This window comes from Triplophysa dalaica, chromosome 10 (assembly GCF_015846415.1).
Source record: "Triplophysa dalaica isolate WHDGS20190420 chromosome 10, ASM1584641v1, whole genome shotgun sequence".
NCBI lineage: Eukaryota > Metazoa > Chordata > Actinopteri > Cypriniformes > Nemacheilidae > Triplophysa > Triplophysa dalaica.
Window position 1 is genome coordinate 11,480,921 of NC_079551.1, and position 133,453 is coordinate 11,614,373.

The 133,453-nt window shown below is 37.3% G+C and overlaps 8 protein-coding genes across 8 annotated transcripts; 6 read left to right on the top strand and 2 right to left on the bottom strand.

Moving 5' to 3' along the window:
- The first annotated feature begins 6,585 nt into the window (after nt 1–6,585).
- LOC130430746 (uncharacterized) lies at nt 6,586–19,932 on the top strand. Its single transcript, XM_056759896.1, has 9 exons — nt 6,586–6,634; nt 7,712–8,026; nt 8,589–8,912; nt 10,677–10,982; nt 14,367–14,690; nt 15,477–15,764; nt 16,326–16,649; nt 17,340–17,450; nt 18,124–19,932. The coding sequence occupies exons 2-9, from the start codon at nt 7,909–7,911 to the stop codon at nt 18,207–18,209; spliced, it is 1,881 nt and encodes a 626-aa protein (XP_056615874.1). The 5' UTR covers nt 6,586–6,634; nt 7,712–7,908; the 3' UTR covers nt 18,210–19,932.
- A 1,119-nt stretch (nt 19,933–21,051) lies between these two features.
- On the top strand, nt 21,052–49,265 carry LOC130429953 (uncharacterized). Its single transcript, XM_056758807.1, has 6 exons — nt 21,052–21,118; nt 21,208–21,510; nt 28,056–28,154; nt 34,707–35,036; nt 48,384–48,692; nt 49,159–49,265. Exons 1-6 carry the CDS (start codon nt 21,052–21,054, stop codon nt 49,263–49,265), a joined length of 1,215 nt encoding a protein of 404 aa, XP_056614785.1.
- On the bottom strand, nt 36,255–41,120 carry LOC130430747 (BEN domain-containing protein 5-like). Its single transcript, XM_056759897.1, has 9 exons — nt 40,369–41,120; nt 39,951–40,072; nt 38,930–39,242; nt 38,758–38,805; nt 38,373–38,420; nt 38,240–38,287; nt 38,034–38,092; nt 37,362–37,572; nt 36,255–36,516 (listed from the first exon to the last, which is right to left on the bottom strand). Exons 1-9 carry the CDS (start codon nt 40,532–40,534, stop codon nt 36,386–36,388), a joined length of 1,146 nt encoding a protein of 381 aa, XP_056615875.1. The 5' UTR covers nt 40,535–41,120; the 3' UTR covers nt 36,255–36,385.
- Nucleotides 49,266–55,227: 5,962 nt separating the features above from the next.
- LOC130430749 (uncharacterized) lies at nt 55,228–64,015 on the top strand. Its single transcript, XM_056759899.1, has 5 exons — nt 55,228–55,465; nt 57,025–57,336; nt 57,961–58,281; nt 59,184–59,435; nt 61,092–64,015. The coding sequence occupies exons 1-5, from the start codon at nt 55,420–55,422 to the stop codon at nt 61,175–61,177; spliced, it is 1,017 nt and encodes a 338-aa protein (XP_056615877.1). The 5' UTR covers nt 55,228–55,419; the 3' UTR covers nt 61,178–64,015.
- A 1,688-nt stretch (nt 64,016–65,703) lies between these two features.
- LOC130430750 (uncharacterized) lies at nt 65,704–85,365 on the top strand. Its single transcript, XM_056759900.1, has 9 exons — nt 65,704–65,923; nt 68,840–69,169; nt 69,394–69,687; nt 71,560–74,409; nt 74,522–74,684; nt 74,795–74,972; nt 77,853–78,173; nt 79,627–79,762; nt 81,423–85,365. Exons 1-4 carry the CDS (start codon nt 65,875–65,877, stop codon nt 71,691–71,693), a joined length of 807 nt encoding a protein of 268 aa, XP_056615878.1. The 5' UTR covers nt 65,704–65,874; the 3' UTR covers nt 71,694–74,409; nt 74,522–74,684; nt 74,795–74,972; nt 77,853–78,173; nt 79,627–79,762; nt 81,423–85,365.
- A 3,198-nt stretch (nt 85,366–88,563) lies between these two features.
- Nucleotides 88,564–92,066, bottom strand: LOC130429954 (zinc finger MYM-type protein 1-like). Its single transcript, XM_056758808.1, has 4 exons — nt 92,036–92,066; nt 91,343–91,406; nt 91,112–91,165; nt 88,564–90,945 (listed from the first exon to the last, which is right to left on the bottom strand). Exons 2-4 carry the CDS (start codon nt 91,394–91,396, stop codon nt 88,564–88,566), a joined length of 2,490 nt encoding a protein of 829 aa, XP_056614786.1. The 5' UTR covers nt 91,397–91,406; nt 92,036–92,066.
- Nucleotides 92,067–97,281: 5,215 nt separating this feature from the next.
- On the top strand, nt 97,282–116,624 carry LOC130430745 (NACHT, LRR and PYD domains-containing protein 3-like). Its single transcript, XM_056759895.1, has 8 exons — nt 97,282–97,414; nt 103,690–103,807; nt 103,883–103,921; nt 105,314–107,207; nt 107,320–107,493; nt 107,569–107,733; nt 107,821–107,867; nt 115,102–116,624. The coding sequence occupies exons 2-8, from the start codon at nt 103,690–103,692 to the stop codon at nt 115,662–115,664; spliced, it is 3,000 nt and encodes a 999-aa protein (XP_056615873.1). The 5' UTR covers nt 97,282–97,414; the 3' UTR covers nt 115,665–116,624.
- An 8,939-nt stretch (nt 116,625–125,563) lies between these two features.
- LOC130429955 (uncharacterized) lies at nt 125,564–128,628 on the top strand. The gene is made up of 3 exons (XM_056758810.1): nt 125,564–125,798; nt 126,048–126,332; nt 128,416–128,628. The coding sequence occupies exons 1-3, from the start codon at nt 125,564–125,566 to the stop codon at nt 128,553–128,555; spliced, it is 660 nt and encodes a 219-aa protein (XP_056614788.1). The 3' UTR covers nt 128,556–128,628.
- The last annotated feature ends 4,825 nt before the right edge of the window (nt 128,629–133,453 follow it).

Here is a 133,453-nt window from a genome sequence, read left to right on the forward strand (position 1 = left end):
TAATTTTTTTTCAGCTCGTCTGCCTGTCCCTGTCATTAGCAGAGAATACACACAACCCTCTCAATCATCAGAAAGTGTGTTGTTGTGTTCAGTGATGAATGTGACACATGTGAGTCTCTCCTGGTACAAAGGAAGAGTTATTGTCCAGCATCAGTGTGTCTGATCTCAACATCAGACTCTCTCTACCTCTGGAGGTGGAATATCACGATACAAACACATACATCTGTGTCATCAAAAATCCCATCACTAACCAGACTACACATCTAGACATCGAACATGTCTATCACAAGTGTTCAGGTGAGTCATGACTCATGTACTCCAGCAGGCACGTGCACAGATAGGGCTCAACCTGTTCATAGCACATGTCCTTTTTCGCCCTTATACTCCGAAGTGTCCTTTTATGATGGTGGCTTTTTCAATTAAATCTGTGCTATTGGTCTCCCTATACGTCTGTCTGCCTGTTTTACAAATATTTCGCCAATAATAGGTTAAAAAAATCTTGTGAGTCTTGTTGGATACGCAAACGCTCAATCTATAAGTAAAACCTCATGGCTCCACAACATTCTGTCTTGACTGAAGTGAACTTGTTCTTTCCACAGCAGCTGAACGTCTTGCAACGGTAACGTTATCATAAATAAAGATCTTGTTGTTTGAACAACTACAGCGTTTTCTTAACGCAAGAAACATCTAAAATGTTCATTTTTATGTATTTGAGGTCTTGCACATTTAGGACTGGAGAGGGAAAGCATTTGCCTGCACAATAGCCGGCGCACACAGTAGCATTTCATCTTTTATAAATACGATTTTTGTCAAACGTTTTACAACAAGAAAACTGAGCACCAATTTACCACAACATTGTTATCTGTTGATTAAAATGGTAATGTCTGTGTTATATGAGGACGGACAACAAGAACATTCACATCGTGGGCGTGGCTTGTTGGTTTTGACTAAATCTTTGGTGTTTCAAGTCTTGCGAAACCTTCACCCTCACCAACACCCTAACCTAACTCTAACCATCTAAACTACCTATCATTGTTAAAACTGACGAAAATACACGTTTGGGGGATGACGTCAGACTCGAAACACCAAGGATTTAGTTAGAGCCGGTGTAATACACCTTATATGAGGGCTACAGGCTGCGTCACTGATCTCTGTCAGAATGTGTCACACAGTTCACCAGTATAACGTTCTCTGTTGTGCTTGAATGAACAAAAACACACAAGATTATGACTTAAAGTACATTTTGTTTAGTATTGTTGTCAGATCTGCGCTGAGCGTCAGGGGCCGCATTCTTAAACTGGCTGCAGTGAGTCTAACTCCTGTCACTAATGATAATCTAAGAACAAAATAAGAAATTAATGTTTTTTTGAAGATTAATGAGTTTTCTTCTGTACTTAATTTAGAAAGACTGTAAAGTGTTTGAGAACTGCATTCAACTTCTTATATTTTCTACCTGTTAGACTCTCTGTTATTAACAGTAACTAAATCTTAAGCTTTTGAATCTTATTATTTTCTTAAATCTTATTATTTTGTGTGACTAATAAAGGGGGGGGGTCGCCCTTTTTCAGTTTCAGCACATGCCCCTCATGGCCTAGTACTCCAGGTCTGTACATCCCTCCAGGTTTCCTCCCATTCATTGTCTGTCATTTGTACATTTAAGATCTTCTCAAATGTTGTTAATGTTTCTAAAGATCCACAATCCTTAAGAACTTTGTAGAATGATTTTGCAGAATTGTCTTGGAGTAGAAAATACTTCCTGTCCAGAGATGATTCAAGCAAATCTTAGCGGAAAAGTATGTTTCAGGATGTTCTTATGGAGAAAAGACAAAGTCACATTCAAAAATCACCAGGGAACCAAAATACAACCATGAAAACATATTTCCCATCAACTCTTTAAATAGCGCCCTCTTGTGTCCTTAATGACATCTATAGATTGAAAAGTCGGAAAACACAGATTCCTTTTGAACATTAAATTAAACACCTCTGGGGTGAACAAAGGGTTTGTAAAAAACAAAAATAAGTGTTTAAAGAACAATTGTGATTTTATTGTCCCAATACTTAGACATGACACATACACACACACACACACACACACACACACACAGTCATCATATTATGACCTTGATGGCTGAAGTTGGAGTTTCTGAATTTGACTCTTATATTCACTGATAATTAGGGGGGAATGGATTATATATATATGTATATATATATATTCGCTCTGAAAAAATAAAGCAAATTCTTAAAAACGTGAAAAGACGCCTAACATGGGTATTTGAACCAGTAAATATGAATATCTGTGCTGTTAGTATAAACCTTTGGTAAAAACTTCATTTTTTATGGTAAGGTTGACATTTTTACGGAAATGCCCTTCTTTTATTCCTCAGATTGTGGATGCTGTTGTAATGGTCCTGAACCTGTGATCCGATTGGTCATCTCTGCTGTGGTGGGCGTGGCTACTGTCGCAGTTCTGGTGTATGACATCAGATCTAGAAAAGTTCAGACTTCAGCATCAGATCTTCACTGATAATATTGTACACAGTCACATCTACTGTAGCTTACACGTGTGTCTTTGAGTCTGTACATTAGCAACATTTAACACTTTTAAATGACAAACTTTAGCTTTTGATTTAACTTTTGACTTTATTATACAACATCTCATAATTTGGATTGCACATTGAAAATATTAATGATTATTGTATGTTTGTCTTGTTTTTTGTGTTTATGCAGTAATCTGTTAGTTCATGACGGAAGTAAAAACTAAAAGCAATATTTCATGGCTATAACATATATTGTAATGTTCAGCCGGTGAGGGGTTAATGGTTCTGCTAGATTTGTAGTAACTGTGGTTATTAATGGCAGTCAATACACCAAAAAAACATTTCAAGTTCAGCTGACACATACAATTTATATATATGCATATGTTACAATCTTTAAGACTGAACATCTGATCATATTTGTGTTGTCATTGTGTTGAATATCTGTAAAACAACAGAGAAACTTCATTATGTGAGCAAGTACACTTGACAATAAATCTCTTCTGATTCTGATAATACTCGAGCACTTTATTTTGAGATTTGTAAATTAAATTTTTGTTTGTCAGCAGCAGGTGTCGCTGTTTCTACATTTTAACTCGTCACACGTATACAGATTTCGCCATTTTATAACTACATTTCTTTCAGAATTTGTCGTAAAACTCTTTTCATTTATCTTCAGAGGAATCATCGTGATAACTCATCAGTTATTCTTCATGTGTGTGTGTGTGTAGGTTTAGTTTAGTTTAGTCTTTATTTCTCTCTCAGTGTTTTTGAGGCGGAGGCTGAGATCTCAAACACTGAAGACTTGAATAAACTCTTGAATCACTTTACTGATCATCTTTAGTAACAACATGAAGACGATCTCTTTACTCTTTATCATCTCTTTATCATCAACGGTAAGTAATGACATTATACAACACTTTCCTACAAACCGAGTAAACTACATCAGACTTTATATTTAATGTGTAAGAAGAAAACATTTACTGGTCAAGACTCAAAGATGAAAGATCTCAACTGAATCTTTTACAGACACACAGTGTTTGATCTCTCAGTGTTTGTGTCTTCAGGTGTTTGATCTCTCAGTGTTTGTGTCTTCAGGTGTTTGATCTCTCAGTGTTTGTGTCTTCAGGTGTTTGTGTCTTCAGGTGTGTTTGGTGATGAGACTGAGAGAGTGTCAGTGAATGATGGAGAATCTGTGACTCTACACACTCATGTTACTGAACTACATAAAGATGATCTGATAGTGTGGAGGTTTAATGGCTCTCGCATAGCTGTGCATCGCATCAACGGACCGTTCTACAGATACAGGGGACAGCAGGTCTACAACAACATTGATCCATTTTATGACTCTGATGAGAGATTTACTGACAGACTGAAGATGAACCCTCAGACTGGAGATCTCACCATCACACACATCACATCTAAACTCACTGGAGATTATCAACTACAGGAAACAGGACAAAATTATTTTTCATCTTCTAGTTTCAGTGTCAGTGAGTATCACAAGCTTTATTTTAGTAATGATAATATTAACATAATGATTCAACATCCTGAACAATTACAGTGTGAAATAACAGACATTTGTGCTGTTAATGTTATTGTCTGATGGTAAAACGCTCAAACATTCTGTGGTGAGATGATCAGATGTCACTGAACAAGATGACAGAACCCAAACACAGGCAGTAGAAGGGTTAACAAAACTACTTTTATTAATACAACAAAAACCCACGATGGGGAAAACCGTACGAAACAAGGAATCAAACTAAAATACTTATGGGGACAGATGAGAGAGATGAAACACAGCGGAGAAACAAAGGGGCGGAGCTTAACGAAAAACAGGAGAAAAAAAATTGCCACAACTCAATGAGTTGTTTCAACACGATGAATTGGTTCAAATGAGTCATTACGTCGAGAATCGGACATTAGTGGACATCGACGCTGTTTGTTTTTCACAGCTGTAGGATAGGGTGACCACCCGTCCCGCGTAGCGCGTGCGCGCACAGCGTTTGAAGCCCAATTCATGCGTCCCGCAAATTGAGAAGGTGTCACGCATAATCAAAGCTTTCTCAAAAAAAAGTTGGTCGCTCTATATCCTCGAGCCCCAGACAGCCAAACGAACATTACTCGACAGTTCAGCATGCTACTGTTGCCAGACCCACCCCTCAGATGAACTGCTGACTAGGTTGTTCCGTTGTCGTCATGACAGCGCGCGCACATTCACACACTGGGAAGGAACTTTTAGATGCGCGCTCCAATTTGAAAAATGGAGAAAGAGAGTCTGAGCCAGGGCCGATTCTAGGTTTTCAATATTAGGGGGGCTCAGCCTCCAATGAGGATATATATATAGAGAGAGAGCCACACTCTAATCACCACATATTGTATACGTTACTAAAATAAATCATTAAGAAAGAATATGCAGAAAAGCATAAATACAAGTTATTGTTATTCAAATGAATATCACATTAATCGGTCAATCTGCAACATTTATACAACAGTCACAAATCCATAAAATAAATATCACAATCAACTGCTGAATCATTATTTAGTAAGAATAACTTATGGTGCTTTCATTTCGCTTGAGGTAACGTTAACAAATAGTTAACGAGGGGTGAACGCACATAAAACTTTTAAACAGTGGAAGGGAAAGGGGTCTTGTATCGCTTCCACATCATATTAAGATGCATTTATAACAAAGAATGGCAAAAATGCAGATGTCATGTTAATGAACACACCTTGTAAAGTTACTCTGCTAATGACGTTAACTCCAATGTGCTTCTGTGTGAACTGAAGAATGCGCTAAATAACGCAGCCTAACGGCGTTTTCATAATAAGAGTTTTAAAGGGGGCTATAAAGCGATCTCGAATTCTTGTACAGATTACATTACACACAATATTTTAGGGGGGCTGAGCTAGAACTTAAAGGCCCTAGCAACGCCACTGGTCTGAGCCATTAATTAAAAAGAGAAGGTGTGGGTACAAGAAAGACTGGGGAAATTAAATAGCTAAAGTAAATCGTAAGTGGAAGTGCATTTGTCAATTCATTGAATGTTCAAAATATTGTGAATCTTTATTTAAAAAAATATACATTGGCTGGCCTATTCAAGAGCATACATCAGCAATTCCACATGTTTAGGGGAATAGGGCATTATACCATGTAAGGTGGTATGTGCTAGAAATGGGTAAACCACTAGTGAGTCTGTCCGGGGGGTGGGGGCACCGCCGCGCCAGGCAGTGTCCCACATTGTCCCTCAGAAACATACCCCTTGTCCCCCCTTCGGCTTATTAGCAGGTGGTCACCCTACTGTAGGACATCAGAATATGACATGAATGATCCGTCTGAGACTCTGTCATGTGATGCTTTTATGCCTCTCTGTCTGCCCAACACCAAATGAAGTTGAACGCACACTTTAGTTTGGAGACAGAGGGAGTGCACAAGCTCTCTGCTCGCTCTTTCCTGCACTTATCACAAGCGCGTCATTCACTCATAAATCACATGAAATGTTCAAATAAATCTTTGGCAGGGCAACTCGCACCGATGCAACACTGTTGACCTCGCATGTTATGAAAATACGATCACATTTGTGAGCATTTTGATGCCAGTCTAGAGCCCTGCTCTCATATGTTCTTCAAACAAACTGTGTCACTGCATTAAAAACACTGAAAATATGTTTATATATCAGTGCTGACCGCTTGTGTCTGACTCACATGACACATTAACATGTTTTACTAACAGAGTTTTACTAACTCTTTCTCTTTTCCTCTTTCTGTTCGTTCTGCAGGTTTGTCTCCTAAACTGAAGATAGTGAAAGAGAGAGATTCTGTCTCTCTACACATTGATGTTACTGAAGAACAGAGAAATGAGAAGATACACTGGAAGATCAAACACAACAACTCTCTTGTAGCTGAAATCATTACAGAGAATAGAAAGATCTCAACACCTTTTATTGAAGAGAGATTCAGAGACAGACTGAAGCTGGATGATCAGACTGGAGATCTCATCATCACACACATGAAGAATGAAGACTCTGGACAGTATGAAGCAGATGTCACCATCGGACACACACACACTATACACAAGACATTCAGTTTCACTGACTCAGGTGAGGAGATCTCTTCAATATAATTAAAGTCTTTACATAAAAGTTTCGTCTCCCTTTAGATTAAAGCATTGTGCAAAGACAATATTTCAAAAAAAGTTAATTTCAATTAATCTGTCACAGTAATATTTAAAATGCAGTCGATCAGTATTTGTTTCACAGTTTGTAATGTCCTGATAATTCATATTTACACTTTAACACCTGCTGTGAACACACAGTAATACATGACATCAACACAATCATTCTGAACATCATTCACTTATTACACCTGACATATATATATATTTAGAAATTGTTTTCTTGCTGTTTGATTCATTCATAGATCAAATAATATTTAATGTAGATTGTAGCAGAACACATTTACTGATCATCAAGACTCAAAGAGTGCGTTTATATGCACAGTCTTACTCCCATTATGTTTAATAAACTGATAACAAGTAAGGTCATGTAAACGTATAAAACACTTTTCTTTTAGCAGTGAAAGTTCATAAACTGTGTAAGTGAAATCCGCTCGCCAGAGGTAGTTTTTTGCCCATTACTCAGATTTCACGCTGCATGTAAACGCCTTTGCTGGTTTTCTCTCAGTTTTGTTTATGTCACATGTCTGACAGCACAATAGTAAAAGTCCCAAACGGAAGTAAAAGTAAAGTAACTCATAAAAGTTTGCTCTCGAATCATTCAGTGGATGTAGAAACGTCAAAATGAAAAACTACTGTTGCACATGCAGGTACTGTGGACATGAGAAGAGATATAAAAATACAGCTTCTGACCGTTTTCTGCTGAATTTTTAATTACTAAACAGACTATCAATGGTGACGTCACTGCACACGAGAAACCTGGCAAGACTCAAACTTCCATATAAACGTGGTTTTCTGTGTAGCCGGTTTATTACTGTGCATGTAAACACATGAAAACAGGTTTCTTTCATAAGCTTGTTTTTGATAGATATCTGTTTATTTTGTGCATGTAAACGCACTCAAAGATGAAAGATCTCAACTGAATCTTTTACAGACACACAGTGTTTGATCTCTCAGTGTTTGTGTCTTCAGGTGTTTGATCTCTCAGTGTTTGTGTCTTCAGGTGTGTTTGATGATGAGACTGATACAGTGTCAGTGAATGATGGAGGATCTGTGACTCTACACACTCATCTTACTGAACTGAAGGGAGATGATGTGATAGCGTGGAGGTTTAAAGGCGATCGCATAGCTAGAATCATCAGAGCGGTCAACAGTGATCCAGTTTATGAGCCTGATGAGAGATTTACTGACAGACTGAAGATGAACCCTCAGACTGGAGATCTCACCATCACAAACATCACATCTGAACTCACTGGACTTTATAAACTAAAGATCATCAACAGATGGACAGAAACAATGTTTCAAACATTCAGTGTCAGTGAGTATCACAAGCTTTATTTTGTTATGATTTTATTAACATAATCATTCAACATCCTGAACAATTACAGTGTGAAATAACAGACATTTGTGCTGTTAATGTTATTGTCTGATGGTAAAACGCTCAAACATTCTGTGGTGAAATGATCACATACAGTTAACTCAAGATATATCAAATCTTTCATGTCATCAATACCCTGTGACCCACTGTCAAGTGCTCTCTAGCTTTTAGCAAGGTTTTAAACATGCAGAACTCTCACACATGTAAAGACAGTCCAGTACAAGGAGAATCCAACTGGGTTTATATCATTGACCACACTTTTGACCTCTTTTTATTTTGGGAAATTCAATTCATTCAGTCAATCAACCAGGTGAAAAACCTTTAAGCACAAATACAAACACCACATAAGGGTGAGTATAAACACAGTAAATAAAATAACACACAAATAGGATCCAGCAAACAAGGGTGTGTCACATCATACCTGCCACGATATCACCGGTGTAAAAATTAAAATGATAAAGAAAGTGTCATATCACTCTTTCTGTTTCTGTTTGTTCTGCAGGTTTGTCTCCTAAAGTGAAGATGGTGAAAGAGAGAGATTCTGTCTCTCTACACATTGATGTTACTGAAAAACAGAGAAATGAGAAGATACACTGGAAGATCAAACACAACAACTCTCTTGTAGCTGAAATCATTACAGAGAATAGAAAGATCTCAACACCTTTTATTGAAGAGAGATTCAGAGACAGACTGAAGCTGGATGATCAGACTGGAGATCTCATCATCACACACATGAAGAATGAAGACTCTGGACAGTATGAAGCAGATGTCACCATCGGCAGCATCACACACACTATACACGAGACATTCAGTTTCACTGACTCAGGTGAGGAGATCTCTTCAATATAATTAAAGTCTTTTCATAAAAGTTTGTCTCACTTTAGATTAAAGCATTGTGCAAAGTCAAAAAAAAAGTTAATTTCAATAAATCTGTCACAGTAATATTTAAAATGCAGTCGATCAAGTATTTGAAGAGCTCTTTTCCAAAACGCTCTAAATCCATTTTAATAGTTTTCATGAAAATGACATTTCTTTACCTAGAAACATACATCTTGTTGATATTCAATTTATCCTGTTAAATTTGTCTGTTGGCTCAGTCTGAACATGTTAAACAATGATTGTTAAATGAAACAACAATATTGTCGATTATAAATTCAAATTTTATTTTAAAAAAATTCAAAACGCTACAAATCCATCGTTTTTTTACAAAAAATATGGGTTTATTTCTTTTTAAAAACAAACAAACATGACAACAAGAAATATATGACATCAGGGAGTCATACTATAAATGAATAAAAATCAAATAAATGCAAATGCATGAAATAAATATCAGCCAAATAAAATAAATAGTAACAAACTAAATAGTAAAATAAAATAAAAAAATAAATTAATTTCATGTTTCAATATTTTCCACCACATACAACAAATAATTTAGAAATATCACATACAAATACCACTAACGAGCAAATCCTGGTTGGTCGAGAGGACATATCACATTTAGGCTAAAAACAGGTTCGGCACTAATAGCGTTTTGGAAAGAAACTGCATCTTGCAGAACATTATAAACAAGGAAATATAGCGATTTGGCATGAAACATTGATGGAGCAGTGAATAGGTTTAGTACACAGCAAAATGGCTTTACAAACTCATTTTTTTTATTTGCCGTTTAATGCGTTTTGGAAAAGAGCTCTTCATTTGTTTTACAGTTTGTAATGTCCTGATAATTCGTATTTTCACATTAACACCTGCTGTGAACACACAGTAATGCATGACATCAACACAATCATTCTGAACATCATTGACTTATTACACCTGACATATATATATTTTTAGAAATTGTTTTCTAGTTTGATTCATTCATAGATCAAATAAAATTTAATGTAGATTGTAGCGGAACACATTTACTGATCATCAAGACTCAAAGAGTGCGTTTATATGCACAGTCTTACTCCCATTATGTTTAATAAACTGATAACAAGTAAGGTCATGTAAACGTATAAAACGCTTTTCTTTTATCAGTGAAAGTTCATAAACTGTGTAAGTGAAATCCGCTCACCAGAGGTAGTTTTTTGCCCATTACTCACATTTCACGCTGCATGTAAACGCCTTTGCTGGTTTTCTCTCAGTTTTGTTTATGTCACATGTCTGACAGCGCAATAGTAAAAGTCCCAAACGGAAGTAAAAGTAAAGTAACTCATAAAAGTTTGCTCTCGAATCATTCAGTGGATGTAGAAACGTCAAAATGAAAAACTACTGTTGCACATGCAGGTACTGTGGACATGAGAAGAGATATAAAAATACAGCTTCTGACCGTTTTCTGCTGAATTTTTAATTACTAAACAGACTATCAATGGTGACGTCACTGCACACGAGAAACCTGGCAAGACTCAAACTTCCATATAAACGTGGTTTTCTGTGTAGCCGGTTTATTACTGTGCATGTAAACACATGAAAACAGGTTTCTTTCATAAGCTTGTTTTTGATAGATATCTGTTTATTTTGTGCATGTAAACGCACTCAAAGATGAAAGATCTCAACTGAATCTTATACAGACACACAGTGTTTGATCTCTCAGTGTTTGTGTCTTCAGGTGTGTTTTATAAGAGAGTGTCAGTGAATGATGGAGGATCTGTGACTCTACACAATCATCTCACTAAACTACAGACAGATCATCTGATAGTCTGGTGGTTTAAAGGCGATCGCATAGCTAAAATCGACAGAGCGGTCAAGAGTGATCCAGTTTATGACCCTGATGAGAGATTTACTGACAGACTGAAGATGAATCCTCAGACTGGAGATCTCACCATCACAAACATCACATCTGAACTCACTGGACTTTATAAACTAGAGATCATCAACAGACAGACGGAAACGATGTTTCAAACATTCAGTGTCAGTGAGTATCACAAGTTTTATTTTGTTATGATTTTGTTAACATAATCATTCAACATCCTGAACAATTACAGTGTGAAATTACAGACATTTGTGCTGTTCGTGTTATTGTCTGATGGTAAAACACTCAAACATTCTGTGGTGAAATGATCAGATGTCACAGAACAAGATGACAGAACCCAAACACAGGCAGTAGAAGGGTTAACAAAACTACTTTTATTAATAAAACAAAAACCCACGATGGGGAAAACCGTATGAAACAAGGAATCAAACTAAAATATTTCCCACAAGGGAGACGAAAACAAACAGGCAGAACGATGATCTAAATCAGGGAGTCAAACTCAGTTCCTGGAGGGTCAAGTACTGCACAGCTGCGGTCCTCCAGTAACAGAGTCTGACACCTGTGATCTAAATGATAAATCCAAAACACAAGGAGCAGGAAGACCAGGAACGGGGTGATCCATAATAGACGAACAGAAGAGCACAGAGGATACAAAGTGAAATCATGACAACAATCCAACCAGGTCCAGGAACAGAGAAACAAAAGGGCTTAAAATAGGGAACAACTAACTAAGAATAATTGCAAAGGGGAGGTGACGGAGATTAAACACTAAATGGAAACTAGCGGGAACATAATGGGACAGATGAGAGAGATGAAACACTAGTGGAGAAACAAAGGGGCGGAGCTTAACGAAAAACAGGAGGACACGCAGCGCAAAGTGACAACAAAAGCCACGTGTGTCCACACATAACACATCTAAACCTAAAAGACGTGGTTCTGTCACAACTCTGCATAGGGAGCTAGAAAACTCATGACTGGAAGGACGGAGTCCATTAGGGATGCACCGTAATGAAAACCCGAAAACCAAAAATTTGTTTTATTGAATTCTATTAATTACACACTAAAACCACACAAATTAAGGAGAACGTATTTTAAAACAATACAACAAATATCACTTTCCTTGTCATTTTTTACCAATCATCTAAACTTTGTAGTACTAGAATTATTAGGCCTATATGCATAACAGTAGTTAAGTTATAGTCAAATTTAAACTCATTCAAGAAGTTTATATATGGTGCACAATCATTTTAATGAAGTAACAGGCAGAACACAGAGGGGCAGTGAATATTTTTTATGTAAACAGCTTAACATGAGCTTCAGTGATGATATCAGTACCTGTCACATGCCGGATGACGGTCCATGCGAGCGACATCATCACTTTCTGACAGTTCGTTCTGCTGATCATTCAAGTCTATGAAGAGTCTGTTGCGTTTAAAGTTCTGCTTTAAAGGTTTCCTTAGACAACCACATTCAACAAATTGGTATAATTTATTTAAGATCTTCATGAAATTTATGGAACATATTTTGCTTAAAAACACTCAATGGCTGTGTAAACAAAACCCTTCTTGCCTCGACAAAAACAGCTCTGCTCACTTTAACGTTTTGGTGCATGTCTCTTTAAATGATAATGAGTTACAGAGCACCCCTCTCCCTTCCGTCCGGTGTGACGACACAGCACACGTGTAGTACTGCCATGACAATTGTTTAGCAAAATTATGTTTCTTGAACTCGTCTGTGGTTAAACGTCTCAAATCATTCGTCCGGAGACTAAAAATCAGTCACAGCAAACAGTGCTCACGTTGTGCGTTTATGTTTTCCTAAAATCCACTGATTGCGCAGCTGCAGCTGCAGGAAAAACGTGGATTTAAGCTCTTGTTGTTGAAGTTACACACACAACGTGAAAGCATTACTTGTAAGCTGAGAATGTATTTTTCAGTCTAAACATATTAACGCACATAATGTCTTAACATTCATACAGTTAAGTAAGTGTCTCTCTGCACTTATATACAGTAAGTTTAACACAGGGTTTAAATGTTTTATTTAGCCTGTGACTGACTTCGCTATCATAAGCTAACGTTATCCTCCTATATATACGCTACATTTTCGTCAATTCAGATTGTTGATAAATATTACTCACATCGGCAGTTTTGTCTTGTTCAGTCGGTCTCGATCCCTCTTTAGGAACAACTTTGAAGCTTATCCTGCTTGTAATGTCCCAGGCTGAAAAAGCACTCAGGTTTGAAGTGATTTGTGCAAACAAGCAGGTTTTTACTCATGGTTTCTGATTGATTTCCACTAAAAATAAAATAAATCCACTGCTAGGTTTGGACTCTTTCCAGCGACTACATTAAATGTCGTCCACAAACTTTAGCCATGACGTCACGTACACCGCTGTCTCTTGTGAAAACCACAATGGCGGAGCGCTGGGTGGAACGGAGTAGATTAAGGGCCAGTAACATTGCAATAAAATCCATTTTGGACATCACAACCTGAACGATATCTGAACGACTCGATTTCTCACATGCTTTCAGGCAAAGGCAGACCAAAACAAACTTACTGGGTTCTTATTTTTCACATTTTCTGGATTGCTACATGCACCGGGGAACCGATTATAGCACATAAACACAATAAAAATGGGGTTTTCATAGGAGTAAATGCATCACACAGAGCTTGGCGTCATTTTCTGTTTGCTGGTTTTAAGCTGTGATTGTTATTTGCATTTTTTTAAAACTTTGTTATGGCGTGCTTACATGATCATCCTTCAATAACAGCTAGTAAAGGCATGAACACGAGCACTGAAATCTGTCATGTCACCATCATCCTGTGACACACAACATCATATCTATGAATTAAACCGTTTTATTGCAAGTTATAGTTTTGTTTTAATCTGTTCTGGGCTGTAGACTCATTTTTCCCGCTGGTCGCACTGGCATGACTCACTTTCTCAGTTGGTCGCACCCGTTTTTATAGCATTATCATAATGACCTTGACCATACCATTATGAACTTCTTTCAAGTTATATTTTGGCAATAAAATGATCTGACACAAATATAAATTGTATCTCTTCACAATCCTTTGTTTTCTTTGCTGTTGTTTTTCACAGCTGTAGGACATCAGAATATGTCATCAATGATCCGTCTGAGAATCTGTCCTGTGATGCTTTTATGCCTCTCTGTCTGCCCAACACCAAATGAAGTTGAACGCACACTTTAGTTTGGAGACAGAGGGAGTGCACAAGCTCTCTACTCGCTCTTTCCTGCACTTATCACAAGCACGTCATTCACTCATAAATCACATGAAATGTTCAAATAAATCTTTGGCAGGGCAACTCGCACTGATGCAACCCTGTAGACCTCGCATGTTATAAAGATACGATCACATTTGTGAGCATTTTGATGCCAGTCTAGAGCCCTGACCTCATATGTTCTTCAAACAATCTGTGTCACTGCATTAAAAACACTGAAAATATGTTTATATATCAGTGCTGACCGCTTGTGTCTGACTCACATGACACATTAACACATCCTCTTTCTGTTTGTTCTGCAGGTTTGTTTCCCAAAGTGAAGAAAGTGAAAGAGAGAGATTCTGTCTCTCTACACATTGGTATTCCTGAAGAACAGAGAAATGAGAAGATACACTGGAAGATCAAACACAACAACTCTCCTGTAGCTGAAATCATTACAGAGAATGGAAAGATCTCAACACCTTTTATTGAAGAGAGATTCAGAGACAGACTGAAGCTGGATGATCAGACTGGAGATCTCATCATCACTCACATGAAGAATGAAGACTCTGGACAGTATGAAGTAAATGTCACCATCGGCAGCATCACACACACTATACACAAGACATTCAGTTTCACTGACTCAGGTGAGGAGATCTCTTCAATATAATTAAAGTCTTTTCATAAAAGTTTCGTCTCACTTTAGATTAAAGCATTGTGCAAAGACAATATTTCAAAAAAGTTAATTTCAATAAATCTGTCACAGTAATATAAAAAATGCAGTCGATCAGTATTTGTTTCACAGTTTGTAATGTCCTGAAAATTCATATTAACACTTTAACACAGTAATGCATGACATCAACACAATCATTCTGAACATCATTCACTTATTACACCTGATATGTATATATTGTTAGAAATTGTTTCCTTGCTGTTTGATTCATTCATAGATCAAATCATATTTAATGTAGATTGTAGCAGAACACATTTACTGATCATCAAGACTCAAAGAGTGCGTTTATATGCACAGTCTTACTCCCATTATGTTTAATAAACTGTTAACAAGTAAGGTCATGTAAACGTATAAAACGCTTTTCTTTTATCAGTGAAAGTTCATAAACTGTATAAGTGAAATCCGCTCACTAGAGGTAGTTTTTTGCCCATAACTCAGATTTCACGCTGCATGTAAACGCCTTTGCTGGTTTTCTCTCAGTTTTGTTTATGTCACATGTCTGACAGCGCAATAGTAAAAGTCCCAAACGGAAGTAAAAGTAAAGTAACGCATAAAAGTCCCCTCTCGAATCATGCAGTTGATATAGAAACGTCAAAATGAAAAACTACTGTTGCATATTCAGGTACTGTGGACATGAGAAGAGATATAAAAATACAGCTTCTGACCGTTTTCTTGCTGTATTTTTTAATTACTTATTCAGAGTCAGTGAATGATGGAGGATCTGTTACTCTACACAATCATCTTACTAAACTACATACAGATGATCTGATAGTGTGGATGTTTAAAGACCGTCACATAGCTAATGTCAACAGAGCGGTCAACAGAGATCCAGTTTATGAGCCTGATGTGAGATTTACTGACAGACTGAAGATGAACCCTCAGACTGGAGATCTCACCATCACACACATCACTTCTGAACTCACTGGACTTTATCAACTAGACATCATCAGAGAAAAGACAGAAACAATGTTTCAAACATTCAATGTCAGTGAGTATCACAAGCTTTATTTTAGTAATGATTTTATTAACATAATCATTCAACATCCTGAACAATTACAGTGTGAAATAACAGACATTTGTGCTGTTAATGTTATTGTCTGATGGTAAAACGCTCAAACATTCTGTGTTGAATGATCACATACAGTTAACTCAAGATATATCAAATCTGTCATGTCAACAATACCCTGTGACCCACTGTCAAGTGCTCTCTAGCTTTTAGCAAGGTTTTAAACATGCAGAACTCTCACACTTGTAAAGACAGTCCAGTACAAGGAGAATCCAACTGGGTTTATATCATTGACCACACTTTTGACCTCTTTTTATTTTGGGAAATTCAATTCATTCAGTCAATCAACCAGATGAAAAACCTTTAAGCACAAATACAAACACCACATAAGGGTGAGTATAAACACAGTAAATACAATAACACACAAATAGGATCCAGCAAACAAGGGTGTGTCACATCATACCTGCCACGATAACACCGGTGTAAAATTTAAAATGATAAAAAAGTGTCATATCACTCTTTCTGTTTCTGTTTGTTCTGCAGGTTTGTCTCCTAAAGTGAAGATGGTGAAAGAGAGAGATTCTGTCTCTATACACATTGATGTTACTGAAGAACAGAGAAATGAGAAGATACACTGGAAGATCAAACACAACAACTCTCTTGTAGCTGAAATCATTACAGAGAATAGAAAGATCTCAACACCTTTTATTGAAGAGAGATTCAGAGACAGACTGAAGCTGGATGATCAGACTGGAGATCTCATCATCACTCACATGAAGAATGAAGACTCTGGACAGTATGAAGCAGATGTCACCATCGGCAGCATCACACACACTATACACAAGACATTCAGTTTCACTGACTCAGGTGAGGAGATCTCTTCAATATAATTAAAGTCTTTTCATAGAAGTTTCGTCTCACTTTAGATTAAAGCATTGTGCAAAGACAATATTTCAAAAAAGTTAATTTCAATAAATCTGTCACAGTAATATTTAAAATGCAGTCGATCAGTATTTGTTTCATAGACTCTTCTTTATGTCAGTGCTCTTACACACAAATACATGAAGTTTATTTAGTAACAGTTTGTAATGTCCTGATAATTCATATTTACACATTAACACCTGCTGTAGGGCTGCACGATAAATCGCACTCGATTGTCACGCGCGTCTCGTCAGTAAAACCGGTTCCTTGATTAGTAGTATATCGCCATCAGCTGCTTTCAGATGGAGCGGCATTTACTACACAGAGCCGTAGTTCACTGACGAGAGGGGAAATATCGCATTCATAATCGCAGTCGATTCATCCGCGATTATGAATGCGATATTTCCCCGCTTGTCGGGGAAAAATATGAACATCATATTTTTAGATATTGTTTTCTAGTTTGATTCCTTCATAGATCATATACAAATTGTGTTTTTTAATCAAATCTGATCATGGTTACCAATGTTTATGATCAGACTGATCAATTCATTAATATTAATAACTTTCTCTCTGTCATTACTGAAGCCTGTGAAGAATTCATTAATGATGATGATGAATATGTTTTATCCTCCACAGGTCAGTCTTCAGGTGTGATAGCAGGAATATGTGTTGCTCTTCTCTTCCTGGTTATGGCTGCTGCTGCTGCTGGTGTTGTGATCTACCGTCACCTCAAAATGAGACATCTAGGTAAGAATCGGAATAGTAGTGCGATAGCGCAATTTTAAAAAAGCACAGATGGGAGTGGAAATTACTGCGGTGATTTACTGACAATGTGCACATTAAAAAACACAGGCGCAAGGTACACAAGTAATGTTGTAGATTATACATTAAATACAACAGTTATTGAGGTTAAATTATTATGTTTATTAAATGTATTAAGTGGATGCCCACTAATTGGAACAATAAAGACCCCCCTGCTACCTTTAACCTGACTATACACTTTATTATTAAACACCTCATTTCAAATAGTTTCTTCATTGTGTTGAAATCATATGCCTGTCTGATCTAAAATGTGATGTGAAAAGGTAGAAGAGTGAAAGGTGGAATCGAACCTTCATCAATAAAGCATCACAACTATGTTCATGTGTCTTACTTGCTACTCCATGGAAGCTGTTGGTGAATGAGTGTAGTTTCTACTCTCTGAAATACACATGCTTCTGACGCCCATGCTAAAAAATATACAGGGCAGCATGAAATCCACACCTGTTGAAACATCCAGAATACTGCAGGATTTGGGGATAAGTACCAAAGAATGGATTGAAATCATAGAGACAATAAGATCAGTTTTACGTTTTTTTTTCTAAATCAGGCAAAACAAAAATATTACAACAGAATTATTTATTGTCTGCTTTTCTTACAGATTCCAACACAAGAGAAGAGTCAGTGGAGAAAAATGAGCCTTTGAGGAATGGAGACGCCAGCAATGGTGATGTGCCTCCAGTGTAACATGATGAACATTACAAACACATCACAATAACACAAATTAGAGAAGCTCAAAGGAAAAGAAGAGTCAGAGCTCCCACTGAAGAGCTTCCAGGGCGATGAGGATCTAAATCATCTCGCATTTCCTTTTTCTACTTTCCTTGACCATGTGACTAAAGCTAACATGACACATTAAAATTGACCAATCAGGAGACCATCTTGAGCACTCACTGTAGCGGTTGATCACCACCAGCACCCCTATCGTCTTTAGAACTCCACCTGGTGCCTTTTGGGCCGAAAATGGATGTTCAGACACTTCCTGTTATTTTTTCAACCCTACCAGAAAAAGATTTCTCTTTGATTTGCCGACAACATCAACATTCTTTCAATAGAGTTGAATTACATTCAAGTAAATCATCAGTATATATCAAATTTCATATCTGTTACCTGTAGACATTGGATGTAATGTTTATGACCTTATACTCACACCTGCAAACCTGATATTTGACATTGTTGAGCAGTGAAAATAATACACACCCTGAACGGACACACGTTGAGATTCACTAGAAAGAGATGTAGAGCTAGAAATCAGACTTTGACCCATCAGTGTTACTTTGACTTTAATATTCTGTCATACAGCTTTGATTTATCTGAAGCTTCTGTTGCAGAAAGCTTTTATTATTTTAATCTTACTTAAAAGTTTGCCGTTGGTTTATTGTAAACTTTTATTTTTGGTTTAATTGAGCCACAATTGCTTCATTAAATAACATTTCAAATACATGTTCTATATATAATTTTCTCTATTGAACGGCTTTCTGTCAGAGTGTAATGTTATATCTAACATCTTAAATGAGTTTTCATTGCGATTTAGTTCTTATATACATCTTTACAGTATATTATACAAAGTTCTCTGTGTCTTTCAACTTTCTAAACGATATCACAGCTTTAAAGCACTTGACGTAATCCTGCTAATAGACTAACCCAGAAATATATCTACATTTACAATGAGATGTTACAATTTAATTTCTTAAAATGAGTCCCTTCATCTCTGCTTGCACTAATGAACTATGGCACTGTTTGCACTTGGTTATATATTGAACTGTGTCAAATTAAAGTCTTGCTACCCAGTACTTTCTTAGGGAAGAACACTATAGGAACACATACGTACCGTAAAATAAAGTGCAACCGACAATTACTTTTGTTTAAATCAAAGACTGGACGTAGTGTCTGTGACTTCACCTGTATGTTTCTGGGGAGCTGTTTTAGCAGCGTGACACTCCTGAAATGGGCAAAGAGGCAGAACATGGTTGGAACTGACGTGCCTGCTTTGGTCCAAACGCGCTGGAGATGCACAAAGGTGCGCACGACATGCAACTCTCATCATCTGTGATAGTGACATACAAGCTGTTATCAAGATGTTGAATGACTCTCAGACAATCCAAATGTAATTCCTGTCCCCCAAAAAAACTACAGGCCTATATGCGTCATGAGTCTCCAAATATAAGTGCTTCCAACGCAAGCGACTGCACAATAACAGTATGAAGAATACTCTTGTATAATAAATGACCAGAAATCATGTTTTTTTTTATCATGTTATCATGTTTTTATTGTGTGTTAGTGTGTTAGTTAGCTGTATTTTGTTTTTGTTATTATGTCGTAAATCATGTGACATGTATCAATGTTTTGATATTAATTGGAATGTACAAATAAAATAAACATATCTCTGTTTGGAGAAATAATCTTTATATTTCATTGTTGAGTGAACATAACTTGTTTTATGATGATTTGCCTGTTTATTATCATCATAATGATAATGTGAATCTCTTTACTCTTTATCATCTCTTTATTCTTTAATGGTAAGTTCTTTAGCAATGTTTTAATACTTTTACTTTTTCTTCTCCACAATTTTGTGTTTCTTTATGTCTATGAGTTAGGCACCATTAAACAACTGTAAGTCAGTGAACATCAGTCTGGTGTTTAAAGTTACGTGTGGTTTGTTGCTAAGCAATAATATGATTCTCTCTTTGTGTTATTCATCTTAACTACACGCGTACATCACTGACTGCTGTTTATTTTCTGTTAATATCAAAAGTCTTAGTCTATCAGTCCAAGTATGCATACTTTCCCTTAAGTACACAAGACTAGTATGTTGAATGAGTGGTAAATCTGTATTCATAAGCAGTATTCAGTGTGGATTGTAGACACTGGACATCTGGAGTCTTTTCTATCCTGTAGTGCCACAGGGGGAGAGAAGCATAGAGTTTGATCAAATAAAATATAAAAAAATATCATCACACTAGCCACCCCCAAATGTATTAAATGTGAATATTTTCGTGTGCTTTGTGGTTGAATTTGACTTTTATTGGAACTTGAATAAATCATTTTTGCAGTTGATGGGTGGATATAATGTTTGCATTAGTTTATTATGAGCTTCAGCCTGAGACATGTATGATTTGAGATTTAATCATGTATTTGTATTCATTGTATATAATCAGATGTTCTCTTATCCATGTTTATATTTATATATATGTTTTGACTTTTAACTCATTTTCTATAGTATTACTAATATTAGCAGGCTACTTACTTTCAGTTTCAGTTTGTTGAGGGGTACTGCAATGGACACTAGATGGCGCACTTTACCCTTAAATTACATGATGTACTTTACACAAGTTCTGCACGTGAATAAACTCTGGTTTACTTAACTGACGAAACGCCATAATGTGATAATTTATTATAGTGATCATGCGCATGCGCTTTTCGGCGTGGTGACGTCAAGATGAATCTTGTGCTCTGATCGTCTGAGTTGGATGCGACATTACAGTCGATACATTATTGACACTAGAATAAGTGAATAGTTTGTGTGAAGATGTCAGTCAGATGTCTCTCCCCGCTGTTCGTGCTGTTGATGGTCGTTTCGATCGGCGCTGTTTCAGGTTGGCGAAGTTCGATGTATTTTAATCCACAACAAAATACTATAACTATGTAGTTTTACGGTTTATTTTCATTGTGTGTTTGTTTACAGGTGCTACTGGTCTGAAATGTTATCTGGGCGATGAAGTTAGTTTTAAACCGAACCCTACACTGTCATCTGGAAGCACCATTACCTGGAAATTCTGGTCTGCTGTTGGGAGTGTGATTCGAGTGATTGAATTTGATCACGGCGAATCTACACATCCTCATAATCCTCTCTTTAAAGAGTCCATAGCAGCAGACAAGTACACTGGGGAACTGACTTTAAAACATGTTAAGAAAGACCACAGTGGACTCTATTACTTTGAGATCAACGGCAAAGAGCAAGAGCAGAAGTTCACATTACAGGTTATGGGTGAGTGAACTTAAGTATCATGTGGGGTCATTTGAAATCTTTTTATTATTTGTGATCCCTTCAGTAAAACAACAATATACATACTTTCTGTTCTGCTTGAACATGTAGTGCTTTAATGAATGTTTGCCTATAGAACCTTATAATTCTAAACAGAAAGTGAAAGTGGTTCTATCTGAGTTTGACAGGTTCCAAAAGTCCCCATATACAAATTTCAGAAATCGTTGAAATTGTATTTAGAGTACATTTAGGGTCTTTGTCTTTTTCATGTATGAAAGAGATTTTTTTCTCATATCATTTTTGCTGTATGAAATGCATATAGTCCGAACACCTATTGAACCTTATAATTCTAAAGTAGACGTGCGTAGGCAAAAACGTGGACCGTACGCAGACCGCAAGCGCCGGGATTGGTCTGTTTGAACCCCGCCCTCAGGGTCAAAAAACTCTGCGATAGAGTCATGTTTACTCAAACACATTTCCGAATGAATTATCTAAATAAAATATTTGCGCTTCTGTATTTAACATCTCAAGCTGCAACAAAAGTGACTATGTTACTTGCGTCTCAAACAAGGTCATTCTTCTTCGGCTCTTGTCTTGGTTACACAAGTAACCGGCGCATGGATACTGATGCCTAGTGGTCATAGCCTGTCGATGTGGACAGGGACGCAGAAGTGTAAATGAAAACTGACACCTATGGTGTAGAGGCTACGGCGTAGGTCCTACGCATGACTATAACTTGGCCTTTAGGCGATGTAATGTTGTCAGAGTAAAAAAGCAAACGTAGCAGAACACAGGTGTCGCTGTGAGTGAATCTAGTGTTGGACGGTCTCGAAACAGCCATTTTGAAGCTTCGAATCAGAATCTTTTGTTTCGAATCAGCGCTTCAGAGCTCTTGTCAAACTGGCCATGTTACGTGTTTTAGTAAACGATATTACTGTTTCGAAACTCAGATGTTTCGTCACTAGAGGATGTTAATCTCTGTAGTTTACATATGTGTTCTCACGTAGCCAGACCATCATACTGATTAATGAAGATTGAAGTAGCTATACCTTTGTGGACGTGACGTCTGAGGCTGACAATCCTACTTTCACAATTTCTGGTAAAACTCTTTTCATTTATCTTCAGAGGAATCATCATGATAACTCATCAGCTATTCTTCATGTGTGTGTGTGTAGGTTTAGTTTAGTTTAGCCTTTATTTGTCTCTCAGTGTTTTTGAGGCGGTGGCTGAGATCTCAAACACTGAAGACTTGAATAAACTCTTGAATCACTTTACTGATCATCTTTAGTAACAACATGAAGACGATCTCTTTACTCTTTATCATCTCTTTATTCATCAACAGTAAGTTCATTTAGCAACTTTACTTTCTACAGTGGGAGTACACTTACAACTTCATATTCAGTGTAAACTGTATCAAAAACAGTTTGGTGATACAGTGTCAGTGAATGATGGAGGATCTGTGACTCTACACACTCATCTAACTGACATACAGACAGATGATGTGATAGTGTGGAGGTTAAAAGGCGATCTCATAGCTAGAATCAACAGAGAGGTCAACAGTGATCCAGTTTATGACCCTGATGTGAGATTTATTGACAGACTGAAGATGAATCCTCAGACTGGAGATCTCACCATCACACACATCACATCTGAACACACTGGACTTTATCAACTAGACATCATTAACAGACGGACAGAAACAATGTTTCAAACATTTAGTGTCAGTGAGTAACACAAGCTTTATTTTAGTAATGATAATATTAACATAATCATTCAACATCCTGAACAATTACAGTGTGAAATAACAGACATTTGTGCTGTTAATGTTATTGTCTGATGGTAAAACGCTCAAACAATCTGTGGTGAAATGATCACATACAGTTAACTCAAGATATATCAAATCTGTCATGTCAACAATACCCTGTGACCCACAACATCATATCTATGAATTAAACCATTTTATTGCAAGTTATAGTTTTGTATTTATCAGTTCTGGGCTCTAGACTCATTTTACCGCTTGTCGCACTGGTGTGACTCACTTTCTCAGTTGGTCGCACCCGTTTTTATAGCATTATCATAATGACCTTGACCATACCATTATGAACTTCTTTCAAGTTATTTATTTGGCAATAAAATTATCTGACACAAATATAACTTGTCACTCTTCACAATCCTTCTTTGTTTCCCTTTCTTTTCTTTCCTGTTGGTTTTCACAGCTGTAGGACATCAGAATTTGACATCAATGATCCGTCTGAGAATCTGTCCTGTGATGCTTTTATGCCTCTCTGTCTGCCCAACACCAAATGAAGTTGAACACACACTTTAGTTTGGAGACAGAGGGAGTGCACAAGCTCTCTACTCGCTCTTTCCTGCACTTATCACAAGCACGTCATTCACTCATAAATCACATGAAATGTTCAAATAAATCTTTGGCAGGGCAACTCGCACCGATGCAACACTGTTGACCTCGCATGTTATAAAAATACGATCGCATTTGTGAGCATTTTGGACGCAGTCTAGAGTCCTGCTCTCATATGTTCTTCAAACAATCTGTGTCACTGCATTCAAAAAACTGAAAATATGTTTATATATCAGTGCTGACCGCTTGTGTCTGACTCACATGACACTGTTTTACTAACAGAGTTTTACTAACTCTGACTCTTTTCTCTTTCTGTTTGTTCTGCAGGTTTGCCTCCTAAAGTGAAGATGGTGAAAGAGAGAGATTCTGTCTCTCTACACATAGATGTTAATGAAGAACAGAGAAATGAGAAGATACACTGGAAGATCAAACACAACAACTCTCTTGTAGCTGAAATCATTACAGAGAATAGAAAGATCTCAACACCTTTTATTGAAGAGAGATTCAGAGACAGACTGAAGCTGGATGATCAGACTGGAGATCTCATCATCACACACATGAAGAATGAAGACTCTGGACAGTATGAAGCAGATGTCACCATCGGACACACACACACTATACACAAGACATTCAGTTTCACTGACTCAGGTGAGGAGATCTCTTCAATATAATTAAAGTCTTTTCATAGAAGTTTCGTCTCACTTTAGATTAAAGCATTGTGCAAAGACAATATTTCTACAAAGTTAATTTTTTAAATCTGTCACAGTAATATTTAAATACAGTCGATCAGTATTTGTTTCACAGTTTGTAATGTCCTGAAAATTCATATTTACACTTTAACACCTGCTGTGAACACACAGTAATACATGACATCAACACAATCATTCTGAACATCATTCACTTATTACACCTGACATATATATATTTTTAGATTTAGTTTTCTTGCTGTTTGATTCATTCATAGATCAAATAATATTTAATGTTGATTGTAGCAGAACACATTTACTGATCATCAAGACTCAAAGAGTGCGTTTATATGCACAGTCTTACTCCCATTATGTTTAATAAACTGATAACAAGTAAGGTCATGTAAACGTATAAAACACTTTTCTTTTATCAGTGAAAGTTCATAAACTGTGTAAGTGAAATCCGCTCGCCAGAGGTAGTTTTTTGCCCATTACTCAGATTTCACGCTGCATGTAAACGCCTTTGCTGGTTTTCTCTCAGTTTTGTTTATGTCACATGTCTGACAGCGCAATAGTAAAAGTCCCAAACGGAAGTAAAAGTAAAGTAACTCATAAATGTTCGCTCTCGAATAGGCCTGCACGATTAATCGTTTTCAAACCGAAATCGCAATTTGAAGGGGTGCGATGTTCAAATCGCAAAAGCTGCGATTATTTCGATTAAAAGGGCTTTAAATAGGATATTGCACCTACGTAGTATTTGACAGCAATTTCACGTTTATCCAATTGGGAGCATTTTAACACTTTAGTGATGCGCGGATGGCGGTTATATCCGTGGGCGCTGTGGATGGATGATCCGCGGGTCGGGTAATAAAAAATACATTCTGATTAATTGCGGGTGGGTCGCGTGTGTATGATAACATATACAATATTAACAAAATGTATCATAAAATACGAACATGTTTTAAATGCATTTTTAATCAGGCGCTAATTTGCAGTAATTTAAAACAAATGCGCGCGTGGCGGCGGTACATTTAGGGTCTATTTCTTAAAGCAGAAATGGAGGCAAAACGGATCCGAGAGAAATTTAAAAAGGGAGAATTAAAAACAAAACAAAAGGAAGGAAAGAAAAGTACCGTGTGGGAGCGTTTCAGCGAAGTGGTTTAACGAATCAAGTGCTGGATATGTAATATGCAACGACAGTGAGACACTGTATATATATGAAAGCCCTAAGACTGGTACCTCTTATATGGTACATCATGTGTGTGCCAAATCGAAAGATTAGATTTAGGCATTTACAGACAAAGACAGTGCTAGAAAATTTACTGAGTAATTAAAGTAACGATCGGGTCCGGGTCGATATCTATACCAGAGAAAACTATACGTGCGGGCGGGTGGCGGGTGGATAATTTATTGAAGCAGCGGATGCGGGTGACATTTTAGCTTATCCGCGCATCTCTACTGTACATGCTTTGAATTAGCAAAGAACATCGTTTGGGAAAGATGAGCGCGACCGGGAGCAGCAGTTCAAATTCGCAACAAAGTAACGTTATGTCTGCTGAAGCGCAAAGTCCTGCAGCAGCAGACGACTTGGTACCTAAAAGAAAAAGCAACGCTTATGTTTGGAAAGTCCGTGTCGACCTCGCGACACGATTGCTCACGCCTTTGAAATTAGCACACTTTACGACACATTTTCACAAAGGTAGGCCAAAATAACAGAAGCCATACATAACTGTAATTGTTTACAGTGTGTTTGGGATATTAAAAGTTTAAGGTTTTATTTATAATTGTTAATTTAAGTACTTAAGATACTGCTGTTATTCTCTTAATTTGTCATGACATTTTTGCATGACAACTTTATTTAGAAAAATGGCCAGGTGCTGGAATTTCTTTTATATCGCCCGAATATGAAAATCTGAAATCTGTCATGTCAACATCATCTTGTGACCCACAACATCATATTTATTAATTAAACCATTTTATTGCAAGTTATAGTTTTGTATTAATCTGTTCAGGGCTCTAGACTCATTTTACCGCTTGTCGCACTGGTGTGACTCACTTTCTCAGTTGGTCGCACCCGTTTTTATAGCATTATCATAATGACCTTGACCATACCATTATGAACTTCATTCAAGTTATTTATTTGGCAATAAAATTATCTGACACAAATATAACTTGTCACTCTTCACAATCCTTCTTTGTTTCCCTTTCTTTTCTTTCCTGTTGGTTTTCACAGCTGTAGGACATCAGAATTTGACATCAATGATCCGTCTGAGAATCTGTCCTGTGATGCTTTTATGCCTCTCTGTCTGCCCAACACCAAATGAAGTTGAACACACACTTTAGTTTGGAGACAGAGGGAGTGCACAAGCTCTCTGATCGCTCTTTCCTGCACTTATCACAAGCGCGTCATTCACTCATAAATCACATGAAATGTTCAAATAAATCTTTGGCAGGGCAACTCGCACCGATGCAACCCTGTTGACCTCGCATGTTATAAAAATACGATCACATTTGTGAGCATTTTGGAGGCAGTCTAGAGTCCTGCTCTCATATGTTCTTCAAACAATCTGTGTCACTGCATTCAGAAAACTGAAAATATGTTTATATATCAGTGCTGACCGCTTGTGTCTGACTCACATGACACTGTTTTACTAACAGAGTTTTACTAACTCTTTCTCTTTTCCTCTTTCTGTTTGTTCTGTGGGTTTGTCTCTTAAAGTGAAGATAGTGAAAGAGAGAGATTCTGTATCTCTACACATTGATGTTACTGAGAAACAGAGAAATGAGAAGATACACTGGAAGATCAAACACAACAACTCTCTTGTAGCTGAAATCATTACAGAGAATGGAAAGATCTCAACACCTTTTATTGAAGAGAGATTCAGAGACAGACTGAAGCTGGATGATCAGACTGGAGATCTCATCATCACACTCATGAAGAATGAAGACTCTGGACAGTATGAAGCAGATGTCACCATCGGCAGCATCACACACACTATACACGAGACATTCAGTTTCACTGACTCAGGTGAGGAGATCTCTTCAATATAATTAAAGTCTTTTCATAGAAGTTTCGTCTCACTTTAGATTATAGCATTGTGCAAAGACATTTTTTCAAAAAGTTCATTTCAATAAATCTGTCACAGTAATATTTAAATACAGTCGATCAGTATTTGTTTCACAGTTTGTAATGTCCTGATAATTCATATTTACACTTTAACACCTGCTGTGAACACACAGTAATGCATGACATCAACACAATCATTCTGAACATCATTCACTTATTACACCTGACATATATATATTTTTAGATTTAGTTTTCTTGCTGTTTGATTCATTCATAGATCATATAAAAATGTATTTTTTTAATGAAATCTGATCATGGTTACAAATGTTTATGATCATATTAATAAATTCATTTAATATTAATTATTGTCTCTCTGTCATTACTGAAGCCTGTGAAGAATTCATTAATGATAATGATGATGTTTTATCCTCCACAGATCAGTCTTCAGGTGTGATGGCAGGAATATGTGTTTCTCTTCTGCTCCTGGTTATGGCTGCTGTTGTGATCTACAGTCACCACAAAATGAGACATCAAGGTAAGAATCATGTTCAGATGATACAACAAGAGTAAAATCATCATCTTTATTGTGCTGCATTGGATATTAAATGTATACATGTAAACATGTTTGTTTTTATTTCTTTTTGTGTTTAGTTTTGCAACAGTTATTGAGGGTAAATTATTACATTTATTAAATGTATTAAGTGGATGCCAACTAATTGGAACAATAAAGACCCCCTGCTACCTTTAACCTTATATGGCATTGGCAATGGCAATTTATTTATATAGCACTATTTACTACAACCAGAGTTGACCAATGTGCTTTACAATACAATAACTAAAAACAACAGTAACACACAAGAGTAAAACAAGAATACATTTTGACATACACCAAAAAATCATAAACACGCTGTGCTTCAACCAGGATAAAACGCCTTATCGAACAGATAGGTTTTTAGTTTAGACTTAAAAATAGCCACAGATGATGCCATTCTAATAGGCAAGGGCAAATCATTCCAGAGTCTTGGCGCAGCTGTAGCAAAAGCGCGATCACCCCTGCACTTCCGCCTCGTCTTGGGAATAAACAGAAGTCTCTGGTTAGAGGACCGAAGAGATCTGTTTACATTATGCTCAATCAATAAGTCAGAGATATATGGAGGAGCCATACCATTTAGTGACTTGTAGACAATAAGTAAAATTTAAAAATGTATTCTGAACCTATACACCTATACTATACACTTATTATTAAACACCTCGTTTCAAATAGTTTCTTCATTTTAGAAGAGAAGAGTGAAAGCTGGAATCGAACCGTCATCAATAAAGCTTCGCAACTATGTTTATGTGTCTTACTCGCTACTCCATTGAAGCTGTTGGTGAATGAGTGTAGTTTCTACTCTCTGAAATACACATGCTTCTGACGCCAATGCTAAAAAATATACAGAGCAGCACGAAATCCACACCTGTTGAAACGTGAAGAATGCTGCAGGATTTGGGGCTAAATCATAGCGACAATAAGATCAGTTTTAGTTTTTTTTCTAAATCAGGCAAAACCAAAATATTACATCAGAATTATTTATTGTCTGCTTTTCTTACAGATTTCACACAGAAGAAGAGTCAGTGGAGACGAATGAGCCTTTGAGGAATGGAGACGCCAGCCATGTTGATGTGAATTCAGAGTAACATGATGAACATTACAAACACATCACAGTAAAACAAATTAGAGAAGCTCAAAGGAAAAGAAGAGTCAGAGCTCCCACTGAAGAGCTTCCAGGGCGACGAGGAGCTAAATCATCTCCCATTCCCTTTTTCTACTTTCCTTGACCATGTGACTAAAGCTAACATGACACATTAAAATTCACCAATCAGGAGATCATCTTTAGCACTCACTGTAGTGGTTGATCACCAGAACCCCTATCGTCTTTAATTGCATTAATGAGAAATTGAACAGGTGTTCTTAATAATCCTTTAAGTGAGTGTATATTAGATCATCTGGATTAACACCGTTAATATTTTAAGGAGCTGGTTTGTTCTTCTTTCAGATGAAACGGTGAAAATAAAAGTAATGAAAATTAGAAAATGTCTTAACTATTTCATGTTATTTCCTCAGTATGTGTGCTGTTGTTGTATTTCTGAAGTTTTTTTTTTTAATTGGTCGTCTGAGATCTGGTGGGTGTGGTTATACGGTTGCTGTTCTGGGACATGTTCAAGATTAATCCGGTGCAGAACAATTTGCTACGTTTTCCAAGTTGAACGACACGTTTCCTGGAAAGGGTTTGCAACAGGGTTTGAGAGACGTTTGCTTTTGTTTGGTGGGTGTGTCAAGATCATCAGCAGCATCATGTTTATAACCCACGAGATATTAAAGAGACAGCTCGCAACAGCTCGTAACTACTACAGAGATAATGTCTTTGATAATTAACTCTAAATCTTCCACCTGTCCTCTTGACCCTGATGAGGAAAATGTTGATCTTCAAGCTCAAAAAATTGCTCCGACTGGGAAGGTCCAGGTGTCAAAGATTTAACTTTATTTGTACAAGCCAAGCAAAGTGAGATGTTACAAGTCTCCAAAAACTTCTAAAAACTTTTACCAGCCTCTAGTTGTAGTGAAACTCTCAAAGGTGTTTCCTTTCAAAACCGATCAGGTAAAGTCCCGCTATCTCTTATTTTTTATTATCCAACTGTCCTTGTCTGCCACCATTAAGTCTAGGCAACAAGGTTTCTTGTCTAATGGTGGAGTCTCAACCTTGATTCATTTTTTTGAAAAATAAATTTTGCTATAGCGTGAGTGAATGAGTGAGTGTGTGTGCCCTGCGATGGGTTGGCACTCCATCCAGGGTGTATCCTGCCTTGATGCCCGATGACTCCTGAGATAGGCGCAGGCTCCCCGTGACCCGAGGTAGTTCGGATAAGCGGTAGAAAATGGAATGGAATGGAATTTATTTTGGTCTGGCCTTTAAACCATCACTGGATTTTGTATCGCTGAAAATGATTAAAATAGTTTATAAAATCAATCACTACACATATGTTGATTCTATCATGCAGAAATATATTGATTCTATCATTCAAACAATCTTATCGTGATTCTAATACTCATCTAACTTAATGTGATTTCTGATCTACTAACACATCTATGTTACAAACATTCCTATGAATACTTCATTACCGGGGTGAATAAAAAGCCCCATAGTTTACAGAATATGATCAGGATTATACACAATAAAAGCCCCATAGTATACAGAATATGATCAGGATTATACACAATAAAAGCCCCATAGTATACAGAATATGATCAGGGTTAAACACAATAACCCCTCCGAACATCTTTAGTAAAAGTTATTTACCAGCCCTGTCGCAATTGATTACTAAAATTGTCCACTCTTCACTTGTTTCTGGTTCTGTACCCTCATCTCCTAATTCTACTATTTTTACTCCTATACTTAAGAAACCAGGGCCTGATCCTTCTAACCTTGATAATTTCTGTCCGATCTCATATCTACGGTTTATCTCTAAGTTTGTGGAAAAGTGTATTGCAATTCAAATTCATGAACACTTTTCCAATAATAATTTGTTTGAACAATTCCAATCTGGTTTTCATCCCCACCACAGTACTGAGACTGCTCTTGATAGAATTACCAATGATCTGTCACTATCAGCTAATTCTGGGTTATTAACTATACATGTCCTTCTTGACTTGAGCGCAGCCTTTGATACTATCTCTCATACTCCTTGACAGGTTAGCTTCTATTGGGATTGCTGGAACTTCTCTGTCTTGGTTTAGGTCATATCGGTCGCACTCAGCCAGGTCAATGAAAAAGTTTCAGATCAAGAACATCTACTGTCACCACTGGTGTTCCCCAGGGTTCTATTTTGGGCCCACTTTTGTTAATTATTTATATACAACTTGGTTACATTTTAAGGAAGCATGGTATTCATTTGAACTGTTATGCAGACGACACCCAACTGTACATGGCTGCAAAACCCACTGGTTCTCTTCCTCAACTTCTTATATTTCCAGTTCTTTGATGATAAATAATATGCAAACACTGTTTAATCCATCCATGTAAATAAATAAATAAACATTCTTTAAATAACTAAACTACAGGACGCTTTAAGGAACAAACTGCTTGTGTTTTTTCAAACCGCGTTTAGATGAAAGTTATTTTACGTCTGACGTTGAGATCTCTGGCAAAATATAAATGCTAAATTAAGATGATACCTTGCAGATATACCATTCATGGATTCATGGCCCTGTGAGCTGCATTCAACACTCTCTAAAGAATTTGATAGAAAAATTATGTATGTAAGATATAAAGCAATTAAAAGATTGAAAATGATTTATAACAGGGGTGCCCTTTTTGCCCTGCACAACTAGCCAGCACCACCCACCCCATCAACACAGGTGACAGTAATATCACTGCTCGATTTAAAGCAAACTTGTATTTAAACATCCACATTGGTGCATTTGGTGCGGTTTTGTGTAGAGTTGAAGAAACTACAAAGGCAGCAAAAGAATCAAAATTTAGGCCGCGATTACATAATGAAAAACTGAAAAGTTTCACATACACACGACAACGTTATCAAAACAATTTGTGTTTACACAGATCCGCAAGATTTTTATTAGGCCTGCGAAAGTAGTAGTTGGCGACATCACTTTGTAAAGAAAAGTACCAGTGTCCCTGACGATTGATGGTTTATTGGAAGCCGGTCTTCCCACCATCTACTCGTCCTCCCTGGTCTGATCCAAAAGCGCTGTTTAAAAAACCTTTGTTGCCGTAAATGAGTGTTAAGATTTTGCTGTGGATAAATAATTTGTCTCCGCTGGTCATTATAGCACTGGTGTAGCAAATCTACACTTTGCTGGAGTAGTGTTAACAAAATATTGAGCTGCACAAAAAAACCCATGTAATCCGCCATTGTGTATTTGTTTCTTCTTCTTTGTTGTGTTTGGGTGTACACGCACATACCACACCCCCACACCTGATACGCATGCGCACGATGTCGTTTTCTCATTCTTGCGTACTTCGTGGTTTATCTTCCGTGGTTTAAAGGTTCTGTGTGTAAGTTTCAGAGGCCACTATTGGCGATGTGTGAAATTGCAACCTACAGCTCCGCCGAAGCTACGGTTGCCGTCACAGGACAAAAGGGTTCCGTAAATGATAGCGGCCATTATCGGTGGTGTTGATCATGTAATGTACGTCTCACAGGCGAACAACAGACTGAAGTTACGGACACAGGACAGAGATGTCCTAATTTATATTGCGGAAATTAGACAAACCTACCGGTCCAGCACAAAGCTGGCAACTTCGGCGTCACTTAGCAAACCCTTTCCTGCTTCAGTGCCCTCCTTCTGGGAAAAGCCACGGCGATGTTTATTAAGGTTTTCTCCCGTTTTTTCTCTCGACTTCGCCTTGCTGCATCGTATTTTCTCTTTTTTGAGGACACAGATTGACACTCTGTCGGGTAGAGTATTTGTGGTCCGCCATTAGCGCAAATTTCACTTCTTACTGCAACAAAGAACCGTTTCTGTTTCTAATAAAAACACAACAAGTAAATTGTGTTATTGTTCTTCCTTTTCTTCTGCTAATCCTTTTATGTAGTGGCTTTGCAAGCTACCTCCAAAACACAACCGAAGAAGAAGAGTATACTTGCTTGTAGTAGTTTGTATAGAAACATGGCTGTGCAGTGTGATAAATTACATGGAAGGGTGTGCCCGCGGTGTATTTACATAAAATGGCTCAATGTAAGGTAATATAAACATTTCGGTTCATTTTGTAAGGTATTTCTTCACCACTCACAACATAGCTTTATATTATATCACATTTTGCTAAATAAATCCTTCAAAATGCTACACACTGTACCTTTCAGATGTTCTTGATCTTCAAAATTTTGCGTTATCAGCCCCCTAAAAAGCCGCTTCCGCATAAACGGACAGCAAAATCGCATAAATTGTTTTGTGCTTTCAGTTATAAACGGTCTCGTGTAAACGGCCCCTTAGTTACACATACACAAACACACATTGTTCATACCTCTGACATACACACACAAAGTCATCAACCACAAACTTCAACAGAATAGACAAACACACTTCTCATTCTCACCAACCAAGCCACATATTTTTTCCACTCCACGTTTCACTTCAACCAAGACATTTACAGTTTTGCATTCAGTTAAAAATAAAAATTGTGTTTGAGTATTTGAAACCTCGGGTAATATTTGGTTATAGGGTAAGAGAGCCAAGTTTTGTTGTGTTTTTATCTAGAGTTTCCGGGTGTTCCTCAAAGTGCAAACTACTTCTTGAGGAGTCCTAAGTGAGGATACTCATTATTAAGGGCAGGAGATACGATGCAAAGAGAAAAGACAAAGATGCGTAAACAAAAATAAGAAGAACCATGTAATTGATTTGTGTATTTAGCCTCATGTTCCCGGTGTGTCTTGTCATTCTCTCTGTATTCATACCCATAATAGACTCTTCTCTGACTTTCAAATGCAGTTCATACAGATCACGAAATAAACAGATTCAATGATAGAACACATGTTGACTTGGCCTGAAATGGCCAATGTGCACATTGTTTGCTTGCAATTTAGTTTGTTTTATGTTAATTGTTTTATAACGAATTTTAATAAAAATGTAATGCTTTTATGTCTTTCAGGGTGGAGTTTATGTGATAAGGGCATGTGTTGAATGGAAAGAGGTGGTCTCATTCTGTAGCGAGATCTAACGGAAGTCAAACCACTATACTGTAGACTTTCAGCTCAGGTTTACAAAACAAAGTGAGACTTTTCAGACCCCTGAACTGTTAAAGACGATGTTTCTCATATTTGTTTTTCTGTCTTTGTTCTCCTACTGTATGGGAGGTAAGTTATATACATACTCATCTTTATTTTATTGATTGTATGGTTTACAGGAGCAGTTGCAGATTAATAAACTGCTAAAACTGTTGTGTTCAATAAAAAAATTGTCTTGGACAGCCCATTTCATTGTACCGTTTTAACATGAAGCTGTGTAAATTCAAAATAATCCGAATGCATCATGATTATTTTTATCTTTCCTGTTATTTGCAAGAGAGTTGACTTCTAAACATTTCCTCAGGTGTTGATGCACATGAAGTGAAGTCAGTGTCAGTGATGGAGGGACATTCTGTTACTCTACACACTCATTTTATTGATATGCAGACAGAAGATGTGATAGTGTGGAGATTTGGACCTGAAAAGACTCGTATAGTTACAATCAACTTAGAAGCTAATAGTTTTTTAGAATTTGCTGATGTTCTTGATGGGATGTTCAGAGACAGACTGCAGGTGGACAGTCAGACTGGATCTCTCAACATCACGGACATCAAAACTCAACACTCTGGACTTTATCAAATGATCATCAGCGGCAAACAGAAGACCTCATACACATTCAGTGTTACAGTCTTTGGTGAGATATTTCCTACATCTGTTTTTTATATATTAAAGGACCAGTCAGTGATATTAAGCAGCATCTAGTGGTGAGGTTGCGAATTGCAACCACCTGCTCACTCCACCGCTCACTGCTGACACAGAACTAAGATATCATCACATTTTCACTTCTTTATTGAAGGAGATAATGAATTATTGAAACGCGGTCTGTAGACAAGCTTGTACGTTTAGGGCTACTGTAGAAACAACATGGTCAATTACCAGCAAGATAGAAATTCTGAGATTATAAAAACCTAAAAGAACCTAATACACCTCTGAAGACATAGTTAAGTATATTATATAAAATGTCTATAAATAGATCCTCCATAAATTAAACAAGGGTCATTTAAATGTGCGTATATAAAAATCTTAGCAGTGTAAATTATTTATATGTAAAAGATAGCATAAGCAAACATTCCTTTGATGCAGCTCTAAAAACTGTTATGTTGTTTTAACCTTGATACAACATTGTCCAGATTGGTTCGACATCATGCCCTGTTCACATTACAGTCGACACTGCAAGTCATCAGGGCTTGGTGGTTAGATCGCTAGTGGGCATTAGAATCACGTTAGCTCCCATCTTCTCAACAATTGGCTGTCGTTCCTCATTTGCATAACGTTAAACATTTCTCAACTTTTTCACGACGCGAGACACGCCCCATCTGGTCGCCAACGGTTGCAACTGATCATTTCGCCAGAAGTCGCCAGCTCTCTACTGAAACAAATGAAATCATGTCATTTTTTGCTTGTAATGTGAACGGGACATCAAGTGACTTTCACACTGCACGCGATGCAATAATGAAAAGTGAAGTGAAAAGTGAAATAGTGAAATAATGCGATGTAAGTCGCTGCCGTTTCATGCGCTGCATCCTGATTGGTCTCCCTACTGGAAAATCCAGCAAGACCAGGTCAAGCTGGTCAACCAGCTAGACCAGCTCAAGCTGTGTTTTGGAACATGGCAGCTGGTAGCTGGTTGCTGGTTGCTGGTAGCTGGTTGCTGGTTGCTGGTTGCTGGTTGCTGGTTAGATCAACCAAATCCATCTTATGCAGGTAGCTGAATTTTTTTCAGTGTTAAAAAAAATCAAGCGAGATAATGATGAATAATTAACACCTGTTTTTAACAACAGCTTCCAGTTATAATACATGTCCAGTTCTGCTTTAAAAATGTAAAACAAACACAGACATTCAGGATGATTAATTCAGTTTATTTACATGAATATCATCAAAAAAATAATTTGTGTATAACATAAATGAGATAAATTACTTAATAATTGGCATTAATAACCTGAACTGAAACTGAAATACAACTACTTCACTACTTTAACAAATTCACTTTTTTGATTTAATTTTTTTGTTGATATCTTGAATTTTTTCTGTTAAATATCGTCCAACTTTTCCAGTTCTGGCTTTCAGCTCTGCTTCTTCCAAACTTTTGCCTTCCAGCCACTTTTGAAAGCAACCTAGGAGAAAGGACATAAGCAGATCAATCAATTGCACAGCTAAAAACATTAAGGTTACATAAAATAATAAAAGTTGTCGAATAGAAACATCTATAAAAAACAATTATTTTGTTTGCGGCACAGCTGTCACATAATTAACTTCACAGAAGGCATTGATGAATAATCCAGAACAAAGTTGTTATAAACAATTACAAAAACAAGAGTACATCCACAACATAACCAGAAAACAGGAGGAGAACAGAGGGAGCGATGTAGAGAGGAGTTGGGGAGGGAGAAGACGTGCAGCTGTTGGTGATTGAAGACAAGAGATAGGTTAGGAGAGTGGAGGATGATGCTAAATGGAGTCCATTGGGTAATAGAGGGAGAGAAACATAGGGAAACAGGGACCAGACAGGACTGTGAAAGAAGCATCTTATAAATCTCAATTTTCCCTAACCAGGTAAATTATTACTGTATTTGGTCAGTACTGATCCTATAATGACACTGACACTTTTATGGTGTTAGTGGTGTATTTTAATTAGTTTTTTTTCTGAAATTACATACGAGATATTCAATTTCCAGCATGCTCATCAATGGAGTGGTAAATGTAAGAGTAAATGTCAAAATAAGAGTTATTTTATGCATATAAATCAAGATGAGAACAGGATGAGATTTTGAATGTTAACTATTCAGTTCAGTTGGTATTTTAATGAGTATTTGCTAATTGTGGATTTAACAAGTTACCTTATGATGAGTAAAGTATTTGTTTAGAAGGGAAATAACTGCTGCATGGCTGTACAATTTAGATTCATTTAGAGTAAAGTTTGTCCAAAGTATAATTTCTTTTCAGTTCACATATCACCTACCTTTAATTGCTCTGTATTTGTGAGGTGTCAGAGGAGGCCTAGGATCTGATTTTGTAGTGGGGCAACTTTTTCCTTCCAGGCTACGGTTGGCCAGTGTGCTTGTTCCCCAAATGCACACTGCCAGTTCTTTTACAAACAGGCTGTCCTTTAAATTAGCCTGAATCTTCTTCCATTTTTCACTGTGTATTAATACACCTTCACCAATATCAACCTGTATGGAAGAACATTAAACAGTAGTCAAGAAATGTAAATAATTGTAGTCTTTTATTCATAACCAGTAACTCAAAGAAAGTAATATCTTCTGTCCTTATTTTATAGCGACACACTGTCCTGCAGAGTTTACTTACAACATTAATCAAACACACATGAACCAGCTCATGTGCTTCAGGATTACGTGAAATGAATTGCAGGCCACATGTTGGAAATAACATTTGCAGGGCAGTGGGTCTCCAGGAGTAGGGTTAAAGAGCTAGTCAATAGTTTTTTTATTTTAGTATAATATTTTTGTTGCTATTATGTACAGAAGTGCAAAGAAATAGACCACACTTATATGTTGTAATGTTTTACAAATTATTAGCTGTAGTTTTGTTAGCCAAAATGATGTTCTGGTGTTTTTGTACATTTTTACAAAAATGCCCAACAGAAATACTATTGAATTCAATAAATACGTACCTCTTGGTTTTCCAAAATTTGTTCAGAGTTTTGATATGTAACAACAGCAGAACTGTTCTCTGTGGGAAAGGGTGTAAAATTAGGGAGTTGGAGTTTTTAGAGTGGGGCCAGATTAAACATATGGACAATACGAATAATACTAATAATATTAATTGTGACTGATTAAATAAAAGAATTCTGCAAAGATCATATCATTAGGATCTTACCAACTGCTGTTTGAAGGTTTTTTCTTTTTTCTTTTGTGGGGCTGCTCTCTGCATAGAATCAAACAAATGCACTGATATTCAATACTTACAAAACAATTCTGCAATTCTATTCTATCAATGCACAAAACCTTACCAGATGTCACTGGAATGTCTGGAATGGGGACTGGAGATGTGTTGCTTCCTGAAAAATCAAGTCACAAATGTGTGTGAAAATAGTCAGACACCAGTAATTTTTCAGTAACCGGAGTGAGGTAAAAATGAATGATACTATTAATATTAATAATTAGGAGTAGCAGTATTACCATAAATTAATTTATATTTATACATGTATTATTCTTTTTAATATTTTTGTTAAAGTGCTGGGTTGTTTTTGACCCATGTTGGGTAAATATTGGACAGAACACATTGCTGTGCAAACATTTTCCAATGCTAGGTTATTTCAATCCAACTGCTGGGTTGTTTTTAAACAGCCCAGCGTTTTTTAGAGTGTATTATTATAATTATGAACAAAATCTCACCAGTTGTCACTGGAAGGTCTGGAATGGAGGTTGGAGATGTGTTGCTTCCTGAAAAATCAAGTCACAAACAATATTATGTGTGTGTAAATAGTCAGACACCAGTAATTCAGTAACCTGAGTGTATACTTGTATATATAGTATATAAGTGTATAATAATAATAATTTTAATTACCACAAAGAATTTTGGCAACTAAGCATGTCTGAAGTTCAACATTTAATTTCCTCAGTTCCTTTCCTTCAGCAATGGCCTCTTGATATTTCCGAGATAGCAATTTATACCTCTTATCCAGTTCGTTGTATTTAGATTTTGGAATTAGTTCATCTTCACTCTCACTTGATATCTCATTGTCAACAAGATTTTTTTCCCTTCTTGTTTTAGAATGATGTTGACATTGTTGTTGCTTCCTTTTCAAGGCTTGTCTCTTTTTTAAAATGTCCATCAGAAAAGTCTGCTTTCCTTCCTCAATGCTTGACCTCTGTGCTGTCTGAAAATTCAAGAAAATAAGAAATTTTTAAATTCAGTTTCAGATGAAACATTTTTTTATATCTGTATGTGGTGGTGAGGGGGCATACAGTTGTTGATAAAGATAGCCTACTTTAAATAAAAGAATATCGTTTAAATAATGATTAACTAATACTTGTTCAAAACAATCACTTTAGCAAAGTTTCTACCTTTCTACTACTGATAAAAAATAATTACTTTTGTTCTAGAAATATTATTTCATTCAAACATGGTAATATCGAAATATATAAAAACAAAAACAACATTTATTTAAAAAAAGTAAAGATTTTGAAATAATTATAGAGATCTCATAACTTACTGAAATTCTCATAACGAAAATGAAAATCATTAACAACTTTGTCCTAAAATGTATCGAGTAATTTTACCAATTCTGATGTGACATTTCAAAAAAACATAAAATATTGGATAAAAAATGTGTCAAAGATCAGCTGAATATCCATCAGAGGGAAAAGTACATGTTTTGGAAAGTGCCACAGCTTTTTATTTTGTGCAATGTAGTCGACAGGAAAATAAATTTACAGGAGCCATTTACCCGATGGAGCCTTTTGTCACGTTTTACCTTATGTTACTCAAATACTTTTCCTTCAAAACTCGCTACCCCAGTCGTAAGATGGACTTCGCATCTGAACTCTTCATTTTTTAAGGGTTAATCAGTTTTACTGTTACATACCGCATTTTCCTTAGCCTCCTTCCTTTCTGAAGTTTTGTTTGCTGGTGGAATTTTATCAAGTAGCTTTGGCACTCGAATTCTTTTGCCGGTTGCCAAAAATTGTTCAATTTCCTCGCTAGTTTCTGAAAAAAAAAAACAAAGATGATAGCACTTTTGTATGTTCTTTTCAGTCTAAAAGTTGTATGTATTTCTTGATTCATATACAACCTTTAAATTGTCCTTTAATTTAAAATGACTTTTAATATTTAAATTGTAAGATTAAGCAACATTAAGCAATATTTTTAACTGACAGAAAATGTTAGCAACATGCAACATAATGTTAGCTTGATTTAACAGCTGCGCATTTTCGTTCATAAACCTCCTCAGAATTGCTTACTTGTTCTTCTACACATTTGAGATAATTAATTTAATACTTTACCTTTCATGAATAAAATTTGTCCTGTTGCGAACCGTCCTTTTCGGTGAATCCAGTAAGTGTGCGTCGATGAGAAATCCGTCGTACTTTTTGGACCAAAATGTTTAATGTCTTTAACATTAACAGAGTCTTTAAGACCGTCGTCTAAATAATGCACATACGCGAACATTTTGTAGTTACATAAACTCCGTCTAGATAGATATTAAGAACGACACGGCTTTATTTGTATGTCCCTGTGTGAAAAGCAATGAAAACCGTTACAAAATTGCTTGCGCGTGACATTTTGTTACGTGTCTTCAGTTGCTGTTGCCCCAGCAACCGGTAGTGCAGCAGGCGCAGACTGAATTGTTTATCTCCAACAACAAATGAATGTAAGTGATAACCAATCTATAAACCACTAATATTTTTCAGAAATTTACTTAATTTTTGTTCCTCATTTTTTGCCAAACAATAGAATTGATGCTTCAAGTTTACAGCTTATTTCAATACAGGAGTTTCTGTGTTGAATACACAGGTAGGCAGACCTTCATATGGTGTAATGGAAAAGACATGTTAGAAAACTGACACTATTTATGACAAAACTCTGGCATGATACTCAAAATAAATTTGAACTTCACATAAATATGTCAATTCATATTAACTGTCCGTCCTGCCCCAAAGGTTAAAGTAAAAAATGACACACAGACACTCACCAGTATTATAAGGACTTCCAGTAGGTATAGTGGATCTTCTACTCTAAAAACTATGTTTTCTGTCCCCCAAACAAACCTATACCTCATACACCTTCTGCTATTTTGCAATTTCAAAAAACATAATTCTTTAAATTTAATTTAACAAGAATAAAAGACACACATTCTGAAACTGTCTAAATATTTTGTCTTATTATGTTTCTATAATTTTATTCTTAGGAAAAGCAGAGAGCTTTTGAATGGTTTATGCTTTATTAAACAGATGTTCAAGAAGTAGCCAACAGTGGAGGGACGACTAGACAATGAAGAGGTATAAGCAGTACTTAGAACCAGACACTACCTATCTGTTGCCAAGGACAACAAGATTCAGATCCTACACATACAGCCCAAACACCAAAGCACCTGGTCCATCAAACAGTGACAGTTTTGATCAGCATCCTGAACTAGAGAACAGAAACTGTACATATGACAATGAAGGACATATTGAGGATGAAAGTGACACAAATGAAGTATGTGGAGTTGAGACAGAGGAAGAAAATAGTGTTAATTGTACTTTTGGACATAATGAAAGTGAGACGTATGTAGTTAGTGATGAAGAAAGTATTGAATTAGAAGAAGGGAACTATGTTGATGGTGAAAGTGAAACAGCAACTGACAGTATCAGTGAAGCAGGTGAAAGTGATGAAGACAGTGATGTTGAGGAACATAACGATGAAGGAGACCAGAGCCGACCGTTTGCACCTGATACCAGTCCCAAATTTGCCGAAAACCTAAATGTCCCAATATGCAGGTTCCTCTCAATCACAAAGGCTGAACTACTCCTGCTACTCATAACATTTACACTGAAACACAATTTAGCCTTTGTTGCACTGCTTGACCTGTTGAAATTGATTAATTTTATGTTCTCTTCAACTGTACTACCAGCCACTAAACACATGCTCAGTAAGGTATTTGCACATTTTAGCCAGAGAACAGAGCTTCATTTCCTCTGCACATTCTGTCAGTCCTATCTTGCAAGTCAGACAAAAGATAATCCGAGGAAACAATATGTGTGTTCAAACTGCAACAAGACAAACAGTACCCAAGATCTGAAAAGCCAGAGCTACTTTGTAACATTACCAGTCGATTTACAGGTTAGATCACTCCTTGAAAATGACAACTTTAGAGATTCACTCAACATTAGATTTTCAAGAGAAACATCAGAAAATGTTCTTAGGGACATTTATGATGGGGATATGTACAAGGAGCTGTCAGGTCCGGGTGGAATACTGCACAATAATAATAACCTTTCATATGTGTTCAATTCAGATGGAAGTCCCTTATACAAATCCTCGGGCACATCAGTCTGGCCAATTCAGCTGGCTATAAATGAAATTCCACCTGCAGAACGTAGAAAAAATATGATACTCGCTGGTCTGTGGCATGGGAAAGGGGAACCCAGGATGGATATTTTTATCCACAGATTTGTGGAGCAAGCAAAAAAACTGGTCACAGATGGGTTGATGTGGTGGAACAAGATCACAAATACATGGATAAAAACTAAACTGATAGGGTTATGTTGTTGTGTGGACTCAGTTGCTAGACCCCTGATGCAAAATATCACCCAGTTTAATGGCTACAATGGCTGTGGGTTTTGTTATCATCCAGGTGAATACATCTGTGGAGCAATCAGATATCCTGTTGGTGAGGAGGAGCATGCTGACAGAAATGCAGAAGAAATGATCCAAGACATGGAGGAGGCAGTTAGAGTAGGACAGTCTATCAGAGGGGTCAAGGGCTTATCACCATTAGTTAATTTGCCATATTTTGATGTGGTTTATGGATTTGTGCCAGATTATATGCATTGTGTTTTACTTGGTGTTACCAAGCAGCTGTCAAAATTGTGGCTAGAGGAATCGGGTAGTGAGTTTTACATTGGCTCCCCAGACAATCAACGTGTTGTAAATGCACGCTTGTCTAAAATTAAACCTCCTCAGTATATTCGTAGACGCCCCAGGGCTCTCAGTGAAAGAAAGTACTGGAAAGCTGCTGAGTGGAGAGCTTGGCTCCTTTTTTATGCATTGCCTTGCCTGAAAGATATACTCCCAGCAAAGTATCTTTGCCATTTTGCCCTTTTAGTGCAAGCTGTATACCTACTTCTGGGTGATAGCATTTCAAAAGATGATGTAAATAAAGCCGACCTATTACTCCTCGAGTTTGTGTTTCGTTTCCAGATGTTGTATGGAGAAAAGTCTATGACATTTAATGTCCACTTGCTACATCATTTGTCAGTGAGTGTGAAAAACTGGGGACCGCTTTGGGCACATTCAGCCTTTAACTTTGAAAATGGCAATGGACAGCTTGTAAAACTTGTTAAAAATGCCAGGGGAGCACCACTTCAAATCGTTAACAAGTTCATCATGAGTAAAAGTCTTCCGGTGTTAGCCAGCCCAGACACAATCAGTGAGAGCACGCTCAAGTTTTGTAGAGAGGTTGCTGGAACAGACAGACTTAAGCACTCTCACACGGTGGGTGATGTCTGTTTACTTGGCTCTGCTGTGGTTTTGTCCCTAAGTCTTGAGGAAGAAGTTGCTGTAAGGGAAATTATTCAAAATATGCCCGTCGGTATGGAGTGCAACATTTACAGCAGACTAATTGTGAATTCTGAGGTCATTCACTCCACGGATTACCTAAAACCATTCAGGTCAAATGACACTGTAGTGCTTTTGAAGGATGGAACCTTTGGCATTGTAAACAAGATCTTTACTTTGTGTTTTGATGAGTCAGAGAGATGCATTGTGCTGTTAAAAGAAATATGTCCTGTTGATGAGCCTCTTTTGCAGAATGGAAGATCAAGGATTTTCCTTCCCCACATTTTAGTATGCTCTTTTCATTTAGGTCAGTTACAAGCAGTTTCCCCATCTGAAATAGTGAACAAATGCTTACACATTAACTTCACTAATGAAAACTACATCTGTGTGTTTCCAAACATTATTGAAAGGGACATTTAATTAAATATGCAGTGAACATATTTGTTCACGGCATTTGTTGGAGATGCTAGTATGAGACATAATAGCAAAAATAAATTACTGCAAAATTGTTGTAAAAAGTTATACTACACATGTATCAACATGTCACTCTTATGATATTTTTGTATAAGGATTGATTATTTACTCCACTTGTATATATTTTACTTTGTATTTATTTATTACCTATGTATTAATTATAATAATTTTAAACATTTGTTTGTGGAGTATACTATACACAGTGAGCCTCCATGGATCTCTGTCTTGTTTCATATTAAAATGATAAAAAAAATTCACAGTTGTGCGAGTCTGTATGCATGTTACCCGCGGATTACTCTGACTGTATCCATGCTCATATTTGTTATAGACTATTTGTAAAAGACATGCATACATATGATGTAGCCTTAATTTGTTTAATATTTCGTTTTAGAATCAAGGGTCACTGAGGACTTGATCTTTGCATTTTCACAATTTTATAGTTCATACTCATTCTAAAAACTCGTTTGACACAACTGGTGAGTATCGATTTGTCAGATAAACTGACAAGCAGTTAGGAAAGGCAAGTATATTGCTCTAAATTTGTAATAAAATCTGAATCTAGAGTTTTGTAGTCCAAAACAATTTATCCATCTCCTTTTATTTTATTCATATAGCACTTTTTACAATTTTCATTGTTGCAAAGAAGCTTTACATGCGACTTTAAAAATAATGGTTATGTATGAATAAATAAAATAATTCACAAGTTATATACTTTAGCAATCCTTAAGCAAAAATATATGCCAATTTGACAGTTCCAAAAGGGGAAAAGCACTCTCCCCAAAGTTTGATTGCCTGTGATTCAAGAAGTTTTTACAGATTTTAGATCTCCCACCAGCTCGGCCAAGCTGGTCCACCAGCTCGGACAGGTCCCCACCAGCTCGGCCTAGCTGGTCCACCAGCTCGGCCAGGTCCCCACCAGCTCGGCCTAGCTGGTCCACCAGCTCGGCCAGGTCCCCACCAGCTCGGCCTAGCTGGTCCACCAGCTCGGCCAGGTCCCCACCAGCTCGGCCTAGCTGGTCCACCAGCTCGGCCAGGTCCCCACCAGCTCGGCCTAGCTGGTCCACCAGCTCGGCCAGGTCCCCACCAGCTCGGCCAAGCTGGTCCACCAGCTCGGCCAGGTCCCCACCAGCTCGGCCTAGCTGGTCCACCAGCTCGGCCAGGTCCCCACCAGCTCGGCCTAGCTGGTCCACCAGCTCGGTCAGGTCCCCACCAGCTTGGCCTAGCTGGTTCACCAGCTACAACCAGCTTTGGCCAGCTCATAACCAGCTTAAACCAGTTACCAGCTTGAGCTGGTATTAGCTGGATTTTCCAGTAGGGCTACTTGTTGCTTTATCTATAAATTCAGAGATGCCGGAACAAGGGGCCGCGGCAGATCTGGCAAGTTAGCGGGGTGGAAAGAGTTAACGTAATGTCGGAATCTCTGAGGGGTTTTATATCCAACTATTCAGATGTTTTGAAAATGTGCATAAGAAAGCTTAAATGGGAAGATAATCGCAGAATTATCAAAGAAATTGAACATGCTATATGCAGATTTAATCTTGAGTTTGCCTTAGTTCAAATGCGCGTTAAGGTGATGGAAACAGTTTATTGTCATAATGATGATGTTAAGAATATTTGTGCATGTAAACAAACAAAACGGAGCCCTCGACATAGAATTTAGAGGTTTAATGTTAAACTTAAATTACAACTGCAGGTGCAGTTGGAGGCTGCTGTGTACAACATTAGGCATGTTAAGCATTAATCATCAGATAATCGTTTACACAAATAAGTTAAAGGGAAGGATATGACAGAGCGCATCCTGTAAGTTTTCTTTATTTAGCAAAAGCACAATGTTCTGTTTTAAGTTCAAATGTGTAAATGACTAGCTAAAAGTAGCTTACTGCAATATCTATTGACTAGTGGTGGGCCGTTAACGGCGTTAACGCAGTGAGACTCTTATCGCGCGATAAAAAAAATGTCGCCGTTAATCTATTCTCAAAGTTGGGTTGGGAGCTGGGTCTATACTACGCAAGCTATGATGACTTTCACCTTGATATTGTAGCGCGGATGTATACCAGCTTAACTGCACTGTACGGGGCGAGAACGAGATTTTTTAACTCGCGTGATTCGCGTGATTCGCGGAAGCAGAAGCCGCCTCATCATCTCATATCCAGGGCTTCATTCGCGTCCTTAGCGGCGCCTCATCATCTCATAACCAGGGCTTCATTCGCGTGATTCGCGCAGCAAGTAGGTCTATTGGCTCTTTGCATTAACATATAAATCACTCGCGCTTGACACGCCATTCACGTTTGGTCTGAACACAACATAACATTACTGTGAAATTACCGCATCAAACGTGACGTGCTAACATGGATGCAGCTCTGAAGCCGCCGGGTTTGCTTCAGGGAATATTCATTTTTAAGAAGCTTCCCAATGGAAACATCGACAAGACTAAGGTTGTTTGCACCTTGTGCAATGCGGAATTGGTTTAAAAAACACTTTCTCTCAACAGGTAGTGGTCTAGCTTTAGTTGAAACCAGTAACTTTGTATTGAGATCTAATGTATTATGGCTCCTGTATGACATATCGCTTGTTGCTCCCTAACTCTTTGTAAGTCGCTTTGGATAAAAGCGTCTGCTAAATGACTAAATGTAAATGTACTGTAGGAGCTCTTCCAGTCTCAAGTACCACCTAAACGCAAATCATCCCTTAGCTAATGCGGAAGTAAACACAAGTTCATCTTATTGAACATAATTTAATTTTCATCACCAATTATCATAGTAGAACAGCTTTCTCAAGCAGTTTGAGATGCATTTTGGAAACAGGAGATGAGCCCCTGGTCTAATGCGCCACCTGGCTTGAGAAACCCGTTCTCAAAGACTTACGTTTAGTCATTATTTGGGTAGCACACATATTCTGAATGCCTTCGGCAGAATTCAAATGAGCCATTTTAATCTAGATTAATCTAGATTAATATTGGAATTAATCTAGATTAAAAAAATTAATCTATGCCCACCACTACTATTGACTTACATATTTTTTTGATATACCTCTGCTTTTAACCCATCCAGAGAGTAGTGAACACACGCACAGCAAGTGGTGAACACACATACATACATCCAGAGCAGTGGGCAGATATCGCTGCAGCGCCCGGGGAGCAAGTAGGGGTTAGGTGCCTTGCTAAAGGAGACCTCAATCGTTCCCCGCCGGACCTGAGGAACGAACCGGCAACCTTCTGGTCACGAGTCCAATCTCTAACCATTAGGCCACGACTGCCCAGAATGAGAATGAGGGTTAGGGTTAGGGTCAAAACTGCCTCACTGTGGAGAGATGCGGAGAATCAATCCATGTTGCATTCTACAGCATAGAGAGCACAAACATCGGTAAACCAGAAGTGATAATCAAACAATACATTGCCACAATAAGTGAAGGAAAGCAATGGTATAAATAGCGATGTAACTTAATGAGGGACAGCAATGGGTGATATCGATACTGATATGAGTTGCTTAATCCGGGACCAGTCGGGAGGGAGTTTAAAGGCAAACAAACCAAAAAAATTTAAATATAAAAGAACAAACTAGAGACAGGGCATGACACTGTAGGCAAGCATTTGTGACTTGAATCTGATACTGGCTTCAACCGGTAGCCAGTGGAGAGAGATGAAAAAGGGTGTCACATGAGCTCTTTGGGCTTTTGGAAGACAAGCCGTGCTGCTGCGTTCTGAACCAGCTGGAGCTGTTTGATAGCCTTTCCAGGAAGACCAGGAAGAAGAGGAATGCAGTAGTCCAACCTTGAGATCACCAGGGGTAGCTTCTGTGATCAAGCTGGTTTCCTGATCTGTGAGTTGAGGGTATGACGAGGCGCATGAGGTCGAACGAGGGGGTTAGGGTGTTTAAGAAGCAAAGGGTTTGTCCAGGTGGATGTTGAAGTCCCCAGAGACTACAAGAGGACCATCCTCCGGGAATGATGACAGCAGCACATCTAACTCTTCAATGAAGTTGTGAAGAGGACCTGGGGGGCGGTAAACTACAAAAACGCTGAGCTGAGTTGGAAAAGTGATATTAACATCATGGTTTTTAAATGAATAGTTGTTAAATAGGGGAGATAATGTGGAATTTTCAAAAAATATTGTTGATAGGCAAACCTCTGCCTCCTCTACCGGTGTGGAAGGGAGAGTGAGAGGAGTAGTTTGTGGAGAGAGCAGCGGGTGTGGCCAAGTCTTCAGGATAAACCCATGTATATAGAAAGAGAGACGAAAATATGTATTTTGAAGTTCGTGACAGTTTTTTCTTCAAATGTTTTCTAGCTCGTCTGCCAGTTCCTGTCATCTCTCAAAACTCTTCACAATGTTCTACGTCATCAGAAAGATCTTCAGTGTCAAAATGTGTGTTGTTGTGTTCAGTGATGAATGTGACACATGTGAGTCTCTCCTGGTATAATGAAAGTCATGTACACTCCAGCATCAGTGTGTCTGATCTCAACATCAGACTCTCTCTACCTCTGGAGGTGGAATATCAGGATACAAACAAATACAGATGTGTCATCAACAACACCTTCACAAACCACACACAACATCTCAACATCACTCAACTCTGTCAGCTCAATCAGTGTTCAGGTGAGTCACATGTGATATTTGTGTTTATTTACTGACGTTATCTGTTAAATTCATTTTTATTACCTTAGATTTAAGACTGACTGAATTCTGAATTGAATAAAGTATTGTTGCTGACCATGTCCATCCCTTTATGACCACAGTGTACCCATCTTTCAGCACGATAATGCACCATGTCACAATGCTCAAATCATCTCAAACTGGTTTCTTTAACATGACAATGAGTTTGCCGTAGTCCAATGGGTTCCACACTTCACTGTTGAGAGCTGTGATGTCAAGTAGAAAGATATACAAGATCAAACTGTCAAAAGATCTACTAAAGGAATATTTTCAATTCAAATGCATTATTTTGTAATATTATTCACCATTACTGTTTGGAAATGATACACTTTAAGTTCCGGTTCAATTTAGAGCATCATCTCAGATAAAGCAATGTTGTGATCTGTTTCTTGTTCTTTAATTCTGTCAGACTGTGGAAGCTGTTGTCACGGTCCTGAATCTATGATCCGATTGGTCATCGCTGCTGTGGTGGGAGTGGCAACGGTTGCTGTTCTGGTTTATGATTTACAGATCTAGGAAAGTTTAGACTTCGTTGCGCAGATCATCGCTGATGAAATCTATATGACACGTGTATCTTTGAGTGTACGTATGGAACATTTACCACTTTTTAATGCCAAAGATCAAATTAGGTTTTGATACAACGTTTATTTTTATTATTCTACATTTTTGAGCTCATAACTTTCATTGCATATTGAGAATGTTAATGATTACTGTTGCAATATTCGTCTTCTCTTTGCTTTTAAGAATAATCTTTTAGTCCATTTAATATTCAGCAATCATACTATGTTTGTAACAATTAATAGAACATGTAGTCGGGGTTGGGGGTCTTGGGGGTGTGTTATAAAGGTAGCCATGAAAAATCTGATTACGTTTACACAGTAAGGATGGAGTAAATTCTATGAATTAATTCAGTAATTCATTCTCAAGTCCATTTTTAGTCTACCTGTCATATGTCAGCTTTCCTGTAGCTCAGTGGTAAGAGCATTGCGTTTACAACGCAAGTTTGAGGGTTCGATCCCAGGGGATTGCACATACATGTATAAATGTATAGGATAATGCAATTTAAGTCGATTTGGATAAAAGCATCTTTCAAATGCCTAAATATAAATGTCAAGCACAGCTATTTTTGAGCACTTTATTGATTGCAAAAACAAGTTCAGAATATAAATGTCAAGGGTTTGAGCTTTCAAAAATACATTTTGATACAATACAATTGAATAATAATGTAAAAACAAAGGTAAAAAAAATGCAGACACAATGAAAAAGGCCAATTCCATCTGGGCTCTTTTTCACAAACATTTGAACTTCTCACTACATGTTCTCCTCCTATAAAGGGTTATTGTCCAGAGTTTTTTTTATGGCGGTGCTAGATCTGTAGTAAAAGTGTGGTTATATAAATGGTAATAGATACGCAAAAAACAACATTGTTAGTTAGGCCGGTGTTGTGCCGAATTTGGACTCCCCGCCAGATTTCGACTCCCCTCGTTGATTTTGATGGGGTTAGCCCCTTCACCACCGTCTGCCTGCAATGGGATCTTTCCTGAAAACCGTGACAATCATCTGCATGACATACCAACAAAACATGTTCTATACCGTATAAACATAAGGATATGTCGAACAAACTTGTTTTATTTTTCCCTGCAATATGCAGAGTATGAGTAAGATGTGAATGTCCTTTACATAAATGTTTGTAACGACTTCATTCTACTTATTTTATGAATGTCTTTACTCTAGGCTCCAGTGTCCCAATGTAATTGCCATTTTCTGTTGCACTCTTTTAATGTGGAGTTATTTTCCTCTGACCTGCTGAGTGTTATATTTATCCTTACTTCATCCATCTTGTATGATTCCTTAACCATTTTGTCGACTCCCTCATTGTTGTATTCCCAGATGTGCAGAAAACCCATTCTTCCTAGATGCCCAACGTAAAATCTGTAATATAAAAGCAACAGCGACACCTGCTGCTGACAAATCCCAAAATGAAGTGCCTGTGTTACTATTTTATGTGCCTGTGTTGTGCCGAGAAATGACTCCTGCCAAATTATGACTCCCCCATTGCCCACTAACATTAGGTGTTAGGATTGCGTGTGGTGGAGGGGTTAGGATTAGCTAACACAAAGACTTTGTTCCAAAACAATGAACAATTAAAACACCCACGATGGGGGAAAACTAAACTATGGCAGAATACAATAAAACAAAGACTTCCACAAGAGGGCAAAAACCAAGACTCAACATGATAACAAATAAACAGACAGGTAAAGTAGGGTAATCTACAAGGAACAAGATACATGGGGCAAGGCAACACCAAATACTCACAGGGCAAGAACAGGCACATAAGAACAGGCATACAAGCACAAGTTACGAAATACAGTGAACAACCACAGGATCAAAAGACATGAGGATCATATATAGGGAGACAGACAAAGGATAATTATCAAGGGGCAGGTGGCCCTCCGTGTGGGTAATGAAACACTCAGGGAAGGTTAACAAGGAACGAGATGGCGGGACTGAAGACGAGGACCCCAGAGAGAGTTTCGAAGGCTGAAAGGGTCAACATCTCTCTCTCACATAAAACATAAGACTTTGTCATGAATCTGCCCCAAGACCAAGAATAGACATGACATGAAGGCAGACTCATTACAATGATACAGAAAGGAGGTTTCTGAAAGAAAAACTTGACGAAAATGGACGCATGTAATTTGCATTAAATCATATTTTATGAAGGATCGAATGCATGCAGACGACTGTGCAGGTGCACAGATGGCACTGGGGACGGGTTGGAGATGACCCTGCTCAGATTCGGATCTGTCCCCCTCACTTTCCCTACGAAAGTAGACAAAAATCTGTAAATCTACAGATTAAATGGGTTTCCGCTATGTACATTGGCCTAAGTAGTGGCGGAATGGGGTCGGGGCTGACGCGAAATAATAATCCAGCAGTCACTATTACTCAGAAGTGTATCAAGACCTCATGATGCCCCTGGGCAACAGCCCCAGAGGTGCCCCCAATCAACCCACGTTCCCACACGCAAGAATCCCCTTATTTACAATATACTATTTTACAAGAATTACACATGAACATGACACTTTTCCAAATTAGAACACAAATAAAAACAACTCTTTTCCATCAAGTTTTTTTAACAGTCAGGCCTACTGTAGTTTACTTCTGTAAACTTTCAGTTTAAATGTTACATTTCAGGTCTTGATGTTGTTGTGCGTGCCACAAAGTGGGGGTGCAGGGACACACACACTATAGTTTGCATGTGTGTATGTATTCACATTAGGGGGACAATTGAACAATGTACAGATTTTCAGGACATTGGGACTTTAATTCACAAAAGTGGCATTGACCAGATTATAATGTATAGCCAGGTTCTCCATAAAAATAACAAGAAACGATATTGTTACTATTTTAACTACTATACAGCTATTCAAACCCAGATAGCAAATTGACGGAATGGATCCGCCCCGGAAGTACCACAAGCGATTAAATGCACTGAGACGGGACAGATATGTATCAACTCTTTTAAGTTGAGGTAAGTGCATAGTGACAAATGTAATAACGGTGATGTTTTCTTTTAAGGATACACACAACCAATGCTTTTAAAACAAAAGTGTACAATCTGGCACTTCTCTCTGTCTATGACGAGTCACTCTGGTACTGGGCTACTCAACATCCTGTCGATTTCTTCTAATTAACATTGGTAAAATAATTTACAAATAAATCTTGTGTTATTCAATTTTTTTGTCTCAAGACCTCCATGAGCAAGCAACCAGTTTACCTTGTGCTACATATTAATATTTTGTGTATATAACAGCAAAGATATTGACTGTTTGGGAAAACTGCACTCAAAAATATATCTGTTACGATTTGCCCCAAGTGCTTAAAGGGACCATCTGATAGTGAAATCTTAAACCCGGGACATACCAAGACTATCGACTGTCAGGCAACATTTGGGAGGAGGGTCTGGCTGCAGACCAGATGCACTCTCAGACCAGATGCACTGTCAGCGGCGCATGCGCACTCCGACACATGCAGTCTCAGCCGCGCATGCGCACTCAAACAAACGCACTGTCAGACACGTGTATGAATTAAATGCACCTACAGGCCAATTATAAGTATATTTATTAAATATTCAATTTATTTATTTATTTATTCCCATACAAGATTAAGTCGAAGTAAAAGTGTTATTATGAATTATTTGACAAATATAATCGAAAACGTTCTTTAACATTATCAGACGAATGTTCTAAGTATATTGATTTCATTCATACAGTATTAGCTAGATGTCAAGTATCGTTTCAATATATAAGATAAAGTTTTCGAAACCTAACTTAATCCTTATAATCAATGATATATATATCGCATCTATGATACTTGGTTAACGATACATGTTCTTCATACAGTAATTTATTGAAGAACTAACGTTATCTAAATTAATTTTGTAGCGTTGCTTGAAAACTCACAGGAAAGTTTGTAGGTGACCTGCACTAAATAGTTATTTTTTAATGTGTTTCTCAAAATTATTTAATATGACGTTGAAATCCATCAAATATAGTGATGTAACGATTCACTCAGCTCACGATGCGATTTATTCAAGATTTATTTTTACAAAATGAACAACTTCCCTAGTATTATTTCTAAAATGCTTCACGTTTCTTTGTATAATAAATTATGTTTTATTTCAAACAACAAACCTAACCTGCAATTTTAAAACAAATGAATATTAGAACAATTATTTTTATATAAACAAAGGTTTTATTTAGTCATGTATTTTCATTATTAGTGTAGATGCTCATTAATGTATTTCAGCTATAATTATAATAAATACCTGGCCTTGAACCGAACCACCAGTATTCACGGTACTCTTAAAAAGCAGTGACCTTTTACCAAAAATTTAATAGAATCTTACAGTTCACTTCGTGAAATACGTTAGAGCGTGCATGTGACGAGTGCGCATGCGCGTCTGACAGTGCATGTGACGAGTGCGCATGCGCGTCTGACAGTGCATGGGACAAGTACGCATGCGCGGCTGACAGTGCATGTGTCTGACAGTGCATCTGGTCTGCAGCCAGATGCTATTGACATTTGGACGTTCTTAAAAAAATATCTTCACTTAGAGCTGCTCACAAGCTCGTGCATGTATAACTCTCACTCACTCCAGGTAACCACACCATAACAAAAGACAAGGTGGCCCTCTAATGGAGTGAATATGTAATTGCACCATAAATGTAACACTACACCACAACTTACAATTCCATTTACAAATCAATCTGAAATAAATCTACATTTATCACAAATAATCATGTTACCTACATGCAACATATCTGTGGTTTACCGGACCCACCAACCACATCTCTTACAACATTCAAAAAACTATTTAAACCCAGGAACAGCAGGAATAGAAAACAACTACACCTACTACAAAGAACAGAGATACACTTTAAAATTCAAATAACAGTACAAATATTTATTTGAATCATGTTACCCTTAAAACCCTTTCAACCCTATACAAAAACAGTTTCAATTACCTGCAACACTGCCATCACCACTGAACAGATTTCCTCAAACCTCTCAGCATTATAGTTGGTCTATACCTCTGTGACACAAGAATCTGCATTAAACAAGATTCGTGCTTTCAAACAAGGCTGTGTGACCATGAAAACATCATTTACTTAGTCTACCTGCTCAGGGCACAAATGACAACGAGAGGACACCCTAGGCTTCCACGCACTTGCGATCCAAACAAAGTGACAGGCCTCATATTATGGCGTCCTCTCGAATAGCTGCTTATAAACACCCAACCATATACTCTACCCGAAAAAGGAGCAAGCTCACCTGCTACACTAGTACTACTTCTCTAGCTTAAAAAAGTCTACAAAATTATTACTGAACAACGAACATTTAAAACTGCCTTTCTGTTTTTGTTCAGTGTTATGTTTAGACACAACAATATAACAAATTACATTTCCCTTTCATATTGAATTTATAAACAAAGTGCACACAATTGTTTGAAAAATAAAGTTTTTAAATAATAAAGTACTTTTAATCTTTGGCTTTTTGACCCAAAAGGCCCTCTGTCATACATCGCAGTTTGCATTGTTTTTATTCTTTTCGCGGGAGGCGTCTGTGACTGTGAGCTCTTGCGCGTGGCCGTAGCGCTGCTGAGTCAGCTGACATCGGAATACAAAACACATCAGGGCAGGGAGGAGCAACGTGTGCAAAACTAGGTGTATGAGAAATAAATAGTTCTTCTTTATTATACAATTATTAGGTACATTAGTAAATAAATAAGATCTGTTGTAAAAACACATTAGTATCGATGTTTTTATGTTAGGATCGATCCTTTTCGATACAACCTCAGCATCGGAAGTATCGATATTTCAACCGCCCGCCCCTATTTGAGACTGCGCTGTGGCTACCCGGTTAGCGCATGCGCGAACCAAGTCGTGTTTCAGAGACGGCGGTACGGGTCAGATGCGGCATAGTGTCACAGACACAGAGTCGACGAGTTAAAGTAACTTAAGGTCTGAGAATGTTTATAGATTAACAAGTGTGCGTGTGTGTAGGTTTAGTTTTTGATTATTTATCGGCCATTGTGTTTTGGGAGCGGCGGCAGAGAGCTGAAACACTAAACACTTGAAAAAGTTTACTCTACATCTACATCAGCATGAAGACGATCACTTTGCTCTTTATCAACTCTCTTTTCATCAACGGTAGGTTCATATACTAGTATTTATATCTATAAGTTCATTTAGCAACGCTTTACTTTCCTATAAAGAAGCAGAAAAAAGAGGTTGAGGTTTACTGTTCAAGACCGTAGATCGCAGGTGGGCTTTAAAAATATATAAATTACTACAAAAACTACATATTCTAAACGTAAAACACAATATATAATATTGAGGAAACATACAGACGATCCGCATTTAAATAAAGCTTTAAAAGCGGTGTTTCTGGAAATTACCGTAGTTTACTAAGTATGCGCGCATAATGAATCTAGACGCCGGCTGGCATAACCGTGTATTTTCAAACTGCGGCTGGCTTGACCGCGGTCTTGCTGGGACTATAACCTATTTAAGAAAACGAACCATTGCCATTCTTTGTTATAAATGCAGCTTAATATGATGCGGAACTGATACAAGACCCTTTCCCATCCGCTTTATAAAAGATGTGTCTGCGTTCACCCCCCGGTAATTAACGTTATCTGTTCGCGTTACCTACAGCAAAAAGAAAGCACTTATTCACATTAATGACGGCATACTTTGAACACGATCGCCATATTGTAGCGCACAGAAATGTGTCATTCATGGTGATGTTCGGCTTTATTTTTCTGCACCGAGTTACAGAGAGTTGATGGTAGTTTATCAAGTTATTCCTGCTAAATAATGATTCAGCAGTTGATTGTGGCATTTATCATATGGATTTGTGGCTGTTGTCACTTTGAATTCTAAATGTCACAGATTGATGGATTAATGTGATTATATAATATATACTTTTCTGCATATGTATAAAGTTTGTGGTGCTTAGAGAGTGGCTATATATATTTTTTCTATATATTTATAATTATCCTCATTGGAGGCTGAGCCCCCCTAGTATTGAAAACCTAGAATCGCCCCTGGTGTAAGCCAAAGTTGAGTACTTCATATCGTTGCAGGTTACTAATATGACTTCCGCTGACTTGTTCCCAATCACATATCAGACCATAAAGCCATTTATTCTTAATTATATGAAACATATTGAAAAGTGGCTAACTATTGTTTAATAGTGAAGTTGTACGGTCAGGTTGGGGTGAACGACTGGGAACTTAACTAAACAAACCTGACGGGCAATATTGTCCCTCCCACCATTAATGAGGGACATCGTGGTCTTCGATGAAATAAGCTGGAAGTGCGAATTCTGTTTCAATACAAAGAACAGAAAAGTAAAGCATTGATTGTTTGCATTTGTTTATACAAGGAAAAATTAAGTTTGTGAATGACACTTGGTAAAAGGACTCTACTGTGCTTGTGGATGTGCCATTTTTTTGTAACAGAAACATATGAAGTGATAACAACCATATGCCGACTGTACGTTCTGTATGTTCATTGCTGTATTCTGCTTCATTTGCTTTTTCAGCTTTTCAGTTTTGTTCATAAATGCGTTTGTTTGGTAGGCTACTTTACACACTGCATATTGTTTTCAAGAAAATAAGCACAGCATATAATGTAAGCTTGTAAACGTCCTGGTGTCGCCCCTTGTTAACAGACTTTCATCTCTCACTCTTTGTGTTCTTCAGGTGTGTTTGCTGATGAGACTGTGAGAGTGTCAGTGAATGAAGAAGATTCTGTGATTCTACACACTCATGTTACTGAGTTACAGAGTAGAGATCTGATAAAGTGGTGGTTTGATCACACTCGCATAGCTAAAATCAACAGAGCGGCCAACAACAGTGATCCAGTTTATGACTCTGATGAGAGATTTACTGACAGACTGAAGATGAACAATCAGACTGGAGATCTCACCATCACACACATCACATCTGAACACACTGGTGTTTATGAATTAGAGAACATCAACGGAGAGAATCAAAAAAAGTCATTCCGTGTCAGTGAGTATCACAAGCTTTATTTTAGTAATGATTTTATTAACATAATCATTCAACATCCTGAACAATTACAGTGTGAAATAACTTTTAACTTACTTATAACATTTGTAGATGTGATGTAAAAGTAATGGTCTGATGGTAAAACTGTCAAACATTCTGTGGTAAATAAATTGTCAGTTAAATCAAAATATAGGAAATCTGTCATGTCAACATCATCTTGCTTTTCACAACATCTTAATGATCTAATAACAATTAAAACAGAAACACTTTCTTAGATAAATATGGCAAGTGTTTATTTCTTTTCTATATATGTTTAAAAACATCATAGTCATAATTTTTAGCTGGAGAAGTTTGCTTTTTTCAGTTTAACAAAAATTATTCATTTCATTTTCTGTACAAGTGTTGCCCACACTTAAAAGTTTAGATGAGTTCTTTTTTTACCTTTTTGATGTCCTATTAATCTGGTTTGAGGATGTTAGTGTACATCTGTATTGATGATCAGTCCTTAAAGCTTGTGTCTGGATCACATGAGACTTAATGAGATACACCTGTTTGTTCTTCACTTTCTCCTGTAGAGGTTTACTAACTCTTTTTTTCCCCCCTCGACTGTATCTGTTTCTTCTGTAGGTGTATTTCCTAAAATGGAGACGGTGAAAGAGAGAGATTCTGTCTTTCTACACATTAATGTTACTGAAGAACAGAGAAATGATAAGATACACTGGAAGATCAAACACAACAACTCTCCTGTAGCTGAAATCATTACAGAGAATAGAAAGATCTCAACACCTTTTATTGAAGAGAGATTCAGAGACAGACTGAAGCTGGATGATCAGACTGGAGATCTCATCATCACACACATGAAGAATGAAGACTCTGGACAGTATGAAGCAGATGTCACCATCGGACACACACACACTATACACAAGACATTCAGTGTCACTGACTCAGGTGAGGAGATCTCTTTAATATAATTAAAGTATTTCCATCTCAATTGATATTAAAGCTACTGTTATACAATATTTAAAAAAAATTGTCAATAAATCTGTCACAGTAATATTTAAAATGCAGTCGATCAGTTTTTGTTTCACTGACTCTTCTTTATGTCAGTGCTCTTACACACAAATACATGACGTTTATTTAGTAACAGTTTCACATTAAAATATTTTTTATAGTCCTGGTCAGAATTATTGGCACACGTTGGAGCCGATAGCCTTGTTGTTAGTGCTCCAACATATGGCCCTGATGCGCTCCAGGTGACCCGACTTTGAGTCCCGGCTGGTGGTCCCTTCCCGATCCCACCCCCTCTCACATCCACTTTGTTTCCTGTCCTACTCTGTTACTGTACAAATAAAGGCAAAAACGGCAAAAAAATCTTAAAAAGAAACATTGGCCCCCAACAACAAAACAACCATCATGGAAATAAATCTGTGTGGATAACACACAAGGACTTTGTCGATAGTTAATGGATCTTCAGCTCATTTTTTTGTTTGACTGATTAATGTTAATTTTAGTAGTGAAATGTGACGTGAACTTTGAACCTCCACTTAAAGACTGTTGACATGTTTACAGAAAGAATGAGAAAGTGTCGTCTTGTGTGTAATGTCCTGATAATTCATATATACACAAAAAACACCTGCTGTGAACACACAGTAATGCATGACATCAACACAATCATTCTTTTATTGCAACTGATATATTTTTTTCCTTCTGTTTGATTCACTTACAGATCATTAAACTGTTTTAATCATTGAATGTTTTAATCTAATCTGATAATGAGTACTAATATTTATGATCAGACTGATGAATTCTTTATTTAAACTAATATCTCCCGCTCTGTCATTTTACTGCAGTGAGTGAAGGATTCAACAATGGTGATGGTGAAGATGTTAGATCCTCCACAATTCTGTCTTCAGGAGGGATAGAAGAAATATGTGTTTCTCTTCTGCTCCTGACTGCTGCTGCTGCTGCTGCCGGTGTTGTTGGTGTTGTTGGTGTTGTTGGTGTTGTTGGTGTTGTTGGTGTTGTTGGTGTTGTTGGTGTTGTTGGTGCTGCTGGTGTTGTTGGTGTTGTGATCTACCGTCGCCGCATAAGGAGACGTCAGGGTAAGAATCATGTTCAGCTGATACAACAAGAGCAAAATCATCATCTTTATTGTGCTGCAGTGGAGATTGAATTTATTCATGTAAACATGTTTGTTTAAATTCAGGGTTTATATGTTTTGTGCATTTTGTGTTCATGTTGGTTTGGTTTTTATCACATATTGACACCATCATACTGAAGAAAATCTATAAAAACAAATACAGAAATCTACAACACTTTAAAGGTCCAGTCATTGAAATCTAGCGGCAAGGTTGCGAATGGCAACCGACTGCTCACTCCACCCCTCCCGTCGAAACAATGTGACGGCTGACAGAACATGGTGAATTATATTCAAGGGGACCCGCGGTGTATATAGATAGAAATAGCTCATTCGAGGGGTGATAAAAACATATCGTTTCATTGTGTAAGTTCTTTATACACCTCTGAAGACACATTAATGTTTATTATATTGCATTTCTGTCAAAAGATCCTCCAAAAAATTACACACTGGACCTTAAATAATAGATTGTTCTTTAATTTTGCAGACCTTATATTCTGTTTAATAGCTGTGTGTACTTCAGAATAGAGATAATGAGCGCTTTTCGACTATCGCCCTGAATCGTTCTCGTTTCTTAATGGTTCCACTCCATGCCAGCTGCAGGGCTGATAACAGAAATCTTTAAAATGTACAAATAAATTACGTCACACGCTGCTTTGGTAAAACAAGAGACTTAGCTGTAATGTCTCTGTGTGCATGCGTTAGAACAAGTCCGAACCGAGAATAACAGAGTTTGCAATCGTGCCGCGTCGAACCAGGCTCACAGGGAAAAATTACTGGAACCGTTACACACCACACCATATATAATCGATCGGGCTTGGGGTCTTCGATAGGGGTGCAAAAAAACACCAAAAACGTCACATTGACTTAACATGGTGTCCAACTTTAACGGGTCGTAGCTCCGAGCGAGAGTTTCGTAGTAACATGAGGGTTAACACATTTGAGGAGCCTATCAGCCTCTATAAGAACATACATCACATTGGGGTGTAAGGTGTACCCCTGGAGTGTAAGAGCACCCAAAAGTTTCCTGTTGACTTAACGTGGGGCAGGAAACATGCCCATATGAGGCGTCACAACTGTCATAACTGTCCCGTGTTGAATATCTTCGCAGTACAACCACTTAGAGAGAAGGGGGTGGGCTTATTTGACTCAGGCAACCAATCAGTATCACATGGTCATCATGACGTCTACTGTTATCTGCAGTTAAATGCATTTTAAAGAGATGGGAAACATTGTCAGGGCTTTATGGGCACTTTATTTAATGTAAAAGTACCAAAAAATGGGTTAAAATAATAGACACAAAACAACACCCTAACCCTAACTCAATTTAAGTGACTTCAGTTTCTACTGTAAAGCTTCAAGAAACTTTAAAACTGGTGTTTTTGTACTTTCATACTTTCCATATTACAAATCATTTTGATGAATTTTCAGATTTTTTTAGAAAGATTTTCTGCAGAATTAACAAAATAAATGGTCTGCAGATTACATCTGGCCCACCTCATGATCTTCAAAGCTTTACCAACTGACCTACTGAAACACTTTGTACAGGAATGAATCTGTACATTTTTGTCTCTGCTTCTCCAGTTCATTTTATTTTATTTGTTGTCTGTGTTTCTTACAGATTCCAACACGGGACAGGAGTCAACAGAGAAAAATAAGCCATTGAGGGATGGAGACGCCAGCAGTCATGATGAAACTGCAGTGTAACATGATCAACATCACACATATCAATAAGTTCAAAATGTATCTCGAATAAGAATTGAATTAAAATCTTGTAAAGATAGATTTTATATGGGCTACCTTTAGACAATGGGCCTCATTCATGAAACACGAGCAGAACTATTTTTTGTGTTAATCGTTCGTAAAGTCGTTTTGATGTAAACTTTCATATTCATGAAAATGTTTGCATTTTCAAAATGTTAGTTTGTACGATAGAAATTTACGCCTGCTCCATACCACGTGTACATGGTGCGTAAAATATTCAAAGTTCTGTATTCTTTTAGACAAACTGATGACACTCCATTGTGATGCATTGTGTGTCATAATGATATATCACAAGTTTTCTTTAGTAACTGCTTTTTACTCTTTAACTTTGAGTAAAACACAGCACTGTCATTTTTACACAGCCGTCTTATCACAGTGTAGCAGTTGCAGGACAAACGCTACATTTACCAACCATCATACACAATAGAGAAGTTTATATTGATGGTTACTACAATTTGATTACAGTATATTCGGTAATACAGAGTTAAATCTATTACTTTTGTGGTAAGCATATAGCCAATTTTTTTGCATTTATGCCATAATATTGCCAAACAGAGAATGAAGTCCAAAGGATTCAGCATTCCTAGAATATGCTAATAATGAATGAGTGTGCAAGTGCACCCTGTTTACGAATGACTGGAATTCACTTACATACACATTTTTTAAGTAGTATTTGTGACCCAGCAGGAAATTTTTTGAGAAGGTGCGAATATTTTACATGGTTATTTTACCATGAAGAGCAGTGAAATAATATATTTTACATGGTTGATAAGTGAAATAATATATACCCTGAAAAGACACAGATTCAGATATAGATCTACAAATCTTACTATGTTTACATGCACCCGCATAATGCGATTATTATAGGATTTTGGGATTACACTTTACCTCATGTATATTTTATTAAACGCAAGAAGGCGGCATGTAAATGTCTTAAATTATTTTTAAAAGAATGTTTTTAACATATTGCAATAAGGTTTCATGTAGAAACAATTGAAAGTCACTTTGTGATTTTACAGACAGCTTTGGTTTATCTGAAGATTTTATTACAGAAGGCTTATAGTCTTTAAAGGTGTCATGAAATAAGATAGCACTTTTAAACTTTTAAGAATTTTAAGCTTTTGTTATATAATAGCTCATCGTATTCAAATGAACTGAAGAACTGATTCAGAATTGAAGTCGTCCTTGTTACTGAAATGAGAACTTTTATTGACACCAGGCCCAGTGAACGCCACGTCCTGAAATGTTTGAGAATGACTAAAGTGATGTACACATAGTAGACACATTCCTTTATATGTGATGATTGACAAACTTGTAAACATAAAGGCAAATTTTCCGGCTAAGGATTAGTTTTGTCCGTGAGTTTAAACTAAATCGCTAACTGTGTTGTGTTAATGCTCAGAAGGATGCATCTCACAGAGCTCTTTTTTTCGTTATAAATAAGCGTTTTTATACTTGTTGTTGGTCTTAGATCAAAAAGCTGCGGTATTGATGAATGGTCAGTTGCGGATTTATTGGTCTTATAAATTAAATGTGCATTTTAAGGTTTATTTTCATCTTTAGATCTGGCAACCCTGTCACTTTTGTGAAGGGCTTTCTAGAACGGCTTGCCCCGTGTCATATGTGGAAAAGTGAGGACTTCTTTCACTGTTATTTTTATTGAGAGCGACCAAGCATCAAACATGCAACATATTGTGCAGCGCCTGGTTGTGGAAGAACACAGTCGCTTCCTTTGGATTCTGATATAAGGAATAATTGGTTGAAGATAATTTTCCAAAGACGTTACAGTTCACATGGGTAAAACATTGTGTGGTGTTCACTTAATTTCACCGTGAAATCTTTTGCAAACAAGGTTCTCGTTGTTGCTTGATTTGCAGAGATACTGAGATTTTAAAGCAATGCTGTGCCGTCAATATTGAATATATGTATAAAAATATGTAAAAATATATGTATGATGCGTCACTAGAGATTGCATCAATATGTCCTGATTATGTGTAACCAACGTGTCTAACAAAGTTAACAGAAGGCTCAAACTACACACATAGCTTGTCAAAAAGACACACAGAAATGTACATCAGAGGACACACCGCTGTCTTTTGGAACTGTTATCCAACCATAGCAGTGGGCATTTACTTTTAAGGCGGCCCGCCCACAAAAAACGAGCGTTTCTTGAGTTCGCCTTAAAACACGGGGAGAAAATAGCCTATTTCTTTTTGTTTTTGATGTTTTTTTTAATGTAAAAACCATGTGAAGGCCATAAGAAGACCTCGGACAACAGTATAAAATAATAAAAAAGGCCAGTTCATGACACCTTTAAATCTTATATTAAGGTTTGCCTTTTGTTTGCTATTAAGAGAATCTCTTTCATTATTGTATTATTCATTATATGTATTAATATATATTTATTTATGTATGTATTTTGTCTTCTAAAAAGACTCTGAGAACAGCATTAACATGAACAATCTTATCTTAAGTTTTGCCAATGTTTTATTGTTAGAAGTATTGTGTTTTATTTTTTATTGTTATTTTTTTATGTGTATCTGACTATGTGCAACTCCTGGGGTAGAACCAATGACCTTTATGTTGCTAGTGCCATACTCTAACCACTGAGCCAAAGGAAAGCTAATAATATAAAAGTAAATATATATTAATACATTTTCTGTCTTATAGAAAGAATTCAGACAGATTGTTTCTGAACACTGTTTACTAACCCAGAAATAATCTCTGTTTCTACTACTGTGAACTATTGCACTACTACGATTGTGAGTTGAAGATGATAAATTGCAAAAGCTGTGCTGCTCATCTGAAGTTGTGTCAAATAAAGTCGTTATATTCAAAATCACAATGCTGTTTTATTTCTGCGAGACGTTTTATAGAAACATTGTCGTTCTTATAGACATTAGATAGAATAATTCAATTGTGTGATCTGTTGTATTGAAACTGGTTTTAAACTTGTTTTTATGTAAATGGGAAAACTAATGTTTGGAGAAACACGTTTCATTAACACTACCCTAGGCTACAGTTAACGCCTTAACATATCGATAGGAAGCGACAGTGATGCCAAAAATGGCCTGAAGGCTATTGTGATGTATTTATTGTGGATGCAACGTCTAACTTTAGAAGTGGGCCGGTTTTGTGGTCCTGGCTATGCTGACGGATGTGTTTGGGAAATTCTGCAGCATGGATGAAAACAAACGATTATCTGTTGGATACATAGACAGTGTAAAGATGAAAAGCGTGATACCTCTTTTATCAAAACAACTTATAACTTAAGTAAAACCACAGTTATTCAAAAACGAACACTTCGAGATGCATCAACTGACTAAAATACCAGAAAACATATTTGGAAATGTTTTATTTGAAGTGTAATTGGGTTCTATTGTGTGGCTCCTGTCCCATTTTTTGACATAGATCGAGTGGGGTTTATGACCAATACTCCACCCATCCACCAGGGGATGATCAAAGACATTTAGCCTACTACAAACAAACTACATACATTTTTTAACATACAGGTGGTCTGTGATAAACCATTAGAATGAGTTTTGTTTTCATCAGGGATACATTGTGTAAAACAATATTATTCTTCGGAGTAATTTAGTTACTCGGTTTAGTTTATTATTTATGTTGCCTACATACAGTTTATATCTTGTTCACTCCGTTACAGAAGTGTGAAACCAGGGCTGTATTGTTTTAAAACAGTACATGTTCTCCTTAATATTTGTGGTTGTAGTGTGTGTAATTAATACAATTAAAAAAAATTCGGGATCAGTTTCATTGCACCGCTATTATATATTGCACTTTTATTCATGGTGTCTCAAAACAAGCACAGTTGAGTACACGTAGATCCACTTACATTTATCTTAAAATGTACTAAAAACTTTTTTTACATTAAGTACAAACTTAGTGTGAGAAAGTAGCGCACTTAAAGTATTTTAGTGTTTCATAGTGCACGTTTTTTTCACCTGGGTTTTTTTGCCCACCGGATGTGTGGCCGAGGTCTGAGATCTTGATGTCAAGAATAGTTTTCTGAGTACAACTTCTGCTGTCTCTTGCTAAAGCGGTCAAAATAACAGCCTGTAAAATTGACATTGCACAATCAAAAGCATAATAACATTTCTACATTTGACAGATGCTTTTGAGTGATTAACAAATGCATTTTATCATTAGATGAGTTCACTCGGACTAAACCCACGAGTGGCTAATGCAATGCTTTTAATGTGCAACAGGAACGGCATTAAAGCATCGATTATCATGCATACATCTTTGAATTGTGATATTAATAGTTCACATTCATACAGTTTAAAGCTCACAGTAGTAGCACTTTAAAGCAATCTTTTATTAACATTCATGCATGTATTAATTTGTTTTAATGAAGTGTGGAGTATATGTTCCAGACAACAAAAGATAAGTCACGCCCTATTCACAAACTAACACTCTTCACACCTCTGACAAACAACAAATGCATTTCATATTCAGCAACAGAACAAAACCACATTTCTCTCCTTTCACTTTAACCCAAAATTGTAACATGTAAGGTGTCACTTGCATTCAGATTGTATTATTTTTATCAAATTCATTCAAATTAGATTTTCATTTTCAGTCTTGAGTGACACTTTCAGTCCCGTGGATGGTTGAAGGCAATGCTGCTCTTCTTTGCTTTTCTCTCGTTGTCCTCTTGTTGTCTGAAGGGTAAGTTATAAACATATTTCATGCTGTATAGTAGCTGAATAATAATGAACAATTTAAATCACTCTGGAGATTTGCATTCTCCAGTTTAGCTTTGTTAAATATATACCTGTGATGTCACAGGTGTCTCTGTACTCGATGTTGCTGTTGAGAATGGGATGTCTGGTGTGTTATTGATGGTTGTATTTGTTATGTGTTGTTACATGTTGATGTCATTTTTGTCAATTACAGTTGTTGTTGATGCAACAGATATATAAGGAGATTTTCCGAAAGGACAATAAACAGCATAATAACAATAATCTTACTATAGGATCTAGTTTAGAAACAATTTCTTTATTCTCACATCAGGTACAGAATTACTGCTGTTATTTTTTTAACAATGAATTCATAAAAACATTGGATTGTATTGAACACAAGGTCATGTTTGAGACTCATTAGAATCTCAAAATAATAACTGTAAAAAATAACATTGTTATCAATTGAATCGTTATCTCAGAGTATTATATTTATAGTGCTATTGTAAAACTATACTTTTAAATGGGCTTTGACTTAAATAAATAATAATGAAGCGTATTCGGTCAATAAATGCGGATGAGCACAGATCATGAATGCAAAGCGCTAAATGTTGAAGTATGTCAATAATTCTCAAGACTGAAATTGAAGGGGAAAAATAGACACGATTTCAGATAATGGGTCTTTATTGTTGTAGTGTTACTGCTTTTTGTTTATTCATTTATACAATATATTAGCTAAAAAAATGATTTGTGTCCTGACCTAAGTTGTCATTAGATGTTTAGGCCGTCGGCGGGATAATTTACACTGACAATTATCTTATAACGTGTTGTTATTTAATTAGATTAAATACAGTAAAAGTATTTATTGATTCTTTTATTCTTGATTTATATTTTTTAATACTGTTATTTACTCAAATAGTTCTGATGCAGAAAAGTTAATTAAAAAGTACATTTCTATTTTTGGAGGATTTAAGAGGATTAGGCCATTGTGTTGGTATTGCAAGATATAAGATATAAGGATTTATTATGAATTGTTCAGGAAACTCTCTGATATACTCTACAAATTCTTATTTTTGTGAACCCTCTTAGCAGCCTACATGACAATACAAAAACCACAAAAGCACGCTGTGCAAAGTTACGAATGAGCTAGTGCAAGTGTGTGCACACATACTGTAGGTGTGAATGTGTAGTGTACACTGCATGAGCAGCAATAGTTATGTTCACAAACCAATTCTTTTCTCAGGGTTACATGTGTATTGTAAACATGTAAGCAAACAGTATAGGCTATAGTAGCCAATGTACAGCATGTATATAGTGTTAGTATGTAAACTTACAGTATACTGTATTGACATGCGCATGTAATGTAGAAGCACTATACGTGCAATGAAGACATGGTGGATATGTATGTGCAAAAAGACTTAAAAAAAACATAATTTAGCAGAAATTATGAGTGTAAATTTACATGGAAAACAGGAAAGACTATTATCTTGCGGTATATTTTTTTACATGATTTTTTCACGGTGTAGGATTGGCTATGTTGTATGTTTTATGCTTTGCGTTGATGGAGGTAGAGACAATGGATGGGAGTCATTCACTAGCCTGATGGTCTGGTAATTGAAGCTGTCTATCTTGATGTTTAGTCTTTAAGTCTTGCAGTGCCAGCCTGATGGATTGGTAGACTGAATGACATTGATGGCTCTCTTAAAAGATCTGGTCTTGTAAAAAGCACTGTGTTTCATAGGCTCAATGAGGCCCGTAGCCAGCCTAGAGGATGGGGTGGTTCTTTTTCTCAAAAAGTAGACCTTTTTCTCACACGTTCATTTAATTATACTGCGTTATACACAAATTATGCAGGGGAACGTTAATGAAGGGGTAGAAAAGTAACATGAATTATTTATTTAAATGTTAAGTTATGTCTCAAAACATCTGGTGCCCAAATATTTTGAGTTAAAAACATAATGTAAAAGCTGAAAAGCTATCATCATGATCAGAAAACAAAGATACTAAATTTACCTTTTAATGCCACCCTTACTAGAATTGATCTCTAAATAAAAAGTGCGTTTGGCACTAGATAAAGAGTAGAGCGCTGAAAGATCATCAACTTAAATGAATGTCTCGGGATCTGCCAAGTGAGGAGGAATTACAACACCCTGAAATCCGAATAATTGGCTGCCGTTGTTTAAAAGGACACTTGTTTATTACAAAAACAGACTTTAATTCTGGACCTTTGACAGGGAGGGGTGGGCTTTTGAAGCCCCCTGCCTACAGACATGTCAATATTGGTTTTGTATTTCTCTGTAATGTGGAAAAATGTTAGAAATGATCCAAATAAGATTTTTTTTCCTGAACTTAAAACTATTATCTGATGTCCGTCTTCCTTAGGGTTTATGTCAGAATAAACACTCACAGTGTGGCCTGGAGACTCTTTTACTGCACAGAATGGGTTTATTTCACGATAACAACTGGCTGCCTGTATATTATCCCATTTATTACACGGCTAATGTGCCATAAGTGAGTTATTGAACATGAAATATTTTAGTACCTAATTAGTATTCAACTTGTATTGTTAATATAATCTTATATGTATTATTTAAAATATATATTTATTTAATTTAGTGTAATATTAAACTGCATCTGTCAAAATGACTCACAGTATTAGATGTGCACATTATTTGTTTAGAGTGGTCATTATCGGGGAATAACTGACCTCTGGCCAATCAGAATCAAGTATTCCAGTGCTCTGTGTAATACTAATATGTAACTTTTCGTTGGGTATTTTTACGTTGAATATTTTTTTATATATTTTTTTGTTTTTCTCCCCGGCCCTAAACCAGGGTCATATCACAATACCTTACGTTACAAATTCAAGTCCAATGGTCTTTGATGTCAGTCCACTGTTCTACAGGTGTGTTTGGTGATGCGGATGATGTGAAGTCGGTGATGGAGGGAGATTCTGTTACTCTACATGCTGATCTCACTCACATGCAGAAAGATGATCTGATCGAGTGGAGCTATAAAACTCGAAAGACTATCATAGTCAGAGTCAACCGAGAAGCCAATAAAGTCTCAGTATACGATTATGTTCATGATGGGATGTTCAGAGACAGACTGCAGGTGGATGATCAGACTGGATCTCTCACCATCACAAACATCACAACTCAACACTCTGGTCTTTATCACATCACCATCAGCGGCAAACAGAAGACCTCATACACATTTAACGTTACTGTCTATGGTGAGTGCATAAAAGTTATCAATATCCATGGAAGTATTTAGGGTCAAATTACATAGCTGTTAAATTTCAGTGTAAAATCATCCATTCAAGTTTTGGGATATCAAAGCTTTTTATATTTAAAAATATTAATAAAAAGAAATCCTGATAATAAAAAGAACACATGGTTAATGTTTATATTATTTGCTATTCATAGTTAGTTCTCTTTTTTATTAAATGTTTTCCAGCTTTTCTGCCCATTCCTGTCATCAGCAGTTACTGTTCACAGAATCCACCTTCATCTTCAGTGTCAAAATGTGTGTTGTTGTGTTCAGTGATGAATGTGTCACATGTGAGTCTCTCCTGGTATAATGAAAGTCATGTACACTCCAGCATCAGTGTGTCTGATCTTAACATCAGACTCTCTCTACCTCTGGAGGTGGAATATCAGGATACAAACACATACAGATGTGTCATCAACAACACATTCACAAACCAAACACAACATCTCAACATCACTCAACACTGTCAGCCTTGTTCAGGTGAGTCACATGTGATGTTTGCATTTATTCACTAATCCCAAGTGCACATTGCAAGATTTTCAAAGTCATCAGAATTTATTCATTTCAGACTGCTTGACATTTACATTTATCCAAAGCGTCTTGCAGGCTATGCATTTTATTTAATCAGTAATTCAGTTCCCCCAGGACATATAATGCTGCAAAGCTCTACCACTGAGCATGACTGGGGTAACATTTAGTCGCTGCTATGTGGGTCAAAGACAGGGGGTTACACATTGCATGACTTTACAACAGGAAGAATTGCAGACAGCTCTGTCTTGTCCGCAAACATCTTGGTATAGGCCACTCGAGCGTGTGTGCATGCAACAGGAAGTTTGCAATGCTCTACGAGGCCTTAAAAAGTCCAATGCCCTTAACACAGGTTATTCTCAAACTTGGGTAGGGTGCAGGTTTTTTTTAACTAAGGATAGTTTTTTTATTTTGTGGTCCCAAAAAAAGACTTATAGTGTAAAATGTTAACATAAAAGTAACACTATATTAAAAAAATCAACAATTTGAGTTGGTAGCCTTGCTTTTATGTTATTGTATTGTACAAATTTGCTGATTATATTTCATTAAATACCACAAAAAAGACGTAGCCCCGCTGGATCCATCTAGGGGGACCCAGTTTGAGAACCACTGCCATAATTCAAGACTCACTAGCTTGAATACATTTTCGGAGCAGTATTTGAGGCTAAGCGTATCCCATCATGCATCATGTTTAGGATATAAATTATGAGATCTTGCAAGATGTTGCGCAAATCTTTTCAGTGTTAATTAGATATTATATAATAATTTGGTAGCAAAATGTAAAGTGTTGCACATACATGCGTGCAGAGACGGCCACAACTACATCAAAAGGAATTTAGTTACAAATTACAAATACTCATAAAATGTATTTAAATAAAACATTTTTACAACAGTATTTTGTGTTTTATTTAAATACATTTTATATTTAATCAAAATACACCGTTTTAAATTGTAGTTAGATAAGCTACAAGCTACTCATTCTGAAAGAACAGAATGTAGCTTTTGGTCGCACTACACCGCTACTTTCTTAAAAAAGTAATAAAGTACTGGAAAATCTACACAGCTTTAAAAGTAGTTAAGCTACCCCATTGATTTTCATAGTATTTATTTTCCCTACTATGGCAGTAAAGGGAATTGAGATTTGACATTCTTCCAGATATTTTCCTGTTGGTTCATCAGAACAACAAATGTATACAGGTTTGGAACAATTTGAGGGTGAGTAAATGATGACAGAATTTTCATTATTGTGTAAACTGTACCTTTAATGGAATGAAAGTTCACAATAGTCTAGAACAGTGTTTCCCAATCTAAAATCCTTTGGGTTCTTACCGTTTAATACAATTTAAATACATATTTCAAATACATATAATTAAAATTCTGCCCTTCTATGAATGCGTGCGTGTGTGTGTTTTCAGCCTGTCTGTATCACTGGTTGTTAATCTTTGAGTCCTTTACAAATTCATCATCCATTGCATGTTCTGTAGACACTAATAAACTTGCTCTTCTCTCACTTGGTTCTTGTTTAACAACAGCTATAAGACAATAAGATTTGTGATTCCTGTAGCAAACGTTTTTCTCCAAAAAAGAAACACATGCCGTTTTTATCCTTTGCTTTATTTCAGCATCAATTATCTGATTGTTGACTAATGAAACAATGGGATTTAAAAACTTGCAATTAAAAATATCAGTTCTGTTTGGAAGTCACTCACACACTTCACAATACTTACAATATATTTAAAGATTCTTTGTCTTACAGAGACATTGTTGGTTAACAGAGGCCTTGTTAAAACTGATCGGTTTCATATTTTTCTTCGATTCCCTCAGACTGTGTGTGCTGTTGTTCTATTTCCGAAGCCGTCATCCGATTGGTCATCTCTGCAGTGGTGGGCGTGGCTACAGTTGGTTTTCTTGTTTATGATGTCAAATCTACCAGAGTTGAAAAGAGGAGGAGAGTTTAAACATTACCATCGATCATCACTGATGAACTGTACATTCTCACATCTAAGATGGTTAGGGCTTTGTTATTTACTTACATTTTCAGTAACAAATAAATTGGTGTTGATGTTAAACATGTTAAGTCACTTGTAACATTTGCCTGGATTGGCCATCACAAGCTGGTTGCATGGATGCATATGACAACATTTGACCAATAGCATCTTTTGGCTAAACACTAAGGTGTGGCAGATTCTGGATCATATGGTAGGATATATAAAATAACTGCTTGAAGTCTAAATTCAACATTCAAATGAATGAAAACATACAGAACGCTTTTCTCAGAGGTGTCTTTGAGTAATGCAGCCTAAAGGCTGGAAAATCACATGTTGAATGAAATCTTAAAATACACATAACAATGTTTTATTATTGTGTTTGATAAAAACATGTTTTTAAAAATAAAAGCTCTCTGAACAATTAACCGTAACTGACTGCATTGGGTTAATAAAACAAACAAGCCATTCACAGACGGGTATTTACAAAAACAGTTAATATATTTTTTGGGGTTTGTAATATTTTGTAACTATCTTTTATTGTTCATTCGTTTGCGATGGTTTGGCTTCAGAATGTAGACTTTCTGTATATTTATTACAGGCTTAGTGTTATATTTCTTAAGAGAACTTCTGAAATTAAATTATAATTTATCATGTGATGCTGATTTATTAATATAAGCATTAGGTGGCTGCTTCATGCTAGCAAATTTAAGAGTACTGCATTGTGCTATAGAAGGCATATTTAACATGGAACCTGTGGTTAAAATGTGTATAAAATGCAACCAGCCTGCCAAAAATGGGGTCAATGCACTTTTACAATAATACAATCATGGCTACATTTACATTTATTCATTTGGCAGACGTTAGAGAGCGCATTAAAAAAAAATAGACACGCTACGCATTACTGTCATCGTTCTTAAGGCCAGTGTAAGCGGTTTACACTTGATGCGGACGGCAACTGGCAGCCAGTGAAGTGAAATAAGGAGGCGTGTTGAATGAATGGGGCTTTCAATTATCCATGGAAAATAACTCATATTTGATCCACAAAAAACAGGTAAATCCCCTGGGTGGATATTAATGGACAGGCACACAAGCAAGAGAGGGTTAAAAGGTACCTAGAGGTGGTTTGATACTAAACTTTTAAAGTACATATAAAACATAATGGTAGATATATAAGCAACTACTAAAATCTTTAGCGGGGTATAGTTGGAGTGCATCATGTACATCAATAAAGGAATATTCTCTTATTTCGATCCATCTTGGATTACGGATGCATAGTTTATAATTCAGCAGTAAACACTGGGCGGTTGGAGAGGGTGCAGGGCATGGGCGGATCTACAGGGGGGCAAGGGGGGCAGGTGCCCCCCACTCTAGAGCCTTGCTCCCCCCCAGCTGCCCCCCTAACTTTGATGATCAAAAAACTGTACTTACAAAAACAACCCACCACTATGTCCAATACATTTACCAAAAGTGAACAATTTAATTTTTAATTTTAAATGTATTATTCGCCCCTCCCCCCTGCCCCTCAAATACTAGTTACGTCCCTGATTCAAACCTGCAGAGCGGCGTTCGCTAAAAACTTGTGGCTTTTTAGTAAAGCCCCGAATATTTTGTTAAATTGTCTTTCTCACAAAGCAAAACAATTCATCAGAAAAACAAATGTGAATAAGATTGCAGGCAGCGGCCTCGATTAACTAATCATGAACAGTGCATATTACATTTTTATTTATATTTTTCCCTTTGCATTAAAGGTACTTTTGACGTGCTTTTGCAACGTTGAGCATTGTAGCCAATCACAGACATGTCTGTTGATCACATCGGCCAATCAGAGGCGTTTAAATGAGTCGCTGTGCTGAAGATGTGTTTTGCGCGAGCTCACCGAGTTCACGTTCGCAAAGCTGTCATTATTATTGGCAATAAACTTAAGATGCAGATAAGAGATTCACTTGATATTATTATTAATGCTGCTCTGATGCACTACATTACGCAACGCTCTGTTTGTTGTTAGGAAGACTAAAAGTTCAGCGGTCTAGCTCATCAATGTCAAAATTATTAAGTTAACAAATGCCTGGTAAAATGTAAGTAGGTCATTTAATATTTGACTGTTTTACAATAGAAAAGTTAAACTTTTTTTATTTATTTATTAAATTTTGCCTTTTTGAATTGAAAATATGCTATAATTTCCTTGATTCATTTATGTAAATTAAAAATAAAATATTAGTTGCAAATAGTTACAATTATTTCACTAATACAACAAGCCTTTCTTTTTCTTTATTCCCTTAAATTGCTTTAATAATTAATTAATTACTTTAAATAAAAATACCCAATTTTAGTTTGGGCTGTTACGTTACAACACACAATACAGTGCCAGTTAGGAGATTGATCATTTGATTAGCTAAGCAGTCCTATTAAATCCAATTCCTCTCAGACTTTTACTTTTTAAAAGATGCACAGTTTTGTTTTGTTTGAACACTGGGCTTATTCCTGTTGTGAATTAAAAAATGTTGTAGTGTGTAAGGGCATGATTAAACAATAACTAATGAAGTTTAAAAGTGTTTTTGTGTTTGTTTTTTTAAAGCAATTCATATATAGGGATTCCATGTAGGCCTACCCCTGCCACCCTGCCAAGACCTCTTGCCACCCCTTTGCCCCCCCATGCAAAATTTTCTAGATCCGCCACTGGTGCAGGGTAAGGCATTATGTTTGTGTTGTGGAGCCTTTAAAACATCACCATTGCAAGTAGAAGTAGGAGAGATGCCACTAAAGAGTAGATGCCTTAAACTAAATGTATTTGTGGTAAGGAAGGCGTGACAAGAGCCGTGATGCGTGGCCGGTGGCGTGATCGATAGTTGGATCAGCTTTGCGCACATTGGTCCCGCATATCTCACGGAGGAGTTCGGGAGCCTAAAAGGACGAATCGTCATGCTTGCTGGCGAGAGAGGACCGGGCCCAGATGTGTTTAAAGTTTGTATATATGTTCTTTTACTTCCGTGTTTTTGTTTATTTATTTTGATTATAGTGGTCTAAATGTTTGCCCTTTCCCACCTACTTTCTTCTATTGAACCTTATGACAGTATCATATTCGACAAATCTGCGTGGGAATTACATAATACATCCTACAAAAAAATGATGGGAGAATAACCATAATGATATTAGCAGCTTTTGGACGGAGTGGGGAGAAGAAGGCCATTTGGAATAGACTGTTGCTGTCATGTAATGCCACAGACGACAACAGATGCAGTTTAAATAAAGGTATGTTTATTGAACAACTAACACTGAGCTAGGCATACACTTAACACAAAACAGAGATCAGACCAATACAATACATGAGTAAAGTGTTCGGGTGATGAGGGGATTGTTGGCAGGAGTGTGATGACCAGTGTTGGGTTTTACTGACTCTGTGTTTTTTAGATTTTTCATTAGACTTGCTCTATTTAATTATTGTTTAGACAAAGTTTTAATTACCATGATTTAATATGAAGTAGGGATCTTTAAAATCACAAGTAATTTTAATATTGTGGTTCTTAAAAAGAGAGACACATGAAATACAAAAATGTAAAGAATATAATATAAATCGGAATGATTTTAATTTCTGTCTTTTCAATTTATGCAATCTATTTTTCAAGGTAAGATTAGTGTATTTTAAAATGATTACAATGTGTCCGTTTCCGCAAACTTACTGTCGCACACACTATCAAACTCTCTTCTTATACACGACTTTATTGTCTATCACACACAATCAAAGCTTTTCACACACGCTTTCAAACTCTCAATCACTTTCCACACTATCTCTCACACATAATCAAAGCTTTCAAGCTCATTCACTATCAATCTCTGCCAAACCACAAGGTTAAAAATGTCATGACAATTTAGACTAGAGGACAATCTTATGCTTTTGTTGTCCTTATGTTGTTCAAATTGCACTTCATTTGTACGTCGCTTTCTTTTAGAATCTTGTTAAGCTGTGCATTTACAACCTGAGCACTGTGCTGGTTTACCGACAAGGGGCATCTCGAAGAACGTCGCCACGGTTCTGCACGTAGTCGATTACCTCACCACGCCTGAGGTTCTAGGATGATAAGCAGCATATTAGCCTTTTCCTTGTGATACAACTTCCGACGTGGGGTCATCGATTATAGGTTCGCTGTTTTTACTCTTCTGGAAAACATCACCTCACTTTCAGCATTGATAGTAGTGTAGAGTCATTATTGCAGTCGTTTAGGAATCTTCATCGGTATAATAGTATCCGTGGTTTTACGGTGGTCATTTATTTTTAAATGCGTCATTGTTTTCGTGCGCGACAGCTGGAGGTCATCGTCAAACAGCCTCGACAACATGAAGACAACCTCTTTAAAGTACTTCTATATTGCTTTGCTCATCATCAGTAAGTACATTTACGCATTTGGCAGACGCTTTTATTATAAAGTATTTGCATGATGCTATACATTAGCAATCCCTGATGTCGAGTGCACGATGTCTGGCAGAGATCGCGTAAGACCTTTTCGTCTATGCTCGTAAAAATCCGTCTCATAATCTGTTTTTACTACAGTGTGTTAACACCATCGGCCGGATCTCCATTCACAGTGTTATTATAGTTTCCATAAGAAATTCCGAAGGAAAGTTTCTCGTGGCTTTCATAGCTTCACTTCCGTACCCTCTACCTATCGGAATCTTGTCCCATCCCAGAGGATGCCTCAAATATCAAAGTCGTTAAGGTAGGCAGAAGGGTGAACCTGACGTTTGGGTCTTACAATCTGTTCCAATGCCCCTTCAGGACATTCTTCTACAACATTCTTGTATAATACTGCCAACCAAAGGGGTATAATCGGAAACAGGCTTCAAACCGAACCTATAATCAAATGATTTAGAAGCACGCGATAAATACCATTCACTTATGAATAGGCATTATATACATGCTCTACAAACTACATAACTAAAATTATATCCTGTTGATTAAACAAGCAACTTACTTTTGGTTATGAACGCACACAGTCACGCTAGCACCCTCTGCTGAGTCACTTTAGGTCAGATGAAGACTAGCGTGATCAGCGCATGCGCACAGGACTCAGCCTTTCTAACACTTGTATTTAAAGGGAAACACTAGCCTTTTATTAAGTGAAGTTCACACATGAGATTCGCTACAATGTATTATCACCATTCAGCTTGTATTCAGATAATAATAAAACAATTGACCCCACTTTGGGAACACCTAGTCTAACATACATCATTGCAGATGGAAGAAGGCTGATTTTGGCTTCCAGCCATGCAGCTTACTGCCACCAGTTCAGCTCCGCCCACAAAATCGTGCCACACTGTTAGCTTTTAAATAAAAGTTCTATACTGGACAGTTGGCAACCCTTACTTAAAATATTGTTTCACTACCTACAGAAATACAAAAATGTGTTTTAAGTAGGGATGCACGGATACCAGTATCGCTATCGGCCCTGATACCAATCTCGTACCAAAGATCAATACCTCATGTGACAGAACTTAAAGAAATTTGTTGTAAAATTTGCATTTAAAGTTTTTTTAAAAGCAGAAAGTGTTTAAGGTTGAGTGGTTTGTAATTATGAAGCTATTCTATTTCTATTATTTGCCCTGTGTTGTGAGGTACAGGCATCTGTACTCGTACTCGGCCTTTAAAAAGGATACCGGGGTATCCCTAGTTTTAAGTTTAGAAACTTTTTAAGTTCCCCCCCATTTTGCCTCAGTGCTTTGGTCCACTGCTTGCTGTATTTCAACTATTCAACAAAAGAGCTGCTTCCATGTATTGATTTATTGTTTTTTCTTTTGACTGGTTTTATCATATATTCTCTTATGCATGTACAGCACTTTGTTTAACACGTCACGTATTTTGAAAACTTCTTTATAAATAAACTTTGACTTGACTTTGACCTACACCAGTGTTTCCAAACTTCAGTCCTTGTTGTGATCCCCCAAGATGTTTTAGATGTCTATATATAAAGCACCCAATTAAACTCATCAGCTGGTTAGTGTGCTAATTGAAGAGACTCATTACCACAACTAACAGTTGGAGCTTATGAGTTAAAAACAGGAGATAATATACTTTTCAAGATCTCAGTTATATCTATTGTATGTTTAATCTCTCACTTTTGTGTTTGTGCTCTGCAGGTGTGTTTGGTGTTGATACAGATGAAGTGAAGTTAGTGTCAGTGAATGATGGAGATTCTGTTACTCTACACACTGATCTTAATGACAAACAGAGTAATCCTGTGATAGTCTGGAGGTTTAAAGGCGAACGCATAGCAAGAATGAACGGAGAGGCCAACGGAGATCCAGTTTATGACTCTGATGAGAGATTTAGTGACCGATTGAAGATGAATCCTCAGACTGGAGATCTCACCATCACAAACATCAAAACTGAACACGCTGGACTTTATCAACTAGACATCAGCATCAAAGACACCTCCAAAGCGAAGACATTCAACGTTGGTAAGTGTCTCTACTTTATTTCCTAACTATTTAGCACCCAGAATCAGAATAACAGTGGGTAAGGGGTGGGAAGGTATACTCTTTTATGATATTTAATTTGAAATGTGATAGTGTGCATACAGGGAAAACCCTGGTGTCTCCTAAAGTGAAGACATTGATTGATGGTGATTCTTTTACTTTCCTCATTGATGTTACTGATAAAGAGAGAAACCAGATACACTGGAAGATCAAACACAACAACTCTCCTGTAGATGAAATAATCACAGAGAAGTGTCACAGCAAATGATACTTATAGTGTATACAGAGTCAAACTGCACTTAAGGTGTGGTGGGTGATTTGGAAAGTTGCTAAATTTAGCCTGCTAGCACTGATATTGTAATCGCACTCTATACGATTCGCTGTCCAAAGCCACGCCTCCTCCAAACACATGAACGTATTTCGTAAATCCACGTAACAAATTACAACGAATCTTCCAAAGGCTTTTCAAAAATGGACTTTTGTTTTTTCGATTTAGTTGTTATCGATTTTGCAGGAAGGTTAGATTGGGGCTGATTGTCCGTCATTCTCCCTAAATTGACACAGCGGACGTGAACATCATGCTACGACGCTGATGACGTATGATTTTTGAACAGTGCGCAGTGGTATGCAAAATACGTTGGTCGAAAATGTACAGAGGGCCAGTCACAGCGTTCGGCCAGAACGTTTTGATTGGACGAACGTCTTTTTGATACATGATCTATAAAAATATTATTTGCCCACTATACTTCTTGATTGCTATCAGCATGTAAAGAGATTTCCATCCAACATGACAAAAAATGTTTCTGGACAGGATCACCCACCCTGCCTTTAAATCAGTATGGATCTCTTTTCATAAACGTGAAAAATGTATCATTGACTTAACTATCCATTAGACGCAAAGAGAAACTGGTTCTGTACCTGTGATGTTGGAATTTGGTGTCTTCAAAAATGTTTATTCTTGCAAGAAGCAACAACACAGTCGAGAAAAAGAGCAGCCTGGCTGGTCCGAGGGCACACCAATGAACAGACCTTTTATACACAAGACATGTTAGAGATTTTGATTAGTTTAAATACTAGGCGAGATAATACTGGAATCCCTGAGTCAAACAGGTCAATGTTCATTTTTTAAAAAGGGTAAATCAGCATACATATTTTACATTTCACATTCTGCTCCTACTCTAAATCCCTGAAAAGCTAAACTTTTTTCCAACAACACGCGTTGGGTGTGTCAACTGAAACCTCTGTCAAATGGCTTGAAAGTTCAAACATGCACAACTTAAAAAAACATAATTATTTGCCAATAACTGTCATGTATGTCATAGTGGATGTGGACGTTCGTCTCACTGCATGGACAGGCACCCACATAGAATGTTTATACTGTTTATGAATAGACTGACAGATTGAGTTACACTGTTTTCTCTCTCTGTCTTTCCAGTGGTGGCTGCATCCAGAGATGCGTTTTCAGGTGCTCGAGACGAATCATGCGTTGGTGTTCTGCTGGTTATCGCTGTTGCTGTTGTTGCTGGTGTGTTTCAACATCATCAGATCGTCTAAATCAAGAACACAGGAGGGTAAGAATCATGCAGGAGGAATATCATCATCTTTATTCTGTCTGTCTCTCTATCCTAATCTACACATATGTTTGTAAACACGAACATACATGTATATACATAATGTGCAAAAATTTAAGACCTGTTGGTTTTTTATGCAGATTTTTCTATTTTTGGCTGGAATGTGTAAATAGGAAATATCAGATTATATTCACAAACATTCCTTTTGCAATTAATTGTAATAATCCATTGAGATTTTTGATTACACAAGGAGTCTGACATCAGCCAGTGCTCCACACAGAGATCTGATGTTATTATCATCTAGTCTGTGTGGAATGACATGAAGAAACAGAACAAACTGAGCCAAACTAAGAGCTAGATATTCTAAACAGAGCAAAATAGCGCAAGAGCAAAATAGCGCAAGATATAAAAAACACAGACGCAATATCTCATTTCAATAATGAGCAACGCAATCTACAAAGAGCAGCCCAAATCAGCGCAGGGTTTAGCGCATGCTTTATTGGCCATTACATATACCAGTACAGTGACGAGCGCAAATAATTGTAAATCGTGTTGCAGGATTCTGCAAAGAATTGTTTTCCTATTATGGCAGTAATGGAGTCTGTTTGGTTACTGACATTCTTACAAATATCTGACTTTGTATTTATTAGAAATGTATACGCCTACAGGTTTGAAGCCACCTGAGGATGAGTAAATAATGACAGAATTTAAGATTTAGGATGAACTTTCCCTTTAAGCAATTCAATTCAAAATGAACTGATCATGTTGTGTTGGTGTGTATAAAAATTGTAATAATTATGATAAGAATTTACAAACTTTTAAAAAATACTGTGCTATGGTCCCCAAGATACTGGTCTAAGAGTTTAAAGGGACGCAACATACTAAAAGGACAACGGGAAACAAAGATACGTCTTCAAAGTAGTTTATAACCCCACAACATACTCACAATAATAACAACAGGAGATCGAGACAGGGAGCCCAGCAACAAAAGGTAAAACGTAACTAAACTAACAGGGTACACTGGGACTCCCTGCTCTAAACTTAAAAGTATACATGGAGAACAAATTAGAATCGTGATGTTGTCAGCTCGAGGAAAACGGTCGGCAGGTTTACTTATATTTGCTTTAGTAACCTTATTAGTGAAGAATATCAGGTTCACTTCTCTTACAATTTCTCTGACAAGCTTCATGTTAAACTTTGCCCGCCAACCTAAAAAAAAATCAGACCAATCAAAACTATTGTTAGATATAAATAAGTGTTGAAGCAACAATGCAAGATGAGTTATTGTGATTGGCTGCAAAAATGTAAAGACATACGACGCTGTAACCTAATCTGGTCCTATTGACCTGATGGCCCATTTTAGCTGCCTTCACTCTACACAAATGAGCTAAAAACAAAAAGAAAATGGATGCGACTTCATACTCGGGCTTCAAATCTTTTTAACTCTTCTTTGATCGATCTTTTATGTCATTTATGATTTATGAAGCTTGTAATTCTGAAGGTCATATTCAAAGACATCACACTCATTGTCTCAGATCATCCCGCAATTACATTTATGCTTTTGTCAGATGCAGTTCTCAATGAGCTACAGAACAATTTGTACAGAAATGTTCTGAAGATGTTTGAAAATGTTTATTAGATATTTGTCTGTGTCTCACAGGTTCCAATCGAGAAGTCTCAGAGAATAAGTCTCAGCTGTTATGAATGAGTCTTTGAGGACTGGATACACCAGCAGTTGTGACATTCAGATGCTCAACAAACTTGCCCTCCATCTGTGAGCTTTCTGGCCTATGTTGCAACGGCAAGGATCAAACCAGTCCCCACCTTGGGGTACAAACATTTCACGATACAAAAAACAACACTATAGCAGGCTACTTGAACACTATTTTTATTTAACTACTTATTTATTGTAGTATATATTTGTAATGCAAAAATTCCACACTTTACCTGTCAAACTGGAGGAATAGCTGCTCGATGTACTTTAATGTTCTGTTACTGTTTTTTATTTGAATTCCTTTGAATACTTGAGCTTAACACTATGCACTTTCTTAAGTGTTAAAAAAACGCAGTATTACAAGGCATTACAAGAACCTGAAGGACATATTTAGTGGGAAGTATGAATAGGAGATTATGTAGTGAATGATGTGTGCATTATCCTTTAAGACGGTCCGTACTTGAATTGTGGGGCTTAGCACAACTATAGTAGACAGACCTACATCTCAAACACTGTCAGCTGCCACATGAAGAACAATCAAACTCTGTTTACTCCGTTTAATGAAAAACACTGTGTCTTACCTTTAAATGCCAAACACATTACTTTCTATTAGTAAAAGTGCTCTGAACGTTAACAAACAATACCAGCTGCTTCCTATAAGTCATATCATCATGGCTGTGATAAGGTCAGAGGACAAGCCTTAAAATGTTATATCACAGTCTTGTTGGTATTAGTGCGGACTTTGACACTTTGTGAATTTGTTAATGATTGTATGATGTCAGGTACAGTTTTTTTTTTTATTGGGTTGACAGCTGTTCATTTCAAAACTGTTCAAGTAATCATTTAGTTTGTTTGGGAAATTTTGTCGTTTTTTCTGGGAAATAATGTAATGTGATACCAAAAGAAATGTGAATACTTATTTTAGTACACCTCAAAATCTAAATCACGACTTCATTAAAGGGTATTACTGAAAGGGAGGGTTTACAATGTGACCATAGGTACACTAAAGGTGCTGCTACAAAAGGTTCTTTACAGTGATGCTTCCCCAAAGAACCACTTAAATGTGCCTCTCTTCCACAAATTGGTACGATTCTGTATGGCCTCTAACTGCACACTCCTGCCAAAGCACTGTTTATTAATCACCAGCCAAATGTCTGTAAAATACTTTGTTTAAAATTCCACAATAGTCCTCTAAAACAACTTTGCCTTTACATTAAAAGTCAAACGGCACACTAGAGTTTGGGTCACCGCCGTGTACATGGCGAAACCGCTATGACTCTTAAAGGGAATGGGAGATGAGACTCTGATTGGATAACTGCATGTTTAGTCCAAAACACAGTAATGACTCATTAAGAGAATAAGGAAAACCCTTTTAGACAATCCGCTTGGTGTGCCAAAATTAGCATTAAGCAGATGCCTTTATCCAAAGTGACTTACAGACCCCTCAGGGAGCAATAAAGCAATATGACATACAGGAGCAATAATACAATATATGCTAATACAGAGTTACTAGTTTCCACAAACAACCTGTTGAGAGAAATAGAGATGGGTCATTTTTTCTTCTTCTTTTATTTGTCTGTCATGTATTCACAGAAGAGATTTTAAGTAGTTTTTTAGTGTTGTAAGAGATGTGGTTGACCGGACTGAGTTGGAAAGAATGAAGAATGTTCCACCAGAAAGGAGTTTTGAGCACTTTCGCATCTGACTGCACTTAAAAGGAATTGTGAAAATTAAGCTAACTGCCCCAATGTTATTTCATATAAAAGATATACATATATATAACATAATGTCCACAACACAAAATAATAACTTTATTTAGAAAAAGCCAGTTCGTTAGTTTACATGCGCTGCAACGTAGATAATCAAAAACGATATGCAGTCAGTATTTTGAACTTTTCAAACAACTTTTACAATATACACATACATTACCTTTTGAATTTGAAAATAATAAGTGGTGCCAGTCGTTATTAACGTGTTATTAACATTCCAGCAATTGAAGCATTTTCATACAAAACTTGATGGTATTTTGAGCCATCGGTTCAGATTTTTATAAGCTTGTTTTGTCTTTTTTAAGCTTTTTTTTTCATTTTGCACAAATGTAAATCAATGTTATTAAAAGTTAAAAATATAAAATATATTATTTTCATGTGCCCATTTATGAAGAATGTGGCCCATTATGGATGTGACAATCTTGGCTGACTATGAAAAATGCCTTAGAAACTTTGAGACCTCACATGGGAATTTGAACCACCAAATGTTGACCAAATGCTGTTAAAACTGTTGGCAAAAGCTGTCTTTTTTCATGGTAGGGTTTGTTATTTTCATGGAAATACCCTATTGTAATATTTTTTTTAAATGTGTTCAATAAAAGCCTTGCTGAAAGCCACAGTGCAGTTTAATGTTTATAAGACATTTTACAAAGACATTTTCATTCTTAGTGTTTTTAAACTAATATATCATTTAGCTGTTATTGTGTGCTTTGTTATGTTAGAGTAGTTTTAACCGGTACATGGTGTCATGAATAGCCGAGGGAAAACAAGGAGCGGATCCACGTGCAGTAAATTATGTTAAATATGATCCAAAAGGAACACAAAGCGTTTAATCCAGGCAGATGACCACAAGGGAAACGTACATACATACAAACAATAATACACCGAGATAGCTGAACACAATGAATATATATACACAGACGAAGGAACAAACAGGTAATGAGACACAGGTGAAAACAATACATGATAACAAGACAAAGCATGATGGGAACTGGAGTCCTTACAAAACACAGAGTGGAATGGCGCCCTCAGGTGACAGAGGTGCCAGTACCAGGGCGGGACACACGGAATATGTATAGAAAAATTAACATTATTGAAGAGTTATTTGAAGGAGTTCGTTATTACTACAAACTTCAGATACTTTTGTTAATTTAGATATTTGATGGGGTCTTGTCATTGGTTTGTTATTTTACATTAGCCTTTTATTATTATTATTATGTGTAATTTTATGTGCTGCAATTTCTCTTTGGCCTAAACCTGTATGTTGAATCTGTCATTCTATTGGCAAAACCTTAAACAAGTTAAATTTGCACATATCATACACTTTATTTTGCAAAACTAAACACAATCTCTCTCAAAAATATTTGGAACAGTGATTCACTTGTATTACAAAATGGTAAACACAGTCGGCAAAAGTAAAAAAATATAAGGAGGATGAGCATCCAGCACGCGACCCCAAGGCCTGTAGCCTAGTATTCATTATTGAACTCATGATCACTATAGATTTGTTTACAATGTTTGAAAAGTGTATTGCTATGTACAAACGTTTATGCCCTGGATGCTATTTTCTGTTTTATTGTGTGATGAATGAGTTGTTTATATATGTTACCCTGACAAGTATTTAATATTATAAATATTGCAAACAAATACAAATATGAACATTGTCGGCCAGCTCCACACATTTACATTTAGTCGTAGTGTCAGTAGAGGTGCTGTTTTTCTCTGGTGCTTTGTTTGGCCTTTCTAGGAAGAATGTTGAATAGTTTTTAAAGGCTTATTATCTTTAAAGATCCCATTCCACGCGATCACATTTTCAACCTTTAGTTAGTGTGTATTGTTGCTGTTAGAGCATAAATAATACCTGCAAAATGATAAAGCTCAAAGTTCAGTGCCAAGCGAGATATTGTCTTTAACAGAATTCACTTTCCAAGAACTACACAGAACAGCTGGATCGGACTACAGCCCTCTAATTCCTGGGTATCTTATGTCACTATTCTGAGTGCTTTTATTAACCTCCGCCCAAAGGAATATGCCAAAGAAGGGGCGAGGTCTTCCGCAGAGAAGAAGAAGAGCTGCTGGAGTAGTGTTTGGTTATCAGAGATCATAAACATTTGACAGAGCTATGCGCTAAACTACTTTCACTTTCATCAAAGTCCTACAGCTGGTAAAAAGAGTTCAGCTACAAACATTCTAAGTTAACCAACGATCAAATGACAGCTTCCATGACTTTAACATCAGCTGTGAAAGCCGTTCTGTGAAACACACTGATATTGTGTGTGTGTGTGTGTGTGCATACCTCTTAAACACTTCTATGAAACGTCCTTTGAAGTCCTGCTTACAAATGTCTCCGGGTCAATCGGTTATTTTATTATCCAACTTATGACCAATATAAGGCAAAACTTATGCTTATGTAATTAGTGTTAATTAATATAACCGGTCTGACCCATTGTCATTTCCCTCGTCATATAAGAAAAAATCCCCATACCTAACAAAGATTGAAGTTTGCACATCCACTAGCAGACCTTTGTTACAGTTTGATGGATCCGCATGTTTTTAACTGATAAAGTGAAGTTGACGCCATTGTTACTTTTTATTGCTCAAAGGCTAAGTTTATGAATACACATGCGCTGAGAGGGGCACGGACCAATCACAGCAGAAGCGGAGAAGCGGAAGCTCGCTGATATGGTATGGGTGGGACCTCTTCACACGTACACTCTAAACTGGGAAACAATCCCGGCAGACCTGGTCAGCTATACCAATCGGAGCGTTTCGGAAAGAGGGACTTTATATAGAGCGGAAGTTGAAATATTTGAAATATAAAGCGTTTTCTTAAATTAGAAACATGAACATCCATTGTTAAACACCCCCCCAAAAAATATCAAAGCCTCAAAAACAGCGTTTATCTATGATTTGGTTTGGAACTCCTTTAGGGTGCTGAGTAGCTCCCCCTAGTGTTTAATATCAGACACTGCTCCTAAACATACTGTGTCTGCAGGGCAGTGGCGGTTGCTGGTCTTTCAAAGAGGGGAAGCTCATTTCACAATGAATGAATGAACAAACTATCTAAAAAACATATATAAACACGACAGAGGAAATGTGGGTATACATTAAACTGAAACAAGGAATGTGGTGTAATTGTGTGAAATGTATAATGAAAATTGGCAAGCAAATACCAAGAAATAGGTTGCAGCAGTTTGTCTTTCAACTACACTTGAAAAATCCGCAATGGGACTGAGATTGAAAAGCTTTAGCGTCAGCGACTTTTTATAGAACAAAATCGCTGTCAATCAAAAGGAGATGCAGTCTTTCGACAGACCCTCCAATCATCACGCAGTAGCTTGTAGTCCAGGCCATCCCACTCCTCCATTCACCCCCAGAGACGCTGAGCGTCCGTGGGCGGGACATGATAGCAGCATTTAACCAATGATCGTCTAATTTCGAAGCACTGAAAAAAACTGTTGAAAGCATCCCCATTGAAGTCAATGGACGCTAGGCTTCAACAGGGAAATGCACTCTGACGCTACGGGAATGTTTGAGAAGGAAATAGAGTCAGCCGACCTGCTATAGGTAGCTGATTATGAACAAACTCGTCTATGTGATGTGCGTGTTCAAACATATTTTTATTCAATAAAATGTTAACACCAAATTTCCTTGTTGACCAATAGTTTTTGACATTATAGGGGAAGTCAAGCTTCCCTTGCAGTCTTAAAGAAATCCCCACTGCCACACACACAGGATGCAGACTGGTAGTGTACCTTATTCTTTGAAAGTCTGTCATGACCCTCCTCCTGCTTCTCACCCTCCTGGTGCTTATATTTGGAAGCCCCTCCCTTTTTATTGTCAATCTTGAGAGACAGAGAGAGACAGACTGACTTTTAGCCCAACTCTTATTAACTTAAGTTACACCACCTTACACATACATCTTGTCAACAAAGCACATGAAATCATCATAGATGACACAATAACAAACCTACACACATGCCTCCACATTAAGAAACAAGAGAGAGAGGGGGAGATAACTTTAAGTAAAGCATCTTTTGCGGCGTATTTTACACAAAATCTAAACCAAACGCGACAGCGCAGCAGGCTGAAACATGAGGATTAACAATTGAAGACGCGTCACGCTGAACCATTGCACATGATGGAATGTCTTTATTACTCTTTATTGCTCTCTTTCACAAGCTTATAAAACATAAGCACTTACGCTGATTGATGTCCTCATGAGAACGGTGCAAAGATACCTCAGACAATGCATTTGATGGTGATAATGTTGGTGATGGTAACGGTCAATAGAAAGTTTCTCCCCATGCTCACCCTGCAGCCATGATCCATAACCCCCAGGTGAACACACGCACACACACTAATGTAGACACCACACCCCCGGTTCCACCCACAGTAATGACGTCACAATGCGTGTGCACATACACAACAGTACAAGAAGAAGAAATGAAGTCAAACCCAATTTGTGGCTCCTACAGCACCAATTGGTGCAGTCAGTTACCTTTTCTTTGAAGCCTTCCCAGTCTGCCCCTGCTGCTCACTGTACTTTGATTTTGGGATGTGAGGACATTTGTTTGCCCTTGTGTGTCCTCCTTCTCCATCTCGATTGCACACAGTTTAATTTGGAGAGTTTTTTCAAATTCTGTTGCAATAAAATTGAAATGTTATGCAAACGTTTGTCTAATCATGTTTAACCTTACCAAATCTAACATTAGTCCCAATTGGACTTCGCTAACATTAGCAAATTAGGTAGCTAACATGAGCCAGAAAGCTAAGCTATTGCTAGCCAGGTACCTAGCAAAATCCATTTTACACTTCTTTAAGTACGAGCAAAACCATTTAATCTGGTATGTAACTACGTAACGTCAGCTAAAGTTAGGGTGTAACCAGGGGCGTAGCAAGCTTTTCAAAAGTGCGGGGGATGGATGTGGTTTGTTTGTTAACAATAAAAACGATGAATACAATGAAAGAAGGGTGCAAAAGGTATAACATAAAAGATATAAAAACCTTCCCATTTAAATCAGTGATACAAGAAAAGTATAAAAACACACTCGAAACACACAAAAAATAAGTCAAAACTTTGTTTTGAAAATACACAACAGTAGACTTGCTAAAGAATAAGACTCAGAAATTCTTTAATAATCCCAGTGGGAAATTATTTTTGTTACAAACTCCAGATATACAAACAACATGTATTAAGAACAATATATATATATATATATATATATATATATATATATATATATAGGCTATATAACTATATACATGCAACCAACAACAACAAGCAACTGACCAATGAACATCTGACCAACTACCTCTCATTTAAAAGAACCAAAAGTGCTCTTTCTGCTCTCCTTACAGGAGACAAACTGTGCAGCAATATTTTTTCTGTTTACCCTGTCCAGCTTGTCTTTATGTACATGGCACATAGCAACACTGTTGAGGCGGATTTGGGTCATGGTGCTGCGTAGCCATGTTTTCAGCCTCCGGAGGCTGCTGAAACTCCTTTCTGACTCTGCTGATGACACAGGCACAACTAGGAGGAGTCGGGCTACTGTTTCGACTTGGTCAAAGAGACCACGGACCTCTGGATTCATCCCTTGAAGAACAGCAACAACTTCAGTACTAGACTGGAAGCTGTACTTCATTCTGAACAATGCAAGCTGAACTTTGAGGATGTCTGGGTTGATTTCTGGGTACTGTTGGACAACACCATGTATCTTTCCAGTCAAGAGAACTTGTTCCAGGTGCCTTAACATTTGCATTCCCTCCTGCTCAAATCTTTCTCTAAACTGCATGTCAGCAACATCCAGAACTTTGTAGAATTCAGTCCTGTAGTAGTCAGAAGGGGACACATGTACATGTGCAGGAGCACTACCTGTGAAGCGCTGAGGTGGGATACGAACACGAGGAGAGGCAATAGGAGTGAGATGGAGTGTCTCACACATCCTTGTTGCTTTCATGTAAAGTGCCTGAAAACTCTCTGTGTTTCTCTTTTTGCTGAAGCTTTCCTTAACACAGGCAACAGCTGAAAGCATTCCATCTAGGGTCTGTGTTCTGCGCTGGAGGGACATATTCAAAACCTCCAACTCCCCTGTGATCTCCAAAGCACACACAAGTCCAAGGACAACATTTCCCTGCTGAAATGTCTCATATAGCCCCTGTGCCTTACTAGCCGCATCAGACTCACTCACTGCCATCTCAGCCAAAGTCTTGATTATACACTCGTACTGGTTTAGCACAGTGCGGATGGCACTAGTGCGGACCGTCCACCTTGTTGGACACAGAGGTCTTATAGAGTGACATGGACCCTCAACCTCCTCAGACCTTGCAATTCCCTTAAATATGTCCTTCAGTTTCCCTGACTGCCCAAACAACACTCCCAACTCATTGACCCAATCCAGAGAATTGCGGATAAATATTGAGGCAGTACACGACCTCTGTGTTATTAGGTTAACACAGTGGGCAGCACAATGAACATAGGGAGCCAGAGGTTGTATTTTTCTTAAAATGGCCTGTGCTCCATTGTATTTGCCAGCCATATTTGCAGCGCCATCGTATGCTTGGCCACGCATCCCAGTGATGGGCAATTGTAGGCGCTGCAAAACATCCATGACTACTTTTGCTAAATTTTCTCCTGTTGTCAAAGAAACCTCATAAAGACCAATAAAATCTTCATGAGGGACTAAATCCTCGTCAACATATCTCAAACAGACTGCCTCTTGCTCTTTTCCAGACACGTCTCGTGTCCCATCCATCATCACAGAGTACTGCAGGTGTGGAACTGATCTGATGTTTTCAACTATTTCACTTATGATAACTCTGCTAAACAAAGTCAGGATCTCATTTTGAACCATAGCTGAAGTATATACATCCTTTCTACCACATGTCAACCACTTGGTTAGAGAGGGGTCATCCTCTGATTTGTACTTCAGAACCTGTTCAAAATTTCCCTCACCACATTCATGGCCCCTAAAAGGTAAGCCCTGCCTAGCCAACATCTGCACAGCACCAATGATTTTGAGAAGACATCCTCTTGCTTCTTCTTGCTGTTTCACACTCACTCTAGATAGCTGAACCTGTACTGATCGATCTTCATAGATGTGAGTAGTCATGGCTGTTTTATGACTTTCAGATCTCTCATGCACAGTAAATCGCTCAAGGGCTTTTTTCCAATTTTTAAACCCAGATGAAATGAATGCTGAATCAGCATTCTTGGCAAGAGGTGATGTCTCTGAGTTAAAGGCTTTGGAGCAGTAAAAGCACAATACACCCTCAACACCAGGACTCACATGGAGCCATGGACATTTCTGGTACCACTGAGTTTGAAAACTAAGAGTATATTTAGGCAAGGACTGTTTAGCAATTAATTTTGGATCTGGTTGATTGGGCTTACTGAACTGATGGCGAGTGACATCCACGTCTGAGTTCTCTGCTCTTCTCTCTACCATTTCATCTTCATCCTTATCCTCTCTGACCTCTCCCTCACTCTGCTCTTCCTGTCTGCCTGCTTCTTGTCTGTCTGCTTCTTGTCTGCCTGCTTCTTGTCTGCCCGCTTCGTGTCTTCCTGCTTCGTGTCTGCCCGCCTCGTGTCTGTCTGCTTCTTGTCTGTCTGCTTCTTGTCTGTCTGCTTCGTGTCTGCCTTTTTGTCCCTCTTCATCTCTGTCTTCCTGAATCCTGGCCACAACCTCACATACACCCTAATCAAAACATTTGAAATGAAATTGTGAATTTGATATAAACCCACACGCGAGCACCTGGGATAGAAATAAGCACCACCCATGACACAAACACACGCAAGCACACAGGACCTCTCTTCCTTCATTGACCTCTTTCACAAACTGTAACATTCATTTCATTGCCCACCTCTGAACCTTCCTGTGCTCTCTCTGAAACTGATGCCTCCAGCAACTTCCTCTCCTAACAAGGGTGCAGTGTTAGAGGAAAAGGGTGAAACAGTTACAGCAGTGGCACTAGCAAACCTCAGTGAATATTGAAAAATAATATAATGAAATAAATGCAAACAATATCTAATGGTAATAGGCTACTTGTGTTTAATCTCAACAACTTAAATTTTCAGCTTTCAACTTCACTTACAGGATTTCTCTTGAAAAAGCTGTCAATCTTCTCCTGCCTCTTTCTTTTCTGCATCTTAATTATACTGTGTGACAAAAAGACAGTGGTAAACTTGATAGTGAAATGGGTCTGACAGGACTGTGACTAAGACTGCTAAATTTTGCTTAATTGCGCCTTGAAAAGGGGAGATATAACAAACAAAAAAATACACACAAAACTTTTTCTCTGGTGGTATAAATAATGTAACAATTTACTGTTTTTAAACAATAAAATAATCTACACTTTTCTTTTATAGTTCTTCAACAGGTATGCAAACAATGAAATAATTTCTCACTTTTTTTTCCTCAACAGTCAAATACAACAGGTAAGTAGCCACAAAAGTATTCAGCTAATCAACAAACAATGCTCAAAATAATAAAAATCAATTGCACTGGCAATAAACTCATAAATACACTGCTTAACAGTGACAATTTGTCCCTCCTCCTCGTCAATTCCCTGCCTTCTTCATCACAGTTACTTTATACATTGCAAGCTACATACATAACCGGATTTGGCTAGCTTCTGAACAATATCCCAATTAGCAATTAGTATAAAAAACGAAAATATAATACAGAAAAGACTCGACAGGTCAACAAAACATATACTGAACATCATCCCCAACACATATCAAGCTTATTAAAAAAAAAATCGAAAACAAACACTCATTCAAAGTACCTGGAAAAGGGAGACGTAAATAACCATAAGATCCCGCCTCCTCAGCACGAGCGGACCGATAATTCAAACACACCAAGAGAGGCGGGACTTAAGGGAAAACAGCCAATCAACAGCCGGTCACACTCAGAACCGGTGTCATGTTTGAGAGGGAGGGGAGGCGAGGCAGCGAGCACAGACACAGAGCGGACACGGAGGAGTGCCTGCTGCGTTTGTTCAAAATTGCGGAAAAGCTGCAGAAAAGTGCGGGTGTTGAACCCCCTCACCGAGAAAAGTGTGGGTGTTAAAACACCCACATCCCCCACGGGTGCGACGCCCCTGGGTGTAACATACTTGCCACGTCAAAAAATTTGGCTCGGTGCACCAGCCAGGGTTTGCCTTTTCGCCATTCCACCAGCTTCTCGGTTTTTATCAGTCCTTGCAAGAAAATCTTTAAATGAAAAATCCGGGACACAGTCGAGGGCCAAAATAGTATAGGCCCCTCTATCCTCACCCTCATTCCATTCAAGTAAGACATAGCGGATCTCCAATGTTGATATCGCCATTTTTTCTCCCAGCCGGTTTCTTTCGCCGCATGCGGATGACGTCATCAACTAGAAAACATTGCATTTTGCATTGCATTTGTTGGATGTAACGGTGAATGTGTGGATGTGTATGAGCTGTAATGTGAATCTGGAAGTGACTTGAAATTGGAAAAAAGGCTTGATTGACAAAATAAAAAACGACAAACCATTTTGTTGTACATTTCCTTCCTTTCCACTATCTTCATACAAGAAAGAATTGACCTTAAATGTTTCAGGAACACGTGTAGACATAGCTTTCCATCTCTTCTCACTTATTTGCCATAGTTAAATTCCATAACATGCCAATTACATCTGATACCAATTTCACATGTTCGTACATACATACGTTTTTTGCATTTTTTTTGTTTGTTAGTTATTGCCTTGATTTTAGAAAATATGAGCTAGGCATCATGTATGACAGTTGCCAAAGCGAGATATGAGCTACAAAATCACCAGATCCTGCCATGAGCTATATAGGAGACATATCTTGTATGTACATATAGGGCTTATAGGTGGATATGAAGAAGCAATACAGGAGACCTATATGGCCTGTATATGGACATATATGCACCTCAATTTTGCCTATATGTGGCATATATACGCATATAGGTTTCATATATGTGCATATATCCTCATATACTGTAGGTTCTTTCCATGTGGGAGTATGAAGACAAAGTATTTATCAATGTGTAAATTATAGAAACTAAAGTATATTGTTTGAGTCAAACTGTTGTCTGAATGCTGTCTGTTTTGAGACCTGTTAGACATGTGAATAAAAAATAAAACATTTCTTGGTTTGGACCAACGTCTATAATTTGTTTATTAAATAGAAAATACACCAGAAAAGTTTGAATGTTAAAGAACCGTTAACTAGTGTAAAGTAGGCTTGGTACATCATTTTCAGGGGTAAAAAAGAGAACTTATGGAAACCTTGATTTCTTCAGTCAATGTTTTCACACACTATCGAGGAGTGACTACGCTCTGCTTTGGTCTTTGTAGGCATTCTGAAGTAGTTGCTACAAACTGGCCACTCCTGCGTGATCAATGTGATGCTTTTCACTGACGCACATTTTATGGTAAAATAATCACTCAGAAACTTTGGTTATGAAAAGAATCAAATGGTTCCACAGTTTGCTCGTATAAGGACAGAAAATACAGTGCATGCTTATTTTTTATATAATAGTGTGTTCTTATAACTATCAGGCATATGCAGTCGCTTTAGACTGTCAGAAAAAAATGATCCTTATATGAACCTCTGTGATCATAACATGTTTGTTCTAATGATTTAAATGCATGTAATAATGCATTAGATTCAATTCTCCGCCTATATTGCATTTTTATATTGTAAACGTAAATAACTCTTGATTTATTCTTTAATGTGTTGCCTCCTGGCATATAATGTTTCACAGAACATGTGTTGAAGTACTGAAGGGACAAACTCTCACTTTGTGGCTCCTGGCGGAAATTTCTTGAACTAGTTTCACATGTAAACTCTCTTCCCCACCGGCGGCACTCAATGCGGCGGTAGAGAGCATTCTGGTTGACTACCTAGTGTTTGTTTTTTCACCTGAAAGTCTGAATGAACGGCAGAAAACTGGTTAAAGGTCTCATGAAGTGTGCTTGTTTATTGTTTTATATCGTTGTACAAGTTCTGCTTGTGACGTTCGCGTGGTTTTTACATTCAAAAACATCAAAATCAATAAGTAATAAGCTATTTTCTACACAGGTTGAGGCCAGCTCTGCAAAAGCTCGCTTTTAATGGGCGAGCTGCATTGAAGAATTAAGTAAACTAAGTAAACGCTCACTGCTATGATTGGATAACAGTTTGTGTAGTTGGAGCCTTATGTGAATTTGGTTGGAGACGTTACGTTAGGTTACACATTAGCACCATTCACAGTTTTCAGAGGGCATCAGTATTATCTGGAGACCTCCTGTGATTTATAAATGACCTCACATCAGTATTTAATGTGACGCATTCGCACAAGATGATATTACTCAAATTTACTCACATTTCCAGTATGTGATGGCATACTTCTCGTTTGGCTCTCAGCGGAGGCGGTCGCATTTTCTCACTCCCCGTCCTTGCCCATATTTTCCCTGCTTTGTCTCTTGTCTTGTCTCGTCTCATCTATTGAGAGACTCTCTCTGCACTGCACTCCAAACTTCGAAAATTATGGATGTGATCAACGCAATTGACACCATTTTCTCAACGAGAAAACTGGGTTCGGGGGAACCCCCTTGCCCTGACGGAACGTACGCAGCTGGTTACACAATGGACGGGTGGGAGAGATGGCGGATCGTGTGTCTGGCGGCTCTTTCAGTCGAGGATATCGAGGATATTTACCTATTTGGAACCATGATAACAGGTCTTGTGGTGATTGGATTAGGCTTTGCCCTGGGTTATCGAAAAATTCACAATACGGGAACAGCTGTCATAAGGCTGCCCGTATCGATTGAAGCTGTTCGAAGAGCGGTCAGCATTGAGACTGAGACTATTAACCGAAATATGGTCGTTATCAGGGAAATCCTAACAGCTCTGGGTAGAAAAATTTATAATATCGGAGATAAGAATCACCATTGAACCAATTGGACTATGAGGGCTGCCGTGACATGTTGGAATACGGTTTCCCGACTAAACAAATCACAATCTTATCTATTCGGCTCCCCTGCTCCAGAAACGGCCTTGGTAAATCTGGAGCTGGAAAATTTAACCCTGTGAGAGCACTGCAGTGAGACGGTCTTGCGTTCCTCCCCCACACAAAGACTCAGAACTATCACACACACAAAGACTTATCCCTCCCACTCCTCTGTATGATTTGAACCGCCAGCCTGACAAGCGGGTCTCTGAGAGGCACCGTAATGGCACTGGGCCAGATGGCTGCTGGTCGGAGCTGGATTATTTTACCCTGTTGCGAGTCTTGTCTATGGTGTATTATGTGTATCTGTTTTTTTCCCTCCACTTCCCTCATGTTTGCTGTATTTTTCTTCTTAAATCCATATCGTTACACTGTACTTGTTATATGTGTAATGACAATAAATTGAATCCAATCCAATCCAAAGACTTTGCGTATAGTTTGTATAATATAGGTGTATAATGATATATGATTGTGTCTGTCAGCTTTTGAGACCAGTGATCCTGAACCGGACAAAAGATCACTGCGATCACAGGTCTCAAACCTTTCGAGAGTTTCCATGAGATAAAAACAAACAGGAGACTCCCGGTAACTTATGCATATCACACAGCACTCGAAATAATACCAAAACACTTCTAAACAGCCTCCATTATTCACAAACGGTGGATACAAATTTGAAAAATTGTTAGGGTTTACCTTTAAGTTTATTGTGCTGAGCGATATCACTTTATAAGACGTTAATTATTATGAAACTTTCATATTGAATGCAGCAGCGTTTTGGACTTTTAAAGAGTTGGCGTCTCAGGAGGACGTGCATTTAAGCGCTGCAGTATAAGTCTCTTCTGTGGAATCCTGATGTAAAATTATTTATTATTGTATGAGTCTGCGTGTACGAGGAAGTAAACTTGCCGAAACTCATGTCAGTTGTTACTGGATGGCATTTTTGTTCTTAAGAAAACAACACTGCCATTCTCAAAACAAAAGATTCAAAAACACCTGAGATCTTATCTTGAACAGACATGCAGAAGAGATATATAGAGAGTTATAAAATAATATCATACAATGACTTGAATAATGTAAATTTAGGCTGTTGGGCTTGCATGTTTTATGGGTTAATTTCATAGACACAACGGTCTTTATACTGTACAAACTATGTAAAATATTCCCTAAACCTAACAATCACACAAAACTGTCTGCCATTTTCAAAAAAGTTAATTCTGTATGAACTACAGGCTTGTTTCCTCATAAGAACCAAAAACATTCCCCATAAGGTCAAGGATTTTGGATATTGCAGTCTTTGTGGGGACATTTTGCCCCCATACCACACACCTCAGGGACACACACACACACCTACTTGTTTTTCTGCCATACACTCACCTAAAGGATTATTAGGAACACCTGTTCAATTTGTCATTAATGCAATTATGGTGGTGGTGTAATGGTGTGGTGGATGTTTTCTTGGCACACTTTAGGCCCCTTAGTGCCAATTTGTTTAAATGCCACGACCTACCTGAGCATTGTTTCTGACCATGTCCATCCCTTTATGACCACCATGTAACCATCCTCTGATGGCTACTTCCAGCAGGATAATGCAGCATGTCACAAAGCTCCAATCATTTCAAATTGGTTTCTTGAACATGACAATGAGTTCACTGTGCTAAAATGGCCCCCACAGTCACCAGATGTCAACCCAATAAACATCTTTGGGATGTGGTGGAACGGGATCTTCGTGCATTCCACAAATCTCCATCAACTGCAAGACTCTATCCTATCATCGTAAAGTGCAGCGAGTTTTATTTTCTTCTGTACATAAAGTGGCTTACTGGAACTCGAAGAGACAAAGATAAAGCTCATTTAGTGTGAAATGACAGCTGAGCAACACAAACGCAGAATTAATGCGTGAAAAAAACATCCAAGTTAAGACACGCAAAACTTACAGAACTTTTTTTGTGCAGTGTTGTTTTTCTGTCATGAATGATGTAAAACTGGTTTGATTCGTTTTCTGTTCTAAAGAGAAACAAACCAACATTCCTGAAAGGTGACGTGTTAAACAGAAGCGCAGAAGAGACGCTGTCATTGCATTTACATTTAGGCATTCAGCAGACGCTTTTATCCAAAGCGACTTAAAGAGAAGAAGATTACTCATTATTACTCATTTTATTACTCAAGATTAATCATTACTGAAGGTGAGTCATGAATTATTATCATTATTAATGTTTCTGCAGTAATGTTTTATTATTGGTCATCAAACAAACCTGTTTAATCTTCATCATATTGAGAATATCAATTTTTCTAGTATTATTGAGTAATATTATCATTGATTGTCATGTTTGCTTTTTGTGTTTTGTCATCAAAAGTATGTGAGTTTCTCTGTAAAATCCAATGCACTTTACTTAGAAAGCAAATAGATTGGCGACTTGTCAATGTCAATGGCATTGAATCAATATTACTTTTGCACCCCCATTAATGTACAGCTGAACACAGAGCCTTACAAACCGGGCCGGATTAAGAACACATTGGGCCGTGGGGCTATAGCAAAACCCATCAAGGGCCCCTTCATTTTATGCCACGCCCGGTGTCTTCTGCACTGTTGATTACATCTTGAATGAATTCAATTTCATTTTATATTTATTTTCTTATTATTTTATCTAATTACATAATTTAGCCGTTCAACAGTGTAATTGAGAGCTATCCTGTCTAGCAGGTAGGAAATACACAGAATTGAATGTTCTCAAAAAGTCGGCCCCTTTAAGAGCTTAAGTGATTTAAAAGCCTTTACATAAATAATAGCGTTATTATATAATGCAACGCTAGACAAATGATTAGCAAACATACACATTCTGCATTAATTGTGTTAAATATTTTTCTTTAAAAAATGTTTTTGCAGGCTTCGACCTGTTAACATTAAAAGCCCTACAAATGTTCTATTCGTGTAGAAAATTACATTATATTTAATTTCTTTGTTCTATAAGCACAAGTTTGCAAAGCCGACTAAACTTTTTAGGCTTTTAAAAAAACATTAACATTAACTCCAGATATGAACTTCTAACGAACAGGTTTCCAAAATCAGCAAAAACATTTGCAATCACTTCCTGAATGAGTATTTAACAATAAATACTTTATATAGGGTCTTAATGTTAAAAAGTGTTCTTTCGAACTTTAGCTGAGCAAAAACCCATATAATGATACTGTTGTAATCCATGCTTTTAACCATGTGACATGTCGCATTCCGGTGTTAAGTGTTAAATGGCTCTTACAGCACTGATGGCCGCAAACAAGCCTTAATAAAAGATAACTTTGATGAGGAGCGCTATTCATTCCATCGCATTTGTTACCGATCAGATGAGCTGTCTAATATGTTGCTGCACTATTACTGTCGTTTTCATCTAAAGGGGCAAAGTAAACATTCATGAAACCTGTGCTTTCTAACTGGTTGTTTATAAGAACAATAATCTACTGCTGCTGCTTACTAACCTTCAACATAATAAGCACGTTGATCTGTGACGGTGTGATGCTAAATGTGTATTACAGTTGCACACACAAGTTTCCTCGGGCATTGATGGTTGTCCCAGAGGGAACTGAAGTAGTTGGTTAGATTTGGAACTTCAGCTGTAAATTTAATCTCATGTTTTCCCTTTTCTACTTTATTTCTCCTTTTTGAGCACAACTATCACTTTTTTGAGCACAACTATCACTATCAGAATACGAAGGAAGCGACTGTTCTTCCACCACCAGGCACTGCACAATGTTGCATGTTTTTGCTTGGTCTCTCTTGGAAATCCTTGTTTTTGCTCATATGACACAGGGTTAGCCGCTTTCGAGAGCCCGTCGCTTAAGTGACAGTGTTGCCAGATCTTCAGAGAAAAAATAAGCAAACAAAGACAAGACGGAAATAAACTAATAAAATACAAATTATTTATACATTTTATAAGAAAAGAAAAACATTTATTAAGACCTAAGTGCCGAGGCTTTTTGATCTAAGACCAAGCAACAAGTATAAAAGCGCATACTAATAAAGAACATGGCAACATTGGGAGAGAGCAGAGGTGCAGAGATGTCGCTATGGTTACCAGATTGTCAGTCATCCCAAATGCAGGAGTGTGTAGAATGTGTACATAGCTTAAGTCATTCACTCACCAGTGGGAAAGGCTAGAGAAGTCGTTGATATTCTTCTGTGTAGGCGGTGTTCAACCTATAGATATGTACATTTCAGGACCTGGTGTTCGCTGGGCCAGGTGTCAATAACAGTTGTCATTTCAGTAACAAGGACGTCTTCAGTTCTCACACTATGTTCACTTCAATACTATACGGAGTGTTTATATAACAAAAGCTCGAGTTAAAATAGATATCTTAATTCATGAGGCAAAGATACTTTCATGTTGCCTGTATCTGTATTTATTTAAATAAAAAAACATGGAAGGTGTGGACTTGCATTTTATGAATGACTAAAGATCACGATTTCAGGTACTGGAAAAATCAACAAAAAAACATTTTTTGCACGCAGTATTTGTGAATTTTGCCTCTTATTCATTAATTCCCACACTGACTCCTATAGACATGACTCTACACTACTGAAATTGCATGAATTGTTTTAACTGCAAAACTTCCAGCTTCTGGTGGAAATGATCAAAAGCATAAAGTGACTCTTTCAAGACATGTTCCCAGATAATGCATGTTCATCTGTTGTGACGATCCTGTCCTGTGCCTTGGGGACAGTGTTGTTACAGTACCATGTCTTGTGTTTATGTTTTGTTTTATGTGGAGACACATGGCGGAATGTTTTGATAATTCGACGCGTGTCCTCCTGTTTTTCGTTTAGCTCCGCCCCCTTGTTTCCCGTCTGATTTCCCATTAGTGTTAAGTCTTGTCACCTGTCCTTCTCTGTCCCTGCTTAATCTCCTCTCGTTGACTTGTCCCTTTTTAGTATCTCTGTTTTCCCTCACACCTCGTCGGTTCATTGTTATTTCTTGTCTTGCCCAGCGTAACTCTCCTGACGGTTTTTGGATAACCCAAGTATGTTTCCTCCCCGTGAGTTTTGTCTGTGGATTGCGTGATTTGGACTTATTTAATTATTTGCTTTCTTGTTTTGTTTTGAGAAAATTCTAAGAACATTCTTAGAAATGTGTGCGTTTCCCCTTAGAATTACAGAAAAGATCCTAGTAAAGAAATAAACCAATTCATAAAGGATCTTATCCCTTAAAAGATCTCTCATAAGGGCCAACATTTTAAAAAGAGCTATAAAATACAATTACATTAAATAGAATAACAGTGAGTTAATAAGACACAGCACATTTCATCTTTATGACCGATCCTTTTAGAGACAGGCTTACATCTCCAAAACAGCGCAGAAATTCCATAGCACCAGAAATAGAAGAATCTCTACATGAACATTTTCAGCATCTGGAGAAGTGCAGCTATTCAGCAGAGATGATTTGGTTCTGTCACAGCCTTCTATGGGAATCACACAAACAAAGCATTTACAAACTTATTGTGTAACTGTTCATTTTCGTGCGTGTGTGTGAGTGAGCGTGAGTACAGTAAAACAGAGAAAATGATGTGCAATTTCAAACTAACAATCCCAACCAACCAATCACAGGGTTTAAAAGACTGTGTCATACAAAGCATCGGGGTCAGCCCCGCCTCCTCACTAAATAAAAGTTGCTCAGAATTTCTCTCAGATTGGTCCTGACTCTCTTTTAAGATAAGACTCCTACGTAGTAGTTTTTAAGATAAATTAAGAGCTTTCTAAGAGGATTATTGGAAGCTTTAAGAATACAGACCCTGACAGACATCTTAAAATGAGTTTTACCTCCATTCTAAATCATAAACATCTCACAGATATGACATCTGACAGCACACGTCTCAGAGACGTATTGAGCAAAAAATTAAAATACTGAAACGTACATTTCCATTCAATTTGCTACTTTAAACAAAATCTCACAACCCTTGCTCTGCCTCTGGGGTCTGGTACTGCAAAAGATGCCAACGCATCAGTCAAATGTGCGTTTACCCCGTTGGGAACCCGGCTTAGAGCGGCCCTGACAGGATGAGCCATGGTTCTGGAGAGTGCGCTCTCTCTCCAGGCTTCCCCCCGGTGATATCACTGCCTTCCGCAATCTCCACGTGACGTTCCGTTGGCCGGCGGTAACACCAAGCAGATAAGAAGGCAGAGCAGTCAACCTCTTTGGGGTCCCCCACAAGTGCAAGGTGACAGCTCTGTCAGCCACTGAACCAGCCTCCCATGGCACATGGCAATGGATGAAACTGATCATTTTCAAGGTCCAAGGTCCCACTGAAACACTTTCAGAGGCTCCTAGGGCACGTGGCGTCCTCGAGAGGGGTAATCCCTCTTGGATTGATGCATATGCAGCCACTTCAGCACTGGCTCAGAGTGCTGACACGACTCAGAGTCGTGTTCCTTGGATGGCAGCACACCAGCACCAGGCGGCACGGCTGCTTTGGTGCACAGCCGCCCGCGGAACATGCGGAAGTAGTACTTTCCCACAGTGAGCCTCCTTGCACAGGGGCTGTGCGCAGTCAAAGAAGAGCGGCTTCAGTTACTGCTAGTTGTGACTTACTGGCCCAACCAGACTTGACTCTCAGTCCTCTCGGTTCTGACGACAGCCCCCTCTGGCCGATTCCCCTGAAGAAGGCAATCACTGAAGAAAACACAAACAACGATAGTTAATTTTGAGGTCCCCTTCATGAATTAAATGTATCTGCCCTTCCGTTCCCATTTAAAATATATTCATTTGGCAGACGCTTTTATCCAAAGTGACTTAAAAGTTGGATGCAGTGGGCAACTATCACTGCAGAGCAAACAGGGGTAAGGTGCCTTGCTCAAGGGCTTTTCAGTCATTTCCTTGTGGTACTGAGAATTGAACCAGCGACCTTCTGGCTACGAGTCCAAGTCTCTAACCACTAGACCACAACATTACCCTTTAAAATGGGCAAATTGAAATTGCGCATTGAAAATACGCCAAATGGAAACGTCAATTTCGCAAAAATAGCACTAGGCACTAAAGTTTTTTATTTATTTATTCAACCAGGATACAAAATCCCATTACATGGTTTAACGGGGTACGCAGTCGTTCTTCAATACTGTTTTTGATCAACATTTAGCAAATACATAAGTCTGTAAATCTGTAACCTGGGCCCGTTTTCATGAAAAATCATAGCGCAAAGAGTTGCTCCTAGTGACTAAATTCTAAGAAAATTCTGAGAAATGTGGACGTTTCCCCTTAAAATTACAAAAAGATCCTAGTAAAGAAAAAAGAAATTCAGCAAGCATCTTAACCCTTATAAGAGGTCATAAGGTCAAACATTTTAGGAGTAGCGAGGAGGACTTTTAAGAGACTTAAGAGATTCTTTAGCAGCAGACGAATGGACGAAACACAAAGAGTTGCTATTGATGACAGTTTACATATTTCTTTTAAGGTTTATCAGATTTTTTTTTGTGTGTGTGTTCAACTTTAGTTTTTTTCTGGTTTTGGTTGTCTTGTACAGCTGCATTAATGCAATGCAAAATGTTTAAGCGCTATATTAAATTAACTTGAATGACACTGAGTAAATAAGACTCAACACATTAAATCGTGGAGGGTTCATGTTTGTGACCAATCCTATTAGAAATGCCATATCGCCAGAAATAGGAGTAATCGTATTAAGATATTTGGCAACTGGAGGAATGCAACTGTACAGCAAAGATGATTTGGTTCGTCATAACAGTCACAATCTGATCACACAAACAATTACAGCAGTTCCAGAAACTTACTGTGTCAATGTTCATTTTCTATCAAATACTGTTTGTTGATATTAACAGAATGGAAAAATATTTGTTTATACACACACCCATATAGTTATATATATATATATATATATAACATATATAGTGCATGTGTGTGCATGTGTATGGTAAATCTGAACAAGGTTAGTAATGCAATTTCAAACTAACGACCCCATACTCAACAGTGGCCTTTTTTCCTTCTGGCAAACCAACCAATCACAGTCTTTGAAAGACTGTGTCATGCATAGCAACGATGTCAGCCCCGCCTCCTCACTAAGATAAAAGATTTTGTATTTTCCACACTCAAAGTTTCTCTCAAATTGGTCCTCAATCTTTTTTTAGCCAATATTCCTACGTAGAAGTTTTAAAGCTTAATTAAGAGCTTTCTGAGCGGATTCTTGGAAGCTTTAAGAATAAAGACCCTGATGTTCATTGTCTTTCAACAGGTGCATTGTTGTTGTCCTAAAGGGATCATTTGACGCGGCTAAAACAAATATTATTGTTCGCTTAAGATGTAATGTAATGTGTATACAGGATTTAAGGTTGATAAACGCTGTATTTTCCACATAGTTTGGAACAATCTCAGGGCGATTAAATGATGCTAGAATGCTTATCTTTGGGTGAACTAACCCTTTAAGTAGCATGAATGAATCTCATTGTAAAATGTGTCTGCTGCAGATGAGTAAAGTCAGTGTTGATGTGAAGGCGGACACAAGTTCAGCTGTAAATGCTCCTGTGGTCACTGGAAACACTATAACAGGACCCGTGACCTTCATCTGCAGCTCAAACACTGCAGGTACAATAGAACACAAACACAAATACAACATGATCAGTTTCACAGTGTTTTCATTCATCTTTTCTCTCTTCACAGAGCAGCAAAACTCCACAGAGAAGCTCACACAAGAACAAGGTGAATCATCACTAAACATCAGACTCTATAGCACTTTACATTCTGTCCTGACTCACAGAAAACATGACTCAGTTAGTTACAGTTAAGTGTCGAGTGAATGAAACAGTCGACTTAGAGACTCGAACTTTAAACAATCCAGTTGAGTGTAAAAAGGGATTTGTTGAATCAGAACAGCATTACTATCATGACTTACTACACATCAGTTCCACTTACATACGTCTTCAACTAATGCTTTGTTGGAAGTCACTGGCCTGTTTAAACTCCATCATAAGGTTTGTTGCTCAGAGATGATCGGCTCATTTCACATGATACAGAAGAACTTGAGTGTATTTCAGTAAGAGCTTGTGTTCAACTACACAGAAATAAAACACTAGACTGACTCCTGAAATCTTTTTTCAGTTTGAATTCAGTTGTCTAAATATCTGAAAACGTAAATGATCGTGTTATTTTCTCATCTCATAATGAGATATACATACGTGACACAGCTCAAGACAGCTACACTACATTAAATTAACTTAAAAATTTACTGCATCATGTTTGTGACACTTCTTTCATTTTCAGCTGCATTACCTAAAAGTCTTTAGTTGACAATGCTCAATGTTCTAGCAGGAGATTCTGTATTTTCTTTATAAGTAAAAAATTTGATAACCGGTTGTTCATAGTACATACCGACTGTCATATTGTCATAGAACATTCCTTGTGTAAAGTATTTCCATAGTACATGCCCATTGTGTATCCTAATATTGTATTCTGTATTTATTCACACTGTATATCCTGCACTTGCTATTTGCACCTGTGGTTAGACCTAAACTACATTTCGTTACACTGTACTTGTATATGTGTAATGACAATAAAGTTGAATCTAATCTAATCTAATCTAATCTAATCTAATCTAATCTAATCTAATCTAATCTAATCTAATCTAATCTAATCTAATCTAATCTAATCTAATATATTTAAAGGGATAGTTCACCAAAAAATTATATACTGTCATCATTTACTCACCCTCAAATTGTTGCAAACCTGTATACATTTCTTTATTCTGCAAAACACATCTACTGTATATAAAACATCTGAACTATAAACACAAAACTAACTTAGAAAGCAAGATTCTGAAGACTGGAGACGGGTCAGATATACAGTATAAGCACATCAGATATATATATGCTTCATATTTTCTCACTTTTCATTTCGCTTAAAAACATTTAATGCCCTATTTATTGAGTCCACCCAATGTCATGATGTGTTGATCTGTTTCATGTGAGATTTGTTTCATTTAGTCTGTAATCCTCCATTAGATTAATTTAATGTGTGAATAATGATGAACATCCTGATGTGAATAACATTTGTCTTGAATCATTTCTCTTTTCTTCTCGTCATTTATGATAACAGAGGCTTTAGGACTGAAAGAGTTTTTGAGAAGTCATAAGATCTACATGAAGGAGAATTCAAAACGTATTTTTGAGGGTATGAAGGAAAATGAAGCCGATCTGAATGAGATTTACACAGATGTGTTCATAACAAAGGGGGATATGAAAGAAGTCAACCGTGAACGTGAGATTCTGAACATTGATGATGCCTTCAAAAACACAACCAAATCATCAGAGGACAAACACATCAAATGCAATCTGATATTTCAGTCACTGAGAGACAAGAAGAAGATTATTCTGACCAAAGGCGTCGCTGGAATTGGTAAAACAGTCTCTGTGCAGAAGTTCATTCTGGATTGGGCCGAGGGAACAGCCAATCAGGACGTAGACGCCATGTTTCTGTTTCCATTCAGAGAGATGAACCAGATTGAAGACAAAGTCAGTTTTCATGAGTTTCTGCTGGAATTTTATCCTGAAATGAAAAGAAATGTCATAAAGTTAACAGAGAAATGTAATGTGGCGTTTATCTTTGACGGACTTGATGAAAGTCGCTTGAGTTTTAATTTTAAAAGCAGAAAACGGAGTAGTGTTGAGGAAAGATCATCTGTAGATGAAATGATTATAAATCTGATCAGAGGAGATCTGCTTCCATCATCTCTCATCTGGATCACATCAAGACCAGCAGCAGCCAATCAGATTCTTTCTAAGTTTGTAGGTTTGTTCACTGAGGTGAGAGGATTCACAGACCAGCAGAAAGAGGAATACTTCAGAAAGAGAATCAAAGATAAGAGTCAAGCTGATGAAATGATCAAACACATCAAGAGATCTCGTAGTCTCTACATCATGTGTCACATCCCCGTCTTCTGTTGGATCACTGCGTCAGTACTTCATGATATTCTCATCCAGAACCATGAAGAAAACATTGACACGACTCTCACTGAGATGTACATTCACTTTCTGCTGATTCAGATGAACATGAAGAACCAGAAGTATGATGAGGAAGATGAAGAAGACTATACAAAGCTCTTAGAATCCAATAAAACCACCATTCTGAAGTTGGCCAAACTGGCGTTTGAGCAGCTGAAGAAAGAGAACATCATCTTCTATGAGAAAGATCTTAAAGATTGTGATATTGATGTGAGTAAAGATTCAGAGTACACAGGAATGATCGCTGAGATCTTCAAGAAAGAATCTGTTCTTCACAAGACAAAAGTCTTCAGCTTTATTCATCTGAGCGTTCAAGAGTTTCTGGCTGCGCTGCACGTCTTCATCTGCTACATGACCGACAACATGAAGGACCTTGAGTTTTTCATCACACCTGAACAAGACTGCTACATGACCGACAACATGAAGGACCTTGAGTTTTTCATCACACCTGAACAAGACTGCTACATGACCGACAACATGAAGGACCTTGAGTTTTTTATCACACCTGAACAAGACACAAAGATTTCTCTTCATGAGATTCTGAAGAAGGCCATTGATAAAGCCACAGAGAGTGAGAGAGGACATCTGGATCTGTTTTTACGTTTTCTGATGGGCCTTTCACTTGAGTCTAGTCAGAAGCTTCTCAAAGGTCTGCTCACACGCACTGAAGACACTAGAGACAGCATCAGAGAAACAACTCAATACATTCAACAGTTACAGGATCATTACAACACCTCAGATGAAGCTTCAGTGAACCTGTTTTACTGTTTACTGGAGATGAAGGATCAGTCATTATACGAGAGAATCCAGAAATACTTACATCCAGATGATTCAGATTCAGTCATAGAGCTCTCAGATTCAATGTGTACACTGATGATCTATGTGCTGCTCATGTCAGAGAACGTGCTGGATGAGTTCAACATGAACAGATATGATGTAGAGGATAAGAAGAGACTCGTTCCAGCTGTGAGATGTTGTAGACGAGCGATGTGAGTTCATTCAGTGTTTTTATAGCCTCTCAAAATAACAATATTCACTCTGTGAAAGTACAGGCTGTGAATGAACACTGGAATATAATCTAGATCAATCTTCCTCTCACAGATTTTCAGGGTCTGATCTGACTGCTGAGTCCTGTGAAGTTGTGTCTACAGCTCTTCAGTCCTCAAAGTGTCCTCTGAGAGAGCTGGACCTGAGTAACAATGATCTGAAGGATTCAGGAGTGAAGCTGATCTCTGATGCTCTCAAGACTCACAACTGTCAACTACACACACTGAGGTGTTTCTCTCTACACACTGATCTCACAATAGAAAAGTGAAGAGTGTGTTGACATGTTGATGTGTGTGTTTGTAGGTTATCAGGTTGTATGGTGACAGATGAAGGTTGTTGTTCTTTGGCTTCAGCTCTGAGTTCACAGTCGTCACACATGAGAGAGCTGGATCTGAGCTACAATCACCCACAACACACAACACTTCAGCTGCTCTCTCACAAACTCAATGATCCAAACTACACAATCAAGTATGACACACAACATACACATGATTCACACACACCAGACCAATGTCACATCATGTTTATGTCTTTAATGTGTGTGTGTTTCTGTAGTGTGAGTCATGGAGGAGAGGAAAGAATTAGAGCAGGACTACACAAGTGTAAGTCTACACACACACACACACACACCCGACACACACACACACACACACACACACAAACACACCTGACACACACACATATCCCACACAAACACACCTGACACACGAACACAAACACAACTGACACCAGAGGTGGGTAGTAACGAGTTACATTTACTTGAGTAAGTTTTTGAAAGAATTATACTTCTAGGAGTAGTTTTAAATCACTATACTTTTTACTTTTACTTGAGTAGATTTGTGAAGAAGAAACTGTACTTTTACTCCGCTACATTAGGCTACAATAAACTCGTTACTTTTCTTTTGACCTCTTTGATATTCTACGCGTCATTGTTTTATTTTGACAGAGAGTGAGACTTCTGCCAAAGGCTCTACCATGTGACTGTGTTTCACCAATCAAACGTAGTTGCGCAGTCTCGTCACGTGACCATACTCAATCTCAGCGGCGTTCGGCGGGACGGGTTAGTTTACAGTCGTAGCAAAAAAAAAATGTCACAATCAACCATCGGCAATGCAGACACAGGCGAGGAGGAACACCCCTGGGGCCCGTTTCAATAAGGAAGTTCAACCAACACCGAGTTAAAATCTGAACTCTGAGTTGATTTACTCAGAGAATCGCTACTCTGAGTTTTCAGTTTCAGAACAGCTGATTTGAGTTAGTTTAATCAACCCTGAGTAAGTTCACTCTAGGTTACGCGCGTGCAGCATGGCGATGAAAAGCCATCATCAATTGAGTGAAGATAGCACGATTCACCATGGCAACGGCACGTGACAAAAAGCGCTCTGTTCATTTCTCGCCAATCAAATTGAAGGAACTGTTACAAGCGTACAGTGAATATGACCAGATATTTAGAAAAAAGTGCAACACAGCCGCAGCAGCAAAAGAAAGAGAGTTGGCGTGGGAGAAAAGTGCTTCACGTGTTAATGCGCAAGTTTATATGTCAATCACTTTTATATTTATTTTGTTGAAACTGTGAAAATGTAAATTATATTTAACTCTCTTGCTCTCATGTAGGTGAAATCCTTCTGCAATAAAAAGATCTTGGCAGCAGCTGAATATGAAATATACGACGGCGTCGTAAAAAAAAAGATTTCGAGAATAAAGTCGAAATGTTACGAGAATAAAGTCGAAATGTTACGAGAATAAAGTCGAAATGTTACGAGAATAAAGTCGAAATGTTACGAGAATAAAGTCGAAATGTTACGAGAATAAAGTCGAAATGTTACGAGAATAAAGTCGAAATGTTACGAGAATAAAGTCGAAATGTCAAAATCTGACATGAACTACGAATTAACTCACTGATTCAGATGACGTACTTAAACATAATTTAAACTCTTAAACTACAACTTTCACGAAAATAATATACGTATTACGACGAGTTTATTCTCGTAACATTTTGACTTTAATCTCGTAAAATTTCGTCTTTATTCTCGTAATCTTGAATTTATGTTATTTTTAACGTGGCACTAAAACGCCGTGGTAGAAATACAATAACATCATTCATTCAGGAAACTTTAAAGAAATAAAATGGTCTTGCTAGTAGGATGACTGATTGGGAAATGTTAAATATACTTCTTAAACTGGCTTTAAAAGTTAAGATAAAACGTCCAAACGGGGCCTCAGAATTCTCTCCCGACATAAATATAATTCTCTGCGAATTAATGCAGCTTCCTCATCTATGGGTTCATGAATAAACGAACATGCTATTTTAAGTTCTGTGTGACTAAATAGAGCGCGATTAGGAACACGAATCAATAAACAGATGACGTATGTCATTTCAACCCGCTCGCGCTTCGAAAAGGGGGCGGAGATTGTAACAAACCCTGCGTTTGCGGAATAAAACCTGCTCCCGACCAGGTTAGGTTCACGGAGTATGTTACTCTGGTTACTCACTCGGAGTATAAGATACCTCGATTTCTGAAATGGGCTTGACTTACTCCGCGGTCGCGGGTTTGACATTCCTCGCATTCAGAAACCAAAAACCCTGAGTATTCCGTTTTCTGGGATTGACTTACTCTGAGTTTGCACTTACCCTGCTTTCTGAAACGGGCCCCTGGCCTCATATTGAAAGCATGTTTACCTTAGTAAAAGTGCGAAACAGCAGCTACATTATGCGGTGTCTTCTGTGTCTCCCAAAACAAACGGACATTTCAGCATTCAAAAACTCAACATCTAACTTGAGGAAACATGTATCGCTAAGTGTTCTAAAATCGTTTTTTTTTGCTGTGGATAGACGAATGTTTGTCTTTAAAGTTACATATGTTTTAAACATTTCCTATATATATTATGTGTGGAACGGTACGTGTATTTGTATTGAACCGAAATAGTATGGGCGTCACGGTTCGGTGCATACATTTAACTTACACAGAGAATAACTTACACGGTATAAAAATAAATAAAACTCGCGTGCAAATTAATTAATATAATGCAGAACTACTGTTAGATACGTGGGTTCTTTAGGGAGACTTCATCTGTAGTCCCACTTTAGCTCTGAAGCAGGCTGCCTTTGCATTGCAATGCTTTAGTATATTGTGTGAGAGAGAGAATGGCGAGGGCTCGATCGAAAAGTCACAAAGTGTTTACTTTACTTATTTTCCATCATTTTGTTTATGCAGGACATCATTCAAACTGCAAAGTGTTGAAGTCACACATAGGTCCGTGTACGTTTTATTCATTTGATATCCTATATTAAATAAATTAATGGAAACTGAAAGATGACTCGTTTTTTCATTTTTCGTTTAGTTCAACAAACGAAAAATTAGATTTCGCCCCGATTTTTCATTTTTCGTTTGTCGTTTAAAAAACGGATTTCGGACTCAATATGGGATTCGTACATGTGGGCGGTGCTGTCACGCCCCTTTCACCCGATTGGTCAAATCGCTCACCATTCTGTACGGACTTAATTCTACCCAGCAGATTAAGAGTCTGTACGAGTGCGATACTGACAAGTGTTTGCACTTTAAAATATGTTTACTTGAACCACCAGACAGCCTCGCATATCTTAGACCCGCTAGGTTAAGAGGGACGTGCTCACTGGACTTTCTCTTGTTTTCTGTGCACCTTGTCTCACAGCAGTTTAGGCATTGTTATGTTTTTTGTTATAAATCAGAAATGACAAGGATGCATTTTCCCGCAATAGAAAGTGGGTTGGATTGTTTCCCCGGTGTGGGCGTGGCCTAAATGCGCTCTCTCTTTATGCGCTAGCTCAAGTTCAAAGTCTACTCCTGATGCAAGTTGGGCCAATTTTCACTTATTTTAATGTTTATTGTTATAAAAAAGTGGATGAATAGGCTCTATATCACGAACTTTGATACAGATCATTTAGATCAAACTCCAAAAATTCCATGATGACCATAATTCTTAATGCTGTCCACAAGAGGGGGTGTCAGCCTCTTTCAATCTAATTTATCCACTCTCCATACAGATAAAGTATGAATATGTTGTAGCTGTATTTCTGAGAACAAACATCACACATAAGGAACATCATGAATCTGCACAGTTGGGAGCCTGCATGCAGATGTGTATGTTAGTTTGTAAAACACAAAATTTAATTCTGCAAAAAATTATTTTATTCTCACAACATCACATGTAACCAAACTAAATGTGACCTGAAATGTTTTAGAAATTTAAGTCAATTTATCACAAATAATTTTCTTTCAACAGCGACAATTTTATAGTACAAGTTTATGAACATTGCTGAACTTAAAACAGCATTCTGTAATGATGATTGGGAACATTCATCGATTCATGTTTAAGGAGAAATAGTTCACGCCATGAAAGTGAAAGTGACCGATTCGTCAGGTATGGTGACCCATACCCGAAATGTGACCTCTGCTTTTTACCCATCCAGTGATTAGTGAGCACACACACAGCAAGTGATGAACACACGTACACCCGGAGCAGTGGGCAGATATCACTGCAGCGCCCGGGGAGCATGTAGGGTTAGGTGCCTTGTTCAAGGGCACCGCAATCGTTACCCGCCGGGCCTGAGGATCGAACCGGCAACCTTCTGGTCACAAGTCACAAGGAGATGGTGGTCTAGTGGGTTAAACCACTGAACTGGTAATCAAAAGGTTGCTGGTTCGATCCCAGCAGCCACCAGTGTGTCCTTGAGCAAGACACTTTACTCCATGTTGCTCCAGGGCACTTATTGTAATAAGTGCCCTGTAAGTCGCTTTGGATAAAAGCGACTTGCCAAATGACTAAATGTAAATGTAAGTCCAACTCTCTAACCATTAGGCCATTATGACTACTACTAACCGTAATTGCCCCATCAGTTATATTCCAAAAATAAAAAATTCAATCAATATTCTTCTCCCCAATAATTATTGTGATCCGAGTAAATTATATGTACAGTATGCATGTATGTATGTACAGTGAGGGAAATAATTATTTGATCCCAACACTGATTTTGTAAGTTTGCCTGCTTACAAATAAATGCAGGACCTATAATGTTTAGGTTTATTTTAACTGATAGAACCTGAAAATCAACCAAAAAATCAGTGGAAATAAAGGTTATAAATTGATTTGCATTTCAGTCAGTGAAATAAATATTTGATCCCTACCAACAAGCAAGAATTCTGGCCCCAAAGATTGGTTATGTGCCTACATGGCCCACAGATAAGTCCTGTCACTTTAAGACAGTACTCCTAAATCATCTTATGTATATAAGAGAGGCCTGCCAACAGAATCTGTATCTCCCATTTCAACCTCTCCACCACTATGGTCAACCAAAGAGTGGCTTAAGGAGACGCACATTAAATGTCCTAGCCAGTCTCTAGACCCTAGTCCTATAGAAAATCTGTGAAGGAGGTTAAAACTACAATTTACTGAGCGACAGCCAAGAAACCTTAAAGATATAAATCGTGGCCTAATGGTTAGAGAGTCGGACTCGTTACCAGAAGGTTGCCAGTTCGATCCTCACGGCCGGCGGGTAACGATTGTGGTGCCCTTGAACAAGGCACCTAACCCTACATGCTCCCCGGGCGCTGCAGTGATAGCTGCCCACTGCTTCGGGTGTACGTGTGTTCACCACTTGCTGTGTGTGTGCTCACTAATCACTGGATGGGTTAAAAGCACAGGTCACATTTCGGGTATGGGTCATTTCGGGTACGGGTACGGGTATAGATATTATCTAAATTATCTTTGGCTTATTTGTATCAGTACCTATTGTGTGATTGCTCCTGTTTGACATGTCGCTTATTGCTCCCTGACCTCTCTGTAATACTCTTTGGATAAAAGCGTCTACTAAATGACTAAATGTTAATGTAAATATATAGTTCTATCATTTTGGTTTTGTAACAATTTCTGAACCAGCTCATGCAGACCGAATGAGAAACCCAATTATAAAGCAGATTAGTTTTTGTTGAGAAAAACCAGCACATCTAAATTTTCAGGTGAAAGTCGAGTCTGTAAAGTACCCTAGGTGTCGACAGAGACACTTACATACAGATGTCACGGTTTGTGAAGCAAACACTCAAGACAAGCAGATACTCCAAACTGGTATAATTTAATCCACAGAGACACAGGAAAAAGCACAACACCATAAACACATTCAACAGCGGACAAATAACAAGACCAAAGGAATAAGACAGTAAACAAGGGGTAGACAAGTGATGGGAATAGTGTCCAGATGATGGGGATCAGAGTTATTCTGCTATTTTTTTTTTATAATTGAGGAACATAAATTGCTGAATTGACGAAATGCATGCAGCAGGCAGTGAGTAGCTGGACTGATGCAACTCTGTCAAACACCCGCAATGCCCCGTGAAAAAGGATCTTTGTTAACGTTTTTACTTATGCTATTACACATGTATGTTTTCTATGTCTGCGTGTCAGCAGAGACCTTCTGTAGTACTTCGAAGAGGTCACATTTCTTATTCTTGACTGTCTGTGTCTTTTAAGTGTTTATTGTAATGGGTGACTTTTGTTGGAAAGATACTATATCATCATAAATCATCATAAATTACTGTATACAGAGGGATCTTCAACCCTGGACCTGGTGAACTACCGTCCAGCAAATTGCAGCTCCAACCCTGCTTCAGCACACCTTTCTGTAATTATCAAGCAACCCAGGTGTGTTTGATTGGGGTTAGAGCTGAAATCTTAAGGAGAGTAGCTCACCAGGAGCAGGGTTGGAGACCCCTGGTATTCAGCATACTGCATCTCTTAAATGTCGTACATTGCAACAGATATGTCTGCTTAAATATCACGCACTGTTAACAATAAGCAGTGGTTCGCGCCGACATACTTGCAATAACTTAAAAATGAAGGACTAGAGGTGACTCTTATTCTGCCTGGCAGAATTAAGACCGTACAGGATGGTGAGCGATTTGACCAATTGGGTGAAAGGGGCGTTACAGCACCGCCCACATGTACGAATCCCATATTGAGTCCGAAATCCGTTTTTTAAACGACAAACGAAAAATGAAAAATCGGGGCGAAATCTAATTTTTCGTTTGTTGAACTAAACGAAAAATGAAAAAACGAGTCATCTTTCAGTTTCCATTAATTTATTTAATATAGGATATCAAATGAATAAAACGTACACGGACCCACATACTCTATCTCTCTCTCACACACACATTTTATGAGAGTTTATGGGCTGCCATGTTCTAGTTCTGTCTGCAAAGCCTGGTAAAAAAGTATAAAGGTTTGGAAATTTGTGTTTACTTGTGTTTATTTATTTTTTATCATTTTTTTTTTTAAGTACTTGAATTTACCTGGATAATTTTAATTTAAGCTATTTTGTAATTAATTCATAAATTTATTTTAATGTATTTTATTGATTTCATGAACTATAATTTGCTTAAACATTATTATTTGGTATTTTTGTCTGTCTGATTGAATGCTTGTTAAAAAATAAATCAGACGTTACTCAACAGTTACTCAGTACTTGAGTAGTTTTGTAACCAAGCACTTTTTTACTCTTACTCAAGTAATTATTTGGATGACTACTTTTTACTTTTACTTGAGTCATATTATTCTGAAGTAACAGTACTTTTACTTGAGTACCATTTTTGGCTACTCTACCCACCTCTGCCTGACACACACACAAACACACCTGACACACACACACAAACACACCTGACACACACACCTTAAACACAGACCCACCTGACACTCACACACACACAAACACACACACACCCCTTTAACACAGACCCCCCTGACACTCACAGATTGATTTAGTGATTGTTGTGTTGTTGTGTTATAAATGTGTCTTCTTGTGTTCAGATGTCTGTGATCTCACACTGGATCTAAACACAACAAACAATGAACTCAAAGTGTCTGAAGAGAACAGAAAGATCACACGTGTGGAAGAGTGTCAGTCGTATCCTGATCATCCAGACAGATTTGATGAGTGTCCTCAAGTGTTGTGTAGAGAGAGTCTGACTGGACGCTGTTACTGGGAGACTGAATGGAGCGGATCAAGTGTTGATATATCAGTGTCATATAAAAGCATTGAGAGGAAAGGAGAGAGTAATGATTGTGTGTTTGGACGCAATGTAAAATCATGGAGTCTGTGGTGCTATAATGACACATTCACTGCATTTCACAATAAGAATGAAACACTCATTAGTGTCTCTCCAGGTGTGTGTAAGAGAGCAGGAGTGTATGTGGACCAGTCGGCCGGCACTCTGTCCTTCTACAGCTTCTCTGACACACACACACTCACACACTTACACACATACTACACAACATTCACTGAGCCTCTCTTTGCTGGATTTGGTGTGTATGATGATGACTGCTCAGTGTGTCTGTGTGACATAAACAGTCTCTATAGAGCCTCCTGTTAAACACAAGAGAGACACACACATAACCACATGAGTTATAACACAAATACTGTCAAATCTTTCTCTTCTGCTTTCTTTCATCTGGACATTATGATCTGTGTGTGTGTGTGTGTGTGTGTGTGTGTGTGTGTGCGTGTGTGTGTGTGTGTGTGCACACATGAACTCGTCTGGCTCTCCATAATCAATCACATCAATCATCTGAACAGCCTAGAAGTAGTCAAGCCCCTCACCTCCATTCTCTGGTTTCACCACATCCCTCCTCCACACCACGAGACCGTCTTTACTTCAGCTAGGGGGTCATGATAAGGGTCCGGACACACTCTGAGAGCCCTCAACCCCGGGACAGTTCGACAAACACACATACTGTCTGTCCCACTTCATTATCTGTAGGATGAACTTGTGAATTCACTGTTTCTCTCTACAGAAATACATAGAAAATAGAGACGAGGACGGAAACATTGACACATAATTCATTAACATAAAATTCCAATGTAATATTAAATGATTGACATTATTGGTTTATTACCATAACTTGTTCTTTGTAAATTCATGTTTCTTTGTTAGAAAATTAATCAAGTAATGCTCATTTAAGCTTAAAACATGAATGTAGATTTGACATCAAGTGCTGAATGTGTCTGTAGAATAAGAATTCAATGTCTCATGTCATGTTTCTGTCTTCACTGATCTTCTTTCTCTCCTGTAAGAGGTGAATGAGTGTCAGTCAAGACTTTTCTTTCATCTTCTCTCTGAATATATCAACAAATCAAATGATTCTTGACTGCTATGAGTTGCCTTATTTACTTTCTATTACTGCCAAACGTATTGTTTCTTACATTCAATGATTTACTTGTGTGTGTATTCTTTGGTTATAAGAACGTTATTCAAAAAGTTTTTAGAACGGTTCATTCTGTTGTTATATTAATGTTCTAAGAAAGTATTTTTAAACGTTATTAAAACGTTCCATTCGCCATGATTATAATATTCTGAGATTGTTCTTTAAAACGTAATCGAAACGTTCCGTTTAATATTATATTTATGTTCCAAGAACGTTTTCTTAACATTGACAGTAAGTTTTAAAAACAACAAGTTTGAATGTTCTTAGAACGTTTGAAACATCCAGTTTTTAGACGTTGTATCAACCTTATTGTTTGGTTATAATAACGTTATTAAAAGCATTTTTTGGAACATTACAGTCTCTCGTTATAAAAATGTTCTAAGAACTTTGAAACATTTTTAGAGCTTTCCATCCCCATTATATTATGGTTTTCTTTTATGCCAAAAATGTTTAGGATATTTAATTAAGATCACCTTTCATGAAGATGTTTTGTACATTTTCTACTGTAAATATATCAAAACTTTATATTTGATAAGTAATATGGAATATTAGGGACTTCATTTACACAACATTACAAGAGATTTTCTCAATATTGGGATTTTCAAATAGTTGCATCCCAAATATTGTCCAATCCTAACAAACCATACATCAATGAAAAGCTTTTTTTCTCAGATGATGTAACGAGTATGGATACAAAACCAATGACATGTACAAAGAATCAATTAAATGTAAACTTAATATTTCTATTGTGTTTATATTATAATTAACCCTGCAGTTCAAACAGTATTTTTAGCTCACATCTATATGAAACACATGAAATGATATAATTGGACTTGAATTGAGAAAATATTTATAAAGAACTACAAAGCAAATTCATTAAACAGTTTAAACACTAACATCTAAAACAAAAACTATGTAGAGACTTACAACAACTGTTTTAAATCACTGTGACTCCACGTCAGCTTCAATCACCGGGACATTATGGACTGAAGCTTCGGAGGAAGTTGGGAGATACTGGAATGACAAAAAGATAACAGTATTGTATTTAAGTGTGATGAGATTTACTATTAAAGCAATGGAATGGTGTACTTACTCATGCAAAACATCTTATTTTAAAAAAGGAGTGAATAAACATTTTTTTAATGCTTCAAGCATGATGAATTAATGATTAGTACAAGTTATGGATGTGTGTTTTTTAAGTTATTTTCTAATTTGCAAAAAAAAAAAAACTCACACTTTTGCTAAGAAAATGTATGCTTTGATTTCATTTGATCAACGTTATTTTGCTGTAGTGTGTCTGTAGGAAATGTAAGTCTACATTACAGCATTCCTTTTGTTATTATTTGTGAAAATCCAGTGACGTTTCTGTATGTACAGGGAGTCCGACAACAATGCTCCACACAGAAATGTTGTCTCGTCATCTTCTAGACTGATATTATTACATTGAGGAGGAGAAAAAATGAGACAGACTTAATCGAGAAGACCTGTGGCAATGTCTCCAAGACACTTGAAGAAACCGACTTTCAAAGCTGAATCTTGGACAAAAGTGGCTTTAAACACATGGGGCAGTCACTGCAAAGATTGATAATAGAAGGTAATTGATAAATAAAATTGATTTATGACATTTTTATTATGAAGCATCCCCACTTTACAGATTACAGAAAAAAGTGTCCAAAGCTTCATTGTAGTGTATGTTTGCAGGTGCTCCTTTAAGTGTCTTTGAGACATTGGCACAGGTCTTCTGGGTTTAGTCTGTCTCATTCTTTTCTCTTAATAAACAGACCAGATGATAACAAAACCACATCTCTGTATGGAGATTATCTATTGTTGTCAGACTCACTGTACACACACAAAAATCTCACTGGATTATCACAAATAATGACAGAAGGATTGCTTGGAATGTAAACTTAAATTTCCTAAGGACACACTACAGCAAAATATAAATAACTTGTTGGTATGAAAATTCTATAATGCGCTTAAGACTTTTGCCTTTTTTTTGTGACAATACTGACAATGAACAAGCTGTTTGAATAAACAAATCAATAAACATCACAAAATAAAAGTCCCAATAAACAACAGCAAATATTAATGCAAATAAAAGCAATTATATCACGGCGCAGTACATGCTGGGAACCATAGATGAGCTTTGTTTTATGGTACCCAGCATGCATTGTGGCATAAAGTTCAATATTGTGCAATATTGACCCACCCATGGGTTAAAAACACACCAGCATTTTTTAGATGGGGATTTATTTTAACAGTGATAAACATTAAATATAAACTGTAAATTATCCATCTACTCAAAACAAGTTAATTTCCCTTCTGATACAACTTGATTTATGTTCTTTGTGCTTATTTAGAAAAGTTATGTTCAGTCAAAACTGATCAGGATATTGATGTTGAATTAATTATTACTTTTTTGTGTTTTTAATATTCAAAAAGATGTGTAAGTCTTTGCCAAAGGTTCTGTTATCTGGGTTTTTGTGGATTACCATTATGCGAAAGAGTAAAGAATGTGGTCATGCAAAGGCTGGGCTGCATATTGTCGATACTCTGCTGGGTTTTGTTTGATTTAAATTATTGTGTACCTGTTCTTGCTAATGCAGCCATAATCTCTTGCTGTACTACAGAAAGTGAAGTTTCTTTTTAAGTTATTACACATTCTAAATGAATAATAATACATGATGTGATCATTTACTCACACTGTATGACTTTCTTTCTTATACAGAACACAAGAGAAGATATTTTGAAGGATGTTAGTAACCAAACAATGGCCGTACCCATTCACTTCCAGTGTGTGGACACAAAACCAATGTCATGTCAATGAATAATGTTTACCAACATTCTTCAAAGTGGCAAACATTTTATGTGTTCTGTAGAAAAAAGTCGTATGGGTTTGAAATGATAAGAGGGTAAGTAAATAAATAAGAATTTAGTATTCTGGGTGAACTATCACATAATTATATATATTATGTTAAAAACATTCTCATTAAAAAACAAACGTCCTATGTCGTACAGCAAGAGATGCATTAATGACAGGAGGGTGAGGCCTAGTATTTGAAGATTAATGTTATATTATGAATTATTATTAGTGGACTATATCAAATAAGTTCAGGGCTGTGTTTACATTTACATTTAGTCATTTGGCAGACGCTTTAATCCAAAGCGACTTACAGTGCACTTATTACAGGGACAATCCCCCTGGAGCAACATGGAGTAAAGTGTCTTGCTTGGTGGTGGCTGCTGGGATCGAACCAGCAACCTTTGATTTACCAGTTCAGTGGTTTAACCCACTAGACCACCATCTCCATGTTTCCTGATAAGGTTGTCTTTTAACGCACTACAAAGACTCTAAAGGCACCTTACATACAGGTTTACCTTTTCTAGTTGTGTTCCCCGACCTAGGAGGTGACTTATGTGCCACGTTACCAGGTGCTGTCTATGGCTGTGTTGCTGACTCAACAATCTTTTTTTACTCTATACAGGGACTGCTTTACTGCGTTATGTGAGATAGCAGCATTCTTTATAAAAGAAGCACTTTAGAATTAGTTGAAGTTGCATTTACAAGGAATCATAGGATGAAAATAAACCAAATTGCAACGTTAATCCAGACACGTTTTTATTTAATTGTAAAATGAGTGTGTGAACCTAAAATCTCATGCGCAAATGTATCAACCCGCTACACTAACTGGCAGTGAGGTAATTTATATGACAGGTTCTCAAACTTTGGGTCATAAGGAGAGTCACGCAAGCCACTTGACGTGCATCCAAAAAACCTTTTGCGCAATGCTCTTGACATTTAGTTTTAATAATGTTCATTAAAATATGAGCAGGGCTATTTTTTTAACCTATAGATGCTGAAAATCTTGCTTTATGTATGAATGAAAAATGCATAGTGTTTAGATGGTATTTTATGGATATAATATGAAATTCCTCCATCCCCCTTGAATATCAATCCCTTGATCTCTCTCTGCATTTCTCCATTCCTAGCACTGGATATTGTATACAAACTACAATGGAATCACGTTTCCTGTTTCAGGCAAAACAAATGAAACTGTAACCTCCTCCAGTTGATCCTGTCAGCCAAACTGCAGCTTTTCGCAAGCTGCCGCACATTGGAAAAAGTCCAGTAGGAGAATATTTTTCATTGAAAAAAGTAAATATAAATCACTGTAAATATATCCATATGCTGTAAATTATTATATTGATTGAAACAAAAACATACCTCTTTGCTCTCCTCCAACTATGAGCCTGGGACAATTTCCACCGAATTGTCGTCTGCAAATTCCACCACTGCATGTTGTTTTGTGACCATCTGTTAAAATGAAATTGGATTTCTCTGAGGATCAGTAGGCAGAGTTCATATCAAACAAAAGACTAATACAAAACTATAAAAACTGTTAATGATGATCTGGTTATTGCATAGAATTAAATGTAACCAGTTGTTCATGGCCTCCACATAGTGCATAAAAACCCTTTAACTCACGACTAGTCTTGGATCATCCCTTACATGTTATGTAAGGGATGCTATATGTAAACATCTGTAATGTGAAATAAGTGAAAATTATGTAAAAAGTTAAGGGCAACGTTAATCAAAATATTCTGTTGCTGTTTACGTTTTTTCATTCATATTTTTCGACTTTAGTATTTAGTAACTGTTTTTAAAAAGTAATAACATACTTGAGGCTAGTGCTTTATCTTAAATAAGTTACTTATTCACACTTAACCTCTCTTACCTTATTGCTTACTTATTACATTACACTCTTGAATACTGGATTCTTAGCAAGAATGTCTGCTTTTAAATAAAAAATAGCTACTAAAATGTTTTAAATCAATGTTTCATGTTTAATAACTTATGAGGTAAGTGTGTAACAGGGATAATGTACAATCATCCGGTTATTGTGAAATAAAATCCTTCAGTGTGATACAAGCCTGATGACACTGTCAGAGTTTATTGTGCGATAACAAGTTCCGGACTGTTCTAGAATGTTTAATATCTTATTTTAATAACCTTAATGTTTGTCTTTGGCAATATAATATATATATAAGTAATTCTTCATTTAGCTGTTTTATTTTTTGTATTTAGGCTGTATACCATTAGTTTATGTAGAGCTTGTTTTAAGCCACCACAGTGTTATTTAAAACATTAATGAAATATCCTTTCATCAGACTATCATTTCAGGAAACTCTGTATGAACTACAAAATGTATTAACTTCCATTCTAAAACAAGGTCTAGCCCCCTCGTCGTCTTAAGTGGGAAATTCTTTTGAAATAAAAATGGAAAAATGTGCTTGGTAAGATATCTATCTAACTGTTTTATTTTTGTTGACTTGTGAAACCTTTTTATGTATCCCTGAAACAAGTGAGTGCTTCACAATATTTTTAATTCATCTTTTGTTTTTGCTTTAATTTTCAAGTGCTTGGAGACTTTCTGTCTATTGTCTGGGGGTGGTCTATAATTGCCATTGAATATAACGTCAACTGGTAAGTTAACATCAATTAAAGTAGCGAAGGTTAACTTTAGTTTAGTTAAGACTATTTAGTTAGTTTAGTGTTAGGTAAACAGTGAAACAGAAACAAAAATAAATTGTAAACAATTTTTTGTCACCTGTAAACGGAATGAATGAATGACTTAATAAATGAATTATTATTTTAAAATACTAATATTTCATGTCTGATTTGATGGATATGGAAATCAGAAATGTAACAAAATCAAAGCTAGATTGCTAGAATTGTTTGACGAGACAGCAAAACATTATGATAATGTGTGAAAGAAAAACTACATAAATTATCTCTCAAGTTCCCCAGCTAGACACGCACATAAAAGTTTATGATTAGATTCATTTTGGCAGGTAAATGCCTGGCAATGTTATTATAAATTAAATCAAACAGGAGCTGGTGAATTATAACTTCAAATCTGAATGAATCCCCAGCAATCGTCAGCAAAATCAGCAGTGATAAGTGAACACACCTGCTGTAATGTGTACAGTTGAGGTCAAAAGTTGACATACATTTAGCAGAATCTACAATTTTTTGTGAATTTACAATCAATGAGTACATGAAAATCTACCACTTTCCTTTACTTGAGAATTTTTACTTTTAAAAGTAGAAAAGTATGATTTTTTTAATTTAATTAAATGCTGAATTAAACTTACAAAAAATGCTTTGTATAATAAGCAAATAAATCACTGAGACAATGTTAAACAAGTAACAATAATATTCACTATAACGATTAGAGTAAATGATGAATTAAGTAAATTTTATTTATTTTTCTTTGTAAATAAGACTCGTCACTTGACTTGCAAAGGTTACTCTCTGCTGTCTCAGACGACATCATCTCTGTCCTGTGTCTGTAACTTCAGTCTGTTGTTCGCTTGTGAGACGTAGATTGCAATTATCAACACCACCGGTTATGGCCGCTATCATTTACGGAACCCTTTTGTCCTGTGACGGCAACCGTAGCTTCTCTAATGGGAGGGGGGGGTGGAGCTCTAGGTTGCAATTTCCAACTACGCCAATAGTGGCCTCTGAAACTTACACACAGAACCTTTAAATGTCAGATCTGAATGCTGATGAAATGTTTTCATTTGGATGGTTTAGATATACATCTTTACAGTATATTATACAACATTCTGTGTGTGTTGACAACCAATGTATTAGTGTGAACAGCTTTGAAGCATTTGACTCAATCCTGCAGATGAACTAACCCAGAAATATATATACAATTTAATTTCTTAAAATTCAGTCTCTACATCTCTGTTTGCACTTTTCTGAACTATTGCACTGTTACTGTTACAGTTGAAGATGATAAATGGCTTAAGCTGTATTGCTTGTTTGAAGTGTCTTCAATAAAAGACTTAAGACAAGTCACGATGCAGTTTTATTTCTATGAGACGTTTAATAGAAACATTTTTATTGACTTTACACTAGAATAATTGATTTGTGTGATCTGTTGTATCAAGACTTTTAACCTGAAGTTTACCACCTATAGATGTGCTTAAAATGAGTTGTGTTGGAAGATTGTGAGTAAATTATGCAGTTTGAATTTCATGTCTTAACAGTTTTAATTCAGAACCTTTGGCTTAAATAATAATTTAGTAATAACTTCTTATAAACCTTTATTGACTTCAGTAGTTTGTCTTGTGTTCATGTAGAAAACAAATGATGGTTTTGGACACCAGATGGCGCAAAAGTCAAAGTGAATTACTGATCACATTGTGATGTCAGTTTAATACATTTGAATGCTGCAGTTCATATATTTGAGCACAACGAAGCGCTATAAACATTATCAGTTTATTCTAAAGATTTGACACTTCTTATAGAACAGACCTTGATGTTTATCAGCTCAGTGTGCTAAACTGCAGTAGAGGTGACATTTTAAGTCATTATGACATAATTTACTACATATCTAAAACATAAATACTTGCTAAATAAAACATTCCACATACATTTATGGACTTGACAGATGCTTTTTAAGTGACTTTATAAGATACATTACAGAATGAGTCTGACAAATAAATCCTTCATACAGTGTGAGCTGACACCACTGTCACTGTTTGATTTAAAGCAATCTTTTATTGGTCAGACATTGACATAGATGTGTTCAATGCTTCATTAAAGCTGTTTTTGTGTTAAAGATGAAGACAGCAAAAGAATCACACTTCAGTCACACATACAAACTCTTCACACCTCTGACATACACACACACATGGGTCATCAAACACAAACGGTCACTAATAGACAAACACATATCTCATGTTCAGCAGCAGAACAGAAACCACATTTATCTCCACATCAGGTTTGACTTTAACCCAGAAATAAATCTGTTAGAGCGTCACATGCATTCAGTGTCACACATCAAATACAGTGTATTTGAGACCCCTGTTAGTTATTCATTTATATATTTTATGATAATATTTCATCCATCTTTGTCTAAACTACTGTCGATCTTTCATGCATAGTGACACACTTGTGTTTTTGGACATTAGGATGTGATTTATTCTTGTGAACATTATGGAGGTTTAATAGGGGAGCAGTTGTTAGAGCACAATTTTTCCCCTTTGTTCCGCCAAACTTGATTTAATGTTCAATCAATGTTAAGAATGATCAATTTAATATTTATTATTATTTAATATTTTACCAAGTGTCTCTTGTTCACTTTGAGTGCTTCTCAAATCGATGATTCCACGCTTCTAGACTGTAACACAGAAAATCAATCGAGCTGATCCACATCAGGACTGAGGAGACATCTGAGGAGTCCAAAGCGAGGATACACAGTTGTATCTTTCCCTCACATCCTCAGGGGGTGGAGATGAGTCACAAAGAAAGAAGACGAGGAAACTCAAACAAGAAATAAGAACACTGTATTTTCTTTGTGTATTTATATCTCTATGTTCCTGTTGTATCTCGTTGTGAGTTCTGAATGAACAGATTCAATGATATGAAACATGATGACATGTTTTTTACGTTTACATTTTTTTTCTTTAAGTTTATGGCTTCATTATGACGTTTAATAAAGTATTAATGTCTTTGAGGGCAGAGTTTAGGACTGTATATGAAGGCGTGTGTTGAAAAGAAGGGGCGGTTTTGTGGCAGAGACATGAACATCACCTCACTGAAGACTTTACTGACGTGACACTTGTTCAGACCTCTGAAGTGTTGAAGACGATGTTTCTCTTGTTTGTTTTTCTCTCTTTGTGCTTCTGCTGTCTGCAGGGGGGTAAGTTATAAACACACTCAACTTTAGGATTAATAATATCAGTTATACAGAGCCATCAGTAGATTTGCATTTACTTCTTTTCAAATGTGTTTGATGTGCTTTTGAACTTCAGCGTCAGCTTCAATTAAGTTTGGAAACAGCACACATTTATCATTGTTGAACCAAAGTTGTTTTCCTAGAAAGTGACGAGTTTCCTCTGTTATTTGCAAAACTTTGACTTCTGAACACTTTCTGCAGGTGTGTTTGGTGATGCAGATGCAGATGTAGTGAAGTCAGTGTCAGTGATGGAGGGAGATTCTGTTACTCTACACGTTAATACTGTTGACATACAGAGAGATGATCTGATAATGTGCGGGTATCAGAGCTCTCTAAAAACTTTCCTAGTTAGAATCAACAGAGAAGCCAATACAGTCTCAGTAAATGCTGATGTTCATGATGGGATGTTCAGAGACAGACTGCAAGTGGATGTTCAGACTGGATCTCTCACCATCACAAACATCACAACTCAACACTCTGGACTTTATCAACTAATCATCAGCGGCAAGGAGAAGAACTTTAATGGATTTAAGGTTACTGTCTACGGTGAGTAAAGATTCACTTTTGACAGTAACTGTACATTTTTTTATTAGTATTATGGTTTACGACAAAATATATTTTATTTATTTGTTTATCAACTTTGAAACAATGCTCAAAGAAAGTTTAATTCCATTTTATTTCAAATTTCATACGATTTTTAATGTCGATGTCATACGACATTAAACACTGTCAACATAACCGACCTCTTGCTTAATAGTAATTCAGATTTTTGTCAATTCCTTAATTTTTTTTCAGCTCGTCTGCCTGTCCCTGTCATTAGCAGAGAATACACACAACCCTCTCAATCATCAGAAAGTGTGTTGTTGTGTTCAGTGATGAATGTGACACATGTGAGTCTCTCCTGGTACAAAGGAAAGAGTTTATTGTCCAGCATCAGTGTGTCTGATCTCAACATCAGACTCTCTCTACCTCTGGAGGTGGAATATCACGATACAAACACATACATCTGTGTCATCAAAAATCCCATCACTAACCAGACTACACATCTAGACATCGAACATGTCTATCACAAGTGTTCAGGTGAGTCATGACTCATGTACTCCAGCAGGCACGTGCACAGATAGGGCTCAACCTGTTCATAGCACATGTCCTTTTTCGCCCTTATACTCCGAAGTGTCCTTTTATGATGGTGGCTTTTTCAATTAAATCTGTGCTATTGGTCTCCCTATACGTCTGTCTGCCTGTTTTACAAATATTTCGCCAATAATAGGTTAAAAAAATCTTGTGAGTCTTGTTGGATACGCAAACGCTCAATCTATAAGTAAAACCTCATGGCTCCACAACATTCTGTCTTGACTGAAGTGAACTTGTTCTTTCCACAGCAGCTGAACGTCTTGCAACGGTAACGTTATCATAAATAAAGATCTTGTTGTTTGAACAACTACAGCGTTTTCTTAACGCAAGAAACATCTAAAATGTTCATTTTTATGTATTTGAGGTCTTGCACATTTAGGACTGGAGAGGGAAAGCATTTGCCTGCACAATAGCCGGCGCACACAGTAGCATTTCATCTTTTATAAATACGATTTTTGTCAAACGTTTTACAACAAGAAAACTGAGCACCAATTTACCACAACATTGTTATCTGTTGATTAAAATGGTAATGTCTGTGTTATATGAGGACGGACAACAAGAACATTCACATCGTGGGCGTGGCTTGTTGGTTTTGACTAAATCTTTGGTGTTTCAAGTCTTGCGAAACCTTCACCCTCACCAACACCCTAACCTAACTCTAACCATCTAAACTACCTATCATTGTTAAAACTGACGAAAATACACGTTTGGGGGATGACGTCAGACTCGAAACACCAAGGATTTAGTTAGAGCCGGTGTAATACACCTTATATGAGGGCTACAGACTGCGTCACTGATCTCTGTCAGAATGTGTCACACAGTTCACCAGTATAACGTTCTCTGTTGTGCTTGAATGAACAAAAACACACAAGATTATGACTTAAAGTACATTTTGTTTAGTATTGTTGTCAGATCTGCGCTGAGCGTCAGGGGCCGCATTCTTAAACTGGCTGCAGTGAGTCTAACTCCTGTCACTAATGATAATCTAAGAACAAAATAAGAAATTAATGTTTTTTTGAAGATTAATGAGTTTTCTTCTGTACTTAATTTAGAAAGACTGTAAAGTGTTTGAGAACTGCATTCAACTTCTTATATTTTCTACCTGTTAGACTCTCTGTTATTAACAGTAACTAAATCTTAAGCTTTTGAATCTTATTATTTTCTTAAATCTTATTATTTTGTGTGACTAATAAAGGGGGGGGGTCGCCCTTTTTCAGTTTCAGCACATGCCCCTCATGGCCTAGTACTCCAGGTCTGTACATCCCTCCAGGTTTCCTCCCATTCATTGTCTGTCATTTGTACATTTAAGATCTTCTCAAATGTTGTTAATGTTTCTAAAGATCCACAATCCTTAAGAACTTTGTAGAATGATTTTGCAGAATTGTCTTGGAGTAGAAAATACTTCCTGTCCAGAGATGATTCAAGCAAATCTTAGCGGAAAAGTATGTTTCAGGATGTTCTTATGGAGAAAAGACAAAGTCACATTCAAAAATCACCAGGGAACCAAAATACAACCATGAAAACATATTTCCCATCAACTCTTTAAATAGCGCCCTCTTGTGTCCTTAATGACATCTATAGATTGAAAAGTCGGAAAACACAGATTCCTTTTGAACATTAAATTAAACACCTCTGGGGTGAACAAAGGGTTTGTAAAAAACAAAAATAAGTGTTTAAAGAACAATTGTGATTTTATTGTCCCAATACTTAGACATGACACATACACACACACACACACACACACACACAGTCATCATATTATGACCTTGATGGCTGAAGTTGGAGTTTCTGAATTTGACTCTTATATTCACTGATAATTAGGGGGGAATGGATTATATATATATGTATATATATATATTCGCTCTGAAAAAATAAAGCAAATTCTTAAAAACGTGAAAAGACGCCTAACATGGGTATTTGAACCAGTAAATATGAATATCTGTGCTGTTAGTATAAACCTTTGGTAAAAACTTCATTTTTTATGGTAAGGTTGACATTTTTACGGAAATGCCCTTCTTTTATTCCTCAGATTGTGGATGCTGTTGTAATGGTCCTGAACCTGTGATCCGATTGGTCATCTCTGCTGTGGTGGGCGTGGCTACTGTCGCAGTTCTGGTGTATGACATCAGATCTAGAAAAGTTCAGACTTCAGCATCAGATCTTCACTGATAATATTGTTCACAGTCACATCTACTGTAGCTTACACGTGTGTCTTTGAGTCTGTACATTAGCAACATTTAACACTTTTAAATGACAAACTTTAGCTTTTGATTTAACTTTTGACTTTATTATACAACATCTCATAATTTGGATTGCACATTGAAAATATTAATGATTATTGTATGTTTGTCTTGTTTTTTGTGTTTATGCAGTAATCTGTTAGTTCATGACGGAAGTAAAAACTAAAAGCAATATTTCATGGCTATAACATATATTGTAATGTTCAGCCGGTGAGGGGTTAATGGTTCTGCTAGATTTGTAGTAACTGTGGTTATTAATGGCAGTCAATACACCAAAAAAACATTTCAAGTTCAGCTGACACATACAATTTATATATATGCATATGTTACAATCTTTAAGACTGAACATCTGATCATATTTGTGTTGTCATTGTGTTGAATATCTGTAAAACAACAGAGAAACTTCATTATGTGAGCAAGTACACTTGACAATAAATCTCTTCTGATTCTGATAATACTCGAGCACTTTATTTTGAGATTTGTAAATTAAATTTTTGTTTGTCAGCAGCAGGTGTCGCTGTTTCTACATTTTAACTCGTCACACGTATACAGATTTCGCCATTTTATAACTACATTTCTTTCAGAATTTGTCGTAAAACTCTTTTCATTTATCTTCAGAGGAATCATCGTGATAACTCATCAGTTATTCTTCATGTGTGTGTGTGTGTAGGTTTAGTTTAGTTTAGTCTTTATTTCTCTCTCAGTGTTTTTGAGGCGGAGGCTGAGATCTCAAACACTGAAGACTTGAATAAACTCTTGAATCACTTTACTGATCATCTTTAGTAACAACATGAAGACGATCTCTTTACTCTTTATCATCTCTTTATCATCAACGGTAAGTAATGACATTATACAACACTTTCCTACAAACCGAGTAAACTACATTAGACTTTATATTTAATGTGTAAGAAGAAAACATTTACTGGTCAAGACTCAAAGATGAAAGATCTCAACTGAATCTTTTACAGACACACAGTGTTTGATCTCTCAGTGTTTGTGTCTTCAGGTGTTTGATCTCTCAGTGTTTGTGTCTTCAGGTGTTTGATCTCTCAGTGTTTGTGTCTTCAGGTGTTTGTGTCTTCAGGTGTGTTTGGTGATGAGACTGAGAGAGTGTCAGTGAATGATGGAGAATCTGTGACTCTACACACTCATGTTACTGAACTACATAAAGATGATCTGATAGTGTGGAGGTTTAATGGCTCTCGCATAGCTGTGCATCGCATCAACGGACCGTTCTACAGATACAGGGGACAGCAGGTCTACAACAACATTGATCCATTTTATGACTCTGATGAGAGATTTACTGACAGACTGAAGATGAACCCTCAGACTGGAGATCTCACCATCACACACATCACATCTAAACTCACTGGAGATTATCAACTACAGGAAACAGGACAAAATTATTTTTCATCTTCTAGTTTCAGTGTCAGTGAGTATCACAAGCTTTATTTTAGTAATGATAATATTAACATAATGATTCAACATCCTGAACAATTACAGTGTGAAATAACAGACATTTGTGCTGTTAATGTTATTGTCTGATGGTGAAACGCTCAAACATTCTGTGGTGAAATGATCAGATGTCACTGAACAAGATGACAGAACCCAAACACAGGCAGTAGAAGGGTTAACAAAACTACTTTTATTAATACAACAAAAACCCACGATGGGGAAAACCGTACGAAACAAGGAATCAAACTAAAATACTTATGGGGACAGATGAGAGAGATGAAACACAGCGGAGAAACAAAGGGGCGGAGCTTAACGAAAAACAGGAGAAAAAAAATTGCCACAACTCAATGAGTTGTTTCAACACGATGAATTGGTTCAAATGAGTCATTACGTCGAGAATCGGACATTAGTGGACATCGACGCTGTTTGTTTTTCACAGCTGTAGGATAGGGTGACCACCCGTCCCGCGTAGCGCGTGCGCGCACAGCGTTTGAAGCCCAATTCATGCGTCCCGCAAATTGAGAAGGTGTCACGCATAATCAATGCTTTCTCAAAAAAAAGTTGGTCGCTCTATATCCTCGAGCCCCAGACAGCCAAACGAACATTACTCGACAGTTCAGCATGCTACTGTTGCCACACCCACCCCTCAGTTGAACTGCTGACTAGGTTGTTCCGTTGTTGTTGTCATGACAGCGCGCGCACATTCACACACTGGGAAGGAACTTTTAGATGCGCGCTCCAATTTGAAAAATGGAGAAAGAGAGTCTGAGCCAGGGGCGATTCTAGGTTTTCAATATTAGGGGGGCTCAGCCTCCAATGAGGATATATATATAGAGAGAGAGCCACACTCTAATCACCACATATTGTATACGTTACTAAAATAAATCATTAAGAAAGAATATGCAGAAAAGCATAAATACAAATTATTGTTATTCAAATGAATATCACATTAATCGGTCAATCTGCAACATTTATATTTCAAAGTGACAACAACAGTCACAAATCCATAAAATAAATGTCACAATCAACTGCTGAATCATTATTTAGTAAGAATAACTTATGGTGCTTTCATTTCGCTTGAGGTAACGTTAACAAATAGTTAACGAGGGGTGAACGCACATAAAACTTTTAAACAGTGGAAGGGAAAGGGGTCTTGTATCGCTTCCACATCATATTAAGATGCATTTATAACAAAGAATGGCAAAAATGCAGATGTCATGTTAATGAACACACCTTGTAAAGTTACTCTGCTAATGACGTTAACTCCAATGTGCTGACGTGTGTGAACTGAAGAATGCGCTAAATAACGCAGCCTAACGCCGTTTTCATAATAAGAGTTTTAAAGGGGGCTACAAAGCGATCTCGAATTCTTGTACAGATTACATTACACACAATATTTTAGGGGGGCTGAGCTAGAACTTAAAGGGCCTAGCAACGCCACTGGTCTGAGCCATTAATTAAAAAGAGAAGGTGTGGGTACAAGAAAGACTGGGGAAATTAAATAGCTAAAGTAAATCGTAAGTGGAAGTGCATTTGTCAATTCATTGAATGTTCAAAATATTGTGAATCTTTATTTAAAAAAATATACATTGGCTGGCCTATTCAAGAGCATACATCAGCAATTACACATGTTTAGGGGAATAGGGCATTATACCATGTAAGGTGGTATGTGCTAGAAATGGGTAAACCACTAGTGAGTCTGTCCGGGGGGTGGGGGCACCGCCGCGCCAGGCAGTGTCCCACATTGTCCCTCAGAAACATACCCCTTGTCCCCCCTTCGGCTTATTAGCAGGTGGTCACCCTACTGTAGGACATCAGAATATGTCATCAATGATCCGTCTGAGAATCTGTCCTGTGATGCTTTTATGCCTCTCTGTCTGCCCAACACCAAATGAAGTTGAACGCATACTTTAGTTTGGAGACAGAGGGAGTGCACAAGCTCTCTGCTCGCTCTTTCCTGCACTTATCACAAGCGCGTCATTCACTCATAAATCACATGAAATGTTCAAATAAATCTTTGGCAGGGCAACTCGCACCGATGCAACACTGTTGACCTCGCATGTTATAAAAATACGATCACATTTGTGAGCATTTTGATGCCAGTCTAGAGTCCTGCTCTCATATGTTCTTCAAACAATCTGTGTCACTGAATTCAAAAAACTGAAAATATGTTTATATATCAGTGCTGACCGCTTGTGTCTGACTCACATGACACATTAACATGTTTTACTAACAGAGTTTTACTAACTCTTTCTCTTTTCCTCTTTCTGTTCGTTCTGCAGGTTTGTCTCCTAAACTGAAGATAGTGAAAGAGAGAGATTCTGTCTCTCTACACATTGATGTTACTGAAGAACAGAGAAATGATAAGATACACTGGAAGATCAAACACAACAACTCTCCTGTAGCTGAAATCATTACAGAGAATAGAAAGATCTCAACACCTTTTATTGAAGAGAGATTCAGAGACAGACTGAAGCTGGATGATCAGACTGGAGATCTCATCATCACACACATGAAGAATGAAGACTCTGGAGAGTATAAAGCAGATGTCACCATCGGACACACACACACTATACACAAGACATTCAGTTTCACTGACTCAGGTGAGGAGATCTCTTTAATATAATTAAAGTCTTTACATAAAAGTTTCGTCTCCCTTTAGATTAAAGCATTGTGCAAAGACAATATTTCAAAAAAAGTTAATTTCAATTAATCTGTCACAGTAATATTTAAAATGCAGTCGATCAGTATTTGTTTCACAGTTTGTAATGTCCTGATAATTCATATTTACACTTTAACACCTGCTGTGAACACACAGTAATGCATGACATCCACACAATCATTCTGAACATCATTTACTTATTACACCTGACATATATGTATATATTTAGAAATTGTTTTCTTGCTGTTTGATTCATTCATAGATCAAATAATATTTAATGTAGATTGTAGCAGAACACATTTACTGATCATCAAGACTCAAAGAGTGCGTTTATATGCACAGTCTTACTCCCATTATGTTTAATAAACTGATAACAAGTGAGGTCATGTAAACGTATAAAACGCTTTTCTTTTAGCAGTGAAAGTTCATAAACTGTGTAAGTGAAATCCGCTCGCCAGAGGTAGTTTTTTGCCCATTACTCAGATTTCACGCTGCATGTAAACGCCTTTGCTGGTTTTCTCTCAGTTTTGTTTATGTCACATGTCTGACAGCACAATAGTAAAAGTCCCAAACTGAAGTAAAAGTAAAGTAACTCATAAAAGTTTGCTCTCGAATCATTCAGTGGATGTAGAAACGTCAAAATGAAAAACTACTGTTGCACATGCAGGTACTGTGGACATGAGAAGAGATATAAAAATACAGCTTCTGAC

Bases quoted from the DNA above. Each gene is read 5' to 3' on its own strand.
- LOC130430747 (XM_056759897.1), bottom strand. From the start codon at position 40,534: ATGTTCGCGTATGTGCATTATTTAGACGACGGTCTTAAAGACTCTGTT. The intron at 38,421-38,757 runs GTGAGATTTTGT...TTGATTTTTCAG, and splicing joins AGACCTTCCAGTGACAACTG to GAAGCAACACATCTCCAGTC. The intron at 36,517-37,361 runs GTAGGTGATATG...CCTTTCTCCTAG, and splicing joins CAAATACAGAGCAATTAAAG to GTTGCTTTCAAAAGTGGCTG.
- LOC130430746 (XM_056759896.1), top strand. From the start codon at position 7,909: ATGAACCCTCAGACTGGAGATCTCACCATCACAAACATCACATCTGAA. The intron at 8,027-8,588 runs GTGAGTATCACA...TTTGTTCTGCAG, and splicing joins GTTTCAAACATTCAGTGTCA to GTTTGTCTCCTAAAGTGAAG. The intron at 14,691-15,476 runs GTGAGGAGATCT...TTACTTATTCAG, and splicing joins ATTCAGTTTCACTGACTCAG to AGTCAGTGAATGATGGAGGA.
- LOC130430749 (XM_056759899.1), top strand. From the start codon at position 55,420: ATGAAGACGATCACTTTGCTCTTTATCAACTCTCTTTTCATCAACG. The intron at 58,282-59,183 runs GTGAGGAGATCT...ATTTTACTGCAG, and splicing joins ATTCAGTGTCACTGACTCAG to TGAGTGAAGGATTCAACAAT. The intron at 59,436-61,091 runs GTAAGAATCATG...TGTTTCTTACAG, and splicing joins CCGCATAAGGAGACGTCAGG to ATTCCAACACGGGACAGGAG.
- LOC130429953 (XM_056758807.1), top strand. From the start codon at position 21,052: ATGTCAGTCAGATGTCTCTCCCCGCTGTTCGTGCTGTTGATGGTCGTT. The intron at 21,119-21,207 runs GTTGGCGAAGTT...GTTTGTTTACAG, and splicing joins TTCGATCGGCGCTGTTTCAG to GTGCTACTGGTCTGAAATGT. The intron at 35,037-48,383 runs GTGAGATATTTC...AATGTTTTCTAG, and splicing joins ATTCAGTGTTACAGTCTTTG to CTCGTCTGCCAGTTCCTGTC.
- LOC130430750 (XM_056759900.1), top strand. From the start codon at position 65,875: ATGCTGCTCTTCTTTGCTTTTCTCTCGTTGTCCTCTTGTTGTCTGAAG. The intron at 65,924-68,839 runs GTAAGTTATAAA...ACTGTTCTACAG, and splicing joins GTCCTCTTGTTGTCTGAAGG to GTGTGTTTGGTGATGCGGAT. The intron at 69,688-71,559 runs GTGAGTCACATG...CGATTCCCTCAG, and splicing joins ACACTGTCAGCCTTGTTCAG to ACTGTGTGTGCTGTTGTTCT.
- LOC130430745 (XM_056759895.1), top strand. From the start codon at position 103,690: ATGAGTAAAGTCAGTGTTGATGTGAAGGCGGACACAAGTTCAGCTGTA. The intron at 103,808-103,882 runs GTACAATAGAAC...CTCTCTTCACAG, and splicing joins CTGCAGCTCAAACACTGCAG to AGCAGCAAAACTCCACAGAG. The intron at 103,922-105,313 runs GTGAATCATCAC...TTATGATAACAG, and splicing joins GAAGCTCACACAAGAACAAG to AGGCTTTAGGACTGAAAGAG.
- LOC130429955 (XM_056758810.1), top strand. From the start codon at position 125,564: ATGTGCGGGTATCAGAGCTCTCTAAAAACTTTCCTAGTTAGAATCAAC. The intron at 125,799-126,047 runs GTGAGTAAAGAT...ATTTTTTTTCAG, and splicing joins ATTTAAGGTTACTGTCTACG to CTCGTCTGCCTGTCCCTGTC. The intron at 126,333-128,415 runs GTGAGTCATGAC...TTTATTCCTCAG, and splicing joins TGTCTATCACAAGTGTTCAG to ATTGTGGATGCTGTTGTAAT.
- LOC130429954 (XM_056758808.1), bottom strand. From the start codon at position 91,396: ATGCAGAAAAGAAAGAGGCAGGAGAAGATTGACAGCTTTTTCAAGAGA. The intron at 91,166-91,342 runs GTAAGTGAAGTT...CACCCTTGTTAG, and splicing joins GCTTTTTCAAGAGAAATCCT to GAGAGGAAGTTGCTGGAGGC. The intron at 90,946-91,111 runs GTGGGCAATGAA...TGTTTTGATTAG, and splicing joins GAGCACAGGAAGGTTCAGAG to GGTGTATGTGAGGTTGTGGC.